This window comes from Carassius auratus, chromosome 8 (assembly GCF_003368295.1).
Source record: "Carassius auratus strain Wakin chromosome 8, ASM336829v1, whole genome shotgun sequence".
In the NCBI taxonomy this organism is placed as follows: domain Eukaryota; kingdom Metazoa; phylum Chordata; class Actinopteri; order Cypriniformes; family Cyprinidae; genus Carassius; species Carassius auratus.
The window spans coordinates 5,311,882-5,456,060 of NC_039250.1; the positions used below are offsets into that span (position 1 = coordinate 5,311,882).

General features: G+C 37.9%; 2 protein-coding genes and 1 long non-coding RNA gene across 11 annotated transcripts in view; 1 reads left to right on the forward strand and 2 right to left on the reverse strand.

Annotated features, from left to right (window-relative positions):
• LOC113107061 (cytosolic carboxypeptidase 6-like) overlaps nt 1–26,383 on the reverse strand; it is a 220,144-nt gene extending 193,761 nt beyond the window's left edge. Inside the window, exons 1-4 of the mRNA XM_026269218.1 lie at nt 26,314–26,383; nt 23,554–23,775; nt 22,454–22,576; nt 2,697–2,821 (exon numbers count right to left, since the gene is read on the reverse strand). Coding sequence (XP_026125003.1) covers nt 2,697–2,821; nt 22,454–22,576; nt 23,554–23,590 — 285 coding nt within the window. The 5' untranslated portion in view covers nt 23,591–23,775; nt 26,314–26,383. The remainder of the gene's footprint in view (nt 1–2,696; nt 2,822–22,453; nt 22,577–23,553; nt 23,776–26,313) is intronic.
• Nucleotides 26,384–29,660: 3,277 nt separating this feature from the next.
• On the forward strand, nt 29,661–106,940 carry elavl4 (ELAV like neuron-specific RNA binding protein 4). Of its 9 annotated transcripts, none has more exons than XM_026269219.1 (9): nt 29,670–30,268; nt 30,838–30,966; nt 61,780–61,866; nt 66,147–66,387; nt 80,369–80,472; nt 89,560–89,713; nt 97,271–97,505; nt 100,503–100,541; nt 102,917–106,940. In XM_026269219.1, the coding sequence occupies exons 1-9, from the start codon at nt 30,221–30,223 to the stop codon at nt 103,242–103,244; spliced, it is 1,365 nt and encodes a 454-aa protein (XP_026125004.1). In that variant the 5' UTR covers nt 29,670–30,220; the 3' UTR covers nt 103,245–106,940. The 9 variants fall into 9 exon arrangements, with proteins under 9 accessions (XP_026125014.1, XP_026125006.1, XP_026125007.1 ...); XM_026269220.1 differs by having other exon boundaries at nt 97,280–97,505; XM_026269221.1 differs by lacking the exon at nt 100,503–100,541 and having other exon boundaries at nt 29,668–30,268.
• On the reverse strand, nt 30,829–43,503 carry LOC113107064 (uncharacterized). The gene is made up of 7 exons (XR_003292615.1): nt 42,982–43,503; nt 42,419–42,506; nt 38,880–38,988; nt 36,460–38,802; nt 35,909–36,321; nt 31,053–32,173; nt 30,829–30,960 (listed from the first exon to the last, which is right to left on the reverse strand). It is a non-coding gene; the product is annotated as an uncharacterized LOC113107064 (long non-coding RNA).
• Nucleotides 106,941–144,179: the final 37,239 nt, after the last annotated feature.

Here is a 144,179-nt window from a genome sequence, read left to right on the forward strand (position 1 = left end):
AGCCAATTTCCACAAAGCTGCTAAGCTGATTGAGACGACCAAATCTGTTTCACCAGCTTACATTTACTTCAAAATGGTCATCTCAGCTTCAGTATTACACACTTTCACTGCTTCCTATTCCCCTGTTCTTTAGCAAAGAGAGTTGGTGGGTGTACAGGAATAAAACACTCGTCAACTTCTCTGTGCCTGACCTGATATCTCTCTAGCGCAGGGCTGGCCAGATCAGTACACACTTTTGTTTAACTATTCTGTTATTCTGCTTATTTGTGTTCTTATTCTCCTTTTTTAAATAAAGAAATAATAATAAAATGTACAAAAAATGTAAATAAAATAATAAATAAATAAAAACATGCAATATGTGTTGCAGTTGTCTCGCTCTCACAGACGACCTTTACCAAACAAACTCCATTCTGCTAAACCAACCGACCGACCCCACCTCCTCCCACTGAAGTAGATTAAATTCACACTAGTCCTCATTTTAAACGGAAATTGGATTGATGGAGAAAAGATTACGGAGACAGAGGGCAAGGTGGTGACAGCGGGGAAAAGTGGGGAGGGTGGAGTCAGCATCAACAAAGCACCTCCGAAGCTAATAGTGTAAATGTTTCTCTTTTGCCACCTGTAGCGTGTATGCTGTGCGTGTGTGTTTTCTTCCCCTCCTGATCTTTCTCTTTTTTTGCCATAGCAGCAAATATCCTGTTGGCGCAGGATCTAGAGTGGTATCTGGCCCTAAAATCGATCAGACTCCTGGACTAGGGCTTCCATTCATCTCTTGCCCGTAAAATTTGATTAGCGCTGACTACAGCACTGCAGGGAGATGGGCTGATAGAGCCAGGCTACACGAGATGGCAACAGCATCCTGCATTTTCATCTAGTCTCTCTCTCGCACGTTATATTTTGTCTTTCTTTATATTTCTTTGTAAACCACTTCCTATTAATAACAGGTCCATCCCTCCTCATATCGTCCTCGGTGTGTACAATCCTTGCGTGTAGGTATCTAAAATCAGTGAGATAGCGTGCATGTTCTCCTTCTGCCCATCCTTTCTTAGTGTAAACCGTCCTCTAGCTATTAAACAAAAATGACAGCCGTGATGAGGCTTCGACCGGCGTTAACAAAACTAAACAACTGCAGCCCGGCCCAGCCAGCTGGCCTGTCCGGCAGACACGCCCTCTGTTCCCACATATCACTGTGGCATGTGACCACTCCTCTCCACCAATGACAATATCCTGAGCTCACGAGTGGATACTGTCTGTCTGCGCAGTGACAAGCTAAAGAGAACAGGAGATGAAAAAAAAAGAAAGAGACAGACCTGAAGCTCGACAACAAGCTGAAGTTTGTCAATTTGACTTGCGCACATTGTGTTTCTTAGGGGGAATGCTGCCACTTGTTGATTTGTTACTTGATATTTCCAACCATGTGAGAAAAAATAAGAAATGTATTCATTTTCGAGATAACTTGACTCAATCATCCATAAATTACATTGTGTATAAACCAATCTGTGCACCTGATGCGTGTACCACGCGGTCTCTTTAAATTGATTACAGGCATGAACTGGCACTTGAGTGTCACGCTTCCGCAGAAAAAGTGATTTAAATTCATGTAAGCCTGCATGATTTAAGATTCATTTGCGATATCGATTCTTCCAGGAGCCTGAGATGTCATTTAAAGCATCAGTCATCCAATCTACTGAGGATTCACGTTAGCATAAGGGATGAATTTATTTTGCTGCTAATTGTCTGCATTTGGGAGTTTGTGGGTGACACATGAAAAACTTTTGGCATATCATCAATGTGGTAATGACAGGCAGACCTCACTGCCCCAAATACCTTTCAATCTTTCATGGCATTTAAAACTTCTACAGTTCAATCAAAAGTCACTTGTATTTCAATGTGTTTCATAATGCAACATTGCACCAACAAAATAGAAAGAATGGCAAAAAAAAAAAAAAAAAAGACAAAAGGTTGAATAACACTTCATAGCTGTGAACTGACAAAATTTGCTGGTACAAATAATAATAATAATAATAATAATAATAACAACAACTGTATTGTAACAGCCATGAAACTGTATTGAAAAAAAATACCCAAGTTTAGCTTTAGTTTTTTCCTAACAGAACTGCACAGTCATTGAAAAGTTGATCAGTATGATTTTTTGTTGTTGTTGTTGTTAAATTAATACTTTTATTTATTTTATTTTAAATAAATGCTGTACTTTTAAAAATAAAATGTATAACAGTTTCCACAAAATTCACCACTACACTATTTTCAACACTGATAATAGTAAGAAAGGTTAGGGTTAGGGTTAAATCTGCATATTAAAATGATTTCTGAAGAATCATGTGACACTGAAGGCTCCATTAAAATTATTTAAAAATATACTAAAATAGAAAAGCAATTTTAAACATTTCAATTGTGTAAAATATTTCACAATGTTACTCTATCTATTGTATATTTTAAATAAATGTAGTCTTGATGAACATAAGAAAACATTTAAATAGTAGTGTATGTCAAAGGCCCTTACTGAATATAAATGTGTAATAAAGTGTAAAATAAATTAAATAAAATAAAAAATGTGAAAAAAGTCACTTGTTCACTTAAAAGGGATGGATACATCTTTATCCAAGGCTGAACATTTCTAGGAACATTTTAGAATTAGTTATTTTTTGTAAGGAGTATCTCTGCAGGTCTAGGCTTACCTGAGTCTCTCGAACATTTTCCACTGTGAAGTTAAACCAGACTCTGAACCGCGGGTTACACGTGTCAGGCCTGATGAACAGATCAAATTCAAATTCACTGATGTAGTCAACACGACCCAGGTTACCTACAGAGAGACAAACAAACAAATTTCAGGCCTTGAATCTATTTGACAGCTCTATGATATGCTTTAACATATTCATACAGAAACACATACATTTCAAAATGTGTTATTGTTTAGTTTAAACTGGCAGACACAAATATGTCTGAGAGAGCAGTGACTGGGAGAGATAGACTATAACTCTAATACTGATATCTGTGCGTGTTTACAGTATTTCATTTACGTTAAGGGAAATAAAATACAGAGCTGCAGTCTAACCTTTTCTTTCCCCATAGATTTTGACACACACATACACGCACTCTTACTGGGTGGGATGGAGGAAGTCAGCCGAGATGCTTGGCAGTCACTCAGGTGACGACTAGACAGCTTTGGTAGCAGATCACAGATTAACAAGCCTCAACATGGCTGCCTCAAACAAATAAATAATAACAAACCAGAAAAGTGCTTTGTTGGTAACATATTATCCTGCAGTCCCCTCACAAATGGCAGGTAATAAAGTTCAGTCTTAAACAAGCAGACTAATGAGAATGCATGGAATCACAAATACTGGCGGAATTTTGAGTCCTTTATTTCCATTTTAACATCTTTTGCTTCAATGACTGATTTTTTGGAACATCAAAGAAAAAAGAGCTGAAGCTAATTACTCTATTAATAAAGTAAATATGGTGATATGGTGGTATAGTAGTTTAAGATCCCGGCTAGTAACTGAAATGTCGTCGGTTTAAATCTTTAATCCATCCCAATTGTGGACAAATACACTTATATATGTATTTAGTATTTTTTTTTTTTTTATTAATGCTACCTGCTACCTTATTAAAGGACCTCATAATAATCCCAGAAGGTGCTCTTTGGTTAGGTCTTAGTCATAAACATTAAGAGAAAAAAGTTCAAAAAACAAAATTAAAAAGCCTTTATTATCCTTTTTGGCTGGTCATATTTGGACTAGAAAAAGTGCCTTGGATCCTTTCATCTAATGTTTCATTTAGTCCACTTTTAAAAGCACACAAACATATAAAGGAACAGACATTAACTAAAAAGCACAGCACTCAAATTTAGCTTTCATGAGATTTTTAAACCCATGGTTGAAGGTTGTTCCAGAGGAACTATTGCTTTAATACAAAGATAAAAGTATCTGCTGAATGACAACTAACTTACTTACAATAGTGAAATGCTGCAATGACATGTGCTAGTCCAGCAGGCCCATTCTATAGAAATTAAAACAAAAAATCAACTCATACGGTTGGTAGACTCAAGGAAGGAGGGAAGGAGGGGGGATGCATCTGGTTGCCCTGCTTATGCAGTCTGGGTTCAGGGAAAGAAATGTGGAAGTCATCGCATGGTGGAAGCTAGCTCAGAGCTAATTACTGACAGATGGAGTGACCATCATTCCGTCACACCAGAGTCCAGCGGAACGTTATCCTTCTGCCAGAACAGAGACAAGTTACACATCCCAAACTCACTCTGTCTGTCCACAAAACCAGCGGGTACGGATTCTCTCAGGATGAAACTGTGAAAGTGTGAAGTTTATCCTTTTCACGTTTCAACTTCCCGATACAGCCAGTTCACAATGCACCAAGTTCAGATGATCATAAATCAAGCATGGAAACATGCCAGTGTACATGCCAGCAAGTATATAACTTCATAAACTAATTTATACATTTCTGTTTATTTTCTGAACAGCTGCCCAATGTTTCTAATGGTCACTGCGTCTTTCTCCCAGTGTATTGGGTACAGATTGATAGTGCTCTCTAGATAAAATGGATATTGGCACTTTAGCTGATTAAAGACACTTTCTTTTAAACACAAATCTCCTGCAGCAGAAATCCAAGTTATGACAGCAGTAGAACACTCCTGATGGAAAGGCGTTTTTTATAGATTATCAGACAACTATTGCAAAGGTCAATGAGTGACCTTTATAAACATATCTGAATGAAACGGAAAGGTCCATATGTAACGCAAACATGAAATGTAGTTTTTCGTGTGGATCAATAAATGCATTTTGCAACATTTCGGCTGATACAAAAATGTTGGCTTTAGCATGATATCAGCCCCTGGTCCCTTGGCATTGATACTAAATCAATACTAAAACAGTCTTGAGCGACTAATGAAATTAAACTCGGGCTACCAATAAATTCAATAATGAATAAGAATAATTTGAGATTAATCTCATAATTAATAATGTTCTTAAATTTGCTAATGATATTGTAGTAATATTAGTTTTTGGTATTATGCCATTATTTTAGTCCCAGAATACCGTAGAACTGTGCTGCTCATCCACTTTAAAATTATGAAGTTAATCTGTTTCACAATTCAAACAGGGCCGTAGCTGGAGTTTGCGGGGGTCCAGTGCAAGTGGTACCAGTTTCAAGTTTGTAGGTGTCCAGGTCCAGGTACAGGAACCAAATAATTAAATGTAAAATAGCACTGCATAGTCTTCACTGTAAAAATTAAATATAGTCAAAATTTATTCAGACACTTACAACATTTCTCACATTATCACAGTTTATTTGCTGTAGTTTAGAAAATTTTAATAAAATATGACAAGAACTCAAGAGTTAAACTGTGTCACAACAAATTCATCTTGATAATGTCAGATAACTTTGATCGAAAGTAATGTCAACAAAGTATTGATAGTTGTGTAAATTTTGTCTTACTAACAGTTGTCTGAAGTTTTGGTTGATTGTTGTCCATAACAAATTACCAAGCAATGCAAAATTTTGTTTAGTCTGTGGGGTAAAATGGTTGCATTAGCAATTAAATAAAAAATAAGTAAGAAAAGAAAAACATTGTCAGGTCAAAGTGTCTGTATAATTGTTGGTTTTATTTTTAGTTTTTTTCAGTGTCACTGGTAGTCCACAGTATGAAGAATTGCATGAAAAGAATCAAGCAAGAAGAGCCAAATTTGGTGTTAAAGTGCTTTTAGACGCTCTCTGTGTGCGCCTTGAACACCCCCACTCCCCCCTCAGCAGTGGGCCCCTTTAATCATCACCACCTTTCACACCACTAGCAATGGTCCTGAGTTCAAAACCTCCAGGGCAGCTAAGAACAAGATGTATTGCCATTTCACATTGCCCTTCATATCTTAATGTGAATGACAGACATGAACTCCCAACAGAAGTGATAGGGCTCCACACAGCAGCTCTCAGCAACTGAGAAGAGTCAAGTCAAACACACTATACACCTGTTTTACAGCTTTAACATGTTTTTTTTTTTCTACATCAACCAACCATACAGAGAAAAAGAGAAAGGATCAGTAGCTAAGCCAGTCAGTGGAGGAGAAAGAATGAGAAGGAGAGAATGGGAGATTGGTGGCTGCACCTGTTCTAGACAGATGTGCATGCTAATTCATCATTCATTCATTCCAGCACATTAACCATTTACGCCACTTTTAGCATCAAATATTGGCCATCGACATGCAGTAACAGTGATCCAGTGATTTGGGCGTAATTGCGAGATGAGATGAGATTTCTCATAGTTTTCATGTGGTTGTAATACAAACTACAATTAGTAGAAGAAAAAAAGAAAGAAATGCCAAAACTTGGAAAATAGTTTTTATGTGCTTGTATTTGAAAAAAGAGATTATGACTGTCCACCTATACTGATCAGCTATATACACGATTCAGCTGTTTTGTACAAATATTTCAATCGAACACTCAGGCAGGTGTGTGTATATATATATATATGTATGTATATGTGTGTGTGTCTGTCATATATATATATATATATATATATATATATATATATATATATATATATATATATATATATATATATATATATATATATATATATATATATATACACACACACACACACAAAAACACACAAACGAATCTAAATAGCAGGTTAAACTGCCTTTCTTTTAGAAACTGACTTTTCAGCACCTAAGACAGCTCCAGAGATGGCAGAATGAAGCCGCTGTCCATGGTGCTGACAGATCCACTGCAGTTTCCCTCTTAAAATGCATTGCTGGGTAACTAAAAAAGTGCAACTTTTTTGATACACACAATTTTATTATCAACACAAGCACACACAAAAATGCTGATTTAGCAGCAAACATCAGATTCATTTTCCTTCAATCTTCATTTGGTATATAATGTCTCACAGTCTCATATTTCCGAGAAGAAGAAAAAAACACTCTTCAGAGCTTCAGGGCAGCAAGTTTCTGCTCAGCTTGATGGGAGAGGATATGATACACCATTGATTTGAGTTTTAATTTTATGGTGCCTGACTCCAGAGTCAGAACAAGATGAGTTATAATCTACAACGCTTTGGCCAGCCCTAAACAAGCATAAATACTACAGCAGAGGAGAGGTCCGGTCATCACAGCATGGGGGACGAATGCCATTTTGAATGACAGTTCACTGACAACACAGATAATTTAATCTATAAAAAGAGGAAGAAAAATCATTGACTGTATTCTAACATAGCGTGTGTGTGTGTGTGTGTGTGTGTGTGCTCTTGTTTTTGTGACATATCAGGACACAACTCTGTATAATGACATGGGTATGACACAGGTATTATTATAAGGAGAGGGTGACTTATGAGGACATAACCCATGTCCCCATTTTTCAAAACGCTCATAACTCATACAGAATTAATTTTTTGGAGAAAGTAAAAAAGTTTCCTGTGAGGGTTAGGTTTAGGTGTAGCCTTGGTGAAGAGCGATAGAATATACAGTTTGTACAGAATAAAAACCATTACGCATATGGGATGTCCCCACTTTTCACAAAAACAAACATGTGTGTGTGTGTGTGTGTGTGTGTGTGTGTGTGTGTGTGTGTGTGTGTGTGTGTGTGTGCAGAAGGACAGAGTAGAAAAGACAGAAAGAAAGAGTGGCAAAAAAGATAATGCAAGCAAATTCTCCTATGTTTCCACTGTCTTGAGAATTTCATCTACATACTCTTTCATAAGAGACTTCAACAATGCAATGCTTAGGATTTAACAAATTGGGTTTTTTAGCAAATAATGCAACAAGCTCAGCTCAGAGGAAAACTCTATTGAGTTCAATGGGAACAGAGGCAGTGTTGTTTTTATAGCCTGTTTGCTCTCAGCAGAACAACACCGCCGAGCTGCTGGGAGGAGAGACACTTTCTCATTTATAGGGAGTTAATTCCCACTGTTATCAGCAAACTGAAATAAACATTCCATATAGAGAAGAGAGTGGGAGGTTGAATCATCTTATCTGGTGGCTTGTGTGTGTTTGAGTTTGAGCGTGTGTGTGAGTGTGTGTCTGTGTGTGTGTTTCTCATGTGGTTAACCTTGTTATAGATGTAGAAGAGAAAAGCAAATGGAGAATCCGTATTAATGTAATGTGTTTGCTGTCTGGAGAAGCATGTGGGTGGTCTCCACTCAGCTACCTCACACTGTTCCTTCCTTCCAGCTGTTCAATTCAAGAAACTTATTTCTAAAACATATACTTGCCTCCATTGGTTCTCATCTGATTTGCGTCTTTTATATTCTTTGGGTCCTATGAATAACTTTCAACACCACATATAGTGTAGAATCTACCAAACAGTAAAAAAAAACAAAAAAACAATTGTGATTTTAAAAGCAAAATAATGTACAAATCTGTTAATAAATTAGTTTCTGTACTATATACGGTGAATAACAGTAATTACATATAATGATTAATTTAATGTAATTACATTTAATGGTTTTTAGAAGTGAAAATACTTCATATACTCTATACTTCATATTTGATTCTTTTTGTTTCTTCTTAGTTTTTTTTTTCTATCAGATCTGTACATTGGGGTTTTATCTTACATTTGATGTTGTTAAATTACTGTTTATTGCATTATTTCAGTATTGTGTGTTACCACAATGGTGTTTAGTATTTGTGTGAATGACACTGTGTACCTTCTATATTAGGGCTGCTCGATTATGACAAAAATCACAAATATGTAGTTAAATATTGTAATCACGATTATTAAAGTTTAAAAATAGTAATATATATGAAAAATCTAATAAAAAAATCATAACATTCACTGTTAAAATAAGCGATGCCTTGTTAAAAAAAATGTGATATTCAATATGCGATACGATATTGCTTAAAGTGTGTCAAATCAATTTCAATTACATTTTACAATATTTCAAAATGAAAATAATATAACCAATTTATTTCCCATTCTTTCTTGGAAAAAAAATAATCACTTTAACTTCTGAAAGTGACCAGCAGTGTTTTATCTTCGCTTAAAAATTAATGTCACAAATCAGAAAATGTCATATTAACATCAATGTGAACATACAAACAAAAAAAAACGATGCAATGCAAGATGCAGCTTGTGCACATGCTTCAGGTGTGAGTCAGACAGCAAGATGCACTTAACTCTTTTTAACAAAGCGATTCTCTGATATGTGCATCAAACTAAAACTTTGACCTCTTGCAATGTTTTGATTTAAGTAGCATATTATTAAAAGGATTCAGATATTGCACACCCTTGCAATAGGCATACTGTGATATTTACATTTGCGGTATTCTGTCCTACAGCCCTACTTATTAAAGCCAAAAAAAGTTCTTCAGTCTAGAGCAGTAAGTGATTTTGTCTTTGTTTCTGCATGTGAACAAATAATAAACAGAAAAATCAGAAGCTTTGCAGTACTGAAAAGAGAAAGAGAAAGAAAAAATAAAGAAACAGAACTGGGGGCAGATCTGTCAGACAACAATATGAACATGGCTTGGCTAATCCCATTACAGAGCAACAAGCCTGGTCAGTTAGAGCAGTCCTCCAGCTCATTCAGAACAATGGGACATTAAAAACCCACAACCGGAAAACAAGACCATACAGGGAGGAACTGAGAGACTGAAAAGGGAATGTCGGAAGAGAATAAGACAGAAATGGAGGGATGAAGTTTAGTCATTGTAAATTCACTGACATATTATTTAATTCAAATGTACATGGTACAACATAGTATGATAGTACTCATGTACCGCACCATAGAATAAGTCACCATGTTTTGCAAAATACCTGATTATAAAACAGCACATATAGGCACAATAGGAATAAACACATTTATATGAAAAATAAGGAAAAGCTCTATCTGGTCTCTATTGACTAGCCGTACTTTAATTAGTGGTGAGAAATGTGGCAATGTGGTGAGTCTAGAGCATCCCCGGTACTGATAACAGCACTGGACACAGATATCTTTCAACTTTTCTACCAGTTTTTTTTTTTTCTTCTGTTACAAACTGCATTGGAAATTAGAAGCAACTCTGGAGACTGGCCACCTCTTAAATGTGTTTTTGCCATGTGCTCCTTTTCATTATTGGAAAACACATCAGCCTTTCCCACGGGTGAGAATACCTGGACATGGACAACTGATAAAGCTGGAATTGATTCAAACCCCAGGAAAGGTATCTGGCTCAAGACCTCCAGCCAAACTCACTTCATGCAGTTTTTCCTGCTCTCTGTCTAAAGGCAAGGTGTCACCGAGGCAACATCAATCTCTTTCTCTCGGTGTCCCTCTTTCTCTCTCTCTCCATCTCTGCTAAACTTTTTCACATCTTTATCGTTAAATCAGGACAAGAATAGAGCCATGACCTCTAACTCTCAGAACGTCTGTAACAGGTGTCAAAAGGATTCAAACTAGCATTCTTCACAATGCTAGTGCTATTTCCATCACCATTACAGGAGTCCCATGAGGAAGACCGTGCTGCGCATGACTGTGGGTTTTAAGCTAAGCGGCCTCTAGATGCTAATTAATGACATCAATTACACAATGTCACCCAAATCACTAAATTGTCATTAAAATGGGACTAAATAGTAAAATAATCACACGCATTAGCATTTTATCAAAAATGGGGCAGGAAATAAATGCAAGAGTAGTAATTGCTTGACATCTATCTTTTAGCATGGATATGCGGAACCCTCAGCGGCACAAAATTCAGAGCGTCTGCATCTGTGCTTTGCAACCCACACGCTTGGCAGCAGTGATAAAGGGGCCAATGAATCTGAAAAAGGTTCAAATTTTCTTGCTGCCCTTGTATCGGTATTGCTCAAATAAAAAAAGGGCCCAAAGCAAGTGTGTTCATTTCATAACAGTCGGCAGGTCATGGGGAGGCATTTACTGTGAAATGTACTAAATTGTACCATCGATCTCAGCCATGAAACATGCCAGCCTTTCTGAAGCCCCAGACTCCTGGAGGCACTCTCTTAAAAGAGCCACTCATCGCCGTCAACTGTGGTCTTCCCTCTTCATCTCATTGTGAAGAATGTGGGGTTAACGTTGTTACCCCTTCAAATCCAGATTTAGATTATGTACCACTTTGTTCTCCTTCCCTTTCATTCCATGCCTTATCATTTTGTTGGCTGTACGGTTTGAGTCCTTAGTGGGTAAACAGAAGTCACTTCAAATTTCATGCTATCTCTTTACGAGTTAATTATATGAAGTCCTACAAAGGACAAAAGACGCTTTGCCAGCAAGACAACAGTCTAGGTCCTTTTCTGTTCCTGTTGGATGTTTCTTCAGGCTTTGTCTTTTTGTTTTCATCTTTTCCTAACACACTCCCTTGGTCTCTTTCATTATCTCTTCTTCTAGTTCCTGCTCTATATCCCTGGCCTGGCAATAAGAATAATCTTTCCTGCGGAGACTTGGAAGATAAAGACAGCTGAAGGGTCCTTGGTGAGCCCGTGGCGAAGAGAAGGTCAACAATGCTGCTAAGAGGGGTCTGTTATCAGGGTGGTAGCATCCTATTGGGGAGGTGGCTGCCCTGTTTATTTACAGTTAATGTTCCCTGTTGGTGTGCACATTAATGCCTGAGGCTGACTGGTCTGTAATGGGACAAAAGGAACAATACAGGAACAAGGGAACCCTGAAATTAACAGCAACTCCAATAGGTCACCATTAAGAGAAGGGGCTTTCATTAAGAGAAATAAAATGACAAAAAAAAATTGCAAATTCAGCTTTGCCATCATGGGAATAAATTATATTTTAAAATGTACCAAAATTAAAAAAAAGTTATTCCAAACTGGAATAATATTTCACAAAATGACAGTTTTTTATTGTATTTCTAATCAAATAAATGCTGTCTTTTTGGTGATATCACACAACAACCTTGGTCGTCCAAGCTCAATCAATTGATTGTGGTTCATTAGGACTGGTCCAGGCAATTGTTTTGAGTGAAAAATAACACAATTCTCTAGCATTTCAGCAGTCAGCACTAAGGGGTTGATATGCAGTGATACACTCAGAGTTGAGTGCCATAGCAGTAGCATACAGTAACTAGTGCACATCTGGTCTGCACTTTCGTGTTGTGCGGCAGTGTGATAAAACCACAGCTGAATCAATGGCATGCAGCCACCGTGGACCAAGATGGCTGCAAAATGCCAGCAAGGCTTCTTGGCTATCCTGAGGTAGAGACACAGAAATCTCTCAACGTGCAAAAGCTTTTCAGAACAGTGAATTACATGAAGTGATGCTACTGTGAATGGCCTGATAGACTTGAATGGGAAAAAAAAAGAACGGAGGGGTTCAACTGCAAGCTGTTCAGAAATCTTGGCAGAAAATCATTGCTCCTTGTCACCTCCCTTTGCACAAGCACTCTAGCAAACTACACCCACTGCAGTATAATTACTTAAGAGAATTAAGCAACAGTGCTCTAAATACACAGTAAAATTAAAAAAATGAACCGATTCAAAAGTAGAGAAGCTCACTCGGGGGGAAGGCACAGCTACACTGCTAGCATTTTATCTATACTTCAACTTTAGCTTCATTCAAACAGTCAATGTTTGGAACTGACAAGCATATTCACTAACAGGAGACACTGAAACTGATTTGTTCATACACCAGCTTACATTTTATTTGAATCACTGCTGTATAAACAAATAACTTACAGCAATCCTTTTTGTATTCCATGTATGATTTATGTATTTATTTAGGCATTGTTATGTCAGCGTCTAAGGATAATTTTACAGGTAAATAAATACATATGAAATTGCTTAATACACTAGCAATTTAACCAGATTTTAATCAGATAAACATACTGATTAAAATATTTGAAAGAAGATATAGGAACAGACAAGCTGGATAAATAATTTACAATTAGAGAGATGCAATACTGCACATACAAAAACTCTTTTTTTATTTTTAGGAGAACTTGAGATAAATGTGATTAAGTGTCAATTGGTTTATAAAATACAGTTGTCACTTTGGTTTAATCAAACTGTGTGTCAATGGAACAATATTAAGCACTATAAATCTGAATTGATTGCTGTATTTTGCTGCTGTGTGAATGTAGCCTATGAAGGATTCGATTTACATTAGATATTCATTCTGAATGTCTCTTATTTCAGGGCAAAAATAAAAGCAGGGATGGTCACTTTGACTGCATGGCAGGTGGCACTGGAATCAGCAATGGCTGCCAAGAGCAAGGAAGCTTCTTGAACCCTCTTCAAAGGACAGATGCAAAGTTTTTGCTCTAATTAAGGGTGAAGTATTTGCACACTTAAAATGTTCCCGATTCAAAGACAGTGGGCGGTCGAGAATTGGTTTTCTGCTAGACGCTGGCCTTTTTAGACTCTCTCAAAGAATCTTTTTTCGACAAAAATCTTCTCTGACAATCCTCACAGCCTACAGCAGCTGATGAAAGGCTATAGATTTTGCTATTAATGTTACCATCTACCACGCCAAATTTAAACTGAATAAAATTCTTACATGATGAATATCACGTCCTTTACAGATCAATACCATTCACTCTGAATTAAAATACTATGCTGTGTTCACAGAGATATCACAGAGCAGAGAATGCAAACAAGAGGTGCTGTTAGCAAAACATGGTACATTTTAATCTAGATGCACTACGGCACTTTGTGATTTTACGTAACACTGAAGTGTTTGAATACAATCTCAGCAGAGAGCAACAATCAGAGCTTTTATCTTTGTAGGGGGGAATGTGCTCAAATGATGTAGAACAGTCAACAAGTTTGAGGACGGCATACAGGAAGCAGTTTTCTGCTTGCAAAATATTTGTTATATATACTAGAGTAGTACTGTACATGCATGCGAAACACTACAGATTTCAGCAGTGGCAAATCCTGACAAACAGGTTTTTGTTCAGTCTCAAGAAGCTGTCAGAATCCAAACAGATGGTATTTCTATTAAAATTCCTCTCTGTTCTTATGCATCAGTTTACAAACATCCCCGAAGCATACAAATGTGTGATATCAAACACAACCTGACACATCAATGAACTTCATCTCAAAGAAAATGTTTTAAATAAATCAGCAATATAAACAGAGGCGGTGTAAAATAAGAAAAAGGAAAAACACAGCGCTAAAGCGTTACAAATCTCCAGCATTTTCCCAAACTGCATGTCCTTGCCTAGAATGAGGAATGACATGTCCGCCTAGCGCCTGTGTTTATGGCATCAGGAGAGCTGCTGGGGAAATGGATTACTCCATCATCGTGGAGCAGCGTGTTGATGTGGCAACGTATCGCAACACGGCTCTGTGTGTAGTTATTTTTACCTGCGAGACGCTCTCTATTCCCTGCTCACTACATCGTTTCCAAACTTTGCTTTTCAATACACAAAAACTGCATGTTTTTGATCAAAAGCTTTAGCAGCAAACAATGGCCCGACAGGCAGGCACAAGTCCTTGAAGCGTTAAATACATAAATAATATTTAAAGAAAACCCGAACTGCGGAAACAAGTTAAAATGACTTTACTTCTAAGTGGAACAGCGCCAACGGTGATACTGACTCGATCACTTGACCTAGTATATTAAACACTCTCTACACAAGAGTGGCGGCTTAGAGAGCAGGTTAAAGAGCTCATTGAGAAAAACACACACATACAACATGACCCCACGTAGATAGTCAGGAAAACGCCATTCGTTGGAGGATCGCCTAATAGGGGTCAGCGTCCGGCTAAAACCGCACAGATTTCATTTGCTTTAAAGAAGAGGCTGTTGTGCTCTGAGTTAACCTTCTGCTAATAACTGTAAAATAGAAAACGCTGAGCCCGTGAGTGTTATGCTAGTCTTCATACCGCCCATTATAATGTGCTGGTGAGAGCATGTGAAGGGTGCTAATTGAAGTATGTGTCACGTTCACAAGTAAAACACATGGCAGGGATTATTTTCTAAACTGAGTGGATGAAAGTGGGAACGTGTTGTACGGTTTGAAAACGGGTACCTCGTTGTGTCTAATTAGATATCACTGAACCAATTTAACATTCGGTAATGGAAGGAAATACAGCATAGAGGACATGTGTTAGCAATCACAATACTTCAATGGAGAACAAACAGAAAAAGGGAGTGGTCGTTACCCACAAGATAAGACTTGCTGGATCCAAAGACTTGCCTATAAAAAAATATATATTAAGAGTTTGGCTCTTAACATAACTGTTAAGTGATGCACCCCAGTGAACTGAACCTAGCGTTAGCAACACATAGAGCATGGATTCCATTCCTATGAAACACATGAATATGTACATGCATTCGTTGGATACTTAAAACATCTGCCAAATACATAAATGTGGTTGAAATTAAATTTGTCGACCAACCAAACAGAACAAATGCTAAAAATAGTCAAAATTAAAGCTAAATATGATTCACGCTACAAATTGTGCACATTTCAATCATTAGAATAGCTAAGTAGAAAGGTCCCCAAAACTATGCAAAAGAGCACAAGGCACTAAAACCACACTAAAACACATTCTGACAATTCACAGACCAATATACCAGAGGAAATGCCTCAAAGAACACGTCAATAAAATATGCACAACCACACATGCACCCCATGACATTCCCATGCAGGTATCTCAACAGCCATCAATAGCCTTAGAGCTGATGTTTCATTCCAGATCTCTCCAGGCTGCAGGGCTCTGATCAAACATAACCAAGGCTGATGGTGGGAATGTCAGGCAGGATTATCACCCGTTTCATTTGCTTGTGCACATTTGAGATATCTGCTCGCCCAGCTCATTCCACAGCACGGACACACACTCTATCCAAGCACTCTAGGGGTGGGTAAATATTACAGCATGACTGTGCGCAGACCACTGTGCACTTCTGCTCCGAGAAGCAGTTGCTATGCGGGCAGCAAGAGAGAGGACCAATTCAAATTATAGTTCAGCTATGCGGTTCATCTCTGTGCATGAGATTGTAGGATGTGGTATAGACATGCAATGTTCAAAGCACAAATACAACTGCTTGTTCTTTCATGTTAACCTACGTTGAAAAAAACAGGTCTAAGAGTACAAATAATGTTTAAAAATGAGAGACACAGGGCAGTGCCTTTACATACTTCTGACATTATCAAGGCCACAAAGACAATGAAAAATACAATTGACAAAAAACATTACAGTTTAGCAATCAATATCAAATCCTCAAGTACAATCCTATATGGTTATTTCTGCCAAAGAATAGAAAAATAAAAAAAGGAAATTATTTTTCTCCCAGTTCTGTGAGATATAAACTTACTGTAGAATTGTGAGAAAAAGTCAGAATTGTCAGAAAGGTTGCAATTACTTTTTTTTTCTTTTATGCAATTTTATTGACTGACTGACTGACTGACTGACTGATTGATTGATTGTGGAAGAAATAACTTCCATAGTCCTACACTTAAATTATTTTTACTCAGAAACATACATAGTAAATCATAGAAGCTTTATCGTTTGCAATTGTTTCATGTAATTAAAATCCACTATCTGATAGAAAAAGAAAAATACTATTTTGTGACAGAAAATAAACTGTTCAGACCAATTTGTGGGGGAAAAAAACTATAAATTTTACAGCTGTTTGGCTTTGTGTATTGACTGAGTGATAAATGAGTAAAGGGCCACAATGAGTAAGGATGTGTTACAGTAAAACTAAAGAAGCAAGGCTGTTAACCTTGTGGTTTAGTGGGGGGAGACTGTGAAACCCCTTCCACACATAGTGTCTGAGTGCAGGGATATTTTCTTCAGGGTCAGAGCTGTATAACACCACAGGCCTGAGTATCAGTTAGTGAAATGAAAGAGATAAAGCTATGAAATTGTCAAAGGAAAGCAGACCAGCTTCAACTAGCAAGATGGAGGACAAAAACACTTGATAAAAACAATAAATCAGAAACCTGCTCTGGGTTCTTCTCAGAAAACAGCCCAAATCAATTCAATCCTCCTTAAAACCTCAAGAAAAATAGAGAGAAAACCATAAGGCACTGGACAGTGATGTAGCCTTCTTAGTAGGAGCATGACTCTTCTGCTAAATACCAAGACGTTTACAAGTAGAACTTTCATCTTCTAAGCGCTAAGCACAAAATCTGTGACTAATATCCCTTCCACTTGTCTTTATATGCTTGCCCGTGTTGTTATGTTTTGTTGAGGACAGGAATACATCTATAGTAGCCTTATATCGGAATATGAAGTACCCTTCATCCTCCCTGTAAGCCCTTCTGTCTCCTGCAAGCACTTGTGCGGAGCATAAAGCCTGATTGTTAGAATGTTTCCACTTCTTTAATCAATGGGGATCTGGCTGTCTTGATTCAGTGTACATCTGAAGTATATAAATATCTTCTGGCAAGCCTGGCTGCTTTTTGTCCCCTTTGCCTCCTTGCATTTTTTTCATCCCCCATTCATTCATCCACTAGATGCACTCTGCAAGAGTGACATGAAGCATGAGGACTTTTGAGGGAAGATAAAAAACAGACAGAGAAACTACAGAACTGGGGGGGGGTGCAAAACAATTAAAGCCCCATCAGTGGAGAGATTTTCCCTACTGTTTATCCTCATTAGCAAACGTGCGGCTGAGGTCTTGTCCCCTCTCCGAACACATTTCTTTTGTTCGCTGAATCGAAGGAGTTTTTCATCTATTATGATTACAATGGATAATTTAAAATCCGCAGTGCAAATCCGTTAAATGCTTAGGGGGTACCGCACATCTTGGATTGTCATTGGTGGATACGTCATATTCTGCCCTTGGTAGGGATCGAATCATTATGTAGACACACATATATGCACTTGTGTAGACGCGCACACACCTTCTTCTTCTGCCTCTAGCTGTCACCAGATTTAATCAACAGCTACAGTCAATAAGTTTTTTGACTCAAAACCTCTGATAAGCATCGGCATGTGGAGAATATTTTTGACATAATTTGCCCCCAGAATGAATTAGGAAACTGATGTGAGAACATCTACATGAATGAAAGAGAGGGTGTGAGGTAATAAATGACGTGCACTTCAAAAGATTTCTTCAAAATTCAAAAAGGTTTACAATAAATTTACTTTTATTCTTGATTCTGGCAGGCTAAATTTGAATGCTTTTATCCAGAGGCCATAGATTAATGCAAGACTATCAATCCTCTCAATGCCTGTTATCATAAAAATAGTCAATAAAAAAAGTCAGCTACTCCAAAAAAAAAAAAAAAAAAAAGACATAATCAAATGTTTCTAAACTAGAACAAAACCACATCAGTTTATTAAAAACCTCAGATGATATCACAAGATTAAAGTGCTAATTATAACCATTAAAGCTCTTTTAAATTCAAGAATCTATGGAATTTACATAATGCAGCAAAAGTTCTATATCTATAGAGCCATCAATACCATTTTAATGACGCCTTCAGGAAATATTCATTATGTTTTTTTACTATCAAACTGTGCATAATGGGGGTCATTTTAATAAGTTACGCTAAAAAAAAGGCAGACACAGAAGTGAGAGAGAATTAGAAACCTGTAGGCTAATGCCTAAAAAAAAGATATACCACTGACCTAATCTGCATATGGCGACAAGAAAATGAGTTACATCTAATCTAAATGTAAATTAAGTGTTTTATGCCTTCAGTAAACAGTTTACATATCCAAGGTCTGTTTTAATTAAGCAATTAGAATTTATTACCCGGACACTAAAGATAAGAGCCATTTTTCAGACTTTTTTTTAATTCATGACAGCTGTCTAAAGGGAGAAAGAAACAAGAAAAAAAAAATTCTGGCAGAGAAAAGGAAGTTGAGTGATATATTGGCTTTTAAAGTAAGACACATTTGCTTGAAGTCCCATAGATGGTGTGATTCTGGATTGATAGCTTGTATGTAGCAGCCACAGTGTATATATCAGTGTTGGGGAAGCTACTCTACAACTGTTGCTCAACAAGCTACAAGCTAATCATCATTTGCAGAAGTTAAGCTACCCTCATGCTAAGCAATAACTGTAATTAGATACAATACAAGATACAAACATAAAGCAGTTTTTTTTTTTTACTTTTACTTTTAAAGATATAAAAAAATAAGTCTTTCCTATCAGGCACCTGACGGATACTTGTGCTGTTTAAAGCATTTGAGATGTGTTTTCCTAAATGCAGAACTTAAATGTCACAATTGAATCCTTATCTGTAAATGTTAGAAAGTCACAGAATTAGGCCTATTTCCATAATGCATACAAGCTAGTCCTGAAAGCTAGAAAGCCTCTGCAAACTTCTCAAGATTCACTGCATAAGTGTTTTGCACATGTGCGTTGAACAGACAGAACAATACAATAGTTCTGCATGAACATAAGTATTGTATTTTTGTGAGAACAGTAACTGTAAAGGGATTTAAAAGGAGTTAATGGATGTATATGTACAGTAATTTACTTATGTTCAGATGAGTATTCCTCATATCAGGTTAACATTCAGTCTGTGCTTTTGTTTTTATTACCCTTTTTAATTTAGTGAACTTAACCTTCACTAAAAATGCTAGGCAAGCAGATTTTTTTTTTTTTTTAATTGAATGTTTACATTTAACCCCAAAATGAATAACAAAGCCTACATAATTATATTCACCATACTTGCTTTTATAGCCTTAAAATTGCATAGGATACATTTGGGCAGGAGGTAGAAAAACATTTTAATATTAAATAATGAATTAAAATTCATTCTTTCTTATTAAAATGATTGCATTTTAATATTTACTAATAATCAGATTTTTATCAGATTAATCAAACAAATAATAGCAGATTAATCAGCTATCAAAATAATGATTAACATAACAAAGGTGTTAGATTAGAAAGTTAGATTAACTAACTTTAAAAACAGATGAACTAAGTCATGCAACTAAAAAAAATCAGTTAAGTTAGTAGCATCACTAGCTTTAGATAGTTAATCAGCCAACACTAGTATAAACTGTATACAAACTGAAACAGCCATTTATTTTGAAAAAGAGTTAAACTTTTTTTTCAAAATCTGAGCAAGTGATATCTAATGCATCTATGCTATTATTTTCATTTTTTCCAAGGGGATATTTGATCCTTTGACTGGGTTTTAAATTTCATTTCCATTTCCAAGGTGCTGACTTTCACCGTAACAAAGGAGAGGCTGCGAACGGTGAAAAGTTATCACTTGCTGACAGGTGGCTTTCTGACAAATGAGCCCACATCGCCACAAACCTTTACATTTCCACATCTTCTTCAACATAAAGAGAAGAGCGTTTGATTAATGACCGAATGTCCCTAGCTCTGAAAACTTTGCTGAACTATTGCGTCTTAAGTCCTTCAATTGACACAGGGGCTTCAGCTCTCAAAGTCACTTACATCAAAAGCCCCAATTGTTGCCAAGAAAGTGCCGCTTTCCTTTTGTCAGTGTGTAAGTGGTTAATATCATTTCACTGCAGTGTTGCTTTGCTGAAACAGCAACAGGACATTAATTTGACATTAGCGCTGTAACATCAATTCCTCTCCATTTTCCAACTTGGATAATGCGTTTACTGGAAGCAGATTAATATCTATTCCATAAATCATTCAGAGAATTTGCCGAGCCAGAGACATGGGGGTAATGTCATATATGTTAGCTGATCCTGGTCTTGCGGCTGGATGTTCATTAATCAGTGCCTCGGGGTCCTCGGGGGCAGACAGAGGGGAAAACAGAGAAACTTATAAAACGTCCTGGTTATTTATTTATATTGACTTTGGCTCTGTAACTTATGTTAATATTCCATGTCCTTTTATTGCCGCAAAACATTAGCCACTCTCGACTCACAAACATGGCTACAGTCAACATCCTTACGAGGAACGTCATTGTTTTGATAACAGTAATAAACATCTCTATGATGACAGATGGCTCAGCTGCTAAAGCACAATGTGAACAGTGTTTATTATTAGTTCTTCTGGTAGAGTTGCTCAGAATCATATTGATTTTCTCAAGTTACGCTGAAATTGATTCGAAATGGTCAGTCTTACATTTCAGACACTGGCTCCGTAACCAACTGCTTTCTTTCACCTTAACATTCAACCCAGACTCACAAGCAGCTACCTGATAATACCAGAAAGACTCGCTCCACCTTAAAATTGTACTATTACAGAATATTTCCAAGACCAAACTATATATATATATATATATATATATATATATATATATATATATATATATATATAAATAAAAACTCCCCACAGGGTGTCTAGCCACAGGCGAGCTCTTTCCCCGCAGAGGGGTGAATTGGTTGGCTGTCAAGAATATGAAAGCTGAGTCTCATCTGTTGGAGACCCTGAACCTAATCTCCCAGCAAAGAATGATATTGTGCCTGTTCCAGCCATACTGATTCACTGTCAATCTGGCCCAAAGCTGCTCTCAGCTGCCCACTTGACCTTGTCACTGCAAAAGCACTTTATTTTCATTACATCACTGCTCATTCAGACCGGCAAAAAGTGCCAAACAAAGGCCATTTACTCAAAGCATGCTACAAAATATCATAACTTGCCTTAATTACAGATTTCAGCGAGTAGACCGACAGATAGAGCAGTCACTTTCAATTGAAACGCTTCAATTTTTACCCCCTCCATTTAAAAGGGAGATAATTATCCATTAAAAGCCCTGCTCATACGGACAAAAGTCTCTCTCAGGCTGTGCTGCCATATGCTAAAATAGTATGGTTAAACAAAAGACACTGCCAATGATTTTCATACAAACATGTTTGATGACAGAGATCTACAGCTCTTCTGGGATGTATAACATTTGTAGAAGTATAGATGGTTATTCTAGCTGTTTACCGTATACATCCTTCTAAATCTTTTTAATTAATTGCCATGTTAACATATTGCTCGATTAAGGTGCTTTTTATTTGATATTCTGTTTATACACTAGATAAATTAGATCATGAACATGTCAGCATTACACACTTAATATGTTTGTATGAAATTCAGCTCAAGATTATAATGGCAACTTAGTGTTAGTTAATTGCTTAAAATATTTTAAGTTTTTAAGATTCAAGATTCCTTGACCTATATAAAAAAAAATGAATATTTCAAGTGGATTTGATTATACCCAAAACATAGATTGATTACTTCATAATGTGTTAATTCTGCTATGCTTTCAACCCTGCTTTAGTCATTTCAAGTTCAATAATCTCCATCAACAATGTAAGTTTGTGCCTTTTTGTCTAAATAATGGAATATGGGCTGAGTGCCTAGAAAAAAAAATGCTAAAAATGAGTCTTGATTTTTGCAAATCCATCCGGTGGTAATGATGCAGAAACTGCACTACCGTTTAACAGCTCTGGGTTAGTTCAATTTTTATTTTCATTTTTTATTATACTTATTCAGCAAGGACGCATTTAATTGATCAAAAGTGACAGTAAAGACATTTTTAATGTTCCAACAGATTTTTATTTCAAATAAATGCTATTACTGAACAGTAGTGTTCACATAACAGCATGAAAAGGGGGCTAAATAAATCCAAATACTCAGATCTCTCACCACTCTCAAAGCAGGCGTCGAAGATGATATGACCTTTCTTGGGCGGTCCAGTGTATCCTGGAGGGCTGATCATCAGTTTGTTCACATTCCCCACCAAAGCATCCTCTCCCCCTGCTTCATTATCTGCCACAAAAAAAAAAAAAATCTGAAATACATATAGGTGGTGACTAAAACATGAAGGAAATAAACATTAATTTTATTATTAAAATTAATTGGCAATAGTTATATAAGCACTGCAATTAAAAACTGACAACCAAACAGGGTTGTGGTCTATGTGCAAGACAGAAAACAATGCCAAAAAGTTCTTGATGGAGTCTGAATAATATTTATACGAACAGTTGAAATAGGACAACGAAAGCAAAACCTAAAAAGAATAACTGCAAAACAATTAAAGAAATGGTCTAACAATGTACTCCAATCACATATTATTTTATTTCTTAGATTGAACCCAAAAGGAGATTATTATTTTATGCCAAAAAGGATGTTACGTAAAGATCATGTTCATTGAAGATATTTTATACACTTTAGAGGATTTTCTCAATATTTAGATTTTTTTTGCACCCTCAGATTCCAGAAAATGCAAGCTGTATCTCAGGCAAATATTGTCCTATCCTAACAGCCCATAAATCAATGGAAGGCTTATTTATTCAGCTTCAATATTACATTTTTTTAAATGATCCTTATGAATGGTTTTGTGGTCCAGGGTCACATATTTCATCAAGAAATGCACAGCAAAGCTAGTACAATCTCGTAAATAGATCCAGCAAGTGTAAATATGTCAGTCGTCGTATCTGGAAGTGTCCACCTTAACAAGGCTGGACAACAAAACACACGTGATGTACCGTTTCATTACTTATGCAGTTATAAGAGAATATACATTCACGCTAATGTTTTGACACTTCAAGTCTCGGAAAGTCACATAAATGAGGTTTATTCGGCTAACGTTAGCTAACAGTCATTGTTTACATGAACGAAGCGCTCATATCGTGCACCTAACAGCGAAATCTGCTCACTATACAAGCACAGACAGCACCCACCGAGTGTCTGTGAATAGAAAACGGTCAAATTAATCTGTATTAATGTGTTTTGATTTTACACACCAGTATCGAGATGTTCTCTGCTGTTTTCTTCCATCATCCGTCCATACAACCTTACACAGGCTTGCGACGCTGAAGGACCGTTTCCAAGACGACGGCGCAACGCTGCTCTGGGAAGGATTTGACGTAACCAGCAGGTGTAAGCGCGCGAAAAGCGCACAGCTCCCCCATCCACACGGATGTCTTCTCACAACGCGCCAAATAATGCTGTGCAGCCCTATAAAGCTTCCAAATAGAGAGGAAATGTCAGTAGTGTGTACAGAGACCAATGCCTTTATTAGCTGCTAATAAAAAATGGACTATTACATCCACTATATTATACGTTCATGGCTGAAAAAAATATTAAATTATTGAGGGATTTGTGTCTTTAAGTCCATGTCTATTTGATTTGAATCCATCTATTTGCAAGAGTAGCTTACGCCTAAAAGTTTAAATTTCTCTTCTGGGAAAGCAGTACAAGAATATTCATCCTGTATTACAGATAGATAGCAAGACAGCATTATGCATGGCTGCCAGTTGCATACAGACTACTGGCAAAAAAAAAAAAAAAAAAAAGAAATTCCTGTACTAATGGAATATATATCTTATATCCAATTTTCCAGTTTTTTTGGAAAACACAATGGCTGCATCCGGAAACTTAGGCAGCTGACTTGCTGCTGCATGAGGCAATCATTTTGCACTTGCAGGCAATGTTTTTGCACGAAGGCACCTCATAAAACGGATTTCGGACAGGCTTCTGAGGCAGCATAATGGTTTAATGATCTACAGCAAAATATAGAGAGGTTTGGTGATAACTAAGTGGATATTTCATTACTGCAATATTACTTTCTCTTTAGAAATGACTTCAAAAGGGGGGAAAGTTTATCAAAAACATACTTTAACACACAAACTGACCACCGGTCGCAACTTTCAGATGTCATCTTTATTTTTTATGAATGTAACACACAGGATTGTGGGATATCAAAGGCAGCAAAGGATACAACCATGTTTCCTTTAAAAATCGTCCAGATTAAGGCATCTCAGGAGACTGAAGCTAACATTGAATTCGTGGGCGTCGCTCGATGCCTTCCCACCTTGGAATGCATCCTCCGAAGGCAGCATTTTTCAATTTTCAGATCCAGCCAATATATCAGGACACAGAGCTGCGTTGTAAAACATTTTATAAGATCTTAAAAATTATAGGGATGCGGATCAGCATTGTAGTATGAGTTCATCTGGAGTCTGAGCCAAAGACCATATTTTCATGATCTTAGTCTTGTCACAGACCTTGACTTTGGATCATTTGGACGGATTCAGCCATCCTCTGGCCTCGGTCTCGACTCAACCTACTCAGGTCATGACTACAATACTGATGCGGATGCTATTTGCAGGTTCGTTTTGTAATAAACTAAGCAATTGAATCCCTTCAAAAGGGACCAATTAGCCAAGAGTACATTCACTTCAAGATTGCACTGTATTTTACATATTCACTGTATTTTATTTACTGTCATTTTATATTTTTAAATGTTTTAAATTCACTTTAAATAAGAATTTTTTATCATTTTCAAAGTTTTTAAGTTGCTCGTTTTATTTTTGAAATTATTTTTCTTCATGATTTTTACTTTCTTTTATGTAAAGCACTTTGAATTACCATCGAAATGTGTTATATAAATAAACTTGCCTTGCCTTGCCTTCAAGAAAGTAATTTTATCGTTTACGATCATGTGATATCGGGTGACACATCCTCACAATTCATTTTAAGAATTTATCACAGATATTATGGGATTTAATCCCAACTGAAATTTTTGTGGAACATTTTTCTTAAACAATCACAGTACCAGCAGTTGAAATAAATGTGTAAAAAAGAAGTTTATTATGACACAAAGAGGCCATATTTAATTCAAATATGTTAATCTATAAACATGAACTTTGCAATAGCTGTATGTCATCAAGGTGACATTCAGATTCATAATAAAGGGGCAGGAAAGTATGGCTTTGTGTAGGATGGCCACATACAGTACTAGACTTGGCCGTGACTAAGATAGAGTGATGCTCACTTTTGAATGTAATTCACCATCAGGATGAGAGAGGTGAGCACATCATTTAGGCCTTATATAAATATTAAGAAATATTACGATTTCTAGCTACCTTGAACCTGCTATTAATATTTCTTATACTGTGAGGATAAAGACAGTAGTCATCAACCGTCCCTTCAAGTGTCTCATATTTAAAATTGCAATGTCCCTCACAACCAGTACTGGCTGTCTCTCAATATAGATTGATTAAAGTGTATGGATTCCAGGACAATTGGAGCATAGCCTATGCCATCAACCACAATCAAATCCGACCTCATTCATTTTCCATTAATAGTGCAGCTTTCTGATTAGCCTGCAAATGAACAACCATATGACTTGCGTTTCAGGAGGACAGGCATTGAGACCCTCGGCTGCTAATTTTCAGGTTATGAGCGGAGCGGCGAGTGTCAGAAGCAGATGAAGAGAACGGGGTCATCTTTAATAAGACAAAATTGGCAATGATTTTTTTCCTCACGATCATATTTGATGGCAAACTACAACCAGCAGGGCAGCAAGGGTAGTTTGATTGATTTTAAATAATGAGGAATTGTGCTGCACGATACACCCTTCAAACTGAAAATTGAAAAGCTGTCCTTCATGGTATGTCATTCCCTAACATCTCCAATTATCTGGCTCCATGCCTCCTTGTTTATTTATTGAGACTGTCAATTCGTATTATGAATTGGGCGCCAAAAATATAGATCCCCACCTCGTTCTTTTGTGTCCACACATGCTTCAGGATGCACGCGATGTACATCAGTATGCATGCATCTGTGAACAAGAAAGCAGGAAATAAATTGTAGGGGAAACAGAATCACAGCAGATATTCCTATGACAATTATGACTTTCCTGCAAAAGCAGAATTCTTCTCATCATGCTGGTCCTGTCATGCAATCTGCCAAGTGAACAGATGATTTAATGAACCCATCAATCATAGAATACAAAAGCGAAGTATAGTCCACTTCTTGAACCTCTGATTTTTTAATTGGTTCCCACGAGACCCAATGTTTTTCCACATCAAAATAAGTTTTACCCCACAATTATAACTGACTCTGCTGCTAACAATCATGGGTGATGGGTGTGACGCCAACGACTAAGATGGCAAAACTGGATTGCGTTAAATATTAAAGATGAAACTTTCTTTTTGGGGTGGAGATATTTGAAGCAAGGGTTATAAGGAGAGTCAACTTGTGTCTTGGTGGGTGTGGGTATGCGTTTCCAATGTGCCCAACATGTTTTTGGTGGTGTACAGGGAAACCCTTTTTAGACGGACCATGTTGGGACTACAGGCATGAGTCCCTTGCAGTGAATGGCAGGTCATCTGCATGGAACAGACAGCACACAGAAGAAGCGGTAGGCTCTGAACAGGCTTTATAAAGACACATAGAGTCACTATGGAGACAACAATCAGAATCCCCCTGGGACCCCGGCAGACAAAAGAGGGAGAATGAGAGGCAGATGACTGTGGAATTAAGCGGTAGACTCCATGATTCAAGTGACAGCCCATCCCAGTGCATGCACACGTATGCACACCATCTCCTGAACGATTTTTAACCAGGTTTGTTATATATGATAAAATCCGGAATAAGCTTGATAAACAGAAAATCCTGCAACATCAATAACACAATTACAGCGAGAGTGAGAAAACGGTGCTCTTTACATGATCCCTCAGTAGCATGCCACACTTGGTGGATTCTTAACTTCATAAGATTAGCCTATAATGTTATTATTCTAAAAGGATTAAGCATTAAAAGTTGCAATGATGACTCGGTGGAGGTACAAACTGTTCTGTAATAGCATAAAACAAATATGATACAGTTTTAAGTAATGGCTCATATGCACACATAAACAAAAATGGTAGCATTCTCTCTCATTCTCCAATGCTCTCTCCATCTCCTTTTTTTAGTTGGCTTTAGTCCACCCCAACAGATGGGTCAGTGTCAATAGGCTGCTATTAACTGGACACACGCCTCTCATGGGGCCTGGAGACCAGATCATACTGTACCATACGCAGTTTTCCAAAAAAGAAGAAAGAAAGAAACAGCTCATTTTCCTGCAGTCATACCCACTTTCAGCTAACCTCCGCCTTTCACACACTAGAAACAACACAGGCTGAAAATGACTTATTCTTGTCTGCTTTGTTATTTTGAGAGAAAAACATATGGTTTTGTGGTTTGTATTGTACCTGTGTCCGTTTGCATGAAGATGGTGATTAGGCATAGACAATGTGATATATAATATTCAACAATTAATAGTTAATCGTTTAGCACAAAACATCGTAATTAATCTTGACTAATTTTATCTACTCTTCCTAATCACAGCTAAACATTTTAAATTAAACATCTTGTGAAAGTCTAATTTAGTATGCATATTGAATATAATTTTTTTAAAGGTAAGATTACAGTGCTATGCAGTCATTGGCTGATGGGAATTCATCTGCGAGTCTATGACTAAATCAATGAATAACAATGATCTCATGATTGCTCATACTTTTTAAAGTTTGTATATATAAAATAATTATAGTGGACATAAAACACATTTTAAAATCTAAAGCCGACAATGAGAGTCAATAAAATCAGTTATTTATAGTAAAAAATAAATACAAATTATTATTATTTAAATATAGTTCTATTACTGCATTAATCTATAAAAAAAGGGCTGCACAGAAAATAACCTCACAAATGTTGGACAAGAGTCAGGTTATGTGTTATTCTATGCCATTCTCAAACAAAATTAAAGGGTTTGGTTGTATAATTATTGAAAGGACAGGACATTCTGGTTTCTTCCTGTAATAAAAGTGAAAGTGACGTGACATTCAGCCAAGTATGGTGACCCATACTCAGAATTTTGCTGTGCATTGAACCCATCCAAAGTGCAAACACACAGACACACTGTAAACACACACCCGGAGCAGTGGGCAGCCATTTATGCTGCAGCACCCAAGGGTTCAATGCCTTGCTCAAGGGCACCTAAGTCATGGTATTGCCAGCCCGAGATTCGAACCCACAACCCAAGGGTTAGGAGTCAAACTCTCTAACCACTAGGCCACCACTTTTTCTTTATTATGTGGGAATCTGCGTTTACCTTTCCATCTAGCTATTATTGTATTATATTATTTTATATATTTTTTTCAATCTTTTAAAATACTTCTGATGAATTATAATGATTATATTTGAACAAATACCAACACAACACTATTGGAAGGCAACAATCTGTCTTTGCAATCTAATAATCAGCCATTATGCCCATTGTTCCAATAGGTAATTGAACACTCAAGCCACAATTTCACTGCACAGCACATGTTATCAAACCAAGCAGCATAAGTGAAAAAATTATGCTAGCTCTTTCAGAACTAACCAAGGTCAAGTAATATTATGTTGTATAGTATGAAACAACTTCACACAAGTGCTGCAAGCAGAGTAACCACAGGTGTACAGTAGTTCTTTACATTAACTATGGATATGTTCTACCGACATTCGACAACCAGAAAGTATGGCATTTATATATTTAGATTCATTTTTAAGTGTTGAAATGAATTATAGGCAAATTGTAGCTATGTAAACAGTGAATTGGAAGCATTGAATTGTGTACAATTACACCAACGTCTTGCTCTAATGCTATTTTAGAGGAAGAGATCTGTCCGGTTCACAAATATGATACGCCGACGACATAGCTGGAGCTTTCTCAGGCGAGGTGCCACTGGTCAGAGTTTTCTTAATGTTATTGGTCTATAAATCAATCCCGTTCCCATACATCAAATATGGATGTCGCAAGGCAACTGAGGCACGGGGGGAGGCGAGAGAGAGGAGAACGGAGGTGAGTGGGTGCCAAAGCGATCATATGTTCCCCACAAGCAGCAGGAGGAGAGCCGTGAAGCCAGACGAAGAGGAAAAGATGAGCCAGGAAAGGCAGATGTGCCTGTGTCATGTCTGTTATGAACAGTCTTCCCACCTTGTGGTAACACTGTGAACTGTAACTGCAGGAGAGCGTGATCGAGAAATAGAGAGAGGGAGCGAATGGAGGGTGGGGTGGGGGTAAAGAGATAGAGATAGAGAGAGAGGGAGTGTGAGGAAGGGAGGGAGCAAGGAAGGAGAGAGAAAGAGAAAGGGTGAGGATGGAGAGAGGGAGAGAGAAAGAGAGAGAGAGGAGTTTAAACTAAGAGCTATGTTTTGGGACGAACTAATCTGCTACAGAGCAGTGTGAGGATCGGAACGCATTGTGCAGGCGAGTGTGTGGAGGACAGATAAGGGAAGAAGCCCGGCAGACCGACTGCTTGTTTTAATGTGCTGACTCTGGGGAGCTAAAAAAATAAAAATATTGACTCTTCAGTCGTGCGGCGTGAGCCAGGGCACAAGCGCCACATTTAACAGAGGTGCACCAGAAAACACGGGCGCGAGAGAGAAGAAAATACATCCAGCCAGACAGCACATATAGAGGATTTCTCCTTCCTTTTCTTCTTTTTTTTAACCTGTTCATTTTTCTTTCTTTTTTTTTTTTCCTCGGGACTGATTCCCATTTCCAGTAGAGAAAAAGGAGCCGTTGAGCCACGAGAACGCAAAACAAAACAAAAAAAAAACCCACCAAAAAGCGACAAGAAACGAAACGCCACCAACAAGATGTTTGAAATCAGCCGAACACTGAATGCTGCTTTGTTGAGCAATGAGGTAAAGGAATTGGATTTTCTTCTTCTGTCACCTCACTTCTCTAAGTGTGTGTTCATAATTCTGTCGTGTGTAACATTTCTATGTTTTATCAGTGTGTCCCTGCTTCTAAATGTGGCAGCTGACAGGTCTAAATGAATGTGCAGGGATAGAGCATTTAGGTCCAGTTAAACGGCTGCTAGCTGAAGGCAGAACCTCTTTGCTCTCCGGGCGTACTGTAATGGATGAGAGACTAGACTCGCTCTCTCTCCCTCTCCCACGCACAATCATTTCATTTTCTCATTTACTCAAAGCAAGATAGCTGTAACTGCTGAGCTTGCTTGATGACTTGCCCATCTGGGGCTTGCACTGACTGTGTGCGTGCGTGTTTGTGTGTGTGTGTGTGTGTAGAGCGAATGTGAACGTAAGCACACGGCTCTCTATTACTGTGGCAGTCCAGTTTTCTCTTTCCTTCCACCTCTTGCTTTTTTCTTTAGCCTGTATATTTCGTTAAAAAACCTTGGCTAGCATTCTGTTCTCTTCCTCTTCTCTTCTTTTCTCCTCTTCCCTGTAAACGTGCACCTCGCGAGCAGTGTCTGAAGATGATGGTAAGGTGTTCACAGAACTCGGCAGTAGCCCAGGCGGAAGGCTCCTTCCCAGGCAGGGGCTCGCTGCTTTTCCCCCGAGATCCATCCAGCCAACTGGGGGCCAGGGCTCTGGGGGTAAGAGGATAGACGGATCCATCAGACAAACGAATGAGAAAATAGACAGCACTATTTTAGTAGAATAGCAGAATAAGAATACTAACTTCATTTAGGTAAATGTGTGCAGCCCTTAGGCTTGAATTAGCCAATGTTTTCATGCCTCATTGTGTGATGAAACGGCCGCCCACTCCGACTAGATCTTTCTATCAGTTAGCCAGAGAGAAAGAGAAAGAGACAGATTGCGAGAGAAAAAGCGGCTTGTGTTAGTGTATTGTTTGTGCATTCCTGCTCAGAATGTGTTTGTGCGGTGGTGTACTGATGCCTGAAATTGAAAGTGCGTCGTGTGTGTGTGTGACTGTGTATGCTTAAAGTAATTTGAGAATAGTGATGTTAGATGGCTAAAGGACAGATTTTTATATGTACATTTTGTTTCAAGCATCATTGTGAATTTCCAACAACTTTCTGAATATGTTCTGCAGGCGCTCTGCAGCCTTTTAGCACATTTCACATGTTCGAAAACATGTGAAATAGAAAGCATGTGTCTTATTAGTATTATGTTACCAAATAACTCAATAAGTGGATGGCTAGTGTAATTATTAAATTTTGTAGCACATAAAAATTAAGTTGTTTTATTTCTCCATTAATAGGTGGCCAATATTGAGCATACTAATACTGTAGATAATAGCTGGCTATGGCTTTTCCTGATTATAATGTGTTTTTACTCAAGTCTGGAGCTATGAAAGTAGATAACCATCCTTTACGTTCTCATTCAGTAATTTCTGATCTTCTGCTACAGTCTTGGGGGGAAGAGAGATGGTTGTATGGGAAAGCCCTGGTTTGCTGGCTGGTGCTGTAAGCGCCGGTCGGTTAAGAATAAATCCCTGACTTGGTGCATTAAATCGACACGAAACTGTGGGTGTCTAATCTGTGATGGGCTCTCGTTCCTCATCTCCACAAAACAGGATCAGCCTGCCTGCCTGGAGCCGCACCACATTCTCACACAAATCAGACTCATACTGACAGCACTGGAGCTCCTCTGCCAGTGCACAAACACACACGCAAGTGTACATACACACACTGCGATCGCATGAAGCTGGGTGTTCATCGGCAGAGAGAGCTGATTTTTAAACCCTTCTTTGCAACCTTTCTGAGGTGCGTGTACACACTTGCCTTAAAATCCTCCGCAGCTCAGGGATTTGAAACATTTTGCATATTCATCCAAGCCCTAAGAAGATAGAAAAAAGAAACAAGGCATGTAAAGTCACAACCACAAATATTCTCATTTGAACTACAACATTTTTAAAAGTTATTCAGGAAAATCATCGTCATCTAGCAGTCAGTCACAATTTGAACTGGGAAAGCGGAAAATATATGCAACAATTACTATTTAATGAAAATTAGTGACAGCGATATGTATGTGTCACTAGTTGTTGGGAACCGTGTGACTGCACAAAGTGTTGTTCTAGAATTTTCACATTGGCAGAGCACTGATTCAGTTCACGAAAGTAGATTTTTTAAAAAGATGGTTTAATGAGAGGTGGTTTCTCTCCGTTTCTCTTTCCACCTCGAGAGACTGTAAAACGAACTGTTTTACCGTTCTGCTTCTGCACTTTTCATGTTAAATATAGAATTAATAGAATAAAACATTGATATATAATTTTTTCAGCTGCTATGTCTGGCATCATTTCATCTATTTTTTACTGTCAGTTGTAGTCATTGTACATTGTCATTGTACATTGTATGTGATTATTTGTTTTATTTCTGGATAAAAAATAAACCCTAGCTGATTGTCTTGTTTTTCGCTTCATTTGGATAATAAATTGTGCTGTTTATTCATTTGGGAGAAGGAAAATATGTCTTTATCTCTGCAGGACTGTTTTTTCTCCAAAAAATCTGCATTTGTGACTCACATTTATCTGCAAACACACAACTCACATTTCAGATTGTAATTAACCAGGTTAAATCAGCCCATCGTTACAGTGATTAATTGTGCCTTCATTAACTGAAGCCAGATCATTTGCATACATTAAATCATTGTACAGAGAAGAGGTAGAGGTCTGTCTAGGCATTTTTTTGTGAGAGGGAGATTATATTCTCTTTTCCAGTTCTCTGTCAGTATTTTTTATTTTATTTTTACATGCATTAAGTTGCTCTCAGACATCTTGCAGAGCAAAACGACTAGAACATTCCATCTGGATGGAGCTTTTTCAATTATATTTCTATATGCGCAGCATGTGTAGAATTCATATATCAAAGTAATGATTGTATTTTATGATTAAGTAAATCAATCAAGCAATGAAAACACTCAGAGCTAGTTCTGAAGATGTTTTTACAAACATGAACTGACATTAAACGCCAAGCGCAATCATAGGAAGCAATGGATTGCTAATACTGAGATAATTTATTTATCAGCGTGCTTTAACATATACCTGGAATAATTGAATAAAAATAAAATGTTTTATTTTCGAAAGTAGCAAAATAGATGCAGCACATAACAGTAGTTATGTTTGATTTTGGTATTCTCGTGCCAAGCACTCTCATGGGTTCTCGAGCATCCAGAAGACACTGAAATGATTTCTAATCACGGTTAATAACCGCAGTGTTTTTTTTAATTAAGCATGACACATTGCCACTCGAGATACTGCGCTAAGCAGGATACGGTGTGATTTCCAATTATAAAACATTTTTCAGCATTCAGCACAAATGATGGAAGCCTCTGAAATAGCACAATAGTACAATTATGGGGAAAAACGGCACGTTCTGACGAAACTACACTGGATTTGGTAGGGTTGTGGGTATTAATCCAAACACATACAGATTTGCTATTTAAAAAAATTCCATTGCAGATTGGAAATGCTGTTCATGTGCACACACACACACACACTCCAGCAGTCCACGGGTTACAGCTGCTCTATGTCAAACGGCAGCGTGCTTGCTTTCTAACTTAATTTTTTAGCTACTTTTGAAGGTTATGTTCACTCCTAAATTCGTTGGAGGGAGCTGAGAAACAAACAGAGATGAGGGGGAGAGGAGAGGGAATTGAAGAGCGATTGGCAAATGTCTGCTGGCAGTGCGAAAGATAGGCAGGGTCATCTCTATTTCACAACAATGATTAGCTCTGCCCATCTGCCGGCTCGACAGGCTCCTCCTGCTGTGATTGCAGTGTTCTCTGTTCGATGTAGCCCTGGAAATTAGTTCATTTGTGCTGCTCAACCCCAGCCTAACTGTACTGAGAACAGGTGCAGAATTCTACCCCCGCACAAAGCAGTAGTGAGCGTGTACGCATGTGTGTGTGTGAACACTTTACGCCAAGCAGCAAGTAAAGCAGACTCATCAACTGTGAAAAGATTCACATCTTGCAACACAATGGCAGTAGATTGCAGTGGATCAACTTCCTGTTCAAAAACAAGAACCTTTTTCTCCTTCTAGTAGGATGTCTCTCCTCATTAGCGTTCACCTCAGAATTCCGACATCAATACCTTTTTACTTCTGTGTATATTTAGCCTGCCACAAAAGCTAAACCTAATATGACACTAGCACTTTATTCTTGCTGCTGAGAATTTTAAGTACTTCCCATCAATATTCTATCCAGATTTAATTTCCGACGCCTCAGTCAAGGACAGCCTCAGTCTGTGATACTGTGCAAGTGTGGAAATGGCACAGCCATCACACAGAAAGATCTGGAGCCTAGAGCCTTGCAGCTTCAGAGGCCGCAGCTATTGTCAGGGCGCTTTGCCATTTTGGAAGAAAAGGCCGCAAGAATGATCTATTTAACCCGTGGGTCACTCAACGGTCACTGCACACACATGCACAAGGCATTCGGGAGAGAATTAGCCACCACGCACTGCTCAGACTCACATGTGTGTGCATGTGTAAATGAGAGAGTGGAGAAAGAGACTCCTGTTTCGTAAACTAGCGATGCTGGACCACCTGTTTTTAATAGGCATACGCCAAATGTTCCACAGAACTGCATCCAAATACTGAGTGAGCATTATGGTGACGCTCTGAGCTCATATGGAATGCAAATAGATGTGAAATTAAGAGAAACTAAACAGCATATTCTAAACTGTGTGAAACCAAAGTAAAAATAGTTGGTGTTGTTGTATTTAAGTAATCTGATTATGCTAAACACATTTATTTACTTGTCTAAGCACCACAATATCAGTGGCATTAACAGAGACAACATTTACTATCTATCTATCTATCTATCTATCTATCTATCTATCTATCTATCTATCTATCTATCTATCTATCTATCGGTTAAAGATCTGAGCTGGTAACTGAAAAGTTATACATTCAAAGCCCACAAGAGGCGTCCACCTTTGTGCCCTTATGCAAAACATTTTGACCAGCCTTTTTTTTTTCTTTTTTTTTTTTATGGTAAAACATTATTTTCTAAAGTATTACATTTTTTAAATGTGAAAATAAAACAACAAGATGATACACTCGGGATAAATGTGTTTCCTCCATCCCACATTTTGTGGCACACAAAACAAAACAAAAAAATCTATAGCTATGCTCAAGATCAGTGTTTGTCTACCAGTAAAAAAAAATGAATTAATTAATAAAATAACAATTATACATTTTTATTTTAGATTCCAGTTTTGTTCTATTCTATAATAAATACCCTATGCTCAGGAATAGTTTGACTGCAATAATGGCTCAGTTGACTACTGAGTTTGGATCTAACTAGGGGCAAACCCAAGCTACAATACACAGGGGACCCTAGATATCCTATGAAACGTGTCTAAGGATGCATTAGCTCAAGCAATCTGGCTGCAGAGCTATAAATGCTGGCAGTTTCGTGTTTTCAGGCATAAGCATGTTAAGCAGGAAAAGAGGATGAGAGTGCTCATTAGGAAACAAATGTAATGAAATTAAGTTTGTGCTGTCAACACAAGAGTACATTTGTGTGTGCATCTCGCATAAACATGACACACAAACAACACACCTCACTTACATATATCCACTAGCACACCCGCAGTGCTTCAGGATGCTTGTGCATGTGGAAGTAGACGTAAAAAGCACCACTGGGGGCCGTCACCAGTGAAGCGAGGAGCAGGTGTCTCCAGCCAGGCAGAGAGAGAGAGAACCAGGGCAGCCTGCCTTGCTTGAGTCTTAGCCCCACCAGTGCTCCACTCGCCTGGGAGGACAGGTGACATCTGACCCCTGTGCCTATCTAGTGGAAGACTCTTCCTCCAGGGACGACAGTTAATACTGAAACTCTGAGCCCAGAGTCAGTATGAAAAGATGTGATTTTTTTTTCCCCACTGTCTTTGCTTTTTGATGATTTCACAGGGACTGGGTGTTGATGAGGAGAGCAGCAGATTGGAGGTCTTGAAAACTCTCCCCTTTTTCCCTTTGAAAAGACAGCTAAAAAAGAGTCAGAGAAGAGAGGGGTCAGCGTGAGTGATACAGGCACCATGACCTGGAAGTAAAAAGCCTGTGATTTCAGCAGCAGGGGGCGAGTGCTGGCGATGATGGTCCCCAAAGAAAAACATGTTCACGTACCTCTCTCAGCATACAGAATAAAGGTCTAGTCTTCATCTGGAGTTTCAGGGCTGTGATTTCTGCAGGGAAAAAGAACATCAAAACTGAGGATCCAGTGAACAGCGAGAGCTTTGTGTTTCAAGTGAGACTATTCAAGCAAAGCCATAAAAAGATACAAAATAAAAGAAAGAGCAGAAAAGGGGGGGAAATTACAAAGGAAGAGTCATTTCTATGGCTGAGCCGGCACTCAAGACGAGAATGCATACTAAAATACACAGTATTTCCAAATGCAGAAAATAGTTCATGTTTTTTTTCAGCACCGGTGCCGTTTTATTCTTCCAGAAAAAGAAATAGACATTTTAATGATTCAGTATTTCAGGAATGATGATGGAGTGATTTTTAAAAGAGGAGCGGTAAATGCTTACGCAGGAATGTGTGTTAAGTGCATGAATGCTTGCTTGTCTGGTTTACCCCGGCTTGCTTAAGTACTATAATTAATGGTTTTGTTAATTGAACAGGAATTGCGAAGGCAATGTAGTGTAGAAAGCAGCGCCAGTAATTCATCAATTTCACTCTTTTTCTCCTCCTCTCATTCTCTTCGCCCACGTTTACTTTTACAGCTCGAAGACATTAGTTGTTGAATTGTTCAGCCTACAATCTTTTAAGATGAACTCGATTTGAAATTAAACGGGCCACTTGGACAAGATTTGTTCCCTCAAACTGAACAAAACACGCTGCTGTTTATTTACAAGAAAACAGATTCCAGAGACTCCTTGAAAAACCCCATCCATTATGTTGGAGTGCATGTTAAATAAATTAATAAAAGCAGTCACGGCCGATTGTTATTAAAGAAGTTCAATCATTCATCAGAATCGGGCAGCCATTTTGTAGTAGGATTATCCGCGTTGCTATGACACGCAGGCTGTTTCTAAAGTGATAAATGTGCTCTCTGCCTGAATGATAGCCTGTGCCCAAGAGCTGACACGTTGACAAACGGCGCTGTTTCCCCGAATTGATAGTTTCTGAGCCCATACATTTCATTGATTCGTTAATTGTTCGAGGGAGTTGGAGGCGCCTGACTGTCATGAATAAATGATAGATGCCTGGCATGTGTGCATTACTGAGGAAGACCTTTGAGGCGTGGTGTTGCTTCCTCAGAGACGCCAACCGTCCTCTTCACAGCCCCAAGGAACTGCTGGTCCCCGTTAGTTTCCCCTCACATTAATAATGCATTCTCTCTAACAGCAGTGTTCAGCATTAAATGCTTTGCCATAGAGCCTGTTCAAAAACATCAATACAAACTCACTGAAATAATCCCGTTTCAGGCGGGGGTGGTGGGGGGGTACATATGCTAATTGCTTCTTAAGGCATTCCTTCTGTCTACATCTAGCGGCCCTTGTGTCTTTTTCTGAATCTTTTCCTTTCTCTCGTCTTGCTCTCTTCTGCTTTGATTAAGTAAGGCACCATGAGTTCTGGGAGAAAGGCAGCATGGATGGAGGACAGTGGCGCAGAAATACTGACGATGCTTTTCCCAGGGCTCAGAAAGACAAGGTGATGGAGTATCTACAAACACGGAAAGATAGGTGGGGGAACAGGGGGAACGAGGAAAGGAAAAAAGAGAGATCGATGGCATATTTCTGTTTGATTTTACCCCAGAGATATGAGTTGTACCTTCAATATCAATGAGCTAAAAATGAGATACTTTTTTCAGATAACTTACAGTAGTCGCTCAGAATCAAATTCAGTCTGCACAACTTTGAAAAGCTACTATATGATTGCCATGTATTATGAATATCAAACACGTATAGATTTGTTAGTCTTGTGGTACACTTTTAGTTTAGCATTTGAGGGGACTAGAGTTAAAAAACTGACCTGTTGTGTATAAATAATTGTGTGTGTATCTTTGTGTGTGTGCATTATTTAAACAGTGTAAGATATATAAGAAGCAATTTTTCAATGGGTATGACACATCTGATCAAAGATATGCCAACTTTTTTCTTTCTTTTAAAACTTAAGACAGACATAATTAGATACATTATTATTACAATTCAATATAGACCAACTGAAATCCACTATAGATATTCACTGTTGCAGAGGGCTGAATAATATTATGAATAAGCTACATTCATCTTGTGGTTGCTCTAAGCAAAAGCTGGCCTGGTCAGCACAGGGAAAGCGTGGCCCCCTCTCTGAAGGGAAGCACTGATTAAAGACCAGGCCAGATGGACCACAGCGGTCTTCCTCATCGTGCTCGAGAGCTCCAACTGCGATCAAACACAGCAAAGGCCACCCTACAGCCAACCGTCATACAGCTCGGTCTTCACCATTGCTCAGTCCCCCTCCAGCCAACCGTCAGTGACTGCACTACACAAATGAGATGGAGAGAATCGTCAGTGATGTTAATGATCAGAAAAGAGCTCAAGTGTTTCGCTCAATGTCACCTTCGTTTGGAACTGGCCATGAGGAGAGCCTCCCACTAAGTTTGATATCTGCTCAAGGATTCATCAGTGCCACATTCATCTCATTTTCCCCACAAATAATGAGGCTTACCTTAATGTAAACCAGAAAAACACACTCATTAAAGGTCATCATGATAAGTACCATCTAAATCAGCATAATTATTTGTAGTCGCATTTTTTAACCTTGATAGACTTTATTAGCACTGAAAATGCACAAAACTGAGCAAAAGTGAACAGACATGGATGATACATATGTTTTTACCAGTTAAATCATAATTCAATCATCACCTGTATCCACATCCCCTAAAATATCTGAGCTACAAAACACAACCGTCGTTTTCAGACAGGTTTTTTGTATCTAAACGTAGCAAGCGTCGACTGGGTGAGCCGAGCCTGAGCTCAGCAGCCTGACATGTGCAGTGCTGCCTGGCGGTGAAGCCGCCAAAAAAGTTGATGTGGTGTCGAGGTTCTCCTTTGAGGTGACAGGAACAGGAATTGGACTGGGTGATACTCATGTCCTCTGACAGAGAGAAATATTTGCTTCAGAGGGAAAAAACTTCACCCCTTACTCCCAAGGCGAATGAGAATTGTGACGATCAGGATATGTCAAATAAGAGATAGAATTTGACGTGTGGAGAAAAAAATGACTGTATTTGTCCTTCAACAAATCAAAATTGTATACATTTTCTGGGAAAAAAAAAGTTATATACTTATTTTATATTCCAGTAAATTTTTCAATAAAAATAGGCCTTCTAAACCTTTTTTTAAACAAAGTATTTTGCTTGAAAATACTAAATAAAATTAAACATTCAGTGTTTTGAATGTGTTTGAGTTTTTCTCTTCCTAATCTGCTCGTGAATAACAGGACAAAGTGAAGTGCCTTTAGAGAATTTAGCCAAATTTTAAAACAAGGCTCCAAATGAGATGTGCAATTTTTAACGCACTTGAGCTGACAGCTTGCAGGGGATCTACACTTCAGTGTCTTTAAATAAACCTGTTATTATTCAGGGTGAAAATTGAGACAAAATAAATGTTCCATCTCACTAGAAGATTTTGCTCAGTTGAAACAATTATCACCATGTCTGTTGCATGTTTTAACATGTTAAAACTCTCAGAATAGATGCTTGGTGTTCATGCTGGAAGCAGGAGTTAATGTGAAGTGAATGTGTAGGATGCATTTGGTGGAAATCGATAACGTCGATGGGATACTGATGGAGCACGAGTAACACACACATCCAAGGGGACTGCAGATTTGAAATATTTGACAAAGAGGAGCACTTGGATTTGTGGTTATGGCTAACAGAAGGAGTCAGGTGGTGTATGTGTGTGTTTGTGAGCAGCGAGAGATGGGGCATGCAAGGTTCAGAGTAATTAGTCAGATTGAGGACTGAAACGAGGCAGTGTGAGAGGAGGCTGGGGCAAAGCATTTGTGTGTGTATGTGTGTGTATTTGTGTTAGAGGCCAGGCTGGTGGGATGCTCTAATTGGAACTAAGCGGCCGCAGAGGATCAGAGGTACTCCAGAAACAAAGGAGCACAGGCAGAAAAAGAGAGAGAGGGAGAAAGAGAGAGGATGCTGTACTGGGTGTGTGTATGTGTCTCTTAGTGTTTGAGTGAACAATAACTAAAGTGACATTTTACATGCTCAGCTAGCAAAGGCTTTGACCAAACCTCTGACTGCATCAAAATCATACACACGCCCAAACTCAATTTTGAAAAAGAGAACAGACATTCTACACCAAAAAACAACAAAATAAATAAATAAATAAATAAAATTATTTATAATATATTTATAATAATATACATATATATATATATATATATATATATATACACACACATAAATATTTTCATTTCCAAGAAAATGTGTTCTTTGTTTAAAAGCTGCACAATGACACTCAATCATATATTACAATCCAATTTAACTACTGTACAATCAAACATATAAAATAAAATAAAATACATTTTCAGTGTCAATTAGTTTGCTGAGCATATAAAACACCATTTTACAGATTGAAAATAAATCAATTAGGCTCGTTGCTTTTAGCTCGTTACTCAATTCGCATGCTGCTTCACTTTTAATGGATTTTTGACAGCCGGTAAATGATGTGATTTACATTAGCTGGCCTGTTATAAAACCCCTCCGCCGGTGGTCAGAACAGCCATCCTTTAGCTCAAAAATACCTGCATAAATAGCCCATTTGGCAAAATGGCTGGCATAAAATGCATGTGGGTTGGAGGACAAAAATCGGCATCTTATATAAAATAATGCTATCTTAGTTTGACTGCTATTACCTGCTGTTCGTTTTTCCGAAAGGCTTATCCAACGCATGATGACTAAATGAAAGTCATTTATGTATACAGACACACACATACACTTTTCTGCAATAGTAAAGATCCCTGAGGTCACATCCTCCCACACAAAACCTCCATGTATTCTTGGCCAAGCCTCCCACCACAGGCCTCATGCCAGTCTAATCCCTAAGACCCCTCCCTCCATCTGTCCCCACCCAGCCCAGGAGTGAACAGAGAGACAGAGGGTCACACGCAGCCTCTGAGTCATACTGGACACGTTCCCTCAGCCTGCACGTCTACTGCTGGTGTACACGGCCTCGATATAAAACACTCTCTCATATGTAGCAATCATAGCGGTGGCTGCAAATGGGTAGCTGACAAATAACATGGACATTTTTTTTTATTAACAGGATTTTAGGTTCATATTTATACATATGTATAAGACAAAGTGTGCATATTTAGATGTTATGACTGCTTACTTGATTCTTAAGTAGTCTTGTGTTGTGGCTTTCATAAAAACAAATATTCCACGTAGTGGGGTCATATAAAAATGCATGTGTAATTGTACAACAATTTGAAAACAGTTTTAGTTGGAATTGGCAAAATGTTAAAGTGCCCCTATTATGGATTTTTGAAAATTACCTTTAATGCAGTGTGTAACACAGCTCTAAGTCAATGAAAAAATCTTGCAAAGTTTTAAATCTGAAAGTGCACCGCGTATAAAGTTATTGTCTCTCAAAAGAAAGAGTTGACTCTGAATCATTTTTAAAATGAATCCCATGTAATTTTCATGTCAACATGAAATATTAGCATATTGCTCGCCCACTTATTGTTCTTATTGCATCAGTCTGAATGCAAATTCATTCTTTGACAATAGGCGCCACTTTTGGAGCAGTAAAAATTGCGTTTTCCCCCGGTAATGCTGTACACAAAGCAGCACTGTGCTCACAAACGCTACTTTATCAGGCATTACAGGCAAGATGAGATGAAAATGAGACCAATCACCACAGATTAGCGTCACGCAAGGGAAGGGTTTGGAAAAATGAATCAGTAAGCAAATCGTTTGGGAGTCATCGAGCAAGTAAGGTAAAAATAAATGCATATTATAAGACAATGAACATTTTTTTTTACCTTTCATGCATGTCGACCTGTTGTTGGGGACTTCCAAAACCAAAATATATATCCTTCATTCATCAATATTTTTAATACAGGGAAATCAAAACCAAACCTTCCAGACTGGCCTTGTCTCCTCTTCTATCTACAGCATCGGCTGCTACAAAGACCAGAAGCTGACATTTAGTTCTTTATAAAGATTTCTGGGAGAGAGACAGGAAGAGAAAGTCAGGAAGATAAATGTCATTGTAAGAATCATTCTTGTTGTTTATTTAGGATTTCTTAATGTTTCTTTGATTTGCAACAAAAGCAACCATAGTGTAAAAGTCTCAGTAGTGATGAATATTAAGTAATTCCACAGCGATCTAATCTATTTTTTGGTATATATTGTTGTTTGTTACGTAACTATTGCCAGGAGCTGATCTGTTCTACCATTATTGTCTACAAAAAGACAGAAAAAAAAAGTCAAGAAAGTAAGGGAGCAAAACGTTCAATCTACATGCAATAAATCCACTCCACTGAACATACAACATGTAAACATGTACATCTGCATAAAGGCACTTAGCACTTTGTTTACATTCAAATTACCATTGACTACCCACATGAATATGTCTCTCTCACACACAAATATCTGAAATGGCTAATGGTCAGCTAAAGTAGAAAAAGTAAAAAACCTACCGCGAGTAGTATTCCACTACACAACCTTTCCTCTGTTGCTCTGCATAAACACACAGTATGAAAGTAAAAATAGGCATCTGTGAAGTCAAAGTACACATTTGCTCCTACCACATGCCATGTGACGAATGGTCGGTGGTATCAGAAGGTAGATAAGGGTGGAGAGCGTTGCTTCTCATTTTCGTTCAGTTTGGAGGTTGTGAAGAGCTCAGTGATGGTTCCCATCAGTGGTTGCTAGACTTTAGATTGGTGAACTCATACAGAGGTTAATGGACTAACTCAAGTTTGCCTGTGCTGTGATGAGAGGTCCTGTGTATAATTGAATCAAGCCTGCATATGAATGAAATGACAGGCAGTTTTTTTCCGATCTCTCTCTCTGTTGGTGGGAGGGACCTGAATTAATGTCTTGTTGTGAGGAAGATGAAAGGTAATGCCTTCCATAACTCACATGGTGCCACATGGTTCAGTGAGCAAAATGGGATGCAAAACACAATAACTAGTTTGTGGTGTGTTTTGTGAAGTGGGCAGAGCATTGCAATTTATTTTTTTTTTTTTTTTTTACTATCATGTGAATGTTTTACACACATGCACACATTTGTTTACGTGAATTGTGGGGACCTTCCATAGTCTTCTATTACTTTTATCCTGATTAAACAATATTTTTTTATCCCCTAACCCAATTCTAACCCTAAACCTACCCCTTACAGAAAACATTTTTGCATTGTTACACTTTGAAATAAACATTATTTAATATTTTTAATAACTGTTTACCTCGTGGGGATTGCAGGCCGGTCCCCACAATGTCAAATATTTTTTAATATCCTTTGTGGGGACATTTGGTCCCCACCATGTAGGATAAACACACACACATTTAATTATATTTAAACTATTATATATATGTAAAATTGTATATTTAAATATAATTATATACAAATTGTATATTAAAATATAATTATATACAAAAAAAATATATTAAATGATACTTTAATAACAATTTTTTTAACCACATTTAATTAATACTAATAATAAAAACACATTTACTTTTGTCAGACGCGTTCATTTGAACTTAAATCAGCAAAAAGCACACCATCATGCTACTGGGCCAAGCGCATCTGAAAAGAACGGGAAATATAAATAGTCTACATAAAGTATGGGTTTTCTAGGGTCGAGTGCTCAAGTACAATTTCCCCAAGAGTGAGGCCTGGCCATCCAGTGAGAAATGTCTTTCATTTTTTATGGCTGTGCTGGACTCTCATGCCAAAAGTGGTTCTTGTCAAGTCAGTAGCTCACCGTGAGGGACATCCGCTGCGGTTTATGGAAGTGCAGGTGCAGAGATGATAGGACCACAGCTGTTTTCTAGCCCATTCCAGCCCTGTGATTTGTTCTATTGTACCAGTACAGCAGCACAAAGACCTGCACCATATTAAAATGACACCCCTATTATTTCCCAGCAACAAACCTGAGAGTAAAATGTATTCACACAACACTAAAAAGACCCCCAAAGACCTATTGAATGTGTGACATTAGGATAGTATATGTGGAGTAAATGGGTGCAAGCAGGAAATGTGTTTTTGCCTGTGATGAATTACATATCTTGGTAAATAAATCTGAAATCCCTTCATTCGGCAGGCAGTCGCTCTCGGGCAGCCCTCACTGGTGGAGATGTGAAATGGGTTTTGTCAGGGGTGGGAGCGGCTGGTCTCGTGGTTAATTATTGATTCAGTCCGCGTGCAGCTGCGAACAACCGAATGTGGGAACAGTTTGCAGTTTTATTTAGAAAAGAGACAATGAAAGAAAACATATAATGGATTGGATGACATTATTTTACAAAGACTGCTCTTCTCACATCAGTAGATGTAACTGAATTTTATATGTGCAAGAACGAGTTTAAGAGTGTGTGGGGGGGTGCTTGTTATGTCACATATGAGAAGATAAACTTGTGAATATTAATAAGCTTGTCTTGCTGTTACTGATGTTCTACACTGATTTGACATTGAGAAGCAATAACAAGACTTTTTTTGAAATAAAGTAATTTAGATAGTTAATTTAACATCAAGATACTGCAAATAAAGATCAAGATATCAGAAATAAAATGTATAAAACAGTTTGCAATTGTTATTGGTGATTATTATTAGCGATAAAGTTACTAAATAAAGTCAGTAAGGTTACATTAATTCTTCATAAATTATTTCACATTTCAAATACTTTCTCTGACATAAGCGTGATTTGTTCTTTTTGCTTTATACACAAACAGAATGTTTTATTTTAGTTGTGGTCTTAAAATATGTGTCCTGAATTAATAAGAACCAGGATACAATTTTAACTTGTAAAAAGTTATTATATAAATGTTTATGTCACAAATATAAACCAACACTTGTGTTAACATAAATTGTTTAAAAAGTCTTAGGTAACGTTACTGCAGGTAACTTTGCTAGTGGCTCCAACTTACAACTTGTATTGCACAACAGATTGCGTGTGACAATCTAAAAACAATTTTCGAGTTGCAAAACAACGTAAAAAATACATTAATAAATTACTTTTAAAAAAATATTTGCTTACCTCGATAGTGAGGTAAAATACACTGTGTGCATTTGCGTTTTCCCTCAGGTTCCAAATAGTAAATGAATCCCTATCTATTAACCTAGTCATCACAGATACAGTTTGCTTTTGACAGACTACACTTAAAGGCAAAACGTTTTGTACCTGTCTCCCACTTGCAAGCGAAGGTCAAATTAGCTGTCAATCAGAGCCACTATTTCCCCAAAGGCACGACGCTCCCCAATGACTCGCGCCTCACCCTCTCCAACCGTCTCCTCGAGAGCAGCGCGCGCCACCCCTGTCTGTCCCCGCCCAGCCAATCAGATCTCACTGTAGCCTGACTCTACGTTCCATAAATGGTGAGAAGGAAAAAAGGGAAGCTCGCACTACTAGCTCCACAGAGTGAATGAGGGAACCGATCTTTTTTGTTTTTATTGTTTTATTTTGGATACTTTCCCCCTTAATAGACGAATAAATCGACACTCTCCGACCGACGCCGTAAGTTTCCGACTCCGTCTCTCCATCTCTCAACCGACCTGTCTGCATCTGACTGTCCTTGGGTCCACGCGACACCATCAAGACTTTCGGGAACGACTCCCCCTCAAATAAAAACGCTCTAAAGCGCAACGTTTATATTTTTGACCGGGTTTTTGAATAAAAGAACGAGCTTTTTCTTTTCCCCGTTCACCTCCGGACAGGAGAATGGTCATGGTGAGTAATGTGCTCGCAATTGAAAGAGTATTAACGTCTACGTTACGTTACACTGTAGTGGAAATCACTGACACACCGTTATGCTCAGCTTTAAGAAGGGCTTCATCACTCGTTATAATAATTTTAGCTTCGCTCTTTTCCTTTCTGTTAATCACATAAACGGCGACAATAGGGATGAAGACAGAATATTATTCTAGGGAGCTCATTTTGCGCGCGCGTGTGTGAGTGAATGTGCGTGCAGTTATGGTTTGTACAAAGAGCAGGTGTGTGATCAGTAACCTGTGCCTTCTTGAATCTGATGCTCAGTAGATAAAAAATGTGGTCTATGTAATTAAACACGTTTCGTCTCACATTTAACACTGACTGAACATTTGGCGTCTTAATTGCTTAACTCTATTGAAACTACTTTTTGCAGTTTTTGATAGCAATACACTGAATGTGTATAAATATACATAAATAATTATAAAATAAATCTCATCCAAATAAAAGCTTTTGTTTACAAAAATATATGTGTACTGTGTATATGTATTATGTATATATAAATACACACACATGCAGTATATATTTTGAAAATATTTACATGAATATACATTTGCATATTTATATTCTTTTATTGTATGTAAATATATTTAATATATAAACATAACATAGTTTTCTTATATATGCATGTGTTTGTATTTATATATACATGATATTTATGTAAACACAAACTTTTATTTTGGATGTGATTAATCGCGATTAATTGTTTGACAGTACTTATTATATATATATATATATATATATATATATATATATATATATATATATATATAGACAAATTGTAGTCAAAGTGGTCAAATATTTCCAAATAATGACCATTGTCAAGGGCAGCACTGTGTAATTCACTGCTGTTTCGAACCATGTTAATGTTGATGTTCTGTTTTATCAAACAAGTGTAAAAATAATTTCAATTAAATTCAATATTCATTGTTAAAGTATTTATTTAACCTAATTGTTGGTATTGTATTTAGCCCTAAAATAAAATGAATAATGGAATAATGGAATAAAGTCGGCAGGTCTTCATTGCAAAATAAAACCTGCAATAATGACCAACTGTACAGTATACCTATATATAGGAATATATAAAAGCTTAAACATACTCTGCAATCATTGCATGCTTTTAACTTGCATTAATTAGTAGTGCTGCACAGGCACCCTATTACCATAATGCCTGTAGGTGCAATCAGTCCGCTCTAACTCAAGCTGAGACCTCAGTTGCGATTGATTGCCTTTGCTGCTTCTGAAAGGGCTTCTGCTAGCCGAAGCGCCTGTGCCTCCGTCTGCAAGGCTGCCAGAGCGAAAGTGTTAATTTTCCAGAGTAGCGCAGATGACGGACAGCTGAGGCAGCCAGTGAGAGAAGTGAGGAGGAGGGTGCTGCTCTGATCTCACCAATGAGGAGGGGGCAGGGAGTGGGGCTGCAGCGTTCAGCTCTTGCCGAAGCCCATGCATTCACAAGCAGCCTCACTCAGAGGAGGAATGCCCACTCTCTCTCCCGCTGGCCACACGCTGCCTCGCCACCGCTGAGACACATACAGAGAGAGAGAGGAGAGACCAAGAGAGATCTCCAAGTGAGGAGACATTAGCACGGCTATAGGCGTGAACTCTCCCCGCCGACTTACAAATGGAGTGGAACGGGTTTAAGATGGTAAGGATGCTGCGGTGGTTTTGTGCAGGCAAGCGTGTGTGTGTGTGAGTGCGCAAGTGTGTGTTTGCCCTTGCTGTGTCTCACTGCCTGCAGCTGCAGTGGCAGCATTGGAGTCTCTCTCTGTCTCTCTCTATTCGTTCTCCTCTTTTTCAATTCTGCATGCTACTCCTCCCCTTTATGTAGGATGAGAGGAGCTTTATTTGAGAACAAGGCTGAGGAGAAGAGTGGAGAGGAAATGAGAGGAGAGAAAGCACAGGTGTAGCAGGTTCTTATATGCTGCAGTTTAAACTCCATTTACGATGTAGAGGCAGTGTTAAATCTTAATGCTCACCTTTTTTTTGCTCTCATCTTCCATTTTCATTCTCAATTTAACACTCGTCACTCCGGTTTGATCTGTCAAAAGGATACAGCCGTATAATTCATTTGATTAATGTGATGATTGTATGCTTTTTCTTTATGATTTACCAAACAAATGCTTTAAAATTTGTATAAAATTCACATTTAGGCGGAAGACGATGAATACGTAGAAGGTTGTGTAACTGTGTACTAGCGTACATGCCAGAGTGTAAGTTTGTAAATGGGAATGAGTGGGAGTGACCTCGTGTGTACGTGTGCATGAGAATCTATAAGGCAGTGTGTGAGGGTGTGTTTCCATACATAGTGTAGTTAGTGTTCAGGCACGTCTGGAGATCATTGCCTGTGTTTGCCCATCTTCTCTGATAGAGGTAGGGCAGGCTGCACTAAACATGCTGCGCTGTGTGTGTGTTGTGCTAGTGTATGTGTCCATTGTTGACTAAGGGCTCAGAAACTGCCTCCCCCGGCTGTCACCAGGCTAGTGGGAGACTGTGCCTGCCAGGAACCAACTCTCCCCGAGAGAGAGAAATGAAGAGAGAGAGACAGAAAGGGAAGTAGGGAAGCTTACAAATGAAGCTGGGTAAGAAAAAACCTAGGCCTGTGTTAGCACATCACATAAAGCTGGAAAACATAATTGCATCATTTCGAATGGCCAAGGCAGCACAGATATATGTATTTACTAAGTTGTAGTGACTGTCAAATCCCCCATCTGAGCGGTGCATGTTCAAATTTAAATGTGGGCAGCATTATTCATTTTTCAAGCAAATGTTTGACTGTTTGTGTGTGGGCTTTAACACGCAATCAAAATGCTAATTGAAAAGAAAGCGATTCCCAACAGTGAATCCCTGCCTTACCTCCTGCCCCCTTTCTTTTGTGTGAGTGAGGTAAAAACACAGTTTTTGCAGAAAAAAAAAACATTGGGGCAGTGAGGGGGCTTGTCCACGATTCTTATAGTGAGAGAGGTAATAAGGTGTGGGAGGGAAGGAGGAAGTTAAAGGTAAGGTAAATAGCTTCCACATAGGCCTATACATTTCTCCTCCTCCTCCGCAGTGCTGACATCCCAGCTACATGCGCTCCTAACGGCCATTACACAGAACTATGGCCACGTAGACACAGCCTCTCCTCTTCTTTCACCTCACATCTTATTCCCTACCTCTACTTCACCTCTATCCTTCCTCATATCCTTTCACTCCCTCCTCCAAACAGCCTCACTACTCTGCTTTAGGGCTTTCTCCTTTGTTGTCCGACTCCAAGGTTGCATATCAATGCTAATAAGGCTAAAGCTGGACTGCATATTAAAAAGGGATGGATGAGGGCGCAGGTGGACAACTGAGAGAGAGAGAGAGTGGGAGACAAGATGCCGAGATGCTGAAATCTGGGCAGCAGGGGTGGGAAAAGTGCCCCAGGATGTGTGATGGCTGGGTGGAAGAGTTTGCACCCCTCTCCACACAGCATGACTACACATGACAGCTGAGTGTCAAAGTGGGCCACTTGATATTTCTGAGAGTTAAAGTAGAGGCTCAGGTTGCCCCCCTCTGGCCGTGAAGACTCTGGGGCTTTGCAAGCGTGTGACACCACTGCATCCATCCCTCACAGTTCCCACTGCAGGAGAACCACAGCATCCATCTGACCGACTGCCTTGGAGTGCTTTTGCAACGAGCCCTCAGACGGTGGCGCCTTCCACCTGAGTTTTAAACATGGTTCACTGTGCAGGTTTCAGTATTTCAGGCAAGGTACTTTCAGTATTGCTTTTCAATATAAAGGCATATTAATTCTGTTTTTGAAACTTTTTGTCTAGATTATAAGATATTAATTTGAAGATGCTTGGACTGAATAGCTATTAAGTTTTTTTGACGCAAGAAAATGTCAATAAAAATTGACAGTTGGGTCCAAGAACAAATATTGCTTTAAAGTGCTCCTATTATGCCATTTTTAAGTTTCCTAATATTGTTTTGGGAGTCTACAATAGGATTACATGCCAAAAAACACTTTTGTGTTCTAAAATTATGCATTTAATATCACCTCATTTTCCAGGGATTCTCAAACGATTTGTTCGAAGCAGTTCAAAGATTCAGCCTCTGCTCTGATTGGTCTGCCCTGCTCCGATTGGTTAGATGGCCTACTCTGTTGTGATTGGTCTACGGCATACAGCAGTGTCGGAAACGATACACATATTTTAATAGTTCTGTATTTTGAACGCTGTGAATCAGTGGAGCAGCTGGACCAAATAAACAGGATACAGATCTATCTTTTTGTCTACATTTTGTGAATCCCACGTTGATGTGATTGTAAGCAGGGTCAAGTTTGCAGCCAGCCCAATGCAGAACATAGGCGCGCATTATGCAAATGTGTTATCCCATAATGTGTAGCCATCACGGAAGTGGGATCCGAATTATTAATGACTCGTCTAGACTGTACTCAGTTGATTCTTTTTTTGGGAGACAATAACTTTATTTATTGTGCACTTTCAACTTTACAACTTTGCAGATCGTTTACATTCACATATAGCTACATTTCTTACTGCATGAAAGGCAACACTGGAAATGGCATAAGAGGGGCACTTTATTTTTGAAGGAATCAGAGGATGTGCCAATGATAAATGTATTATAATAGCAGTAAATGGACTCCTCCGCTTATTAAGACATAAAAAATGATTAACATTAGATCAGATAACCTGGGACACGGCTATTGAAATACGGCTATTGAAGGGAAGCTAGACATGACATGCTAAAATGTTGTGTCTACAATCATAGATAGAATAACAACATAAAACCGGATTCACTTTTAATCCATTTGATTTAGCACACAACATTTAAGATAAAAGGACAAAAGAATATGTGCGAGTCTTTTATATATCTGCTAAATAACATTATTGGCAAGTGTAGCCTTTGCGGTATAGTTTTATAATAAGAATCCATGCCAGATACCATATTTAAGTCTTTATGCTCTTGCTGCCATTTCGACATGGCATCTTTAAAAGAGTAAACAGCACTCTGTAATCTATTTGCTATGCTCTTCATTCCGATTTGAAAAAGTATCCTAATACTTAATCGTTTTCAACGGCTCTGACAGATTTAGAACACAAATGTAACCTCTGAATGTAATTACTGAATGAGCCTCACTCTGCCAACTGATTAGAGAAAATGCCTTGAGAGTTACTGAGGTAACTGAACATCCAGCTCTAGGGAGGATAGAGCGCACTGACAGGTGAAGTCAGAATGCGCTTATTAGACAAGTCTCAGATTCAGACTTAAATAACTCAGAGAAGATTTCAGTAGCTAATGTGAGCTTTCATCACATTCCATATTTGTGATCACATCACTTCTGGGAGAATTTTACCCTTAGTGTTCAAATGAGAAGCGAGTAAATCGACGAAGAAAACCTTAGAAATTGTACTTGTAAATTTTGAGCTTCAATTAAAATTTATCTGTTAGATGTTTAGATAAAAACTGCCCATAGGAAAGAGATATCTCTTTAACATCTCCGTTGTTTCCTGCAGAAGGCAAATGAGAAAAGTCTCTTAGTTCTCAAAAATGGCTTAGTCGAGAAAAGTGTTTCAAAAGTAAGATAGCAAAGTATGCAAAATGTTCCAAGTTTATACTATAGATGCTATATTATTAGCACTAACTTCTTTGCCTTACTGTAATTTAATAATTGTTATTAATGATAACATGTCTTTTTATTGTTCTAAATCATTTTGAGCAGAAATATAAAAAAAATACACTGATTAATGAAACATAACCGAATTATCTATATTTGAAAGAGCATCACCTGAAAAAACTGGGGCAAATCGAATGCCTGTTACGTTAAAAAAGATTGTATCTATTCTAATGTATTAATAAGGTTTAGGTACAATTGAACAATGTGCTATGAATAATAATCTGATATAATCTTAATAATATCCTTTTGCAAAGAGGCCTTTTATTATGTCAAAGCTAAATATACATGAATAGCAACAAAATGTTCAGGTTTAAATTTTAATAGGCGTCCACAGTGATTTCTCAGTTTGATTCATCCTCATTTTCCTTGCAGAAAGCTAAGCAGAGAGCAAGAAGGAGAGAGGGAGCGAGCAGGCTTCACAAGCGCAAGCATAATAATTCCTCTGGCGCAAATTCAAAGTGCCACGCACAGACAGACGATAATCGGTCGAAAATACTACACAGAACACACAACCTGCTTACCAACACAACAAACCACTCATCTGGCACACTGACAGATGTCTCTCCAGATACATATTGCATATATATATATATATATATATATATATATATATATATATATATATATATATATATATATATATATATATATAATGTTCACCAGAGGCTTGATCACAAACAGTGATTGTTGGTTAGAGTTGAATTACAAGATAAAACAGAGAAAGGTGAAAGAAGCGCATTACCGCCCATTTCTTTCAAGCTGGCTCTTATCCCCTATCATTTTAGCTTCCGACCTCCCTCATCCTCCATCCCACTTTCTTTGTTTCATTCCTTCTCCTGGCTCCCCCTCCCTCTCTCTCTCTCTCTTTCTGCCTGTGTGTTTTGGAATTCATACAGGCGTTCGGATTTGAGTGGCAGGCTCTCTTGAGACTGTGCACAAACTGCACATTTCTCTGATCTACATTTTGCACCCCAGGAAAAGACAGCAGCAGGCGAGTCTTTACTCGCGCTATTGCAAACGCAGTTGCGTTTTCTCTCCTGCCCATTAGCCAATTAACTGACCTGCCTCCCGTGATGCTAAAGGACATCTCAAGGTCATTCACATTACGGTGACTTGCCTCACACAATCATACAGAAATCTAAAGCTTTAAAACCTTTACAACCCATAGCTTTGTGACTAAAATGACTGATGCATTTAAAAAAAATAGCATAATGTGACGAAGGTATGGCATTCAAAAGAGCACACTTGAGGAGAGATTTTATTTGTGCTCATTTGCCGTGGGTAAAAAGGGGATACAATTAGAAGAAATGAGACGAGAAAGGGAACATGGATATAAATGTCAAAGATAGTTGCTCTCTCTGAATATCAGTGCCCGGAGGTCAAAGGTCACAGCAGAGAAGGGTTATGGAGTTTAACAGGCACAGTAGCTCCCACACAACTGAGAAAGGGCAAAGGTGGTGGCCCACAAAAACCGTCTTCCCCAAAACAGTAACCATAGATACCGCCATTGGCATTTCATGAAGGGATTGCTTTGCGTGAATTCTTGCCCCTGTGGATCTGCTCAGGTTGTGGATATTGTTATCTCGTTGTCAAGAGGAGTTAGGCTGATTAGAGGTGAGAGCAGACCTTTAGCAGAAGTTGCTGTCTTGTCCGGGAGCAAATGTCTTCCCTTATACAAACACACCCTGCTTTTTTTCCTCAGAGAAGCCAAGCATTTATTCCATTAGGTCGCCAAAAAGCTACAATCAGAAAGCCATGGTTAGTAAAACAACATCAGACAAACACTATTCCAAGCACGAACCAGAATGCAAAAAAGAAAAGAAAAAGCAGTATTCCCCATACATTATGCACAATCATCACTGGACTCTGATTCTGAGGGATTCTATGAGGATAACCCTATGTTTTTTACATTATAGATGAGCATAGATAGCCCCCTGTAGACATTTTCAATTACAGTGTACCCTGGCATTGGTAGATTAATCTGCTCTTTTGAATGCATGCCACATTTGCTGCTTTCGTTGATATTCTGCAGAGGTTTTATCTAACCAGCTGCTATGGAACACATTAGGTCGGCCATTCCCTCATAATGCTATTCTTTATATCCCCACCTCCAAAGAAATAAGGACATCCTGGAGACGTGTTGACACAGCGTTTAGGTCATTTCAGCTTTGTAAAAACAAGATGACAGTAAAGTCTATCACTGCAATATAGTTGCAGAAGAGCAGGGACAAGAAATGACCTCTTGTAAATGACACCCATTCATCTGCATTTTGGAGCATGCAGTATATGAGTAGATTCTAGCCCTGACATATATGAAGAGGTTAACAGATTGAATTTCATTCACCTCTTTGTCTCTCATATTGAGATTGGTGCTATTTATTAGCTGCCTGTGCTAGTTAGTAATTCAGTCAATCTTCCATCAATTACCCAGGCGTTCTCTTATTAAAGCAGATGCTGTGGGATTGCCGCTCTGTCTTGCAGCTACTTTCTTTTATGAGCTTGAGTGCAGAACTTAATCAATAACTAAACTGACTTCATGCATAGAGATGTTTCTCCACCAGCTGTGAGTTTTGGAGGGTTAAAGATAGGGACTACAAAATAATTTATTCACGGCCATTAAAATGTGTTTTACAGTGTATCAGACATATTTTGGGTGCTATAAGATAAAAATTATACTGCATGTCTGCTAATTTCCTGGATTTTTACTTTACTTAAACATAATAATTTAAAAACAATGTTCAATGTAATCTTTAGTAAATCTTAATATGAATATTTTTCATATTGTACATTTCACTGTTGTGATGCCTTGTTCACTTGTAGCATTTAAAATAAGTTTAGTTTCTAGTGTTTATACATTTTTTATGGTATACCATTTTAATACTATGGAGATTCGGCAGACATAAAATTAAACTAATCAACTTTTTGTATTACCCAGAATTACAAAATCAAGGCATCTGATTTTTTTTCTTTTATATATATGGCTTTTTCATTTCCCTGAAGTTCTGTCAGACCGTAGTTCTTCCCTGTAGTATGAAAAAAGGCAGAAAATTAGTTTGTTGGTGCAAAGAGAAGTCCAATGCTGGTGAAGAAAAATGGTTAAAACATGCAGAAGGTAAGGGAAAACAAAACACCACAGGGGAATGAGAAGAGAGATTGATGGAGGAATTGTGTGTTGTGTTGGAATGGAAATGGGGAAAAAAGAGATAATGTTTTGGAAAAGAGAGCGTGTGGAAAAAGGGGACTTTGAGAAAGAGGCTGCAGGAAGATGAGGAGGCTGTGATTGGATTAACTAGAGCTCATGTGTGTGGTGTGTTAGAGTGAAAAATAGAGAAAGAAGGAAAGATCAGTGTGTTTATGTGTTAAGAAGCCCACCTCATCCTCTCAGGAACTTGAGACCGCAGTTAGCTGACTTACAGTGCGTGCACGTCTTCCCTTCCTTACATTCCCCTCGCACACAAACACACACATCTACTTTCAGGCTATTTGTAAAGCTTTTAATGTTTCTTTATAATGAGCAAACATTGCATGACAAGCTTAAACAGAAGAAATAATTAAAAGACAAATATATGGTGCAAGGTCTTTAGCTGGGTTTCACTCTCCGCATAACAAAACACATTCATCCTCATTTTACCAGCTCTCCACACTCAATGCAATACTCACCAAGGGCTCCCAAGCTCAACTTTAAAACTCGTCTATATAGCCTCAATGTGATTTTTAGTTGGTAAAGCAGCTTGTTAGCCGGAGAGGTTCAGGAGTGCACAGTATGCATAGTTTCCAGGGCACGGAGGAATGAGGCTGCTCTCTCTCTCTCTCTCTCTCTCTCTCTCTCTCTCTCTGCCTGGCGCAGGTGCGGCACTGTTCTGCCACCTGCCAGCTACCTACAGCCATGTCAACACCCCACCTGGAGCTGACACAGCCTGCATACTGCATGCACAGAGTAAAAGAAAACCACAGAGACACACTTGCACAACTAAAGAGACAGGACACATATACACACAACCTTGACAGAGGAGATATCTGAGAAAAGACTGCATTTGCACAGTGTGGGACTGTGTAGAAAGACAAATATTCTGTGATAGGACAAAAAATACTACTACATAGTTACAGTATGTGTGTGTGTGTGTTTACAAAGCAAACAATTTTATTACATAATACTTGACTAACATTTCATAGAAAGTGGAACATTTTTATACAGTTCATTTTTGACCCAGTGTAGAAATGTTGTTTACATTTCTATACATATACCAACATATTTATTTTTACTAGTGTAATATATAATATATATATTATATATAATATATATATTACACTGGTGGGGTGGAGTGATACACACACACATATCACACACACACACACACACACACACACACACACACACACACACACACACACACACACATATATATATATATATATATATATATATTATTTTTTTTTACATCCTAACATATCATAGATAACATCTTGTCAATGTAACTGTTCATATATATAGTATTTAGGGGTCAGTTCTTTTTTTCCCCCAACAAAAATAACTATATTGTGATATATACCATTATGTGATTTAAAATTACTCATACCTTGATGTAATACTTTGGTCATACCGCCCACTCTTAGTGTTGCTTAGAAATTTCCTCATGCAGACATGGCAAGGTCACCTTTATTGAAATGCAGAAGTCCCCTGATGGTGGGAGGCACTAGTGCAATATCTATAATATATGTAGGGGTTAGATAGAGCAAGTGGAAGGGTATGTGAAAGAGAAAGAGTGTGTGGGGGTGGGCAGTGTATCTCTGAGTCTGTCACTGACAATCAACTCGTGGTCCAAGGCTAGTTGACAGACAAGGACAACATGCGCACACACCAAAAGAACTCCCCTGTCTCATTTTGATCATCGCCTTGCAATAAAGCGCATTTCATAACACAGATCTGAGCGATTTTAAAGACACATCCACCAAATACTCTCCCGTTAAATCTGCTTTAATATGACACAATACCCTCACGTCTGATAGTGAAGGTTTCTCCGCGTCACAAGCAGTGTTTGTGTCCACGAGAGATATCAAAGGGATGGCCTGGGGCTGGACTATGTCAGTGGCATGCTACTGGGTGTGTGTGTGTGTGCGCAAAGCCAGGCCCAGCAGACCGCTTACCCCATACTGCCTGAAGGATGTGAGTCCTATGGGCTGGCTGAAGCAGGCAGAGGGCCAAACTCTCTCATATTTCCATCCGGACCCTGAGGATAGAACTGGTCACTGGAGCCACACAAATTTAAGTGTCATCCCTGAATCAAGATGCTCACCAATTTTCTGCTTGCCTTGGCAGTGAGCTGGGCCACTACCAGCGGCTAACGGAGCCAGCGGCCCCATGGCAGCATGGACTAGATAGTGGATTATGCAAAACGCAAACATGCTGCTCAGAAATTCAGCTCTATTTGACTATTTCATATTATTGTGGCTGCATTTGTTTGTTTTTTAATCTTTATCAGCATGTACCGCAGTTGTGTAACTTCATGAAAACATTCATTTTTGCATTGCAGTTCATCAGCACAGCATTGCATTTTTTTTTTTTGCCTTTTTTATTTGAAAACTCTGCTGAACCCTCACCAACACATTAGCCACACTGTCACGATGGGCGCTAATTCGTCTCCACAGAAGATCTGCAAGAGAGGTTAATTTAAGGCCAAGGAGATCCCACGCACTGAGAGAAAATACAGCCATTCATCCAGAGAGAGAGAGGGGGAAACTGCAAAGGAGCGACGGTGGATAGAGAGAGTAAGAGAGAAAGAGAGTGGGGTCAGCTGATGAGGTCACCGTTGCGAGATTTGGAGAGAGTGGGTAGGGAGAGATGCAGGTGTTTCACCAGACCTGTAGCCCAAAGGAAAAACACGGCCTGTGTCACTGATGCTGCCGTCCCCCACATACACCCTCACATTTCTGTCCTCCAATCATCTTTCCAGTTCCTTTCATTGCATCTCCTCCTTTTCCTTTCTTTCTTTTCTTACAAGAGTTTTAGAATCCAGAACCAAAATTTTGTACCTAACCCCAAATGCTTGCTGTGTCAATCTGTATTCATGTATTTTTCATTATTTAAAATCTCTGATAATGGTTTCAAGCAAATAAAACCCTCAGACAATCAATCATCTGTCCATTATCCAGGCATTTAAGTGAGAAATGTATGTATTTATTTTTTTCAGCTTATATGATTTCCATTTGGACAATAAAAAAAAAAACTGGATGGTGTTTTTTGAAAAGAGAAGACAAGCTTTATTATATCTGGTAGGCTATATCATCTGAAGCTAGGAAAATCACGTATTAACATTTGAAATGTATTTACAATGTGATGACATAAAATTCAACTGCTTAAAAATCCTAATTCTTTATTAACATAAAACTGCTCAAGCATCATAAATTTGTGAATCCCTGGATCACGGCTTTCAGCATTCTAGTGTTTATGTTTCTGCAGTGGCCTGTATTCAACCTCGCCTATTACTCCACAGCCCTGTCATTATACAGTCACCCTGAGTCACCCCAGGAAGCGAATCCCGCCTTTGAACGGCAAAAGGTCAGAGTAATTCCTCTGAGACATTCATTGGACATAGACGGGAGCATGGAACCCATCTCTGAGAACAGATGCTAAGAATGAACACGAGGCATAGGCCAAATGAACAGCAACCTTCATTACTGATCAAATGAGGCTCGCTCTAATGATGGGGTAATGTGATCAGGGTGTGGTCCTCTGCTATCCACTGGACCAGGCCCATCATTATCACCCAGGGGAGAAAGTCAGTGAAATTATGGGAGAACCGCCTTGGAAGCTTCTATCGATCAGGCGTAACATAAAACCGGACTTCATCTAGAGTGGGAAGAAGAAAATGTGTCAAGCTAAAGTTAAATGAAAAATTGCTTTTATACCAATGCATTTATTATTCGAAGTCCCTCAGAGGAAGAATAAGAAGGAGAGAGGTACTCAATGAGAGAAAGGATGGAGGGAGGGCGGAGAAGAAAAAATCCATTTGGTAAAGTAGATGCGGATCGATGGTGCCGGAGCGGAGCAGTCTTGGCGCATGCCGTCCCACATTACTGCCCTGATTGATCTGCCGGAGTGGCAGTCTGACCCGAGGGCTCTGGAGGAGGTGTCCCACTGAGCAGGAGAGCCCACGCAAAACACGGGGAGAGAAAAATAAAAATCAATACACACAGAGAACTTTACTGACCTGACGTTAAGATACAAGAAATGTATGAAGCTGCGTACCTGAATGGGTTCTGACAGCTCACATCCCCTCCAGCAGTTCAGTGCGCAGGAGGGTTGGAGTCTCGGGCAAGTGCAGCGACCTCTGCAAACATTAAGGAGACTTGGACCCTCTGCCCAGAGACTCTATTAAGTACTAATTTGTTTATTTCTCAATCTGGGATTTTATTATTATTATTTTTATTTATTTTTGTTAGGAGATTTAGTCTAGGGTTACTTACCAGAGTCATGCTGTTTTGTTAAAGGAGCTAAAAAAATGAATGAAGGAAAAGGTTATTCCCCGGCTATATCTACCTGAGTGGTATGAGTAAACCGAAAATATAGTGGATGAACAAGATGAAATCCTTTCCTTGGCTTTGAACCCCATGAGTGCGTGGCAAAAACAGCAAGATCATACATTCACATATATCTAGCTGCTGAGGGTGACCTCCATTTTGTGGTAGGCACTCTCACTTTTAACAGTGCCTCTGTGATGTCAATTATCCGCCCGGAAGGTTGTGTGATACAGGCTGTAGGTGCATGGAAATGATTGTACGAGATGCTTCCGAGTCCAGTGTGGCTCCTGTTTGGGTTAAGTATGGGTTGTTTGACCAATAGCGTCAAACAATGGTGGATGAAGTGGATGATTTATTACCCATTACATGAGCAGAAAAGAAAAGCGTGGGATACTTTTTTTTTATGTCAGAGGGTGAGGTGACATCTCTGTTTTATTTTATTTACTTATTTATTTTTACCTTGGCTGCTGTGGTTAAAGTAATGGCGGACTTATGCTAAGCTAAAACGAGATTGCGTTTTCTTCAGTTTTTAAAAACCCCATGGAGTCATTTGTCAACTGCGGTTTTCTGATGTGTTAACGTATTAGCCTAAACAGAAAACAGGAATGTTTTATAACATGTTATATCATCAACATTATCAGTCCATTTTCCCTGAAGAGAAAGATATTTTTAAATTCGTATATCTGCTAAAAGTCATTTTGTCAATGTTTAGGAGAACATTAGCATATAGATGGCCTCAAAGCTAACATACATAGTAGACTAATACCACAACACTCTCATTTGGACTTCATGGGGTATTTAATATTGGTAGATATTTTGTAAAAGAAAAGGCATCTACATTTAGTGTGTGTGTTTCTGTTTATGTGTGTGTGAGAGAGAGAAAAAGAGAGATTCAAGAAGTTAATCTAAGAAGTAAATAGTTATATCAAGAGAAATGCCTTCAGATAACTTACCTTACATCCTACAAACTGCACTTCTTGCACATTTGACAAATGATTTAAAGAAACAAGCGATAATTTAATTTACATGTTTGCTGACATTGTTTAATTGCCATGAACAACAGCAGTTTGAGTAGTTTTATATTCTCAACAAAAGAATCATAGAAAAAGAAGGAAGAGAGAGAAAATAAGACACAAAAAAAGTGAACAAAAAGCTATTTCTCCATTGTTACATATTCCATTTTTGATTCCTGTGAGCTTTGAGAAAAGGTCAGTGAAAACAGAAGATGAATTCATTTGTAGTCTGTCCTCTCCCTTCTGTCGCCCGCGGACATTGATCTGTCCTCTGCAACCAGAGTAACCTTACTGTGAATGATGCACCGAAATTCTGATGCATCATTTGGCTGTGTCATCCCGCTTCTTGTTTTTTGAGCGATTCAGCATGTGAATCTAAAGCTCTGGGTTGGTACATGCAGATATGTTGTTTCATTAGAGAACAAATACACATCATGTTTAAGCTGAATGTACACTGATGTTTCATCACCAGAACAATAAAAGTGTTTTGTTACACCCTGCGGTCCTCACTAAAACTAAAACCAAGGTGGCACATGAGATTAAAAAATAAATAAAACAATCCCATGAGGCTCTTTTTTAAATTACAGACCCATGCCCCATATAACACCAGGAGCTGTCAGCAATCCACCTGCCCACCCCATCCCTCTCTTCTCTCCCTCCTCCACAGACTATTTTTCTCTAGATCCCGACACCTGGGCACTTACGCGAACATTTTAAAGATCTGCAGAGGACCCCAAGCCCCTCCTCCCATCCCCCCTCCATCCCTTTCTGATGCAGAAGTGTCTCCTCCATCATGTAGTGCTGGATGCCTCCTATTACACTCCTCCTCTATTCCATCCATCCAACTGAAAGGTCACGCTCAGAGTCTCCCTCTTTTCCTAAATTGGCTGTTTTCGCTGTTAGCTCCATGGCTCAAGCTGTGATTGCGGCAGCCTCGGTATTGGTCCACTAAGGTCTTGTTTACGAAGCTGGATTTGTCGGAAAACCCATGATATTAAATCTACAGTCGGAGGCTTGCTGTTTTTCACATCTTGCAGTTTCTATATCCTGCACAAATTTGTCTATGGCCTGGAGCGTGAAAAAAATATTTTAGTTTCATCAACGGATAGGCCATTCTATATTTCACCCGTTCTCCGCATGCACCTATAGCACCCATTTCCATTATAGAATATATCAAATCCAACTAAATTCAAACTATTGTGTTTTTCAAATCCAAATCAAAGCCACCTGTGTGTTTTAGTGTGCCTGGAGACCGTCAGGAGTGTTTGTTTGGTATGGAGAAACTGGGCATGTTTGAATATTGACCCTACCCCCCTCCCGTAGGGATCGACAGAGACTCAGTGGCGTCAGGCAGACCTGCCGCAGCTCCAGGGCTGGGCTGAGAAGGGACTGCTGACACAGCCAAAGATGGTAAGGAGAATGCTGCCCACTAACCGCCATTTTTAACCCCATTAATATCTATATTGTTGCTATGAAGTTGTGCTATGAGAGGGAGGGTGTGCGCAGGGGTAGAGTAAAACAGGTGTAATAATAATTAAAACAAAGGTTGTTATTACTGTAAATGTTATTAGGGGTTTTACCTGATAACATATTATGGATGGGTTTTGTATTGTCAATATGTATAATGTATGTGCAACATTTCAATGTCTTGTGCTATTAAGAAAATACTGCATATATGCAAAAAAAAAATATATATATTAATTTTGTGTTTAGATTGAAAGACTTTTTTTTCCCTCTTTTACTAACTGAAAATCATTACCATTGTTGATTTCTCATAGATTTAGCCATCACAGGACCGCTTAAATAAGAGTAGACATCTATAGGAGGGAGCACTATAGCATCAGAAGGCTCCGGTAATAACTGGAGAGCATTTCTAGTAAAAACACACATCAGAATAGAAGCCTGACATTTTATCGTCTTCGCTAATAAGGCTATTAAAGTGCAGTGTTCAAATGGCAGGTATCGGCGACACATACCGAAATGCATCTATCCGCAGTGCTGTGAACACAAGCACACACCTTTGGCTCTGCGTGACTCAGGGACATTGGACTGGTTGTTCCTGTATTTTTATCCGCGTCTTGACATCCTCTAAGGCACTTATGTAAGACAGAGTGGCAGAGCTTCTTCCTTCCTGCGTTCACACACACACATACATTCGTAGCCTGAGCTGGGCTGAGCAGCGTTCAGAAACAGTCGGCATATCTGCCATTGCGTTTGAAAAAATAAAGAAGTGTAATCTGGGGCTACTGTTCAGTTGAATCAAAGGGAAGCTGATGTCTGTCCCCCGGCTGACACCAAGGCCTATGTGATGGCTTAGCATGTCTGCCTGTCTGTTCGCCTTACCTGTCTGTCTGTCCAACTGTCTCCCTGCCTACTACAGCTACAGCACAAACAGATACAGCCAGCTAGGCTCTGCCTTAGCTAGCATTCAAACAACTAAAGTTTATACTATCCAAGGTGAAGGTACTGTAAACCCATTTTTAATGCCACATATTAAATGTCCCTACTACTTGATAGATAACACTGAAATCACATGTTTTTGGGACAGACCTAGGCTCTCCAAAACCTGGAGAAATCTATCTGTTAGCATTATCAATATCAATAGCATGTGACCTCCACACTAAATGGTCCATGCTAATCCTGAAAAAAAAAAAAAAGCGAGGTGGAGAAGCAGACTGCCATTTTTTAGCTAATTATAGATGCTTTCTGCCCTTTTACGTGTTTGAGTTTGTTGACAGGCTTAAAAGCTATTCTATTTAACATTTATATCATATAAAGGATAGTTAAAATTGTAGATGTTGATTGTTCAATAAAGCATACAACCTGAGATAAAATATACAATATAACTGGGTTCACGTATTCTACTGAAAAAATGGCACTTAATTTAAATTAATGCATTTAGCAGACGCTTTTATCCAAAGCGATTTACAGTGCATTCAGGCTATCAATTTTTACATATCATGTGTTCCCGGGGGAATCGGATCCCCCAACCTTGCGCTTGATCATTTTTATATTAATTAAGTTGTTAAAAAATATGTATTACAAATATATAATAGCCTAATTTAATATATGTAAAATTTGAATAATATTTCAATAAAGTAATTTAACAGAAAAGGTTTTTTTAACAAATCGCTTGAGTGAATGATACAATGACAAACATATCCAGTTCTGTTTTGTTCCTAAATGAAGTTTTTAAATGAATCAGTTGGCCGATATTAATTCCCAGTGTTGTATATCGGCACCTGATTTAATTATTTCTAGGCAACATGAAGCAAACAGTTTTTCAGTTTTTTGTTGGTTATTTTTAATGGCCAATTTTGCATTCAAATCTAATCTTTAACTACTCCGGAACAGTAGTTAAGGGAAAGGAGAGAAAATAAGGAAAAGTCACTACACTGACCCCTGTCAGCAGCTAGGACAAATGTCCAGCAATAGTGAGTGTGTAAAGGAACAATTACCCTTCTCAATATGACAACGAGGGGAGTTCATCTACAGGAAAATAATAAGACAGCATACAAAAGCTAGTGAAGGGATTACAAAGAAAAGACAGGTCTTTAATTGGCCATCGAGACACAACAGGTCCCAGGAATCAGAATGAAAGGTGTCCACTTTCATCTGTTTCTTTTTTGGAATATTCAAAGCTCTCATCCCATGATGTTTGAGTATTTCTTTTTTTTTCCTGAAAGAACAGTGCACAGCAGGAGCTGCAAACAGACTTAATAAGTCTCCCCTTTTTCATGCACACATAAAAACACCAAGAAATAAACACATACACACACACACACACATCAATCAAGACCTGCTGTGGCGATGGCTATTTTGTCCCTTTGTGTCGTTCCATCCCTCTTTGCTGCAGAGAAGTGTGGAACAGGATCCATTTACATGCATATCCTGAGAGCTTTGCAGATGAGCCTCCTATGGGCTACCGGCAGCTTTTTTTCAATGTGTCACATTGAAAAAATGTGAACGTATACAAAGACTAAAAATGGAGGCACAGCAATTGATCCAGAAAAAGGGAGAATGCAGCTGCATCTGCCCTTTTTGTAACCATTTTACATGACTTAACTTAAATAAATACACACACATATACAGTATATATATATATATATATATATATATATATATATATATATATATATATATATATATATATATATATATATATATATATATATATGCATTAAGGAAATAAATAGATTAGAAATTTAGGGGAGCAGAGAAATGCAGCAGTTATTGTTGATGGCTTCATACCATATACAACTGAATAGCTTTGTTTTTAGCATTCTCTTTACTGTGCCTGTGTGTTTCTAAAAAATACTCCAAGTGCAAACACTAGTGTGGTGTCAGATGGGGAAAAATAGTTAACCTTTCTAAATATGCCCGCTTTGATAAAGGAGAGTCGAACTTCAGAGTGCAGATACAGAGTATTTTTTTGAAGAGCTAAAAATAAGTGCAGCTGAATTTCCGCTTAGATCCATTTTTTTCTCCTCCTCATCTCTATTATTTTCCACTCTTGAATCTATCAGCAGGAAACATTAGCGCTTCTCCTTCACTCTCTCTGTGCAGATCTTGATCTGAATTACGCCAGTCAGAGAGGAAGAGAAAATGAATAATAAACATGGTTGACTTACAGAATCATCTTAGAACGAGCTATAATAAGGTCATTCTTGCTGTTTTAATTCTTATTTGCTTATTTTTAGTTTTTTCCTTCTTCCTATCCTCTTTTGGTCTGAGATTTTGTCTGAAATTGAAAGACTAAATTGAAGATTAGAGCAACTCAAATTTTTCTGTCCAGACTAAATGCAAAAAAACAACAACAAAAAAACACCCCCCAAAAAATCCATAGTCAATCCGTTGAGAATTAACTTAAATTCCTCCTCATGATCTCCCTGATGTCATGGCGCATTGCTTTCGCAACCATAAAGGTTTGCACCCTAATCTGCACTCTCTCACACATGCTCCCTCACACGCATATCTTCAACCTTCGTGACAGTCAGAATATGACACGATTCTGGATGTCACCCAGCCCCCTCAAATAGAGTCGGGTGACAAAATTAAACACACATGAGCTCACACACAAACATCCTTTATGCAAATGGATGAATACATTTAGCTGCGGTGTGGAACAGTCTTGAAATAAAAAAGTTTGAGGCTGAAAAGCAGCACAGACTGGGGCCTCCTCTGTTCCTACTTCCCCAGGGCCAGCAAGCTTCTCTTCAAACACCTGCTCTTAAAAGTGCACGGCTAAACCAGTGGCAAACGCTGTTCACCATGACAGTCGCTCCACGCTGAAGGGCTCACATTGTTACCCTGTCAAGTTGAGCCAACCATCAAAACGCACAGCCAAACTCAAAAATATCAGTGATGGAGTGAGGGGGAGGGAGGGTGGAACGAAACTACTGAAAGTCTAGAGATGCATAAACAGTTTTTCAGTAAGTGTGTCATGCATTGTATTATTTAGAGTCAGCCTGTGAGGTTTCTCAGCTAAATGTTGCAGTTGCAGTTGCAGTTACATACACCAGATTATTCCAAACCCCTTTATCTGACATGTCAGTAACTTTCACAAATTTTGTTTAAATGATTAAGTACTCCGTATGAAGGAAATCAGATATGTCAATCCTAATATATGCTGTTTACTGAACTGCGTACTTTTCAGATGCCACATACTTTAATTCTTCTTTTGTCTGCAGATAATCAGCAACATGGAGCCTCAGGTGACGAATGGGCCGAACTCCGCCACGGCCAACGGGCCCTCCAGCAACAGCCGCAGCTGCCCCTCGCCCATGCAGACTGGCGGCCCTAATGACGACAGCAAGACAAACCTCATTGTCAACTACCTGCCCCAGAACATGACCCAAGAAGAGTTCCGCAGCCTCTTCGGCAGCATTGGCGAGATTGAGTCCTGCAAGCTGGTTCGAGACAAAATCACAGGTACTAATAAGGGCAGAAAAAATTTTAATAAAAAGAAAACTGCATTTGATTTGCATAATGAACTGTGTCTAGTGAAGACAGAAGAGACACAATGTCTTGGGTATTATAGGTTAAAAAGAAAAACTTTCAAACGAAGAGTCATTATTTTTTAACCCAGCTGTCAATTGATTAAAAATGTTAATGAAATGACTTAAAATAATTAATTTGAGAAAAGAGTGAATAGACCATATATAAATACAAACACACACACACATGCACAATTATAAATGCACTATATATTCATTAATGATTTGTGTGTATATATTAATACTGTGTGTTAAAAATATATATATATAAAATGTCACAACAAAATAATAAAATAAATTATAATAAATTAACAAAAATCATGATAAAAATTAAATGTATTAGTCATTTTAGAAAATTCTGCATTTCAAAGGTGTGTCCAAAATCAACAACCGTGTATCTTCATATAAACAAAAAGGGACAAATAGGACCAATCAAATTAAAAATGAAGTCTTAAAATAAAATCATTGCTCGTTTAGGTCTGTTTGATGCAGTTGCAGCAGGTCAGACTGCAGTTTCAGGGCAATTCGGGAGTTGGAAACATTGGATGAGAAGGGCTATTGTTTTGTTTACAGTGCCCAGAGAAAAGGAGGAGAGAGATGGAGGACATAGAGGTGTTTAAACAGCACTCCCCAGCTAATCAGAGTTCTAATCCCACCATAGTGACTACGTGGGTGGTAAGCAGATGGATGGGGAGGCTGCTCAGAAATAATGCCAGATAATGGCCTCCATTTTATATCCTACCTAGTGATACTTCTCTCTAGATAATCTCATTAAAACAGGGCCAGGCCTAAAGCCACTGGTTTTTAGACAAAAGCGGAGAGAGAGAAACTCTTGGCTCCTGACCACAAGTTTTGTAGGGTTTCATTGCCAGGCAGTCAGATGGTCGGACAAGAGATTCATCATTAGAATCATCGTCATGAGAGTTGACACATGCTCCTTTTTTCAGTCTTTACATGTGGGAGATTCACTGAAGTCTCGGGATATCCTCGCATACATTAAATGGAACACGTTTTATTAAATTGCCAGTTGTTAAAATATAATGTTAACCAGGATCACTCACTGTCTTACCGCTCTGTCCTTGTTCTGGCTCAGGAACACATAGTGCATCACAAATACGACTCTTCCTTGTACTGCACTCTTTGCTCTGAGATCCCAGGGGTGCAATTTCCCAGTTCAGAATTTTAAGCTAACAAATCGCTTCTTGATCATTGTAAAAGCAGAGCGAGCTATAGGCTGTGAGTTCTGTCTGCTGCCGTCATTAGCTGCTGTCTGGGGTTCAAAATAGATTGCGTGGCATCAGAGATTGTATTTGAACCTCCATGTCATAATATTTGACCAACGCAGCCTTCCTGAGCTCTTCGCTCGGCTTTAATCTATAGTGTATGGACGTCGACGAGAAGTCACTTCACAGCTTTTCAAAGAATTTTGACTTACAAAAGAGCCTTTTACATGGCATTTGAAAAGCTAGAGAGAGACGGCTCCTTCGACAAGGTGAGAAGTTTTGGGCCTTTGCACGTAATAGACAGGCTTCTTCTTTTCCCTTTTTTTCCTTCCCTCACTCCTGTCAGCTTTGATGAGACACAATGCAGTGATGTACCGTTTGCCACGGCTACAGTTCTCTTGCCTTGTCAAGCCTGGGTTACAGCCGCTTGCCAAAATGCCACCCCAGATTGTTTATCCGTCCTTCTCTTTCCTCTCCTTGCAATTTTACATACACACATGCTCTCTCATCACCTTCTTTCTGACCTCTAGCTGTACGTGCAATACACCAGGGACCTGAGGTTCAATCTTTTATTTAAAGAGCACCTAAAAAAGCAGTAGGCCTAACGTTACGTTACTACGAGGTACTCTATTCTTTAAGAAAACTCCGAAAACAACGACAAACAATTGACATATCTCAATACAATTGTCATTGAAGACCTAGAAGCTAAACGGTGCTTACACAACAAACCAAACAATCATTAAGCATGCTACATAAAACATAAAATCAACAATTATTAATAACACTTACAGGTTGTGATACGGAGGAGGAAGCTGATGCAAATACACTTGGAACTGAACCTTCCTTCAATATCAGCCGGCTCGCGAATCCAAGTTTGATTGCATTTAAGTTGGTAAAGCAATCGTCTTCAAAATGGCGTGAACAAAGCACAAGGCTCGAACTATACTTCTGTGATAACTTACAGTTGTACATATGAATTGTAGCCACTTAGTCTTCAAATGCTCATCCTTGGGCAGATGAAAAAAGTTTGCTTTTGAGTCGCATTTCAGAACACAGCGTCTCATCGCCATTATGTTTTCTAGTTTTCACTGGCGTCTTGGAGCGCAATATGTGGGCGTATCGTATTCAAATAACTTGACAAGTTGACGTCATCTAGTCAGAGAAAAAGCTTCGGTCTTCTAACGATTCATAAAAATGACTCAGAGTCGACTCTTACTTTTGAAAGACAATAACTTTATATACGGTGCACTGTCATATTTCAAACTTTGCAGGATGTTTTTGTTCACTTAGATCTATGTTACACACTACATGAAAGGTAAATTTCAAAATTCCATGATAGGTGGTCTTTAATGTAGTCATACATATATGGATGTTTCGTCAACTATGGGCACTCAAAGGCCCTGTGGCCTCTTAAAATGTACAAACTCACTATACAAACTAGTCTGTTAACAATGTCCAAAAGTTGAAAAACATGCATCAATGTGTAATTTCCACCACATTTCAAACAATAATTAATTATTCGATTGAAATTATATTTTAAACCTTCTAGATTTAAGCGCCAATTGTTCATCACATTTGTTTTGGTGAAGCTAATTTTATAGCTTACATTTGACATGTCCTAAATACACATGGTTAAATATTTCCTGTATTTTCATTTACTGTATGTGCTTGATTGGTATCTAAATAATAGTAAATAAAAATAGTCTACTCAAAAGAGAAATACAGATAAAATAAAATGTAAATTTATATGGTGGATTTCATAGTTTATGATTGAAAGTCTGGGTCTGAGCAAGGGTAAAACAACAACATCTGTACATAAAAGGGTATTTGGAAAAATAGAACAAATAAATAATGAAGGTATAGTACCCCAAAAAAATAAAATAAAATAAAATATGAACTCAATATAACAAAAAACATAGAAATAATTTCATTTCTCTGACACACAAGTCCACATAGTTGAAGAATACACACGTTTCATTTATTGACAGACCACACAAAGAACACCTCCCTATATTTTTGTCGATTCATTGCACAAAGTAATATAATCTAAGAATACTTTCTTTCTGTACACTCTGTAAAAAAAAAAAAAAAACAGTGGGCCAATATTTATCAGCGATTATGTAAACTGTCAGCAGAAACGGCTTTATCACATTCCTCTCAGTGGGGAAAGCATTTCAGAAGTCATTACCGCAAGGACTGTGTCGAGATGCCGAATAAAGCAGATGGCGATGCTGCTAACTTAGCGGAAAGCCTTTGTTTTTAAAGGTTTGAATCAAGCTGAAAATCCCCTACTCTAAATGCGCACATCCCAAGCCCAGTGTTGCTACCTCAGCAACACCTCGTTCTGTGCTAATAGTGAGGATAAACACATAGCCCATAGGGACTAATAGTGATTTTCTTGTGAGCCAGGAATCATATTGAATGAAAACTTTTAATGGAATACATTAAGAAAGTGTTAACGCTTCTGGCTATCAGCACAAAGCAAAATGGAAAACACTGATTGAGCGGCAGTTCGGAAGGGGAAAAGAATTGGATACTTGTCAGGTTCTCGGGCTCGGCGGATCCTTTTTCTGTGTGAAAATGAACACAATTGTGTTTATAATGATACGGCAGAAAAAAAGACACACTCAGGCAGGGCCGTGAATTGATTGCGTCTGTGATTTTTCCATCTGATGAGGAGACGGGGGAAAAAGAGCGACTGCAGATAATCTTCTGTTCATATTCTTCAAGCAGTAAATAATTACCGCACGATTAAAAATGGCTTCTGAGAAACAGCGCCAACCCCCTTCGCACCAGCCCCCTGCGGTTTAGGCCTCTCTCTGTGTAGCAGAAAAGCAAGCGGCACATGCTATCGCTCCCAGCCTGCTTTGTCGCCTGCCATTTTGCTTCATTATTTTCCCCTTCTTGCCCAATCCGCAGATGCCATTGTTGGTATTTAATGGCTTGGCACAGGCGGCGGTGCTGCTATCAGTTCACTCTGTGTTTAACACTTATGTAGCTTACATCAAAGCTGCTTTGTGCAACTGCTTGTTCAGGTACACAACCCACTCTCACGCCGAGCACCCAACCATCTGTCACGCTGCTGACCCGAACACGGTGTCCGTTGTCTGCTGCCAAGCGTAGCACGTGCTAACCTTAGCGTCAAGCTGAGCCGACATTGATACGGAGCCATATATGACTTCTGTCTCTATACTGACCGGAGAGCAGCTTGCTCCGCCTGCTAGCAAATTAACGACGGCATGTGATTTAAAGCCAGAAAGACATCTTACCATTCCTTCGCAGATGTGCTGGAACCCACACCATCATGCTGATGAAAAACTGCAGGGAAAAGCAGATGTAGTGGCATGAAAAATTCATTGTGCTTGATGTTTGCAAAAGCACGTTGAGGTTTGAAACACTTCGGTAAGTGTTAGACTGCTGGGAATGTGTGAAAAACCTCCATGTCAAACATGCGCTGTGTTTATCTGATGCTGTAGAAATAAAACATGAATGGCTTTCCATGTTTGGCCATTTCCTGTTAAAAACAGCATAAGGCTGAATTAAAACAACCCAACAAATGCAACACGGCATCTAAATGGCAAAATTGTATGGGGTATTGGAAAAGAAGTCTGATAGAATAGCAGGAATTAACAACGTAGTGATTGCAGGGAACACGCACTTCCTCACATAATTCAGTGCCGTGATGTGTTCCGCATTCAGCCTGGAGTAAACAAAGTAAATGATAGGTTGTTATTCAGGGTAAAACATTCAGACCTCATTTACATTGTTTGACAATGAACTTTCTGTCACCATCCCAAAGCCGCTGACAAACATGAGCACAGGAATAAACCAATCACCTTCTGTTTATTTTTTTTTTCCTCCAAAGAAGGCTATTTACCCTCTATTGGGTTATAAAAAAATGTGAATGGGGAAAACAGACTTTATTTTGTTTCTTTTATCTTTTTTTACTCTCCAATTGCTGCTTACATCTTGTATGTGTTTTGGAGCCGTGGCCTTGTGGTTAGCTGTTGTGTGCCTAGACTAGATTGGGCAAAATTCAGAATTCAAGATTTGACTTCCTTTTAGCGTTTTTTAGTATGATTTGAATTGGAATGATAGCAAAATTAAATTACTGAATTACAGTTCAAAGAAATTCAAAACGGGCAATGCATTCTGGGAAATTAAGTGGCCTTCCACCCTGTTCCACAAAAGTTAATTTATTAAATATGATGAAATATGCAAAAAAATATACATTTGTGGCACCTAGGTGGTATCTCAAACTTTAAAGACCCCCCCCCCCCATTTCCTTCAACATTTCCTTCATAAATACCCATGTACATAAATAGCTGAAAGGTAAAAATAATAATAATAATAATAAAAAAAACACCACAAAATATGAGTCAGCATTTATCCATATGATCCAGAATGTATCTTAAATGGCAACAAATTCTCTGAAATCCAGCCAATATTTCTTTTAATGCTCCTTCGGAGTTTACTGCATACTTTATTGTTCATGTTTTCCCTAGCAATTTTACTAGCCCACGAAGTGCTGCTGAGGTTAGTCTCAAACATTACCTTGCGGTTAGCTTGGCATTAGCCACTGGCTCCATGCAGCTCCAGCAATTCCAAGAGAGCGTGGGATCTCAGCGTTCCCTGGGGTGGCTGCCAGTGTTGTCATCTAATATGCGGGGTCTGACGTCGCTTCTTTGGGGTGTCCCAGATTTACAGGGGCTCCTTTTGTTTCCACATGCACACTCCTCCCAGATAGCCCACACACTGCAGGCTACACGCCAACACGCCGCAGGCTCCGGCACAGCAGAGAGGGGGAACGGGGGCGGGAGATTCCTGTGTCTTCCAGCTGTCACCAGCCTGGCACAGCAAAATACAGACGCCTTACAGTATAGGGTACACTCTTAAAACTAAAGGTCCTTAAAAGGTTCTTCACAGCGATGCTATTGAAGAACCATTTTTGCTTCCACAAATAACCATTCAGTCAAAGGTTCTTTAAAGAAACATCTCTTTCATACCTTTTTATAATCTGAAGAACTTTTTTACCACAAATAAACTTTTTTGAAAGCGAATATAAAAGGTTCTTTATGGAACCATTTAGACAAAAAGGTTCTTCTATGGCATCGTGAAGCACATTTATTTTTAAGAGTTTATACTAGGAAGTGAGCTGGTACAGACATTTGGTAGATGATAAAATCAGCTGACATTACCAGTGTATCACAAAAAGTTCTTCACTTCTCCAGAAAACAGAACACACAAAATATTCATCAATCTAAGCCCTAATATTTTAATTTTAGTATAATTCAATGTGATATATATATATATATATATATATATATATATATATATATATATATATATATATATATATATATATATATATATAATTTACATATTATTTTATTTTTTTATTAATCAAAGAATCCTGAAAAAGTATCAGTTTCCACAAAAATAGCACTTTTTTTTACACTAAAATAGAAAAGTTGTTTTAAATTGAAGTAATAGTTGACTCTGTTTACTGTACTATCAAATAAAGGCAGCCTTTTTTATCAAATTCTCCTACCCCAAACTTCTGAACGGTAGTGTAAATCTTAACTTAATATTTCAGATATTGCTTTAGTATCCCATAATAGAACTTAATATCTTATTCGAAACATCTGTCAATTGTCTTTATTATTTTTCACTCTGATGCGGCTTCTATATCATTTTCAATATCTGCACGTAGACGTACAATATTGTAAAACACACAGTGAAATACACAGCAAGTAGGTACACAAGGAAAAAGGCCTTAAGTTTGCGCAAGGTGAGGTAAGCTAATGGTTTTACACAACCTCTTAGCGAAATATGAATCTCTAATGCAAATCCAATCAGAATGATGCTTTTGTCTGGGAGAGAGCACTTAGGCATCCCTTAAGTGTTTTATGTACAAATGGGTCGAATTAAGGCTATTAGATGCAACGATAAACAGCATTAAGAATAGAGATTATCTCATTGCACCTTACATTATCTAATTACACTTCAGTCAGCTTTTGTCTCTTTGGATGGAAGATCACTAAGCTAATTAAAAAGAAGCCGAAAAGTCGGTGGTACTTGCCATCTTCCGGCATTACGCAAGTTGTCATGACCTCAGTGACGCAACTGTGTATTTATATACTACATAAAAAGGAGCAAAAATGTCTTAAGATGTCTTTTACTGCAGAGATATGTCCCTGTCCCAAGATGCTGTTGCAGCAAGGGCAGAATGTCAAGTAAGCAGCAGCAGTGATACATTTGTTTTGACAAATTGAAATGGATTTTCGTCCTTCCTTTCTTTTTGCCTTCCACATCCTAAATGTGCCTAAATTTAAGTCTGACCAAACAGATTTTCCTGTTTGTAGCCAGAGAGCTTTGTGATATCAAGGTGAGTTAGCGTCACATGCCCGTTGAACTGTCATCTTGTGTCTGCGCTGCTGTTCTCTTCCAAACGAATGCAAGTTTGAGCTTTCCCACCTGATTCCAGCAACTGACGGCGCAACATGGCTGCCGGAGGGTTTGGATGAGGGGGTGGGGGGTGTTGCTGGAGGCAGTGCTGTGTTTGCTACGATGTTCATCTCATTTTCAATCAATGGAAGCACTGGGCCTTTAAATTATGCATCAACAATTGATGTAGAGAGAGGGGGAAATTAGCGAGAATCCAGCGTGAAGACTTTTAGCTCACTGCCAAGCAGCAGAACAGCGAAAATCAGTCAAATATATCTTTCATGTGCAAAGCTTTGATGATAAATGATGTTGAGCACAGAGGAATACGTGTGTGTGCGTGTGTGTTATTGTAAATTATATGTACCATAAAGTAAAAGCATATATAGGAGTGTCTGCATGAGAAAGAGAGGAAGGACACCCACTGGACACACACTCATTTTATCATCTCACACATTCTGACTCCTGCTGCTGAAGTAAGAGGCGTAATGGTTCAAATACGACTCGTCCAAATGGAGCCTCTCACTCCAAACAGCCTCAATTTAACAGAGAGAGAAACATCTCATTCCTTCCATTTAACTCAGCATGTTCCTCAAGAGCTAAAAGAGACCCAGACAGGGAGCAGCTCACGCATGCCCTTCCTCATCTTCGCTATCACGGAAACGGGGATTACAAGAGAAAAGAGGACGCCGGTTTTGGGACCTCGTGACTCCTGTGTAGTCATGCTACAGTTAATGATACTTTTTTTCATGCACGCACACCGTGGGCTCACAAACATGACAACACGTCTCTCGGGAACAAAAATACAGCTGCGCATATTATGAATCACATTTTCTGGATCAAAAACATGCACCCAAGTTATAAAGTCATACAGCAGGAGGCCTGTAATACCTGTTATCCGTTAGCATTCCCATTCATCTCAATGGCAGATGCTCATCTGGAGATGGACCCCCTGGAAGTATGTGATTTGTAATCCGCTATCCTCACTCTTCATGGGACACATCACTCTGGATCTGCAGGAAATGATAATGCCGATTGGTTGTCAGCACCACAAGAACGCACACCAAGCAACTATCCTAAACTGTGAAGTGAAAGAACAGAGAGACGAAAATATTAAAATTATAGACCATTTCATACTTTTTAAAAGCTTTAAAAAAATGGACACCTCCTTATGGGTTTCTTGAAAAGGGACGGTTTTACATTGTTACAAAAAATTAGATTTCAAATAAATGTGTTCTTTTGAACTTCATATTCAAAGAATTCTGAAAAAAAAATAAAACAAATGCATGCAGCCTTGGTGGGCATAAGATATTTCTTTAATAAATAAATAAACATCAGATTTCTTTAATAAATAAATAACTGAACAACCCCAATATTTTGAACACTATAGTGTTGCTTGCGAACATTTTATTTGATCATAATGCATTGCTAAACTGTGCAATTGTTCTCAAAGGAGAAGGATGCTTTTTGTATCCAGACATTGTAGTTAGAGCACTAAATTGCAGCAGATTTCAGATTCTCACCTGATGGTGCTTGATAAGATTCTCAGAGAGGCAGACAATTAAGCATAAAATTACAACTTCTCTACGTTGTTCTTCAGGGCTGGTCTGAAAAGTAAAACAAATGCGGCTTGTTATGGTGCATACGCACAAAATCACAACTATACAGTGACTCCACAGAGTTTGTGAATCAAGGCATTATTTGACCAATCTCCAATGATGGTGAAACTGCTGATGGAAAATGAAGTCAAGCTCTCGCACATCACTATTGCGCTCCAGCTTCAGCCGTGTCCCATCGCAATGAATAACCCATCAGGAGCCTACACACTAATAGTCATAAGCTGTTTATTTGTGAAAAATATCCTTTTAATTGGTTTTAAGTCTTTTTAAAAAAGCCTTTCCAGTGTTTCCAAATTTGACTGCAAGTCTATCCTGCTGGGGAACAGAAAGTGCTGGAAAAATGGAGATCCGCACTCATTAAAAGCTCATTAAAAGCACAATGCATCATTTCAGTTTCAATTTTAATTGACAATTAAAATATATAAGTTAACGTAACCATTATACTAATTAAATAGCATAGAGGTAATTCTCTTTCGCTGTGGCATTTTATGTTAATGGCATATTTCTAAAGGCTCTGTCAAAATTCTCTATCTTTTTTTTTTTTTCGCAAATTCACATTTTATACACTTTATGTATATCGATCATCTTTCCAGGAGATAAATAAGAATAAAAATTCTCTTTGATTTCATGTAAACAGCACAATCGGCTCTAAAAGCTAATGACAGAACAGCACAAAACACTTCTGTAGATAAAAGTTGACATGAAATATTTACACAATAGGTATGATGCAGTATAGCAGAGCGCTGGCTTTGCCATGAAACATTCTCTGTGATTCTCACTTCCCTCAATATTAAATTCATGAGGCAGCCCTGACTGTAACCCTCTCCGGTACCTACGCTGCTGTCCATTGTAGGTAACCCTGGCTGTGCTGAAGAGATTGTGTTTGTGTGTGCTTTGTATTCATGTGCTGTCTCTGCGTGGGTATATGATCTGGTTGTGTGAACAGAATTTTATATTCTGTGTGTAGGTGTGTATACCACATATGTATTTCCAAATATACAGTACAGAGTATATATATATATATATACTCATGTATAGGTGTCATATGTGTGATATTGATTTTTTTTTTTTATTATGTGTCTGTGAGATTTAGGGAAGTACAAGAACACATGGGTTGTCAGGCTTTACTGTAGCCACTTATAATTGGGTCCATCAGATACTGCTTAGAGGCCATACACAGGACACATCCTTGTGTTCAAAAACAGCTTCCAAAAAAAGACAAAATGGAACAGAATGCAAGTGGTCTCAAGACATGTTTTTAACTTGACACACCGACATGAGAACACAATGATCATGGCGCACAATGCTGAAAAACACAGCAAAGCCTCAAAACAATGGCCATGGAAGCCTAGTCTTTTCGTTTAAAAACTGCAGACTAAATACAGGAACATACAGCCCTTTAAAAGGACATATTTAACTTACAATGTTAATTTTGTTTACATATAAAAGAAAGTCTCTCTCAGCCAGTGCTGTAAACTACAGAAGAATATGGTACATTTAAAAAAGTCATCATTTTAAAATTAAACAGCAGGGCCTAATCTATGCAGTTCAGCTGCTATTACACTAGATATCAACCAACACAACCCAAAACTGGTCTGAAGATATATACTTGTCTATTTCTTGTCTAAAACTGTTAAAACAATGTGTAAAATCATTTCAAATTTATAAATTATGAACACTTCGGTTACAAACCCACGAGTATGGAAGCACTCTGAATAAAACATGTCTAAATCAAAACATTTCAAATAAAAATTCACATGAAAGAGTAAACAAAGGTTCTTCTAAAGGAGTAACAGTAATGCTCTCTAATAGAAAAATGTGTCTGTTTTAAGATTTCGAAGATGTAACTTTTCAGTGCAGCATGCTAAATCTATCCCTGCAGAGTTGCATTTTATAATTCAACCCATTTAAGTCATGTTTGTATGTCCAGAAACAGGTGCGGCAGTAAGTTGTTTATATAGAGGGAGTTATGTGCGTGTGCATGTCTTTAATGTTTTCTTTGAGGTTGTGCCTCTGCAGTTTGTTACAGAGCGCAGATGAGATATGAGATGTTTAATAGAGATCAGTTTAAGGTTCTGTTAATGTGTCTGTTCGCAGGAAAATTAAATTAGCTAAATAATTGCCTTGCCAAAAAAAGGCCCTTAGAGATTGTCAAAACAACTCACAGCCTCCTTTCTTTAAAGCAGGATGATTTTATTCTTTGTATTGTCATAGACTACAAAGACTAGTAATGAAATTATGCACTTAAATTAATAATTAATGAACGCACTAAGGGGTTCGTCTTTTAATTTTCTTAAAATATTAAGAATATGACTCAGTTCCACAACAATCAGTGTGACCCGAGTGTACGTAGGTGTGCGCGCTGGTGCTTTTTTCTTTGCAAACAGCCTGGCTCTGGTGCCCCACTGAGATCTCCACTGTCGCACTGCTGTTTGATGGAGAAGGGGTGTGTGGGTGTTATGCTGGTGGGAGAAATCCCTTCGACTGAAGCAGTGGCCTTGGTCGGCCTCACCTTATCCTCAAGCAAGTACTCCAAAGGAGGCAAGAACAACTGCTAGCGGCGTTATGGAAATGCCATCAGGCAAAGGGGCATTACAAAATAGATTGTTTTATGAACCCATTATTGTACGCTCAAACACACAATTATGCAAACACACTCATCCACCCACACGCACATATACACACAATGAAAATGGCAATACGGGGCATGCCAACGTGGGGCCAAATGCTCTGGGCCACAAAGGGAGTAGAGTGAGGAACACAGTTGAGATGGTGGAGATAGAGAAAGACAAATGGAGAGGTTAGGCAGAGAGACTACTCTGTGTCTTTCTTTTCTCGGTGTGTTCTCTGAATGTATCATTATCCAGAACTGAAGTTCTGCGTGACAGTGCTTTGGAAACACACTTCATTTTAGACTAACCTTTCCATTTCTATTTTCCCACACACACTTTCTCGTTTTTTTGGCACAGCACATGTCCAGAATTTTCACAACCAAATAAATACACTACTGTACAAAAGTTTGGGGTTGGTAAGATGTTTCTGCTATTTTTGATAGACGTCTCTTATGCTCACCAAAGATGCATTTATTTAACCAAAACAGTAAAAACTGTGAATATTATTAGAATTTTAATTAACTGTTTTCTATTTGAAAATATTTTAAAACGTAATTTACTCCTGTGATGGTAAAGCTGAATTTTCAACAGCCATTACTCCAGTCTTCAAGGTCACATGATCTTTCAGAAATCACTGCTGATTTGCTGTTTGAAACATTTCTTAATATCCATGTTTAAAACAGTTGTGCTGCTTAATATATCTGTGGAAATTATGATTCATTTTTAGGATTCCACAAAGAAGTCCAAAATAACTTTTCTGTCAATTTCAATCAATTTAATGCATGCATCCTTGCTGGAGAAAGAAATAAAAATACTGACCCCAAACTTTTTAATAGTGTATTGTATAGTGTCTACATAAATATTATTGATAGAAAGCACACTGATATTTCTCATTTCAATTAAAATCTGCAAACAAAAGGTTTAAATATGAATTCAAACCAAATTATTTCAATATCAAATTAATAGGGCTATGCTATAGACACTTACTGAGACATTTCAACAATAGTCTCATTATAGCTTCTTTTAAAAAACAAAACTGACAATGTTGTTACATTAAACAGAATTAATACATTTACGGCAAAAATGATTGGATTAAACAGATTTTCTTTAATTTCCTCCAAACTCACACTATTAGTTGACCTAATGTTGCGGTTTTGTGCTTGTCATGATGCTGTAATCTATGAAAGAGCAGCACCTGAGTCCTAAAACACTGTCTAGGATCACACGATTTATATTTAAAGAAACTTTGAAACATCACTGTCACAGGTTTTCCAAGGTTTTAATGAACGACAGAGGGATTGGTAATCCTCCGTAATCCAAAGAGAAAGAGAAGGAGGCATTCCGTTTGAAGCCAGGGCAGCGAGTAGTTCTCTTTTCACCCCCTGCGGTATCTGGCGCGCTTTAGCTTGTGTTTGTTTTTGGTGTAGGGCGTAGCACTCTTTCACATTTGTGATTCACTTTGTGTGTACACTGTGGACTTAGCGCTGTCTGTTTCCATTAATGAGGATAAGTGCAGCGCTGTTCTCGAGTTTCACTGCATTTGTGTGGCGAGATCTTTAAAGAACCAAAAGGAAAAGGGGGGGGGGGGGGGGGCAGTACCACACAGGCCTTTAGCTGCAGGGTTTCTGTTTAAGTCAAATAGCAGATGATGGCTGCCTCGCCTTCAAAGGAGCAGCAGACGGTTAGAAGAGGTTAAATCAAAATAATTCCACCAAAGACTCTGTCAGACGTTTCCAGCGGAAGCTTTCGCTTACCGTGCGCTAGCCAAACATGAATTCAAACTAGTCACAGCTAGTCAGGCTAATGCTACATAGATCGTTAAGTGTTAATGTCGTCTATCTCATAATGTATGCATAGCTCTTGTGATGAATGGATTTAAGTGGTTTTAAAGACTTTTTTAAAGGGTTGGTAAAGATAAGCGATACACTTTGAAAGGAAGGGTAGTGGAAAGAAATGCTTTCACAGTCTTATGAATGTTTTAAAATAAAATATGTCTTTTCTCTTCCTTGTAACTACAGGGCAGAGTCTTGGCTATGGTTTCGTCAATTACATTGACCCAAAAGATGCAGAGAAAGCCATCAACACGTTAAATGGACTCAGACTTCAGACCAAAACTATTAAGGTAAGTAATCACACTAGCAGAAACCATAAAGAACAAGCCTGAATTGCATTAAACAACTTTGCCATCACTGAAATAAATTACATTTTAAATTATATTAAAACAGACGTAAATAAATATTTTTGATCAAATAAAATGTTTGATGCAAAAAAACTGTATGTATATATTTGTCAATCACAGGAATGAATTTCTGAATTTTAAAATGTTAAATATAATTATATTTAAAAGTGATACAGTATTTCTGAAAAATTTTAATAAAAAAAAATCTAAAAATGATTTTTACTGACCGATACTTTGGAATGATAGTGTGTGTATATGCATACATTATAGTATACTATATTACTATAATGCACTATAATAATAATAGTAGGAATATTTAATCATTTAAAAAATATTGTATACAAATCCTTTTTTATTATATATATATATATATATATATATATATATATATATATATATATATATATATATATATATATATACTGTATATATAAGTGTGTAGACATTGCTATAGTACTAACATTTTTATTACATGAATTTATTAAATGATATGCCAATAAATTAATTGAACGGAATTAACAGATTCTTTAAAGAATCTTTGTATGATTACTCACAGTAAATTAATGTCAAAATCAAGAACTGCTGTACCGTGGTGTATTTGTATGCATACCTCAATGTGTACGTTGGGATTAGCATTCGGGTTCATGTTGTTAGGTTACTGCCTGCCTGTTGTTTACCAAACACTTTTCAGCCAAAGCAACCCACATTACACTAATTGCAGTAGCGGTCCCCCCTGGAGCCAGCGCCTCTCGCTCAAGGGCACAGCGTTGAGAAGCTTCTCTCTGTGCCTCTCCAGTTAACAGGTCACCCGCACCTGGAATTGAACCTATTTAAACATAACAGATGACAGACGGTAACAGAGCAACATCTCATTTAGGTGGAAGCGTTCTCCCAGTCACCATTTCTCACGTCTGCGCCAGTCAATTCGCCGAATGTTTCCTGTCACCGTTTGTGCCAGTGGAGCTGCAGTGATTAGTACACGTGGCGTACACTGGCTCGTGCTGGGCTGAGGCGCGGCAGCACAAAAAGAGAGGAGGGCAAATCTGACTCATTAAGATGCAGAAGGAAACAGGAAAGCAACTGAAGGAAGAAAAGGGAAAAATAGTGTAATTGATATGTAAATGAATCTCCAAATGTCAAATCATGAAGTCACACAAAAAGAGGGAAATAGCATGTATAATGAAATCATGTGGACATGCTAAATAGACGCCTAAAATGTGTCTGGGTTTTCACTATGGAAATTTTGATCTGTTCTTTTCTGTCATGTTCTATTATATTTTATGCCATTTAATTCTGTTCAGACACATTGGTATTTTGTCATCTATGATGTTTACATTTTCTGTTCAATTTTATTTGGTTATATTTTATTCTGATCTAATGTCACATTATTCTGATCTGCCATTCTTTGTCATTCTGATGTTCTATTCAATATTATTTTATTGTCATCAAATCACATTTTATTCTGTTTGGTTCTGATGTGTTATTTTATATTCCACTTATTTGGTTTTATTATATTTTATTAGATTTCATTCCCTTTTGTCATTAAACTTTTTTTCTATTGTTCTCTTCAGTTATATCCATGTTCGGTTTTATTCCATCTCTGTTATCATTCTATTCTGGTCAGTATTGTGATCTGTTATATTCTATGTTTTAGCATTGTTCTGTTTTATTTAATCTCTATTGTAATTCTATTCTGTTCAGTATTCTGATCTCTCATTTTTATTCTATTCTTGTGTTTTATTACATTTTATTCTCTATTATCATGCTATGTTCATTATTCTGATCTGGCATTTTTGATTCTATTTTATTCTATTCTCTCATTACATTATTCTATGTTATCATTCTATTCTGTTCTGATCTGTCATTTTCTATTCTACTCTGTTTTTAAGTTTTATGCCATATTACATTATAATTATTTTATTCTTTTGTCATTCTACTCTGTTGTCATGTTTTTTGTTCTGATCTGTCATTTTATATTCTATTCTATTCTATTCAGTTTTATGTTTTATCAATATTATATTTTATTCCATTTTATTCTTTGTTGTCTCTTAACTGTACTGATATTCTATTTGATTCCATTTTATTATTTTTCTGAGTTTTGTTCTATTCTGCTCTGGTCGGATTTCCTCTATTATTTTCGATTCTACTCATTTCTATTTTATTATTAAACTAAATCATGCAATGAAATAGACAGATCTGCCACAATATGATGGCTTGCATTTTCCTCAACAGCGCCTTGTGGTAAATTTAGCAGCAGCAGCAGGTTTTAACAGTAAATTCTGCCTGCCGCTCACAGCATAATCTGACTGTGTGTGTGTTTTCCTCTGGCCTATAATCCCAGACCTCTCACTTACATCCGCCCTAATCTAATCAGATTGGATTTCGCCTGCTTATGAAAACACGGCTCAGTCTGCGCGGCTCAGTACCTCTTAACATAACAGCAAAAGAACGCACGTGTTTGTGTGTGGGAGCAAGAGAAAGAAAAAAGAGAGAGAGGAGAAAGAAAAGACTTGTCAGGGCTGTTTTTGAAAGAGCACAGCACAACGCTCACAAACGTGGGCGTTTTCCAGAGTGGCAGCATGTGTATGTGTTGGCCGGCAGTGTTTCTAGTACTGGTTTCAGCATCAGCTAAGAATCCATCAGAGACAGAATGACTCACTCTGTGTGTATTTGCCGATCATCACAGCTTCCTGCCACGCGGCACTTCTCTCAGTGACAAAACACACTTCCAGGGAGGCAGCGGTACACACACACATAAACACTCAGTTAAAAAACTGCTCTTATCAGCCATACACACCTCGGGATTTTGTTCCCATCCTAGGGCTATAACCAAATGACTTTGGAGCCGTTTCTTTTTACCCTCACGCCCTTATTGTACTGCAAAATCCAGAAAAAGACACAGTGCAGAAAATAAAATGGCTGCAGTTCGAGTAGTGTGTATCAGTCAAAAACTCCTAAGTTATTTGAATGATTCTAACAAACCATTTATTCAATCCATCACAGCAGTTACTGAATTAACATCTGACTCACTGAACTTGCAAGTCATCACAGCTGTCATTCATCTCAGACTCAAAATAAACCGACATGTTATGGAAACCACATAAGGAAATGAGAATTGTGAGACTTGCTTACATTTGACGTTTCACTACATTTTATATTGATTTTATTACAGCATTAAGAATTTAGCATTAATGTAAAAAATACTTTTTATGTAAAATAAATACAATATTATAAAAAATAATTTATTATTAATATTATTTTATCATACATTAAATATGATGATCGTTATTATTATTATTAAAGACTGGTATTAAATTTAGTATCATAGTGTTATGTTTTTAAATCTGAAACACTGAAGTGAGCATACAGCGGTTTGGCCCGAGGGCACAATTATGCTGTCTGTTGGGGAGTTGTCAAAACCTTGCAGGTATGATGTTGCTGAGCATACTTCTTCTAAACATGTTCCGTTTTTCTCTTGCAGCATTCACACTCCAACAAACAGACTTTCGCGAAGCAAGAGTTGTCTTCCATGACTTGCATGCCTACATACACAAACAAAACACATGCTACACACATCTCATGCATGATTGATTTTTTTGCTTGCACATGCACATATAAACATGAATGGAATCGACACAGCAGAAGATGTTCATGTTTCACACACTGTCTAAATCAAGTGCAAAATGACAAGCAATTTTCTGTCCGCAATGAAAGCAAAATGCTATGTGAAGAAGAATTGTGGAGCAATTTTGGATTAGAAGGAAACTACCAAGTGTTAGCAGTGGTGCCGAATGAATTTTGAATGAGTAGGGGGTTTCAAATTAAGGATGGCTATAGCTCATTAATTATTGAACAGTGATGATTGCATACTGATTTGAATTTGAGGTACAAAATCCAGCAGGTTTTACAGTTGCATCTTTGGAGAATATCACCTATTTCACATCAAGATACTAGAAATACAGATAGAGATGCTAAAAATGTATTCATTTGGAAATGTACAACTCTCAATAGTTATTTGATTAGAAGTACCTCTCCTGAAATCTCCATAATTCGATATTTGTTCTTTTCGCTCAGTTAATGAGTCCCTTTTTTTTGTGCTTGACTCATCCTAAAACCGACCAAATTACACAAGTTCAAATGTAAATTTGCTGTAGTAGGTTTGATGGATGAAGATTTAGCACTGCATGATTTTTCCACCTACTTATCACAGTCAGTGTTCATTTTGACTATCTGCTACAGTAATTTACCAAGTCTGCGTATAGACCTGCTTTCTTTATTCCTTTTTTTTTTACCTTTATGAAACAGAAACTATAGCAATTTGACATCAGAAAGGGTGTGCTTTTAATGCAAGTCATACATATTTTAATATCAGCTGACTATGTTAGGTTGAGTGGGCTAAAAGTCCTTGTGTCCTAAACAATGCTACAGAAATAGAAACCGAGCGACTGTGTTTCTTGTGGTCACAGCTGGTAAGGGCAAAAACAGCGATTTACACGGAGCAGCTTTGATTGCATATCACTTCATCATGCTTTGCCTGGTCAGGACACGTTGTCACTCCAGTCCGTGTCCATTGTTTATCATCTAGATCTTTTTAGCTCCATATTTTCTCTCTCTTCATCCATCTGTCCATCTCAGCGGGGGTCAGAGAAGCCAATGTCTTTATCTCTTATCTCTGTGATCTCTCTTTTACACCTTACACATTCCTGGCCCTCCCTGCTCTGTCTCCTTTCTCTTGCACTCCATGAAACCTCTTATTCAGACCAGCACCAGCCCTCTCAAAAGATGCTCTCCTGCTGTAATACAGCAAGAAAGAGATGATACCCTCTGTCTTATAACTCCTAATAAGTGTGTTCCAAGGTCATCCTTCTCATAAAGCCTCCATTGTAACCCCACCCCCCATCGAGCCGGGATGAAGACAGACCATCTAATAGCAACAGACAGCTGCGTCTAAGAGTAGATGAGCGAGAGAAAGGGGAAAAAAGAAGGAGAGGGTAATTATCCGAAATGCAGTTCTTTGCTCTTTTCAGCCGAGCAAGAAAAACGGCATTTATAAGGGCCCTCCTGCTGAAATAAGCTGATGATGTATGTTTACAAGAGGCTGTTTAGCCAAGAAAAAGGAAGTGAGGAAAAAAGTCTGTGGCAGTTTATGATGAGTCTATATTCTTTTGCAAAATGCCAGTGTCAAGTTAAGGGACACGCCATCGCTCGAGCACATCAGCTAATGCAGGAAGTCCATGAAAACAGATCAACACAGCTGCGTCTCACCGGCTGAAAAATCCAAAAAGAGTGAGAGTTTCACTCGAGTCACAACTTCCACATGCTCATCATTTTGTTACACACACACACACTTCTTCATGACACTTCTCCGTTTCTCAGCAAAACTCCGGTTTTGCCTTCCTGTCGAGGTGTGATGGGAGAAATCCCACTGAGGGCGAGAAGAGCGTAGCCTTGTGCTGTGAGATACGTGTATACACACACACACTGCTCACAGCAGACGGGGTGTTGATAGATCTGACATCTGGAGCTGCTTGACAGGGCAAGAAAAAAGCGCACAAAAAAAGAGGAGAGGAAAAGAAAAGAAGGGAAGATAGGAGAGGGAAGAGTGCCAGGGTTCCATGCCTTTTGCCTTCTCTGTTTAAGTGGATTTGAGGAGATTACGGCGGAGTGTTTAGCATGTTTCGCTCAGCATTTGTAGCAGTGTAACAGCCTGTGATGGCTCTGCTGCCCAAATGTCAGAACTAATGAAAATATGAGATGGAAAGGCTGCTTCAACCATTAATGGGAACAGATTAAATTGACGTGAGCATTAAAAGGGCAGAGAGATAGAAACATCTCCCTATCTTGAATTAAAACTGAATTGCTGTAGGGAGAGAGAGCGAGACTGACAAAAGCGTAGAATCAACAAGGAAATTCAGAAAATGGGTTTGTTCACTCAAAAAAATGAAAAATCTGTCATAATTCTGTATACTGTACTCAAATTCTCTACTAACCCACATGACGATTCAAACCCATATGAGTAGATATTTTGAGAAAAGTACTGGTCTTTTTAGTACATATATGATAAATTGGGACTGGAGCTTTGCAGCTTCAAAAAGAACAGTAAAGAACAATACAAGTATCCATTTGACTTGTATTTATTTAAAAATATTTTTTTATAAAATGTATTATTATACACATTAATTTAATATTTAAATTAATAAAGTAACATTATTTCAAAAATACCAGAATACTGTAAGATTTATATTTTATATAACACCAAATTACAATGATAATATTTATATATTTATCATTTTTTTACATTTAATGACACAATTCAATTCAAGTTTATTTGTATAGCACTTTTTACGATACAAATCATTGCAAGCAGCTTTACAGAAAATTAAGTTTCTATAGTATTTAGTAGTAGCTTATCAGTGGTGAATGTCAGTTTATGTGCATATGGCAGACATTTTTGGAAAAATCATTTAAAGACGTAGTCAAACAGATGATGAAAGCTATTAACAGCTATTATTATATGATGCAATCACACTTATAGCAAAATTTGGTAGTTTAGTATGTTGTTTGAGGGTTAACATCATCTGTGTCCTCTGAGGGGGTGACATCATCTCTTCTCAGTTGTTCTAGATCCAGACTGAAGCTTGTGTAAATCCGTGGCAACAAATAGAGACATAATTAGCATAGCTGCTGTTCCAACCAAGTAATATTAATTAGTTTTACCCAGCTAAAGAATAATAATGAACATTTGATCAGCTACAACTGCAGTCCAAAATGACGAGATACGTTATTTGAATGCTTGGCGAAAGAGATGTGTTTTTGATCTAGATAAATTATAAAGCTTTCATTTTGGTGGAAAAAGCTTGGGAAGTTTCTCTTTTGTTAAAAACAAATTAATACAGTTCTCATTACAAATTTATCCAGGTATCCAAACATTTAAAATGCATGCATATGGCTCAAACTTCAGGTTGCAAAATATGAAAACGTGTATAAATTGAGAAGAATCACATACTTGAAATTCCAAGTTTTCTACAATTATTTACTGAAAATCTTAAACTCTTTTAGAGTTTGAGAGAGAAGCAGGAATGGTTAAAATATGAACAAATCATTATTTTGACTAGGAACTTTTAAATTAATCAATTGATCTTGTTAACAAAAACCAAAAAGAGGTTTCCAAGTCCAACACCATGAGTCAGTAACAGCAGTTAACAGAGTGAAGGGAAAAAAATATTTGTCGATAATAACTAAAATTGGGGTCTGTTCATCACATGAATCTATTTTATGAAATATTTGTAATAAAATAAGTCATCTGAAATGAAAATAATATTTGCATGAAAGCATTCATATGGGCTATGTTATTATTTGGAACTGAAAAAGTTTCATGGGTTTGGAAAGACATAAGGGTGAGTTATTCATTTTCTTTTTTGAATGAGCTATCCTTTTAGGAAATAAATCTAATTTAAGAAAATCCAGGATGAGCCACAGCACTGAAGTTTCCCACATGGATTACTTTAAAAAAATACCTAATTATCTCTACAACTGTGTAAAGTTCAGTGACATTATGGTATAAAATTTGCCAGCAAATTTGCCAGCGAAATTTGATTGAGAATGGTTGCAATGGGTGAAAATTGCATCATGCGTGTAAGAAAAGAAAGAGACTGGTATGTGAAGTTGAAAACAAGTAGAGTGTATTTTAGAGTTTGACAGACACTGTCCAAGGTGCTGCAGAGTTTGACAAGTCGAGAGAGGTGAGAACGTGCTGGGTGAGTGCTAGATGGAGGGAGTATGGTGGAATGAGCGCTGTCCAAGGTGCTAGTAAGCACAGCTCGCTGATATTAGAGCATGTGGGGAATGCGAGGGTGAGAGAGCTATAGATGGCTTGGCTCTCACTCTAGGCACAAACAGAAGGTTCCAAAGTGTTATTCAGCACAGATGACAGCCAGCCTTCTCTCTCTCACACTCACACACAAGCTCTTCCATCATGTGTGTTTTCTGAAAACAAATCAGCCTTTATCATTTACTGCTGTGGGTTTTAAGTAAGGTTCAAAAACCTTATTCTAAAAACAAGTCAATCTGTTCAACTGTAGAAAAAAAAAACTAAAACTGTCCAATTTGTTCCATTGACGCTTTGAGTCAATGCAATAAGGTTATATATGTTAGCATTATATAGTGTTGTAAAAACAAAATCATGATACCAACTGCATTTAATCAGTTAATGTTTTACATTTTGTATAAACTATAAAAAATTTATAACATATAAAATTATACAATATATTTAATAATGAATATATATTGTTTGTAATGAAACAATATGCACTATATTATATATACACAAAGTACACAACGTATGTTATAAGTTATGACAAGAAAAATTTGAAAACATTAACCTAGAATATATATTTATTTTTTAAATCCGTTTTTCTTTATAACTTTTCGAGACTTAAGACTAGACTGCAAATATGCCTGTAGGTCAAAGGGTTCATGAACTTCATCCGATGTACTCTGGGTATCCAATTTCTTGGGTATATTTTTTCTCTTCAGAAAGTGGGTTAGAGGTGGTGCATGTTAATATTGAATTCACATTTTCAGCTCTTTAGATGTCATGTGTATATGCCTTATATGTGAATGAACAGGGATCACAGAGAATCCCTCGCAGCAATTTGTTCCTTTTCAAAATATTATAATAAGTCAAAGAGATTCTTCTTTGTTCTTAAGTGGAGGATTTGGGGGCATTATCTTTCTGAAGTCTCTAGCTGCTCCAGGTCAATGCAAGAATACAGACCATCAGCAAAGTGTGTGACAGAACAGGTGCGCAGATGTCCTCTGGCAACTGAATGCTGCATATTGAAAATGCAAGAAGTCAGTTATAAATCCCCTGAACAAACATCCTCCAGAAGCTAAATTGAAATGAAATATTTAACAAGCACGTCGATGTGGAGTTTAAGAGATCAGATTCCTACACCACATACAGTAAACCACTGTAGTTTGATAATTGCAAAAATGCTCAATGTGTTTGTGTGTTTTTTTGTCTTACAGGTTTCGTATGCACGGCCCAGTTCGGCTTCTATCCGTGACGCTAATCTCTACGTGAGTGGTCTGCCCAAGACCATGACCCAGAAGGAGCTGGAGCAGCTCTTCTCTCAGTACGGACGGATAATCACCTCCCGCATTCTCGTCGACCAGGTCACAGGTATCAGTGGGACCGCTTTTCTCTCACCCTGTAGCATGCAAACAAACAAACTAATTCTCCCATTTAACATAAAATAAATAATGATTCACAGTTTATTACAAGATTTCACTTTATTGCAGCTTCTTAAAAAATTATAGGACAGTTAAAGCCGATTCAACACAGAATAATTTGTTTTCTCCATATTAAATTTAATGGAAGCCAGGCTAATATGGCATTATCTAGTTTGGTTTGGCAAAAACCAGACTTGCACGATTATATCATTGATATGACATTAAAGATTCATTTTTGTTTTTGTCTGACCGAAATTAAGTGTTTGTAAACTTCTATAATACAATATTTCCTTTGTAGTGTATGCAATATTTAATGGCATGATTTAATGAATTTAAGAGTTTCTGCTCCAGCTTGAGACCGTTTTAGACATTAATTTGTATGAATGAAAATTCTGAAGACCTTTTTTTAAGACCCACAGAAACCCTGTTATAGAAACTACACACACAAACTCAATCTTACAGTCATCTTCTGAGAGTAAATGTATGCACATGTTTGTATTTGAGCATAAACATCAATCCCAATCTTAATAAACATCGAACATTAGAACCAAGTCCATGTCATGGAAAGACTGATGAGACTATTTTAAAGCATCCAGTCATCTCCGTGGCCTATCTTTCCTCCAACATCATGAATAAATCAACCAGGATATAAATGGTCATGGAGCTGGATTTCTTACACATTCAATATTTTTACAACTGCATAATTCATAACGGCACTCGCCATGCAAACAATATCGCATAAGCCACATGAAAATGTACTCCACGTTCTAGTGGTGCCAAACCCTTTCTGAAGAACTGCTGAGGAACGCTGCATGGTCACATGCACACTTCCTCCCTTGACATGGATAATTCCTCTGGCCCTGCAAAGGCTCCCCGGGAGAAAAGGGTCAGGCAGGAGAGAGCCTAATGATTAATTAAACCTGAGCTGCTAGTGATTAAGAATCGAGGAGTGTTTTCTTTTTGAAGCTACTGATCATAAAGTTACATGGAGCAAATATTACAAAACCCTACTTTGAAACCATGAAAACCAAACAAGGATTCTGCATGTTTAAAATGAGAGTTGAAGTCAAAGAGTGATTAGACATGTTTCTCAAGAACTGTTAATAGTTTAGTTAAATCTCCCATGAATTCAAATTGTCACAGTCACGAGTCACTTACCCCATATCTGAATACTGATATCATTAGCAAAACAGAACATTTTGTATAGGTGCATTTATGGCAAAATCATTTTTCTTATGATCTAATTCTTTTAACTGAATCAAAAGATCTACTCCTGAACTAAGTCAGAAACAATTAATGCCTCACTGAAACAAATTAGCATGCAATACCATACACAATTAGCATAAATTATTTATTTTTTGCCAAAAGATACTACAAGTATCATAAAAAGGAATTAAGAAACTATAATCAGAATCTCAACCAAAATCAACATCTATCCCTACTCATTAATGTGTAAATCAGTGTGTCAGTTTTGGTAGCCCTCACAAAGCTAGCATGATATCAATCGAGATGTTCACTTTCAAAAATCAAGTCAGCATCTGCTACATGCTTCTTTAGGCAAATCTCATTCTGTGTCATATTCCCCTATACACCACTTTAAAGACAAACACTGCATCCTGAAATAACAGCGAAAGTCATTAATAAAGACAAACACATATGGCATGATAAACTAACAGTGGCTTTGCCTTTCTGAAATAATAATACATCATACATCCTTGTCAAAAGATTCTTGGTAATAATTAGGGAAGTGTTTTCTCTGTTCGCCCTCACAAAAAGGATAATGTATTGCGATGAAAGTCCTCTTCCTACGTGTCTCGTTTATATAACTTGTTCCCTATGGTGTGTCTGTTTGTTTTGAGTTTATTGGGAAATGTGACTAAATTGCAGGGATTTGAAAAGCTATTGAGTATTTGACTGAATCCACGGCATGTGTACTTAAACCTAGCATGTAACCTAAGTGAAGTATGATAGGTTTGGCCCTTTGATCAATAGTCAAATATTCAGAGAGGCTCCGCCGAGCCTTGCCTAGCAGTCAATGCATGTCCCGTCAATGAGAGCAAATACAATTGATCCATAACGCCGGCTCCTACAAGCTGCGCCTCTTAAGTGAAAAACGACTGCGCTCCCATGAGCTACTTGTAGAAATCCCTCTTTTAAAAAAGCTATGCTTTCTCCTCTTCCACAGCCTTTTCTTTTCTGCTCATTGATATTTTCCCATGACTTGAATTCCATTAACTATACAATGTGAGCGCACTGTCAGAAACGGTTAGAAACACAACGTCAAAATGCATTTAAGCCAACGTTGCACGACGAGTGTCCAAATCAATGCCTGTCGAACACAAAGGATCTCTGATGTATACAATGAATCGAGATGCTTCACCAGACATAGCTAGGCATGCCATGATACCGCAGCCTTGACCTCCAATTACACAAGGACAAACAGACAGATTTAAGGCAGAACCAGGCAAAGATCTGCTCAAGTCTTCAAAGAACTCCCTTACTAAGCCTTGTAACGGCAGCAATTAAAAGTTACATAAAATGAGGACGTCAATCTCTTTTCTCTGATTATACAGAAGCTACGGCAAAGAGGTGTAGGCTTTTTTCCTCATAATATATTTAGCGCACTAGTTTAATAAATGTTCCATACAGTTGGCACAGCCACTTAAAAGTGAGAGAATGAGAGACAACGGAGAGGTGCTTATGTTCAGACAGAGGAGAGAAGGCTTTCATTAACAGCCGAGCTTTTCTGAGCTTTCCCTTTTCCCCAGAGGACTCTCTCTCTCTCTTTCACTTTCTCTTCCGTACACAGTAAGTGTCGAGGACCAGAACAGTGGGCGTGCGATGGAAAGCGCTTTGTCAGGCTGGCTATGGCGGTCTCTTGCCACTGTTTCTTGTGTGCTCGCTCTGTGTGTCACGGTTATTATTAAACTCAGCATTCTCCAGCTTCATGTGTGCTGAGCTGAGATAAGTACAGGTAGAAAGTTATGTAAGGTAGGAGTGATTACCAGGAGAATAGTGCTGTTAACTGGCACATTGTAGCCGTAACTCTGTTCGGTTCATGATAAGCGCTAAAAAGGAGCTAACGGTGCCAGTGTCTCCAGTTTTAGCCCGACCGCTCGCTTTGTTCAGGCAGCCTGTTATAGAAACGGCTGCAGGCTCATTATGGTAATGTCAGGGAAGCGAGGAGAAAAGAAAAGAGTAAAGCACAGTCAACATTGAAGCGCCATTTGCATTTTTAACCGTTAAACTGCAAGCTTTTTCTGCACCCTAATTTTAGCAATTCTGCAGGCGTCTGATAGATCGTCAGCTGTTTGCTGAGTTGCAGCCTGAATGACACCGGTCAGCACTATTTCTACCCGAAGAAACCGAGATCCCATCACGATTTCATTATAGTTGTGTTAGTCCACAGTGCTGAAAACCTCTGGATTGAATCAGACTACAGACTACCTGCCCTACGGCTCTACATCGTTTTTTTTAAAGGTGTGATACAAAACAGACTTCCAGAGAACAAAGGGAAACAATAGACATTCGTTTAAAACATTAGTTGGCTGTTTAACAATCATCAAACCCATGATTTATAATTATATGCAGGGATGTGAACATTTTTTAAATGAAAAATTGGCCCCTTTTCAATTTACATTTTAATTAAAAAAATTTAATTGGAATTACAGGAAGAAATTCATGAATTAAAATTACAGTGTGTTGTGAAAAAAAAAAAAAATTCTTCCACTCTTGCCCACAAAAGATCATTTATTAATGTAAATTAAGTACAATTTCTATAAGAAATTCTATAGATATCTGTCTGTAAGGCCTGAAACTTCTATAATAAAGACTTTCAGATAAAGCTTTGTCCATTCAACATTCACATTTTTTATATTTAAAAATCACAGTTATATGAATGTCAATTTATTTTAATTTTACTTCCTTACATTCAAATTTTTAACCCTGTTTGCTTCCTCAATTAAAATTCAGTTCAATTTAAGGAACAATTTAAGGTACCAGAATTTAAAGGCTTTTTTAATTCAATTATAAATGATACAGTACACGAACCTGATGTTATAAGTTGTTATGGCAAATGCTGCCTATGTTAGGAATTGAATTCTAGCATTCTACTTATGGCTGGAATACACTACAGAAAACACGGATCATTAAACACTTACCCACTTTGTAATAGTCAGGAAAAACTGGCCATCATACACTAAATGACTGAGGATCACACACTACCCTTACGAAAGGAAAATATATTTACCAATATATTTCTTAAAATATATTGTGATATATTGTAATATATTATTTTCCCTTTTTATTTCTAATATTTTAGATATTTGAATACATTTAATAATATATTGATGACACATATATTATATAATATATTGCAGAATATACAAATGATTGCCGCTTTCAATATATTGCAATTTATTGGAAAAAATAAATATATATAAGAATATATGCCTAATATATTACATGATATTTTCCAATATACTGCAATATATTTTTGTTTCATAAGGGTAAAGATGTTCCGATCACAACAAACCCACACAGAAACATGCACATTGTTGCTACGCTTGACAAATGAAAACAAAATGTGTTATAAAATCTGCTCAAAATATCAAACATGTTTGATATCCCCTGACTGGATGGATTCATAGCCTGAAGCTAAAATATCGGAGTCTGTGACTATGTGATTTTCTATGAGATCTGTCAACTGCATACTGGCTCAAACTTCTGGCAACTGCTGTTGACTTCTCTAAACTGTAAATTGGCGGAAAATTGGAACAATAGCGTATTCCACCAAGCGCATTCTATACTTTTATACATTTACTAGCTTCTTATATACTGGGCATATATAATACAGTGATGAAAAAGTAGCATGATATCATAGGTTTGGAAGGACTTGACCCTTAACCTTTCAGTATGTGTTTCGCAATGACAGCATTCAGAAAGAGCTTGGTATATAAAGATTCCATCAAAGGAAACTGGTTACAGATAGGCTTCCGAGTCACATTAGTGACCTAAAAAGAACTTTAAAGCAAATATTTAGTCACTACAATACTTATTTCTAGAAAATAATGGAGACATATGTAATAAAAAATAAAGATTTCTTAAAAAAATAATGTTTCTATTTATTCCACCAACTGTCAAACTGCACGTTGTGGGAGATATGGAGGATACATCTCTGCTGCCTTCAAAAGCAATTAAGGCATTATAATAGACGGGATATTACCAGACATTGGATTTCGACGTATCTCCATGCCTTCCTCTCCCCGCTTTCGGACTCAGCCGGTGTTTGTGTTCAGCCTAAACAAGCAAAAGCAAAGATAGCATATAGTTTATGTCAGATCCATCAGTTCATTCCTGCACACTTAAACTGACAGACAGAAACAAAAAGTCTTCTAGTTTCGGATCAAAATTTTATGAAACGGAATGTGTAATCTCTTGTATTTTTAGATACTTGAGCTGTTGCATGTCAAATATCTTCTAGACAGAGAGAGGAACAGAGAGAGGAGGTGTCATTCCCAGTTTCCTCTCTCTGCTCCACTTTCGAAGGATTCTGCTTCGACCTCAACGTCACTCCACGATGAGCATGAAGCTAACTGTGCATCCTAAACTCTCTGGAATAATGCATGCTTTTCGTTCCTCGAGCCTTTACTTCTGACAATCTAATTAAAGAGAGCAGGTTTTAGGAAGGGAGAGGGAAAAGTGAAAAGCTGTCAGGAATGACTCACGCTGCGAGGGAAAGAGAGTAATGCAGCCGCAGTCTGAATGAAAGCTCACTGCATTGAAAAGATTGTGTGCAAATATTTGTTTGCAGAACGGAACGCATCAAAAGACACTGATTTGAATAGACAATCAGGCAGCACAACAGAAAACATCAATACTAGCGGGTGACAGCTGAGAGAGTGAGAGGAGAAGGAACTGACAATATAGAAAGCAGAGAGCAGACACACACGCTCGCACACAAATACGTGTTCATTGTATTATGCAAATTGCCCTCTTGGCAAGTCGTCTCCACATGCACTTCCTCAGAGTAGAAGGATCGTCTCATTAAAAACTAACCCAACAAAAGAACTCCCAGAAAGCCAGGCTCTTTTAAATGTTACTTTCAGGTAGCGGTCAAAAACATTGCCTTGGAAACGGCAGAAATGTCGCGGACAAGCCTCATGCCATGAGGCGGCGTGTGGCCGTCAGCTGCCGCAAACCACACAGCTTGAGGCCGCCGCACACACCCGCTCAATTTCCACACCAGCGGGGCGACAGCATCTCCACACAATATCACCATCCTCTCATGAAGAAAAGAAAACAAATTACACGTCTGCCTGACAGCCCCAGAATGCTGGCCGGCCAATAGAATCTCCCCGTTCCATCGTGCCTCATTTGCATAATGTGACACCAGCAATTGAATCCGTCACACAGGTTGCATATCTCTGTCATTTGTCGTTTTCGAAGCCGAATCATTTTCGGTGGCTAAATATAGAAATGAATCATTCTGAATGAAGGTGTGCAAGTCAGGAAGTGTGAGCATCTGTGTGTTTGGTGCGTTCAAGTCATGTTGGAAAGACTGTTTTAACACACAAAGGCCACCACACCAGAGGGAAGGACCAAGAAGGAGTAGTTCACTCAAACTTAACATTTTTGAAAACAATTTCACCCTTAAGCCATACAAGATGCACGTAGATGAGTTTCTCTGAACTGATTTGGAGACACGTGGCATGGCATCACTTGCTCACCAATGGATCCTCTGCAATGAATGGGTGCAGTCAGATTGAGAATCCAAACATCTGATTAAAACATCACTATAACCCACAATTAATCAACATGATTCCAACATCTTGTGAAGTGAAAAGCTGTGTGTTTATAATAAATTCATCAAAGCCTTTTAATTTTAAGCTGTTGCTTATGGCCAAAATCCATAATAACTTTTCCTCCAGTGAAAAAGTCCATGCCCTGTTGTCTTCTCACATCAACATTTTGGTTTGGAAACTTTTTTTCACTAATAACAGAAAGCAATGGTTTGATATTTTAATGATGGATTCTTTTCTTGCTAACACAGCTTTTTACTTCACAAGACATTAACTGATGCACTGGAGTCATGTGGATTACTGTGATGTTTTTATGAGCTGTTTGGACTCTCATTCTGATGGCTCCCATTCACAGCAGAATATCCATTGGTGATGTAATGCTACATTTCTCCAAATCTGTTAGATGGCCCTGTCAACTTTCAGCAAATTTTCATTTTTGGGTATTGCTTTAAGCCCACAGCTTCCAAGTTGGGGACATGTGAAAAAATATGTCAGATGCAATGGAAATAGCATCTGTTTTTTTTAAACTCCAGCTGAAATTTTTGTAGAAAAGGTTAATCACCATCTTGCTCCAACCAACCACTATAATTACGACTTTCCAACTCATAAAAACAAACTTTCCAAGAGGACTTGAACATACCATTGATGTTGCTGTTGCAGGCCGGATAAAGCCAGTAAGCGTATGGTGTGTTGTTTCTGGTGTGCTGGCCCCACAGGTGGCTCGCGGGGTGTGGGCTTTATTCGCTTTGATAAGAGGATAGAAGCGGAGGAAGCCATCAAGGGTCTGAATGGACAGAAGCCTTCAGGTGCCGCTGAGCCCATTACAGTGAAGTTTGCCAACAACCCCAGCCAGAAGACCAGCCAGGCGCTACTGTCGCAGCTGTACCAATCCCCCAACCGCCGCTACCCAGGTCCTCTCCACCACCAAGCGCAGAGGTTCAGGTAAATACAGTCAGTCTACAATAACAATATGTATATTTCTTTACATAGCTTCCTTTGAACCTCAAATCAAAATTGATGGAATAGCAAGGCAAAATAGGTGTCTGGATTGTGAAACTGTTACCTGTAGAGCTCAAGTCATGTGTGTCACGTCACTACCAAGGAATAGCTGCTCCCAAAAATCTGCAGAAACAAAATGAGATTCAGAAAAGAAACCGAAGCAAAGGACTGATAAGAGACAGTGGGGTTCTGTCGTTCACAACATCCCTCTGATTTCTTTTTCTCATACGCCATCCTCCCCTTCTTTCATTTCACATCTGTTCCTTTCATTTCAGTTCAGCAGGCCAGCAATAACTTCACTCTGGCAGCTAACACCTTTACAGCCCTGGGCAGCGCTTCTCAACCATTTTAAAGGCGATGTGAAGTAAATTCTCTCTGCCGTGTCCCCTCACTACATATATAGTTAGTCACAGACAACAATAACAACACCTTTTGATCCTGCCGTTGACTTGCTAGGACTTTTCTTACAATCTCCTTTCCTCGCAGGCTAATTCACATTAGCTATGAGTCACGTCTTATGAGTTTCGAGCTGGCGAAGCCTGCCAAAATAGATGAGGCCATTTTGCAGTGAAAGTTTACTGCTTAATAGCAGCAGATATCATCTCACAATCGAGCAGACAGTGAATATAGTATCAATGTTAGTTTCAGCCATTTAGCAAACTGGTACATCCAGCAAGGATGTATTCAATAAACAAAAAGTGAAAGTAAAGACATTCATAATATTACAAAGAAAAAATTAATTAATGTGGTTCTTCTGAAAAATCCTTTATGTTAAATAATCCTTACAAACATATTAGTTTCCACAAAAAGCTCTAATATTTAATAATACAGTTTTACAATATTTTGCTGAAGTAATTACAGCCTGACATCTTTCAAAAACAAAACAAATAAAATTGTACCAACCCCAAAATTTTGAACGGCACTCCAAATCAATAAAGTAATACATAATGAATTTAAAATATCAGTTTCTCACATAAATGCAAACCATGGAGCATAGAATGTGCAAACCGTTCAAGCACCTATTCTTTATATTTGTGTGGATAGGTTTTTAATTTGTGATGTTTTTATCTTCTATTGGTCAAACACCTATTTTACTATACAAATTCTCAGGTCAGAGTTTACCTAAAAGTGTGTGTTCACAATCGTATGAATGGAAGCATAAGTCTCCAGTATGCAGCTCATAACCATTCAAAACACGTCATTTATCAGTTATATCATAAATATAAAATACTTTGGATGAGTTACAGTCTATCTCCTCTAGATACAATGATTGTCGGTGCGATGTTTACTTTTAAGCAAAAGATCCTTTGTTTAGACAAACAGGACTCGTCAAGCAATTAGCACTGCAAAGTAATACTGATGACAGAAATCAGTAATTAATTCCTCATACATCACAAGCACTTATTATTGAAGAGATCTGAAAAGGATGAGTTCCATTTGCATGTATTAGTCGGCCTTACAAAGGCCTAATTGTGTTGTGTGTGTGTTTGGAGAGGAAGTGTGAAAAGCTGTAGGCCAGGTTGAGACACGCCTGCATATATCTAACACATCGCCTGCTCTTGCACCTCAGACCCCGCTCTTCAATTAACTCATTTACCCACAACGCAACCTGCCTCCCTAATTGGCTAATTGGCATCTTAATGACTCGACACGCTGAATGTCCTCACTTTTTTTCATAGAGTTCATAGAAGGCAGAGTCACCAACTGTTGACCACTCTGGAGAGGGAGGGCCGGCATGTGTACGTGTGTGTTTAGTCTGGAGAAGTTCAGTTTGAAATGTGAGAAAGCAGTAATTAGCCCTGTCGGCCATCTTGCAGCAGTTTTAATAGGAAATGAGACAAGGCCAAACCGAGTGAGGGATGGAGGTCGCAGAGTAGCCAAACAGACGGGAGCCTAAAATGAGAATGACTGATGGGGAAGGAAAGCGTAATACACCGACCTGCTGGGTCACTGGGGCTAATAGAGAGACCGTACAAGAAAGAAACAGCAAGAAGAAGAAAGGGCACTCCCAGTTAATGCTGCATTACATCCTGCCTCCAACTTCATTGAAATGTCATTTTATATTAAAGTTTTCTGGTATGCTGAAAGATCAATGCCCCAGACCAATTTCATCCATAACACTAGCATATTATCTGCACGTGTTCAGACACTAAGATTCATTCTTTATAATTCACTCTGAACTCAATCTGTTTGTATGATTCATTTATTCTCGTTTTAAGTTTTGTTTTTGATTTGCTCATATCCTTCTTAATCATTCTTTAATTGTCCATTTTACTGTATTAATTATGTAACCAATAAAATAAAATAGAACACCTTGATAGAAATATGTATATATTACATTAATACATTTTAGCTACTGTTTTTAAGGCATGGCTTAGGGTTATTCACAGCAACTTTAAAATATAAATAAAATATATTTTGTATATTCATCATATTAGAAATTATAGCATACACAAATATAAATAAATACCAGTGCATTATAAATCATCCTTAATTTAATTATAACTCCCCACAAAAATACATACAGTACAGTATATATATATATATATATATATATATATATATATATATATATATATATATATATATATATATATATATATATATTAATTGATCTAAATAATTAGAGTCAATCTATTGCAATTATATGTTACATAAATGATGTAGTGAATAATATTTTAGGACGGCAGCACTGTTAGCTAAATAACTGGGTGGGCATTCAAGTGGCCTCCTGTCACCATTAGTATTAGTGCTGCTGCAAGTCTGCTGTTATTTGGATGTATGATTGACTCTGTGAGATGCCTGATGGGGCAGCACAGTGTAATGGCCCATCGCTAGATGGGCGTCTTCCTTCAGTGAGGCAGGGATGTAGCATTAGTTCCACTGAGTGAGTCAACCATCTGCCTGGCATTAACCCCAGAACCCTCCTTCTCTTTACAGGCTGGACAATTTGCTTAATATGGCCTATGGCGTTAAGAGGTAATTAAAACTTTACCGAATGCCAGATGTCCATGTTTGACAGTATGATTTTTTTCCCCTTCTTTTTGAAAATCACATGCATTCAGTTCAGTTCAAGGTTTTTTTTTCTTCTCTTTAGTTCTTTGGCTTTTTTTTTTTTTTTACTTGATTGTTTGTTTGTTTACTTGATACACATATGTAGCCCTAAAAGTATAAGTATCTTTTATCATTTGTAGTGTTTGATTATGATGGTTCAAAAAAAATGTATGAGTTCCGTTTTGGTATTTTGTGTTTTATTGTTGTGTAGCTCCTGTTTTGAAGCGTGGCCTCCACAGGATTCAGGGGCTGAAGCCATACCTCCGTCCAGCTCAGGGTTACACACTGCTAACAATTTAACAAAATTATGTATATTCCCAATGCATAACATATAATAGCGAAAATGCATGGATCAATGGAAGGCTATTATGTTTTTCGTCAACTTGTTTCCATTTTATTTGTTGGAATGAGCTGGTCTAGAGCGAGACGGAGGGGGTGACAGCTCGCCTGGATCCCTGCAGGAAATGTAGTGTTTCACTGCAGGTTTAGGAGCCTCTGATCAGTTGGGTTTGCTCATGTTCTTTTGCTTTGTGCTGCTGTGGATGTAGTGAAAAGGCTTCTTTTGAACATGTTTTAGTGCTTATGACATTTTGTTGCATATTTTAGTATCTATTCAAACACTTTGATGTCCCTCAAACACTCATGGCTAAGATGGAGGGAGTAGCATGAAAGGTTGTGCATTGTGCACGTTTCTTTTTTTTTTTACAGATACCTCTCTGCTAGGACTAAAGGCTCCACATTTACTAGATTTCTCCTCTTTCTAGAAAAGTCCTTTGCATTTTGGCACTGGCTGATCAGAATCTAACGATTGTTGTTTGAAAGAAAACATGCTTTTTTTGTGCAAAATCTGTCAAGTAACGGGAATTGCAACAATGAAACAGGAAATGCAAACGAGGCATCGGCGTCTTTCAAAACATATGATAAAACGAAAGATTCCTTTTTATTTACACTCACTGCGATCAGCTGTCAAATAAGCCTGTCTGACTCAAGAGAGGGAAAATTTAGGGGAGATGAAACCGACGGGGGAGGCGTTGTGCTCACAGAACACACCGTGGAAGGTAATTAATGAACAAAGACCAGTCTGAAGAAGTGAGCATTACTAGGTGAAGGTGGGCAGCTTAGAAGGGTGGGATGGCTCTAGGTCAGTCACTTGTTGCTATGCAACTCCTCGTCCAACTGTTCGCCTTAGTTCGAACAACAGACAGCGCTCGGCCCTGCCCTAGTAGTCACCAGACACCTCTGTGTCAGCAATCCGCTAGTCCGACCCTCACCCACTCGCCCCCAGCAGATGACTGGCATTCAAATTACCACGAAGCCATATTCGATGAATAATGGCTACAGATTCATTATTTACACAGAAATACCAGCATAATTGAAGTCATGAGATGGTTGCTTGTCACAAGCTGCAAAGTGAGCTGACTTACCATTATACCCTTCATTTACATAATGAGACGCAAGCGACAGGACACAAAAGCGAAAGAGAGAGACAGATGTATTGACTCTGCCAGGACGAACGGTCTAAAACGCAGATGAAACGTCTGAGTAATTCTTGGCAGAACAAAAAGCAGGGAATTGGCCGGCCCTGTAGTCCGTGCAGTGCTATCGATCACAGTCGCACACTGCGGAGCGGCAGAGGGTGTGGGTGGAATACACTCTGTTCCCCGTGCTAGCTGGCTGGAAAGTGCCGCTTCCATTTTGTCTGCTTGCTGGCAGCTTCCTATCCCCCTCCCCAAACCTTTCCGATTCGAAGACGACGACAGCAGCAAAGTGGAAATCTCAATTAAAGCACACCCCAATAATGCCTATAGTCATTCCTTCAGAGGTGGCACACGAAATGAACCTTTTATCCAATTTACCTTTTATTTAAAGTGGAAATTTCCTTTAAGCGGAAAGGCAATTAAGTGAAATCAACTGAGCATTCAAATCTCTGTATCATGAGGGAGGGAAAAAAAAGGCAAGAATGGAAAGATTACAAGGAGAATGAGAGCAGATTTACTCGGTTGCATGGAAATCTCTGATGAATTTCGAAGGTATTAATGTGCAGAGTTCCTGTAATTTATTTCCGCAATAGATCCTACGTCTCGGCACCCATCGCTTCGACGCGGCCTTTTCACTCAGCATTCAAAAAAACCCTCCAGTTGCCTTCCGCCTGAAAAACAAGGAGCAGATATTTAGACAGGCTGAAAAGACTGTGGCACTGAAATTATTAGCGTAACCCTTGATGTGTCAGCTAGAAGTTTAACTAATATCAGCTTGACTTACGCATCTTCCTCACTCTCTCTCTCTCTCTCGTCCTGCAGGTTCTCCCCCATCACCATCGATAGCATGACCAGTCTAGTAGGGATGAATATCCCCGGTCATACAGGAACAGGCTGGTGCATCTTCGTCTACAACCTGTCGCCGGACTCGGACGAGAGCGTCCTGTGGCAGCTCTTCGGACCGTTCGGCGCCGTCAACAATGTCAAGGTGATCCGCGACTTCAACACCAACAAGTGCAAGGGGTTCGGCTTCGTCACCATGACGAACTACGACGAAGCGGCTATGGCCATCGCCAGTCTGAATGGGTATCGGTTGGGTGACCGTGTCTTGCAAGTGTCTTTCAAGACCAACAAGACCCACAAGTCCTGAACTCCCCTCCCATCACTTGTGTAGCTCCTTACAGCTCCTCTAATACTAAAAACCCACCTCTGCCCACTCAGCTACTCAAAACAGGAACACACCAACCAACAAACCCACAAAAAAGAACTGGATATGGCTTATAATATAACTTTGGACCTATAAGCCAATGTTGCCTAAGTATTACAAAATGACAAATTGAGAATATTCATTATTTGGAGACCCTGGAAGTGGTACAGGGATTCTGTTGTATATCTTCTTGAGTTCTCGTGGTTGTATTTACTTTAGTCTTTTTTTTTCTCTGTAAACAGTAGCAAAACCAGACCGCCCTTATTTTGAAGAAGAAAATGTCCTTCTTTAGATCGAACTCTCTTGGTGTCGATTCAGGATTTTTTCTTTCTTTTTTAAATCCGGATCCACTGTCGTTAGAATAACGCCTCCCTGGTAAGAGAACAGTAGGGGGCTCTTTTTAAAAAAAGAAGAAAAAAAATCAGTGATCATTCATTCATTTGTTTTGGTGTAAATTATTAGAGATCCCCAAAATGAATTGACAGGGATGAGGCCATCCCTTTTCTCTAATGCAGAAGATGTTTCTAGCATAGTTTTGGTTTTGTACTGCAAACAAAACACACGTCTGTCCTCACGGGGGATTCAGGGGGAAGGGGTGAGGGAAGGGACGGGCTAGCACTCCTGATGACACGTTGCGTCAAAAAAAAAAAAAAACTACACACACACTGTTGCCAAAGAGAAAATCTCTTTGCTTGAAAATGCGTTTAGAAAAAATGAAAAATAAAGAGAAAGAAGATCTATTTTTATAAATAATGATTCAAATAATTATTGAAGAATTTTTACAAGAATCTGGATTTGAAAAAAGAGAAAAATATTTTGACTGGCTAATTAGGGACGGGGGGAGGGGTCAGGTGCCACCTTGTCTTGTTCGTTCTGCCGTGGTACTTTTTAGGATCCAAGGCCGTTTGTTTTTCGGGGAGAACCTGATTGGCGATGGAAGAATTTTGTAGATGGAAGAATTTATCAAGGGATGCAAATTCAGGCAGGTAATTTTTCATAGCAGTAATTATTCAACAGCGATACCCAATAGGAGAGGTAGAGGGGTCTTCCCAGGCCAATCACATCTTCACAGTCAAGAGCCCAAAGCAAGGCCACTCATCGTCCACTCATTTACGTTAGACCATCCGTCTTTGGGATATAAGTAATAAAGATACACACGCGCGCACACACACTTCTTTCTCCATTCGGACGACATGTACATGGTTATGTTTAATTCGCTATGATTTTGTGATATCGCATTCGAGATGTACTTCCTTTAGCGATCAACAGTAGGTGCTATATTACATGGTTCACATATCTTAAATATCCAACTTTGTTGTTCTTCGTGTTGTTTAGAGAGAAAAAAAAGAAAATTTCGATGTTGGCATTATATTAAGCTGCTGTTTTTCTTCTTTCGTTGATGTTTATTCTTTCGTAATCGCCGTCGTCGGTGGCCGTCTGGTCTGGCGAAAGCCCAGACGAACAAATTTGGGCGTCCACGGCGACGTTCCTTTGGCTTGCTTACTTCTAGGTTATTTGCTGAGTGTACAGCGTTTGTCGAAATTCAGCGATAATTAGCTAGTTCTGTTAGTCTAGTATTTGTTTCCTCAAAGGATCTATTACGACTGTGTCTTTCTTTGTTGTGTACAAATAGATGATATATAGTCAACATTTTCTGTTCCAATATCTATATCTATCTGAGTTGTCACTGTTTTTCGTTCAGGATTGTCTTTTTTCATATGAAAACTTTATGAAGTGATGGTTCAGTTACTTAGAAAAACTCGTGAGGAATCCTGTTTAATATGTTGTCATGTCGCTTGTGAAGATAAAGAAAAAAAAACGCAAAAAAAAGAACTGAAAAATTGGATCAATTTATTTGATTTACCGCCGCAGCAAAAGAAATCGAACAAAAAGCTTCTTGAGAAAAACCTGTATTTATTTATTGATCGATTGATTGATTGTCTCATTGATTAAATTATTTATTTATCTCGATTATTTATTTATTTACTTGTTCCTTTCTTATGTTGTCTGTGTTTTTGCGTGATTCTGGTACAGGGAGGGGGGGTCTTTCTGAGCTAAAGGGAACAAATGACTAGGGGAGACGCTCTTCCATTAGTCCTGTGCACTGAGAAATTTTAGTACGTTTGTGCTTTGTACCAATATATCAAAATTACAATACAAAAAAATTTAAAAGTCAAAAACGAAAAAAATGTCAAGAGGGTTGGTGAGGCTCTTCCCTTATTAATAGAAACAGTTACTCGCTATGCATAACCTAGCCGATAGTTCAATTTGCTATTGCTTTTTTCTTGTCTTGTTAAACATAAATCTTTAAATCTTTTTCAATAAAGTTTAGTCTTAATAGAATGTTATAACAGTTGTTCTGGTTCAATATAACCTGTGATAAGTTTGTGTAGTTTTAAAAGCCACTTCCCGCCCTCCCTCCACACACTACCGTTGCTTCGTGATTAAACTTTTATGCAAAAATGTGGGTCTGAAATGTAGTTTCTCATGGATCTCGACGACGTTCATGTCAGGCTTTGCTGCCCTAATTTGATTGATCGATATGTGTCCATTGTTTTAGTATGATTCATCGACTCATCTGAACTGTAACCTTCATTTAAATCACATTGATACTCCAGGAAAAGGAGAAAAGTATAAAAAGCATTGACTCTGATTGTACTGGTTGAACAAAAATAGCTATAGCAGATAATATTTGATAGATGACACCTGTTATATATTTTCTAAGATATAGTCTATTTTGAAAGGTAAACTTCCTGAATGGAGAGCTCGGCTCTTGTTAAGACGGGTGTGAATGGTGGAGAGCGGAAAACAAAAGTCACGTTCATGAGCTGTCTTACATTCCTCCACCTCTAATGCCATCCATCCTCCTCTGCTCCGTCTCTAAGGGGGCGGCGGCGGTGGTGGCGGCACGTCCCTTCTCAAACCCCACTACGGCTGGGAGTTTGAATTATGCAACGACCCCAGTAGAATGTTGTTCTGATGTACGAACAAATTTCCTGCATTACGTCCTCCTCTTTTGGTTAATGGCATCACCCTCCGCGTGTCTGAGTGTGGATGACTGCACAGGAGAGCATCTAGGACGCGTGAGAGTTTGCGGGGGTGTTGGAAACGCGGGGCCGTGCCTCTATAGTGCGTGCCCATATCGCAGTGTCTCTCCCCCTGTAGCGCCTTATAGTGGCAGCCTGCCAATAGGAACCCATCAGCCAGTAGTGTAGGAGGGAAGGCAAAGTGAGGAACAAGGCTCTTGTCATAATTCATTTTCTCCTGAAATGTGTTTGTTTACTATCTGAAAAATCTATAAATCTTTAAAGATGAAAAAAGATGAAAAAAAAAGAAAAAAAAAAGTTCACCGGACCAAGCTGGTCTCTCCTACTTATGTTATTACTTATCTATCGATTATTGATTATTGTTACTATGATTAATATTATTCTCATTATCCTTATTCTTATTACGAATCAAATTACTGCGATGAATGACTTCATGTTATCCTTGCTAGTTTAGGTCATTTCTGAAACTGGAAACAAAATATGGAAAAAAAAATACTTGCTGTAAATGTTTTTTTCTTTTTCATAAAACTGTTGTGTTTGAATTATTTGTACTTTTGAATGTTGGGACAATAAAATAAGGTGTTGAAAGCTGTGTGCTGCCATGTTGTGTTGAAGAAAAGGAGGCTTGCTCCTCGTGTAACATGAGGTGATTTAACTAATACCCACTAATCTTTAAGATATTCCCGGGAAGTTTCATTTTCTCAAGACCCCGGAGGCACCAAATGTCACTTGAGCTGCACCTTTTTGATAAGAATTTGATCAGTTATCCCAATGAGCGTGAATGCCAGTGTTATTACTCACACAAAGGCTGAGATTGGCAGAGAGGCACGGAAACTTCCAGTAGGTTTATTATTCCATTAAGCAAATCCTAGGCTGTACTACAAAACAGACAGATGTGATGTAGTGAGACACGAGAGCACAGCGCCCCCTGTTTCCTTCCTGGAGAATTACTGCAGCTCTCTGCCCTTACTACAAGCAGCCACGCTTTCAAAACACACACGGTTTTTAATTAAAAAGCTTTCATGAAAAGCAAATAGCAGTAGAGTATGTGACCCTGGACCACAAAACAAGTCATAAGGGTCAATTTACAAAATATCTTCCTGGAAACATGATCTTTACTTAATATCCTAATATTTTTTGTCATAAAATAAAAATCAATAATTTTGACCTATACAGCTTATTTTTGGTAATTGCTACTAATATACCCCAGCGACTTATAAATACGACTGATTTTGTGGAACAGGGTCACGATATGGTAAATTACAAAGATAGTTAAGTTTTTAATTACACTCATTTAAATCTACACTCACATGAGAGGAAGAGTCCAGACACATCAGTCTTCTTGAAGAAATCTTGTCTTCTGGAATCAATAAAAACAATAATAATAAAATGTTAATAAAGTTTATCTAAACAGAAAAATTAAAACAAGCAATATAATAACACACTACATTACAGACACAACACAACCACAGAAAACAGTATAACAGTATATACCAGAAAACAAGGATAAATGCTGGGACATCAGAGGCCAAGTACCAAGTTTGTGTGAACTTGAACTGAATTTGTATTGTGGAAATAAACAGGATACAGAATTTGAATAAAGCATTAAATGAACTAAAAACCCAAGAAGCATATACAACTGCAACAAGTGTCATTTTTAACTAGAAAAGCTTTGTCAAACTTTAAGTGATGGATTCACAAAGTTCAAGATTGCTTATAACTTCTTGTAGTATAATAGTTATAAGGCTTACAGACAGATGAACAGATGTTTAAAATATAGAAAATGAAGAAGTGAAAGAACTGCTGAAACAAAAAGCCACTTTAAATGAAAGTTAAAGATGCTTAAAAACTCTTAAAGTGTAAGGTTTTATAGGCATCACAGACAGATAACCAAACACGTTTTGAAATATACAAATTTTATACAAATTTACAGATTTGTATCTATAAACCAAAAGCACTTCATTTCCCAGAATTCCATTAACTGTGCTAAATTAACTTCCTTTAATTCCTGTTAAACGTTCTCTGAGATATGGTCACCTCACCTCAAATTCCAACTCAAAAAGTTTTTTTTTTTTTTTAAAGAACAAAAACAAGATAAACAGCTTTTGGTAAAAAAGCAGCAGCGGATAAGTCTAAAACGACTAGGATGAAGCAGAGCCACGTGAATAAAATTTAATTTAAATAAAAAGTAAGCAAATATATTTAATTCATTAATCACCCCTGAAATAACAAGTGTAGCCCTATAAACTGAACAAACAACATTTGTATTGACGTATAACTGGATATGCAATTTGCCTGTGGTGGCATTTCTAATATCAAAATGTGGCGTAGGATTCATTAAAGCAAATTAGTATGGTAGTGGGTGCTCTGATTCACCACATGGATGGTTGGCCTCGGTTTGTGGCCTGTGGCATTGGGGTGGGCTGGTCTTAATGGTGGTCTGTGTCCTTGGAGTGGGCACAGCTCAATGCTGAGCTGAAGGGTAAAAGGGGTGAGGGGTGTGATAGAGCCATCAGGTCGTTCCAAGTCTCTTCACATCGTTAAGGATTTAATGAGGCAAAGCACCATGAAGGAAGAGAATCGGCATCATGAGTCATCTGCCTACTCTTTACAAAATTCCTTGACTACCTACAGTCTCCTATAACAAAGGGTAGGAGATCTGATCCGTCTGATATGGGATCTAACTGATGGGGCTCATATCTTCATTACACAATGGCTTCACCTTGTGAGGTATCTGCTGCGAAAAGACATGGCATGAAGTAACGCACATATCCTCCGTTTGATTGCTGTCTTCCGTAAACATCTGCCATGGTGCCATATGCGACAAATTATTATGCATTGCATCTCACAATCTGACACACATTTGCTCTGGAGATTAGGGGTAATGTCATTCACCATGAAATGGAACATGAAAACATTCAACAGCTAGACAGATCTCTCTTGATATGAACATATGACCGTACACACCTGCTGAACAGGTATCTCCACACATTCACCAATATTAAATAAACGCCAGTTGCTTTCATAGCCTGTTGTGTAAATGTATTTGCATTATATCAACCTTAAGTGTCCAAACATATATAATATAATATAATATAATATAATATAATATAATATAATATAATATAATATAATATAATATAATATAATATAATATAATGGCCACAAATTTGAAGGCAAGTATATTTCTTTAATTGTGATATTTTTTATAATTGCAACTTAATTTTCAAATTGATTTTATCATTTATTCACCACAGATACAACTTTATTGCTCATAATTTCTTTATTTTTTTTTGTTAGAGATGAAAAAAGCATATTCAATACAGCTTACATATATTTCTGTGCAAAAATGATACACATAAAATGTACCACTTCTATAACATGGTTTAGTATTTCAAAAGAGCCAGATATAACTTGATTAAACTGTCTAGTCCATATCCTGTAATGAAATAATATACTACAACCATTGGACTACAATGTAAATTTCATGAAAGATATATATATCTCTTACATCTACTAATCAATATATCCATCAAAAAGGCATCTTACACTTTAGTTGTGACTTTTTCACCCTGCTCCACGCCGAGCGCTTCATTAATTCTGCCATGAAGAAGAGCTGGGCAGCTGCAGCATTTCTGAGTTGGACAGTCTGGGGTTTGAGTTCCTCTCACAACCAGACACATATGGCCCGCTGGCTTTGCTCTCTCTGTCTTTCTGTCAGACGGCGTGTGGCCGTTCGCCTCCCTGCTAGGCTCTAGGGGCGAGAGAGATGGCAGTTTGGGTGGCAGGGCTCCTCTCTGGCCGGGACACAGGATCTGGTGCCTGTTTATTAGGAGACAGACGGCATAGGTCTGCTTCATTCGCTTCAGTCTTCAGTCTCAGACCAGGCGGTCCACCATCATCAGTACCACCATCCACTGGCATGAGTCTCCAACTTAGTAATCTACACACACATACATACAAAACATTTGTTATAATTTTATGAAGTTATAAAGTTTAATCGTTTTAATATTTATAAAAAAAAGAATACATTTGATAGTAATTTTGATTGTACAAATGCTACAGTAAAAACCTGTAATTGGTTAATGGTTAGTTTCATTACTACATACACAGTGAAAACCTGTAAAAGATCTAATCTAATTGGAAATTCTGTGTAATTTACTGTTTTTAGAAGTGAAAAAGAACAAGTCATCTTATATTTTACAGTGGAAAAACTGTAAATTTACCGTGCCAGAATTCTCTGTGATAGATCACATTTTCTACTTAGTTTTTTACCAGTTATGTAAATTAGGGTTTTAATGACATCTTATGTTGTTAAATTAATGTTTTTATTGCATGATTTTATCTGTTACCATGATGGTGTTTTGTATTTGGGTGTATGACAACATTAAAGTATAAAATGATGCTAACATATTTTTTAAATGTTAAGTTTTGGAAAACACAGATGCAGATTTTTACTGTAAATTTCACTGATTGTTGATTGTTGTGTGTGTGTGTGTGTGTGTGTGTGTGTGTGTGTAAGTATAAACAAAAAAACACTGATTGCTTTTTAAAACATTTTGCACAAAAAAACAAATAGCATGGAAAATAAATAGCATTTTTAGCCCCTTTAAATCAACACAACTAGAGTTATACCACAAGGGGGAAAAAAGTATGAATGTATGTTTTACAACTGCCACATTATAACTTTTATATATCAGCCTGGTATGATCTGGTCTCTGATCTTTTGGCTGAGCCAAAAACCAGTTTGAACAGGCTGTCAGACCAGCTAAGACCATTTAAAACCAGCAAACCAGCTTAGACTGCATGTTTTAGATTCTTTTTCAACAAGATTGTTACAGATATTTCCATTTTTATCCTAAAACCAGCTTAATTGTTCTGGACCTCATTCAGATTAATTACACTAATTGTTTAAGCAATCCACCAACTAGTCGTGGTTAAGCACAAGACAGAAATATCTACTGCCATTGGGGCCTCTTGTATTTACATTTTATGAGATCAGTATTTCTGGGGAAAGCTTTAATATGAGAATCAGTTAACCGTAAAATCAGCTTGACAAATTATCCTGGAGAAAATAGAGAATGGAAGAATGAATTCCCACTTTCAGAACATCCTGAATGGATATAAAGAAACAAAAGCAATTTCAGGTTTCTCTACAAATCTGATCGAGCCCTCTCCCTCTGTCTGATCTCACCTCAGTTTTTTTCTCACCCTTCTGCTCTTTATCTTTCGCTCTGCAAGAGGCTTTGCTCTGGCCAGAAACCCTCTTCACATTCTCCAAGATCAGATTTGAATATCTCTCCTCAGCACTTGCTGTTTTCCACCATCTGTCACATACAACAGTGAAGCCTCTGAGCCAAACCTCCATTCAGAGGCCCATGAATTCTCACTCTGTATTCCAAACACACACACACACACACACACACATACACACACTGCATACTGGGGCAAGAAAGATAGCCAGTTCCTAAATCATTCACACACAGCCAGTCAGCATAGTTCATGGACCCAGTTGACTCTGAGCCAATAACACACACCTGCTAGTTCTGAGACATTCAACATCAAACTTTCCTCTACTTGATGGAGGTTTGATGGCTGCATTCACAGTCAGAGACTGACAACTATTTACTAACAGATGCAGCTCTCAAACTGTCCTGTTCTTAGTACAGCCTACTGAAGCAGTATTTTTGTATAAACAAATAACCAAAGGCAAGCTAATTTTTATACAGCGATAATCATAAATCATAGCTGTAAATATAGCTCCAAAGAAAATAATACACATAATGTGAAACTGTATCAAAATTGATTAAATATTTAATGAACATTTGTTACAGGTTCTTTAGAGTAACCATCAGTGGCTGACAATAATAATACATTAATAATATATTAAAAACACAATTTTACTACCATTCAAAATAAGTTTGCGGTCAGTATGATTTTTTTATTATTATTATTAGTTTTATGACAATAAAGGCATTTATTATTTTACAAAATGCTTCTATTTGAAATCAGTTCTCTTCTTTTGAACTTTCTATTCAACAAGGAACCCTGGGGGGAAAAATGCATCACTCTTTCCTCAAAAACATTAAACATCACAACCATTTTCAACATTGATAATAATTATAAAAGTTTGTTAAAGCTTCTTAAATCAGCATACTTTCATGATTTCTGAAGGATCAGGTGACACTAAAGACAGCAGTAATGACTGCTGAAAATTCAGCTTTACAATCACAGAATTAAAAGATTTTAACTAAATTTGATAGTAATTAATTTTTTTATTTTTTGCAAGTGATAGTAATTTGAACATATGGATTATTTTAACGATCGCCTTGATATATTTCTGAGCCTTGACTGTGTAAGGATCCTTGCTGTCTTTGGAGGGTCAGAGAGCTCTGGGAATGCATCAAAAATATATTAATTTGTATTCTGAAAATGAACAAAGGTCTTACAGGTTTGGAACGACATTGTCACGGTGTGGTGCAGGAGAGAAGCATGTAACAAGGAAGATGATGATACAAAGTCTTTAATAATCCACATAGGGGTAATCCATAGGGAGAAGGCAGAAATACACATACTGTACACATAGACGAGGCCAGACAACCAAACACTGAACTGAATGCAATTTATACCATTAATGAGGGGGATGACAAGACACATCTGAACATAATGACACAATAAACATGGGACACGGAACACATGGAGGGAAAACACAACATAATGAGTCCAGGGGAGTGACAGACATGAGGGTGAGTAACTTATGACATCATTTTCATTTTATGATGAATTATTCCTTTAAGCTGTATTTGTAATATACTTTAAAATAGTTGTTTTAAATATTTGAAATATCAGTTTAATGTTATTTTAATAATATTTCCCAAATGTTAAAATTTTTACTGTATTTTTGATAAGATACTTCTTTAAAAAACATTTAGCGTATTATTAAAATTGTATTTATTTGTATTTCGTCTTCAGTTTTGAAAACACCCCGACATAAACCTAATTTTCCCAGCCATGTTTAAACAGGCTGAATATTTACAGAAGGTCAAAGTGAACTAGAGATCTTAGCAAAAGTATCCAAATTGCTGATGAAGCCGGTGTTGGAGAGCACATTCATTTAAAACGATCGTCCTGAAGATAGGATTTAACAAAGCTTGAAATTTTAATGCGCATTCCTTCAGCTTGGGCTGTAAATGTGGCCTGTGGAGTAAAGCTGGAGATAACTCTCTCTCATACCCTGATCTTTTGTCCTACTCTGTGCAATATCCAAACTATCTCCAGAGTAATACCCACTTATTTTTCTATAAGCCTTGAGATTTTCTAGGTGAATGAAAGAGAAAATATATCTCCCGTGCTCAATCGTGATATCAGGGTTTTTGATCCAAACAGGGACATTTCTTTTTTTAAGTGAAAGATGAGATATATGTTTTGAACAAGCAGATACGTACACAACTGCACAAACACATGCACACAGTCCTGCTCCTCTTGTTCATGGGTTTCACACCTGTCAACACTCCTAGTCCAGCCCTGAATCCTCTGTCTCAACTGAGAGTACAATGAATGAGAGACCTGTTGGTAAAGAGCAAATATGGCAGCAGCTGTCTAAAGTTGCTGCAGGCAAAACATCCAATAGAAACCAAGGGGCAATGATTAAATAAAGAATGGACCCTGCTGTAAATATCAGAGAAGCCTACAGGTACACACAAACACACGGTCCTGTATCCTGACGCTGTCTGTGGCCAAGCTGAGGGGAACCAATCATCAGCCAGCTTGTGGAGTACTGAATTAGTCGTATGTCAATCACAAAATGACTTTAATTTGGCCTGTAATCCACAATGAGAAGAAAAGCAACTAAATAAAGACACAAGCTATGCATATACACACATATTTTTTTTAGAAACTAAGGAAGTCAATGTCTACCATCAACTGTTTGCTTATTAAAATTCTTTAAAATATCTTCTTTAACAGAAAGTCTTACAGGTTTGGAGCAACTTGACGGTGAGTAAATGATGACAGAATTTTCATTTTGGGGTAAACTAACCCTTTAAAGGGCACCTATCATGTAAAATAAAATGTTTTTTGAACATAAATGTGTGTTGGCAGTGTGTACACAACCACCCTATAATGATAAAAATCCACCGCTCCTTTTTTAATCCCCATAAATCATGACCGTTGATGGCATTTAAAAGCAGCATTCAAGTAAGAAATGTCTTCTTTTTAGAGCTACAGAATTTATTATTTCAAGAGCCGTGAGTGATTTTCTGTTTTTATTTCGTTGTTTGGGTTATATGGTCATATCTTACGCTACTATCACTTAATCCACAGATCTAATATAAACATATAATTTCTTTCCCAGCTGTTTATCCTCACAGACATAACAGACTGTGTTTTTGTAACTTGTGTTTGTCTTCAACAAACTTGTGTGTATTTGACAGCTTAAGCGCAATAAGACATGAAAGAGAACTTAGTTTAGGCTACTCACATGCTGTGTAACAGACAATTTTTTGTGTGTATGTGCGTCGAATGTGTGCACTCCATAAAATCTGATTTGTCTTTAAATGCATGATTTCAGCACGATAGACATAATAATCAAAATCAACCAGATGTTTTATTTTGTCAGTTAGATTATCTGAGGTAGGAGCTATAAAGGCACAGCCCTATTCTGGAAAAGGGGGTGGGAAGCAGCAGCTAATTTGCATTTAAAGAGACATACATGAAAACAGCCCATTTCTGCTTCAAAAAATTGGCATAATAGGTGCCCTTTAACATTTTATTAATAATAACAAATTTTACATTGAACATTTTGGTCACTACATAATGCCAGTATTTTCACTTGAGTTACTTATTATTCATAATTTCCATGACTACTTTACAGCATTTTAAAATAAAAATAATAAAGAATGAGTAGTTGTGTCCAAACTTTGGACTAGCGGTGTAAGTGGGACACACGACCGACAGCTTCTCTCACCTGTTGAGAAACCTGTTCTCTCCTGCTGTCACTGCTGTCTGTCCTCCACGCATCACTTCACTTCTGGGTCAACATCAGCACACCTCCTACTCACCTCCAATCAAACACAAGAAAGCATGCATACACATATCTAACACCATTACAGTTAAGTTGTTCTTCATATGTGCTTAAAGCTGGTCAAGTGCACAGGACAGTCCCTATGGTCTATTCTAAGTAAAGAACTAAAGGAATAGTTCACCCAAAAATAAAAAAAATGTGCTGAAAAGCTCACCTTTCAGGCGATCCAAGCAGTAGATGAGAACCCTTGCTCACTAATGAATCCTCTGCAGTGAATGGGTGCCATCAGAATGAGAGTTCAAATCTCTGAGCCAGTGTTACAACTGACAAATCTAGTGAAGTGAAAAGCTGTGTATTTGTGCTAAACAAATCCATAATTAAAACATTTTTAACTTCAAAGTGTTGCTTATGTCTATTCATAATGTTGCTTAAAAGGTAAAAAGTCATCTCATCAGACGAGAAATATGCAAAGATCAAGCACCATTTATACTGTAAGCGAAAAGTTTTATAAATCAACATTAGCTATATTTTTAAATTACACAATTTATTAATTACTAAACCATATTAATAAATGCCATAAAAAGTTGTTCATTATTACACTAAATCCATGATAAAGTCATATAAATTCCTTTAAACAGTGTCAAAAGAGAAAGTATCTCAGTATAGTCAACTAGTGAAAGCTCTGAGACTACTATAAACACCTTGTAGCGTTTTCTCTGCGTTCAGTGCCCCATGAGCACCACAGAGGTGTCAGGATATATTCGGATGTATTTAATAGCACAGGTGGGTGGTTGATGAAGTGGTGGCCATTTTAAGAGATCAGGCCAGAACATTGGTGTGAACAAGCCACTCGTGCTTATGAAAAAAGAGAACGAGAGCAGACGGAAACCTCAGGTCAGCCCCATCATAAGCTCTCGGCTGCCGCTCCATATAGGCGAGTGGCCCATGCTCCAGTGCTTTTAAAACACTCTACCCGAGTCGGGCTGAAGAGGGCTGGGCAGACACGTGGCTCTCTAGCTGCTGTATTTACAATCAGCTCTCATTAGCTTTGCACACCAGCTCTCTCTATCTCGCAGCCTCTCAGCCTGCCGGTCAATTACAATCAAATTGAACGAGTGGCTGAGGAGAGAGTTCAAATCTTGACCCCTTCTGTAGCACTGCCCGGAATCTTGATATGGGTGCTGGATTAAGAACACTACATGCATAGCTAAAAAAGAGGATAGTTCATAGGATGGCGGCATAGAGCAGGGGTTTTCAACTGGTGGGTCGTGACCTACAAATGGGTCACAGATCTATTCTGATAGGGTCGATAGGGTAAATTAAATTAATAAATACTAATCATACAAAATAAACAGGCCTAGCCAGTTTTCAGTCAATTCCACATCTAATACAATTCTGTTGATTCTAAGGTTTGCTTAAGACTACATTTAACAGTGTCATTGAATGAGATTTTTAAAGATTAACTTTTAAGATTGACAACAACAAAGGTCATCTAAATGTAAAATGAGCATGTACATCCAGTATTATTGGGAAAAAACACTATATGGTATCTTTACAAGGTTTATGGTTTCAGCATCCCTATTTTATTTTTTTAAAATAAGATTTCTGTGCTAAAGTCCCAAATTCATCTGTCAATAAACAGAAGTTAATCAAATTAGACAAAGGGCAGTCAGTCAGATTTTCTTTGGAGTAAAATAAAAAGTAATGGATGAATTCATTTGATCAAAAGACAAAATAAAATACATATTTAATGTTACAAATGATTGCAATTGTAAAAAAAAAAAATGGATATATATATTTCTGAAACTCTCAGGATACAAGTTATACCGTCACAGGAAAAACATAATATTTTTTATTTTAATTTAAATATTTTTTTATTTATTTAAATAATATTTTAAAATACATTAAATATAAAAATGTTATTATAAATTGTGATACTATTTCAAAATATTACTGTTTTTACTGTATTTTTTATCATACTTGATCATGATTTTGTCAACATACATACTTAAAAAAAAGCAGATAAATAAATAAGTGTTCATGATTAACTTTAGTTAAGTTGAGCTGGATATTCATAAGAAATCATGAACAACTCTATACAAATAATAAGAAAATAGGACTCTACATTATATACATGTTTTGTCCAGTGAAATATTAACTAACGAAACCATTAAAAGATATTTAGAAAATAAAACAGTAATTTTTTATGTTAATATTAATGGTAATGAATTTAAATGCTTGACTTAAAAAAAAATACATTTTTGTAACAGTTTTGTGTTGCCAACACACCACCAAAAACCAAATGAGTATCTGCTCCAAAAAAACACAATCTCATAATATTGCAGGGTATGTAAAGGGGTTCATCAACCATCAACTACACAAGCGTGATGCCAAAAACATCTGGAGCATTCACGAAACACATTTCAGCTCATTCTTAAACACATTCTGGCATAACGTGGAGCTAATTTCCTTTGGAACGACATCGTCCCGGTGCTGAATCATTCAGAACCCTGTACAGCTGGAGGGCCGAGCTTGTATTGACGTGGCTGCTGTTACTTACAAAAGAAAACGCTTCTCTTGCATTCAGAGGAGCATCAGGCTCCTGTGCCGTTAACGCTGAGCACCGAGCATCTCATTCAGACCTTCACTTCAGCTCATGCCTTGCAAATGTAATCAAGATCCATTCGCTCGCTTGCTCGCGACTTCCTGCGCATACACAGACACATACGTGCTGAATCCAGCAGCCAATATATCATCACACAGCAGACGTCTTCGCAAGACAAATGGAGAAGCACACACACCTATAAAGAAGTGTGTTAAAATAAGGGGAATGTGACTTTACGGTTGTGAGAATAGAGTCGGAATAAGGAACAAGTGTTAAAAAATCTTTGTAGGAGATTCTTTTTTTGTGGTTACCTCAGTATCCCTGAATCTGGAAGGCATTTGGATCCAATTCACACATGAACTGCACCCCGTTTTACATACACGCACACAAACACACACACACACCCTCCTTTACAAATGGCAGGTGGAATTCTGCATGCATGGCTGGGCCTCTTGGCTGCAGCAGCGGTTGCTAGGCGACAGCAGAGGGGAGCTGACATTAGGAAAAGCAAATTGACCACAGGAGGGCTAATCTAGCATGAAACAGCATCTGGCCAGCCACTCTCCATCACTGGGCCCCTGTCGGGGGGGACACACCCTGCTACCCCAGAATGCTAAAGCCTCTGCCGGAGAACAGTGAAAGAGTCCTTCCATACCACGTGATCTGAATCCATACTGGGCCACGCGTCGACACGCCATTGCTAGACAGAGTCTTTCTGGACCAGGAATTGTCAGACCCGGATGACTTGAGTTTACAGTTTGTTGCTTCAAGCTGTGCAGCACAGCTGATATGAGTCTGAATCTGTTGTGGCTGGCAGTGGAGCGAGGTTACATTCTGATCATGTGTCTGTATGTGTATTAGGGTTACAGACAGCATTTGCCGCAGTGCAATACAATCATTTTGCAGATTCTGCTATCTGTCGTGGATGACAATGTGCTGCGGATGACATTTTTGCAGTACAGGTGTTATGCGTAGGACACGTTGAATCTGTTTTTTTTTTGTTTTGTTTTTTTTGACAAAACAACTCTTCTATTCTGTCATTTATCTTATAAAACAAACCCAGATGGAATGTTTAATGAAATTGATAGTAAATGGTTTCTGTAAACTAGGGATACACACATTTGGGTCCTTGGTAGCATGTGACCTCAAGGTAAATGTTCTTATCTTCTAGATGATATTGATCAATTGATTGATTGATTGATTGATTGATTGATTGATTGACTGATTGATTGAGTGATTGACAAAATGCAAACTGCAAAACTGAAAGCAATATTTTTAAAGTAAAAATTTTTTGAGTTTTGGAAAAATAAAATTCTCAGGTACATCATGTTGCTTTCCTTTTGGGTTAAAATCATTTACAGAATTTAATTATCATCTAAGCTCAACAAGTATGAAATATAGGCATATATTCTGCTACATGTGTTGTCCAAATGAATTACTGAACCCATTTTTTTTTTCTTTCCTTAGACGGGAACACAGTTATCTTGATTAATTCAGAGATTGAATCTATTGGCAGCCCTGTTATATAAATACATAAAGTGTTCAAACATTCTTCCAACATTCCCACTTTTGCCCTGTGTAAGTCCTATTTGATCCCAGTCAGTAGTTGTCTCTGTTCTGCACATATTTACACAACTTCTCAACATCTAAGTTAACACCAAGATCCCCATTAACATTCCTCAGCCACGTTTTTAATTTTTTACATTCACATTTTTGCCTTTTCATCAAATAACCTCAACTAATGAAAAACCAGCTCTGTCAAAGGATTAAAATAATTAACAGCAAATAATTAACTCAGGATTATGTATACACACACACAAACATATATACAGCACATTTTTATATGTTGATATTTTGACTTTTTAAATTATGTATTTTCTAATGAACTGTAGGACATGACATTAATGTTTTAATGAATCAAGTGTAAAACTAAGAGATAAAATGTAATCTGTTTTTTAGCATTTAATGTTAAATTGCTTTATTTAATAATTTTATAAACATTTATTTATTTATTTATTTATTCTGGTGACAGGATTTGTCACATTCACACATTTAAAAACCTAATGCAAAAATAATTTTTTACCATTATGTTATATTTAAATCGGAATGGCCAAATTTTTTCAAAATGTGCATACCTTATACAATCAATGCAGCACTTTTCCATCAGGTACAGTAAGTGACAGCTCCATGAACTGGCCTGAAACACTTTCATGCCATCCCTTACTGTTAAAAGCAAAACTGACACACAGTATAACAGAATATAAGTAATTCACTTTATAATATACATATATATAATATATAAATATATATATAATCCAAAACTATATTTAAAAAACTGTAGTGTCTCTTTAGTAATGGATAGGTTAGTTTGGGTTCCCCAAAAGTATGAGTGTTTACAATCTACCTTTTTTATTCCAAGTGATTATTGGTGCAGTAAGACCATGCATGTGTGGGGGGGGGGGGTGAGTGGCTAAGGACTGCACTCTGAGCCACAGAGCTCACACAGTTCATAGACAGAGAGAGAGAGAGAAAGAGAAAGGGAGGAAAGGCGGTCGTGAGAACGACTGGCTCTAATGAGGGACTAGCTCTACCTCCATGACAAAACAACTCACTGTAATGATGTGGTGGGCTTCCCTGGCTGCTGCCGCTGGGTAGGGGGTCTCCTTCCAGTCAACACACAGCCTGGATAATCACAGGTCATCACACCAACACCCCACAGCCTAACAAAGCTCCCCAATCAGCCTCCCATTACCTCTATTAAATGCCTTCTGTAATAACATTAGACAACGACTCTTTTTAGTCTTATCTGCTCAGCTTTGCATATCCAATAATTACAGCATGTGCAGGATTTCACAAGGGGATGGAAGGGGCAGGAATGTTTTAAGGGCACTTTTAGGTCAGTATGGTTACGCAATGTTTATTTTTTTTTAACAGCACAATGCAAAGTACAAGACTCTGGCATAATACAGCAGACTAGCTAAAGTGACATTTAATAGGCTTAAGTAATCTTAAGTAGCCAAACATTGCTGCTCATTCTGACCTATGTAGAAACAGTCTGTTTAACCAACATTTAAAGACATGAACCTTTGGTAAGCACTTGTTGTTTTCAAAGTGATATCAAGTACTATCAATGATAATGTTGCAATGCTCATATAACCCAACTAACCCATTCCCAAATACTGTGGATAAAATGAGTTATTAAACCTATGGACATATTTTAAAAACAAAATAAGCAAAATAAATAACTATTGGGTGCAATTAAAGCTGCTCAGTTTACAGTCATAAAACTTAGAAGAGGACATTTTTCAAGACACGAGTTGCTAAATATAGCTACTACAACAATGTGAGTGTACATTGTTGTTGAATCAGACATCTGTTGTAGGTACAGTTTTCAAACCAGTTCTGGGTAAGCCTGCATGTAATTTATGTTTTATAACAAAAGTCTTTTCATGTAATGTTAACCACAGACCTTATTTTATTAAAAACCCAAAACCACTATTCTTAAAATATATATATATAAAAAAAAACATTTAAAAATCCTGATGAAGCTAATGGTGAATCAGTAAGACCAGATTGTGTTAAAAGACTTCTGTTTCTGCCCAAAGCACATTATTCTGTCAAGGCCACAACTACTACATTGCATCAACAACATTAATGAAACTGTGAGCTGAAATAAGGTGAACCTGCAAAACTGGAGCTCTTAGAGCAACAGCACATCAATACAACAACAGGACTCACCGCTGCCTTCAGAGGACATGGATCTCGATTCAATCCCAGATCGCTAGCAATACGATCCAATGGACTTGTCTCACATCCTGAGGTTTCTGTGCTGCAAATGTCTAGTTATGAATAGTTATGAAGCACTATTTGCTGAGCCTTGAAAATGTGTTTGGTGAAATGGATTTTATTTACATTACATTTATTCATTTAGCATGAGTGAATTAATGTAAATGAAATCAAAATCTAACACATGAATAACAATTATAGCATAAATGATAAATATGTATTTTATTAATGCCATATACTAGAAATAAAAATGTTTATAGCATCTGTTAGTTTAGGCAGGAAATATTAAATCATTTAAAAACAGAGAGAATGAGCCTTGAGAGAATCTGATTTCACACTAACATATTCACCTGTAATCGTCATATTTTCATATTTCAAAACCCCGTGATATTAGGCAGCATATGACCAAGCTGCAGAGACGGAAAAGACTAAAAATTGAAGTTTATGTTTCAAATGATTTTCATTTTTCTTTGACCACTTTCGCAATTTCCATAATATATTCTTGTACAAAGTCCTCAATTTACAGCAATTACTGTCGTTTGACAATTTTTCCTATGCCTTCATTACAAATGACATCTTTTAGACGATATTCAAATCATATCTGATTTAATTAAGCTCTCACACGCGCATCAGATTATTACATTTAAATCACAGATAACTCATTCTCTGCATGAAGTATTAAGTTGTTTTTATGCCTCGCTGACAGCTTTCCATTGTTCTCGTATCAAAAACAATGGGAAGTTAATGTCAGTCACAATTTACCTTTCAAGGGTTTAATTAATTGAAATACCGGCAACAAAATGTAAATCTTTCGTCTATTATGCAGAGAAAAGTTCTTTGTCTTTCCACGTTAAACTCTTGAAGTAAAGTCCTTTTGAAGTTCTCCAAACAATGGCAGACTGAGAGAAAAGCAAGAACAGAAAAGTGTTAAAGGAATAGTTCAACCCGAAAACAAAACTTGTGTCATCAATTACTCACTCCCCTGCTCTTTTAAAATCTGTGCTGGTCGGTCTTTTTCCATAACATAACAACAGCCAAAAAAAACGGAAGCTTTCAAGTTACAAAAAGACCAGAAACGCATCATAAAAATGGTGCATTCATAATAAAAAAAAAATCAATTCTATTTCTCTCTTGGAAAAATTTAGTTTGGAGACACATGAGGTTCAGCAAATGATTAAATAATTTTAATTTTAGCCTGAACTATCAGTTTAATGATGAGTTGGTCTGACTTTCTAAGAGTCTGCAGTGATATCTTTTATCATAACAGGCATTAAGACCATACTCTTGAGCTCTCGGCTTTCCATTCATTAACCTGCAGCACCCACCTGAGAGACCAAGAGGACGCTGTGCTCCCCTTCACTGAGCAAACACGTGAGTCATTCTGTCTTCGTCAGACCCATGTGACGCTGACTCTCAAATCCTATTATTCTGCATGCAAATTTTGTCCAAAGTTCTATGTTTCGGTTACTGCCGTGATGCCAGAGCATCGTTTCTCATTCTCCACTCATTGAATGTCATGTTGATTGACCTTGCTAATGCCAGGCTTGTAGGGGAATCACTACACAGCTTGTTACTAAAGCATTTGGTCTCATTAAACACACACTAATTAATGATTAACATCAAATCATTTTTGAAGGCCATGTTCTAATCCCTTGAGGGGACTGAGAAGGCTGCGCAATATTCTGAAATATCTCTTAAAAAAAAACATCACACAGAAATGGAAAGTCGAGCTTGAGAAATCAGTCTCATGAAAATTCGTAAATAAACTCTTGAGACTCAAATTAAGTGCTATTTGGAAGGAATTTGATATCTAAATGAAGTATGAGTTACAGTTTTAGCACAGGATGTCGCAGAAGATTGTGTGCACAATGCATCAAATCAAAATAAATAAATGCGTAAGAGAAAAACAAGAAGAGGAAAATGACTGAAGATAAAATAAGAATAAAAAAACAAGATAAATAGAAAATAAATAAAAATACAAAAATTATCAAAACAAATGTAAATAAATACAGGAAAATAAATCAAATCATATGTAAATCATGTTTGATTTGGAGAGGGTTAAAAATAACTAACCATTTAAAACACACAAATTTACCTGAGCTCTTCCTACAAAAATGAGTCCATCCAAATATGGATGACATTTTCTCTTCTGTATTTTATAGAAGCACTTCAACTCAGACCTAAAGACAATGTACAGTTTACATAAGTGTGTGATGTCTATTTTAAATACTTGTAGCTCTAACAGTATACACAAAAGTATACACTGAATTCAATGACACTCACCTTGGATCAAAGCAATTTTGCCATGCAAACAATGGTAATAAAACAGAAGTATATAATGATAAGTATGTGAAAGTAAACAAATTCAGAGTACCATAGTTACCTATTCATTTACTATATGGAAAACAAAGAAATATATGTGCGCACATGCAACCTGAGACCTGCAATATATGTAAAACTAAAGGGAACTGATACTTAACTCATAACAAAAGAACATATCTACTATTATATGAATGAAATTCTAAAAAAAAAATAAAAAAACAGTTGACAACACACTTGCATGGTGCATGTACAAAGGCAGTGGTGTAGTCAAATCAACAGGTACACAAACAGAGACACACAACATCATAAACAGCAAATGAGCATTTTGTGGGTGCTAATTGGAGCATGCAAAAAACAATCAACAATGCGAGAGGATGAGTGGCCACTGGGGGCAGCGTGGAGCGCTCAAGGGGCCTCAGGGTCATTAAGCCACTAATGGAGCCATATGGTCCGAAAACAAACAGAAAACAGCCATTTTCTCCTCAATAATAAGGTCATGAGATGCCTTTGCTTGTTTGGCTAGAGACCAGTGGGAAGTTATGAGAAAGATGAGACCATTTCAGCATGGTGTCTTGTAACGATAAATTGTTTTTTTTTTTTTTTGTCGACAGAGCCTTCGGCAAAGGCAAAAGTTAAGTCGTCTTGAGTGGAGAACACAAAGAATCATGCAGATGGTGGTTATGTCACTTTTAGGGCAAGAATACTGGCAAAATTTTGTATTTATGACTGCACTTGATGAAGTGTATATGAAGGACAATATTTTCAGTGACTATGAATCTGGCCCTTTCCCAAGAGGCACAATTACTTACAGTCTTATGGTCTGAGAAGACCACCTAACCGTAGGGTGCCTAAGCAATTCAATTTTTAAAAATGTGGTATTTTATTTGAAATCTTAAAATTAAATTAAAGACTGTCATGTGCAAATTTTACAAAGAGACATATGTATTTTGTAAGAAGTCTGACTTACAGTAAAGAGGACAACTTTTGTCACAACAAACTAGCAAAAAGCCTAGTTATAAAGATTAAATTTGCACTAACATGCATGATATCATGATAACATTCCCATTTAGAATAAATTGGCAGTGGTTCATGTTATCAATTAAGTTGTTGCAAATGCACACCCTACACCCTTCAAAGTGCTCACTGCAAGTGCTTTGCCCTTGTAGAGAGTGTGTAGAGCATCCTTTTAAATGAAATTCGCCAATGACAACATGAGGAGGAGGTCTTTTAAACGTCTCTCTGTGGGATCAGGGTCAGTGAGCTGCACAGAGGTGGATGGAAATGATCACAGCCTGACTTTGATTCCAAGTCCCTAACTTTGAATTATCACTGGTATCTAGCACCAGGTCAAAGGAAGCTGCTTCACCACACTGTGACAACATACTCACGTTGATCTATGTTTTACATTTCAATTTCTGACACATTTTTTAAACACATTTCTAGACAAATAGGACTGTCAGAACACCAGTGAACCTATATGAATATACCCAAAAGCATGACTTTAATCTATTTCTAGTTTAAAGAAATAGCTCAACCAAAAATGAAAATCCTGTCATTATTTACATCAGCCCAAGCCTGTGGGACATTCTTTCATCTGTGGAACACAAAAGAAGATATTATGAAAAAGGTTCTTGATGCTTTTTTCCATGTAACTAACGGAAGCTTTCATGCATAATAATAGTCAATACATAAAGTGTGGGTTGAATTTCATATGCATACAGAAGCTTTACGGTCTGTACGATTTTTAAAACCATTTTTGGGGATGCATTAATTTGATCAAAAATACAATTAAAATCGCAATATTGTGAAACATTATTTTAAAAAAAATATTTTCATTTTTTAGCATCCATTACTCCAGTCTTCAGTGTCATGTGATTCTTCAGAAATTATTCAAATATACTGTTTTGGTGCTCAAGAAAGATTGTTATTATCATTTCAGTTCAATCTGTGAATGCAACGACCAATTAACTCAAAAGATTTGATATAAGAGAATTTAATCTATTCACTAATTGGACATGTTTTTTTTTGTTTTGTTTGTTTTTTGCATCAAGGAGAACTATAGTAGATCAGATTTCAACACATTTAAGACTAGATTGTGGCACACATAACTACTTTTATGGTGGATTTTTGCCCATTTTAAAGCTTGAAATGGTCCAGTCTCCATTTATTGTAAACGAATGGAAGCAAAAACCATCACATACATGAGTCTGAAGGTGAGTAATGAGGATGTAAACGATAATAGTATTTACATTTTTGGTTAAACTATTCCTTTTACTTAAAGTCTTTGTGGTATTTTGTTAACTTACAGTGGGGCCAATCAAGAGTTTTGCTCAGTCGGGTGTTCTGTGGCCGAATTACATAAGAGAATTTAATTTGTAGATGTATAGGGCTAATCCATCAAAGAGACAGTCATGTGATCCTGCGTAATGGTGTTCAAATTACCCCTCCAAAACGCAGAGGAAAAAAAAGTGGACAATTTTGCAGATATTTCATTTCCCCAGTTCCAGCAGCTGTCATCTCTTTCACTCCATTACCCAGGCATCCCTGTGCAAACCACTTGCCGCCATCCACCATTTAACCATACATTTGCAAGAAAGCGCTATTCATCATGGTGCCTATGGACGGCGAGAAAAACACAGGACATAAAAAAAAATTAACATTCAAATATCATTTGCCATGTCTTCTCCTCTCCAGGGATCTCTTGTGTGGAGGAAAGGTCTACAGTGGTCTCAACAAGTCACTCTGAAATCACCCCAGCTCTCGCTCTCACCGTTTCTGCCTCCACCTCATCGAGGTGCCTGCAGGGGAAGCGTGGAAAACAGCCAAAACGAGTATTTAATATTCACGCCCAGATTGAGAAACGTTGTGGGTATTAGTCGAAGAGAACTTTGATGTGGCATTAAGCATGTGCTGAAAAATACATTGCTAAATAAATAAAAAAGCACACATGGCATCTATTTTTGTCTCTGTTTCTGGCTTCTCCTGTGCGCACACCCTTCTTTGGAGAGGGAGTGAAAAGAAAAAGTCCCTTCACTCGACTTCTTTCCTCTTTTCAGGAATGTGTTGGGCCAGCTGGTGAGTTTTTGATGTGTTTCACTTTAATACCGACTCTGACTCCTCTCCTGGCTGAGATTCTCTCTCTCTACTTCTCTTTATCTCTGGTGCTCTCTCTCTCTCTCTCTCTGTCTGTCTCCCTCTCTTTCTATCCATCTCTCTCTTCCTCAACACCCAACAAAATCCTTCTGGGTCCCAATTAAGACTCAAAGCTGCTGTTCTCTGTATGATAACAACACCAAGCGCTGACAACATGCTACCTGTCAACGAGAGCATCAACACCCGCCATCTGTTCCTGGGCAAATTGTCTTCATTATACACAAACTGCACAATGCAACACACACACATTCACTCAATCATATATATATATATTTATATCCCCTAACTGGAAAGAGCCTTCGATGTGCACAAATCTAATTACAAGCTAATCTCACATAAATTACGCCACTATATGTCTCGTTTGTATGTTGCGGTTCTGTTTATTTGTAAAGTTTTTTGGTTGTTGTTGCTTTGTTTTAGGTGTTGCGAGCTATAGGAAAACCTCTCCTGATCTTGCTTCTTGATTGTTAATACAACAACTAATTAAAATACAGCCTGCTGTTGTAGGTAACCACATTTCCACTCACACCCCTGTTACTCACAATGGTTTTGTCAGTCAGAGCAAATTATCCTGAGGAGGTGATGATAGATTTTCTTCTCTAATTAAAACACATTTTTTTCTCTCACCGGTCTATTAATCAGAGGATAAAACTGCTTTGTCAGGAAATATAGAGGTGCAGTCCTCTCCAAATGGGAACGTTCACCTAGAGAGCATTCAAAGCGTGCACAGACTGATTTTTTTCTTTCTCTTTTGCTAAGGATTATAGACTAAATTGGTTTCATAAGACTCGTTTTACTGAATTTTATCCCTCCGCTTACCATTTTACAGCACAAATAGTGCTTACATATCCAATGGGACAGCGACACACAGTTTGCAATGAATTAGCTGGTTGCACTGTGCAGAAACGTGGGATATGACGGTTATTGCGATTGTCAGCATTGTCATTCAGGTCCATCTGTGTTGCTTTATGTTGTTTAGCTCAGGGCAGTGTGAGACGATAACAGAGTTAACTTCACCTTTACTAGCGCTGTCACTCCACTCACAGATTCTCATTAGGTCTTATCTTAAGAGCCTCCAACACAGCAAACACAGCTTGTGTGTACGTGTGTGTGTGCTCCCTGTCGCACACACACTAGCTGGTAAAAGGCCCACAGGCATCTCTCATCCTGCGGCACTGACAGGAGGGCTAAATATAAACAGTGTGGGCAGCTTACCACACGCCGGCTTGCGCGACCATCTGAGGTGCATTATGGGTCTGATGGGCTGATGACAGGATCTCTGCTATCAGGCTGTGAGGGCCCACACTGTTTGAACGCGGTAACAGTGAGAGTCGGACGCAGGGAGTGGATGAGAGCACTCTGGACCATCTCACACTGAGAGAGTTAATGAGAACAGCACAGCCCCCAGCAGATGTGAGTTCAGCCACTCAGTCATTTCTTCTCACTCGCTCAGTCAGTGCTGTTTAACCACCGTGTGTCTCGTCTGCGTTTAGCCCCCACCAAAAAAAAATGCCCTCTACAAAAGCGGCTTGGCATGGCTGAATTGTATCAGATCTGTTCTGATGACTTTTCTTTGCATTTAATGTCCAAGTGCCGTCATTACGCTCCCTCAAATGAAGCCCTCTAAATTGCTCAGTCAAAAAACTTATGAGATGCCTACGGAGGCTTCATATTAAGGAGAGGCACCAGGGGTGGGAATCAGCAGGGACCTGGAGATACAAAATGATACTGTTATCTGGCTCATGATACTGTATGATAATACTGTGACTGTCAGTTATTAAAAACTGGAATATATTGTGATGTTTTACTCAGTTGTGTGTTAACAACTGTTTTGCATTCTCACGTTATGCACCAAATTATCTTCTTTTTTTTTCTTAAAAAAACAAATAAATACAAATTCTGCGAAAAATGCAAAGAAAACTAATTACAATACACAATTAAAAATAAAATTACAAAAGTAATGCTGTCAAATGATTAATCCAAAATTAGTTTTTCATATAATACATCTGTGTGAACGCTATATACTTATTATGCATATATAAATAAAAACACAAACATTATACATTTTGGAAATATTTGACATGTACATATTTATATTTATATGATTTATACTATATATAAATATATAAAATATATAAACGCAACATATCTTTCTTAAATAAACTGTATACATGCATGTGTATTTATATATACATAATAAATATAAACAGAACACACATATATACTATGTGAACAAAAACTTTTATTTACTTATAACTTTTATCATCATTTGACAGGACTAAAAATATAAATATATAAAATACAAAATAACATTTATTATGTAATCAAAAAATAATCTTGGCAGCAAAATACTGGTAAACATTGCAATACATCACCCCAATCTTAGGTGCACTCCCAACACAAAGCCTGCCTAAGAAAAAAGCCTTCTTGGGGTAAAAAAAAGGGCAGTATTGCATTTATCCAATGCTGAGAAGGCAAAACCACAAGGCACTGCAACAGGCTCTGTGAAGATGAATGATGTAAGAGAAAAGTTGCTTATAAATAAAAAATAAAAGTTGAATGTGATTAAAAATGAATAATTTACCCAATATGTATGTTATGTATTTTATTTTACGCTGTTAGATTTGCAGCACGTCAAACTCAATTGAAATTTACTTTGAGTTAAGTGTCCCATGTGAAGCTGCTTCCTATGTGTGTAAAGTGTTCCAAATCAATCACAGAGGTTCCATAATGTTCAGGATGCCGCATTAGAAAGCAGCTGTCTAGACAGACAGTAGACGACGAGGCAGCTCACTAAGTTTTGGAACAGATCTAATGTCTATAAGAAGGCAGAATCCATCAAGAAACTGTCAACTCAGGAACAGATAACAATTTTCCTCAGGAGAATGCTGCAAGTCAATGACAATTTATGAGTCACCTCAATCTTTTTTATGATTTTGTTTTCACTTAATGCCATTACTTGGCGTTCCATGAAACCTGCCTTCTTGTCAGAGAGATGGCAGCTATGTCATCGTGAAGAATGTATGGGAGTTTCTGACATTAGATGTGTTTCTGGAGTTTTATAAGATTCTACTTGCTGTAAATGTATAAATGCAGAAGAATCCAGACCGACTTCCTCTTTGAGTTCTTTATTGCAGGCTTTTCAACTGTGGGTTGTGTGACAACATATTGCTTTGGAAAGATATTTATTGAGAAAAGTGTTATACAAATACATTGAACTGAACTGAAACTGTTTCTGTACTGCTAGGCAGAAAGAAACAGTAGTATATTGGGAAGAAAAAGTAAAGTAAATACAAAAGTAAATACTTTCCCAATAATATTTAAGAATGTATTGGCTTAAAAAAAAAGGTAAATCAAATGCAATAATTTATCATTATATTCGGGGCTCTGTTTTAATTGGAACTTCAGTCTGTTTTCAAGGAAAAAGAAATGATTTAAACTCATCAGGGCACTGAAATGAACTACCTACCAAGGAGTAATAACTCACAGAACAGACGAATGATTTCCACATTAATGATTAAAACACTGCACTCTTGTCTCAGACTCTTGGATCTTGGATGGTGTTAAATGCATTCTCACCGCATCGCCGCAAGCAGGCTCTTGCGCCTGAGTCCCATCAGCAGTCATGGTGCAGAGATGAATGGACTGAAATTCTCCCTCGGTATAATGTCATCTCTTCGCCCCATCTCTCTGCCTATAATCTCTGGCCCACAGGCCAGGTGAAGACCATCCTGCACGCAAACACCATGTCATACATTATGCATTACTGCACAGCTAATGCGTTCAAACATCGTCCGCTAGTCGCCCTTGTTATTGGAGACCTCCTCACTTGACTAATGAGAATCTCCGTGCCCAATGTCCCATACAGCAGACAATGAAGTGAGATCAGAAAAGAGCAAAAAAAGTGTTGAGGAGAGAAAGAGAGAAAGAGAGAGCACATCTGCCAGGCACAGCCGTATGGTCTTCCTCCTTCAGCGTCCTTGCAAATCTCTTTAGTTTTTAGTCCTTCGTAAAAAAGTCTTGATGCCTAATGGTTAGAGAGTTGGATTTATAACCTGAAGGTTGCAGGTTCGAGTTGTAGGTGGGGGTGAATGAAGAGCGCTCTTCAACCCTCAATACCCATGGCTGAAGTTCCCTTGAGCAAGGCACTGAATCAACAATTGCTCCCCGGGCACTGGAGCAAATAGCTGCCCACTGCTCCGGGTGTGTGTTCATGGTGTGTGTGTGTGTTCACTGCTGTGTGTGTGCACTTGGATGGGTTAAATACAGAGCACCAATCCCGAGTATGGGTTACCATACATAGCTAATGTCACAACTTTCACTTTTTCACTAAAGTAGAAAATGCTCATGATTGATAAATTGTAATACACTCTGCAAGCAAGATGTCTGGAGGCCGTTCTCATACTGTAGAAAAGAAAACGTTAAAGAACATTTTAGGTACACAAAAGCTTGACTAGCATTAGAAGTATACTTGGAAAGAAGTAATGTCACAAGTGTAGAATAAGTCATCTTTGGATCTAATTGCTGATGACAGTAGATGAATTCTTCAGTTCTAAGGACATCTGATTATAACATCTGTCATTGATTTCTGACAACCTTACGGAGTGCAGGGAATGAAATTACAGATATTGCCATAAGGTCAAAGGTCCAAACAATTATTAGAGTGAAATAATGACAGTGACTCGTCTGGAATAACAAGCGGGCTGATATATTTGACTAATATTGATTGACAACTCTGACCAGCAGCCTGTTTGGAGTGTCAGACTCTCCTGAGCTGAAGCACAAACTCTACTGAAACAGCCCTAATCAAAGTCCTTTCTCATTACCAATCAAACTCTCATCTGCAGGCAAAACTGTCAAATGGATGTACCCAAATGTGGCATAAAAATAAGAATAGAAGCTGAGGCAAGGAAAAAAAATGTATGTGCTGACATATTAAAGGGAGGATTCGTGGCCCTTTTGTATATTTCGAAGCTTGGGGCCAAGATATATCAAGGTCATTTGCTTTTCAAAAGTTGTTGGGCAGTGGTACTTTAAATATGCTGACTGTGGAATTCATCAACATTAAATGTTTGGTTTTATTTACCAAAAAATATTTATGTATTTATATGCAATAATAGTTGGACATTAAACCCAAATTTTATACATATACATATCTATATATATATATCTATATATATATCTATATATATATATCTATATATATATATATATATATATATATATAGATATATATATATATATATAAATATATATATATATAATTTAAATTTAAAGTGTAATAAAACTGAAAACAGTTATTTTAAATTGTAATAGTATTTCATAATATTACTGTTTTTATCGATTAAATGCAAAATACAAGTCGTAGTTCTATCAACTGGCCGGATCTTTTATACTTCCATCAGGGCATATTTATTGTTGAGTTCTACAGTTTGGATGTAGATGGATAAAAATGTAGGCAGATAAAAAAATACACAGGTAAAACACTGAGAAAATAAGGAGCAAAAAAAAAAAAATGCCACAAGAACAATCAAGAGGATTCATTAGCATGTCTCAGCTTTGGTTCAAATATATTACGACATGAATAATGAGCTAATCAAGCTAATAATCCATTAAAAACCCTTTGAGAAGCTGTTTTTTTGTGTTACAAAAACTGTAATCATTAATGCACTAGTAAATAAAATTTATAAATTAGCCAAGACGCTTCAAGTGATTGGGCTCTAGAATGCAATCATTAAGAAAAATATGTCTGCACAAATAAATTTCAATGGTATAAGGTTGACTGTCACAAAGACAACGCAAACAAGTATTTCATCTTGACCAAAATCATACATTTAGCATCTGTTTTCAATGGCAGAGAGTACTGCCTACTACTAAAATACAGAGTATGAAGCAATAGATACATCCAGATACACAGCAATATCATACTACGACATAACCGTTCACCGCACACTGTGGAGACATCTGGGACCCGGGCAGATCTGTGACTGCATACCATAATAATTCACCAGCTAGTAAATGTAAGACCCTCGGTCTCCCCTCCCAGGAGTCTCTCTTTACTGCCATGTCATAAAAGCACGGGTACATGTCATTGCAGAGGGATAAAATACTTTGTAGATGGCTGTAAAAAGCAGCAGAATGTCCTGAGTTCCCCCTCTTCCTCGTGGTCTGTGTTCATGGTGTTTTTTAATTAAAGGGAATGTACTGCAGTAAGCCTCCACTAGCTCACATACACCCACATTATTCTATTGCATCTACTGCGGGGCTGTAAAGCTGCGGTTAATGTCTGGTTGTAACTCGGTAGAGGGGAAATGGGAGGATACGGCACAGCTAGAAATGAAAAGCAGAAACACCATTTATTCCCCTCCGCCCCCTCGCCCCGCTCTCGCCATTTCCTTCTCGTCCCCCCTTGCGTCTGTCCAATCTCTACGATCTGTCATCCGCTGGCATTTACAGTGCATTTCATTCACTCGTTCCTTAAGGACAATTGGTTTTCTGCCCTGATTCCATTAACATGAAGGCAAAGAGAAATGAGAGGCGCACGGACGCTGGAAGAACCCCACATTTACCACCCCACCCGTCAACACGCTACACACGTGACGCAAAATGCCAAGGTGCACAAACACATTCAAGTTCCTGAAAAAGGAACCACATTTTCAACCTGATCTTTTGCATTATACTGTACATAAAAAGGCACATAAAGGTCAGGTTTGAATGCTAAGCAATGCATCACACCAAAAGCACAGTGCACCAGGCACCAATCAAAGAGCATGTTGCAAGTTTCATAACAATGGATGCATGGGTCAACTTTTTTTTCAAACATGCAATGTTTATTGGGGTCACTGCTGCTACTGTATACAGCACCTTTTGAACTTTCAGCACCTTTTGTAAATGAATATCGCTGACTTTTAGAAATATGTTCCGGTCAAGCTTTACAAGCTTATAACTTGATTATTTATACCATTGGCAAGAAAATGAAAAGAATGCTTAGCAGTGGGGAACCTATCAGGATCGGAATAAAGAGCTAAAGTTAGCCATTACTCAATGGGAGACTGAAATTTACACAGGGTCTCAGTCGCTGCTCATTTTGATATTTATCCAATGAATTTTGTAATTAAAGAATTACATAAAGTACGAAACTGATTTTTTTTAACAGTGAGAGAAACTAAGTAATACTAAAAGAAAACATCAGAGAATTCACTTCATCTATTGCTATGAATTGATTTTGTGGTTTTCCATTTAAAAATAATGTCACTTCCTGGAGGCTGATGCTATTAAGGACCTGCTTTCATACTACCATGAAAAACTAAAAGAATGGAAAGTGAAATTAAGGACACTGGGGGGAACCTACAAATATTACCAAGAATAAATTAAAGGAAAAAATGAAGAAACATTTGGAATATTTCTTTATAAATTTGTTTTTCCATGTTAAAAGTTATTGCGGCTGTGCTACAAATCCTCCTGGAAAGTTCCTACTTACAAGTTTAGAACTCTTAATTAAGACACGGTGTGCGGTGTGTTGGTCCATTTAGTAAAATGGACTGAAACAAACACATATTTCTCTCTCTTTTTTTCTCAACAAAGACAGAGAGCTTTAAAGCACTAATAAAACATATTATAGTATTTCTTAATATTTTTTAATTCTCTGTTTTATTCATTTCATTAGGTGTTTTTTTTTCATTTTTTATTATTATTTTTAAATATATTTCCATTTAGCTTTAATTCATTTTTATTAGTTTAAGTAACTAAACTGATTTCAGTTTAGTTTCCAAGGCAACATTTCTAATTTTCATTTTCAAGTTGTTAAGGCTTTCAATAAAGGAAAACTTTACATAGTTTTTAGTAACAACACTTCAACCGCTCAACTCACTTAAATACAATTGATACCACCTAAGCCAAATACTATTAATTCAAATATTAATACAAATAATGAATAGTGTTTTTACACATTGTAGGTTGAATGTTTTAAACAATATTTTAAGATGATATTATAAAAATTATAATGAACAGCAAGCATGTTTTGTGCAAGGTTCCTGTGGCGTAGTGGTAGAGCATTGCATTAGCAGTGCAAAAGGTTGTGGGTTTGATTCCCAAGGAACATGTTAGATAAAAAATGTTAGCCTGAATGCACTGTGGATAAAAGTGTCTGCTAAATGCATAAATTCAAAGTATACCCAATTCTCTCTGTTTTAAGAGTCTTCAGCAGTAGGATTGTGAGTCCAGGGGCACTGTGGATCACAGCAGCTATGATGGAGGTAATTACTCAAGAAAACTGAGGTGTTAGAACAGTCTTAAACACCACAGCTTTCCTTTCGTTCAGCCTCACTGCATAGACAAATAACAGCAGCCATCCGCCTGATCCGGTGCCTCAAGGAGAAAATGGCCTTGTGGGGGGAGAAAAACTTATAAGCGATACAGCTTTTTATTTCAGAGAGAGAAAAAAAAATATTGTGACAAATAAATTGCTCACCATTGTAATGGTCTTTCTTTGCTCCGGCTCCAGAGTGTGCGGGAGAAATTTCAATATACTGGCACATCTTAATACAGAATTTATCAGCGAGCTTCACTCACAGGGCCACGGTAATAATCCTTGTTCCTGCAGAGGGATGCAGTAAACCCACTTTACTCCAGGTTTTTTCTAGTTTGATGCTAAATCCTGCACATGATTACATAAAGACTTTTTATGGTTGGACTTGTTCTGTCAAATTAGGTCTTTTAGCACCCTGCCCTGCTGGAATTACAGACTTATTTCCTTCTCCTGAATACAGATAATCAGGGTCTCACTATGGGTTTAGAAGAAACTCCCAGCCTAGAAAACTGGAGGAAAGCGCGAACGTGTGAAGAAATGGAGCACGAGCAAGACAGGGAGAGAATGGGATACAGATAGAGTGAAAGGACTGGAGAACGTGAGAGTGAGGAAAAGAGACGGAGAGAAAGAGATGCTCTTCTCGACTCTAAGAGATCTGAACATATGAAGAAATTCTCACCTTCTCTATAATCATAGCATGAGATGATTCCTCCCTCTGAGAGATTACAGATGGTAAGCACCACAATTCCTTCCACTTTGAATTCTGCCCTTGCTCTGAGAAAGAAGGAAAATGTGCACACTCAAGGGCTCTCTAGGTTTCTCTGATTCCCTAGGCTATAACAGAAATAAAATCACTCATTCAACACAGTGAATTAATCATAACCTCTCATATTCTGTTTGGTGTCTAAGAGACACCATTTTAATAGCCTAAAAAACCTACTTAACACTAAAGTAAGAACTTGAAGTCACTGATCACATGTCTCCCATCAATAAAAAAATGCACTGTAATTGAGGTCTCAAATATAAAACATATCTGGGAACCCAAATATTAAACATGAACAATTGGAATAACATTTTATAACTGGTTATACAGAAATAATATTACTAAGTCACATCTATTATTAAGTAAATTATTAATCATCAAGTCACATTTCTGAAAGCACATGTACTGTAGGCCTAAACTTTGTGATGCAAAAGAGGTTTAAAACGTCAATGATATCTGCCAACTAGGTTTTGATTAAGTCACAATAAATATTCTAAATCCAAAATATGAAATTCATTTTCTATTTTCTTTAATTTTCTACAAAGTCTGCAAATAACTGGACTTTATTAAAAGTCTAATCTGCATATATAAATGAGCCATTAAGAAAGTTTTCTTTAGCTGTTGTTGAATGAAACTGCATGCATAAAATTAATACAGTAGATGATATTTAAAAAATAGCTGTTTTACAATAGGTTGTACGTGTTAGAACTTGAAATAACAATAAACAATATTTGTAAAGCAATTATTATTATCTTGGTTTAATTCTTTTTTTTCTTTGTTCTTTTGTTTCTTTTTACATATGCTCATAAAATGGTATACATGAGCATTAGTTATTAATAATTAACATTACTTAACAAAAAAAAAATTATATAATTATAAATTAATATTAACCAAGACAAATTCTAAAAATATTTGGTCACGCTATGTTAAGGTCCAATTCTTGATATTAAAAAAACATTAACTATCACTTTTGCCTTAATAAACAACTCATTTGCTGCTTAGTAATAGTTAAGTTTATGTATTGGGTAGGAATAGGTATGCAGAATACGGTCATGCAGAAAATGTGCTTTATATGTACTTATAATCAGCCAATATGTTAATAATAAGCATGCTAAAAAGCAACTAGTGAATAGTGAAAATTGGTCTCTATACTAAAGTGGTATTAAAAACATGATCCCTAATGCATTAACGTGCTGTAAATTGTAAAGCATTAGACATTTTTCTCACAGGATATCACAGTGAATATGGCAGTGTATTTAAAGTGAAATTTAAAAAGACGCAATTTAACTGCTCACATTTTCAGAAGCAGCTTTAGTGATGGTATTAACTCAGATGTCAAGATAAAATGCCATCAGTGACCTCTCTATATTAAGGCAATTTCCTTTCACAGAAAGTAAAAAAACATTAAAGAGTGGAAAAGTATACACGTTGCATAGCGATCCATCAGTTCTTACTCACAAATCATCTATCTTTGTGTTTGTGGTCAGTGGCATGTCCAATGAGCACTAAACAAAGCTCACAGAGTAGCCCAAGGTCTATCGACAGATCCTCTGTGGATTTGATTGAGTGTGTTGAAAAGCTAGGCTAGCAATATGAGCCATTGATTTCCTGCCATATTAAAAAGGATTAAGGTAGCCATAAATGCAACTGGAAAAAGACTTAATGGGCAATACTTGTGTGCTAAACTTTAATGTCTGTTTTTTTTTTTTCTTTATTCAACATCATTAATCACATTTCAGCTGCGGTGATAGATGGCTGTCAGCGAAGGCCGATCTGTCTTATAGATCTCAAAAGGTCTGGCTTCTTTCTATCAATATGAGAAGACGGCGGATGGAACTAGAGTGGGACATTCTTCTTTTCACATCCTCAGGCAATGGATTACCAAGGTCAAGTATCCTTCATCTCTCCCAACACCCAACTGCCGTTTTCTGCAGCGGAAGTCATAGTTAAATGTGGCATCCCACACTAATGACGATCTTTAAACAGAGCTGTTTCACAGTCCTGTGTATTTAACGCACAAACACTATCGTCCTGAAGCTCCATGCTGTGAAATGTACCACATAAAGCAGCACATCGCTCTAAAGCGAGGAGGATTTTCAGTGTGCCGTGACACACGGGAAGTGCAGTCGCCAGCCTCGACGCCGGAACGTCTAATGCTCCGTGAGAATTCTCCAAGAGTTTAAAAGGGCTTTCGATCGCTACAGGGATGAATCTGGCCTGCTTTCCCCCGTCGCAGTGACATTCACAGACAGACTAAACTTCTCCCAACATGACTCTACTGAACATGATTGTCCCTGACATTTCCAGCAACGTGCTTCTAAGAGACAAATCACGCACCCTCTCGCTGTCGTACAGCAACCAGGAGCCCGGCATACCAGAGTTTATTACACCAAACCCAGAGAGGTGAAGATACAGTAAATCCATTCAGCTGGGAGGAAATAGTGGGTGAGAAAGTGAGCGAGCGTGCAAGAGAGAGAGAGAGAGAGATAGTGGTAGACAGACACACAGACAAAAAGCAGGAAAATGAGGGAGAGAGGCTGCTGCCAGACCCCAAGCGCTCCCTGAAGGTATGCTGTATATTTCATACTGTTATGAGACACTCTGAATGGTATTGTTTAATTCAATCCCAGCCGCTTCTGCTCCTGTCAGCTCTCTTACACAACAACCACACACACAGAAAGCACACAGTAACACTCAGGCACAAACAGAAGCAATACACTGAAATACACAGCAATGCACATACACAACCTAATACACTCACACACAAACATGCGTATATAGACACACATCTGTGATAAACTGGTATATACTGTATCCACATATACATTCTGATTTAATGCTGATCCATTTTACAATTGATCTGAACAGTTATTGAAGTCAACTTGGTATATTAATGTAAAGTTTGCCTTAAATTGCATTTAAAACTATTATACTACAAATTATAAAAGTATTATGTATATAAAAAGGTTAATATGGGTATTGATACAGATATAATTAAAAATAAGTTCACTTTTAACTGGAAAAAAAGCAATTTTTGACTTTTTTTTCAGTTTATGGAGCACCACATACAGGCGCACACAGCGTCACACACACCTCAGCAGGGCTGCCACACACATCTTTACACTGACTCACACAGCATCAACTCAATCCCACAATCCCACGCAGCACATCTCTTAATCCTCACTGCCACAGAGATTAAGCAGCACAGACGCAGAGCTAATGCCGCTAACACCTGAGGATTCACCTGAGTATGCCTTCTGCAGGTTCACAATCATGAAAAAGGACTCTAGACCCCATGCAACAATATCCCCCCCAATCACTGCATATCTGAAGTAAATACAATACTCTGTACATGGAAACCTTATATATGCCAAGACAAACTGAGTATTTTTCTTGCCAACCGAAAACACCCAAGGAAGACAAACCCAAGGCAACCAGCTGACATCAGCTTCCTGTCACAGTAACTTTACAGTTTGTATTCTAATACCACAACATAAAGAGGTGAAAGTGTGTATGTGTGTGAGCATGCGAGTACACATTCTTTCCAGCTGGCATCCGTCCTATCAGACCACAACAGCTTCCTTCCTAGTGTGCTGGAATTCAGTCTTCTCCCCATTTTTTCGCCCTGTACGGACTAATGCATAATCCCGTCAGATATTTCTGGCAGCGTCAAGTGAAAGTTAATAAACACCTCTCTATTGACTCACAAGGATTAAAAGTCATCAGGACATGTTTGCGCTCCTCGCACGTGCCTTTCTGCCGGGGCTGTGCCAAACAATTTATGCCGAGATGTTTGCGACAACGAGCCGGCTTTCTGCTGCACAGATCCCCGGTGACATGTCAAAAACCCGACCGGGAAGTAATTAGCATGTTCGGTGAAGTTTCCCATGCATTTGGCGTGAAGCATCGGGGGGATACATGCAGGATTCATGCCATGAAAAATAATATATTCATCCAGGTCCGTGCTCCAGATTTGCTCACATTTCATAGTGTACATCTTTGTGCTTTTTAAAACAAAACAAGAGCTAGACATTGGAAATCTGTAGGGCCTGAACACCATTTGAATTCCTCCTTTAATCTCCCTGCATTATAGCAGTAGCAGAGCTGGAAAATAACATGCATTTTCACCATTATACAGAACATATAATAATCTTGTAATGGTACTTGACAATATCCACCCCGCCTCCCTCTGACAGACATTTTGAATATGTTTTGACTCCAGGGAAATCACATGGTCTTTAGTAAAAGCATTACAAGCTGCCCAGTTTGCGCTGCTTAAGAGCGTCTCGCTCTCTGTTGGCCCCTGAGGGTCGCAAGACTCTTGTGGTCCCCAGCCCTCCTCAGGTACAACTCACTACAGAAAACGGTAAGACACGGAGGCAGCGCTATGGCAACAGCAGAGGCTGGCATTAAGATTCTGGTGGCGTTCCGATCGCAAGCGCAGTAGTCACAGGTTTCTCGGGGAATCTCCTCCAGGCTGCGCTTCCAAGGTGAGTGCGCACGCTCCTTAGGAGTTAGGAGCGAGAGATAGCGGCCAGAAGCTATTAAAATATGGGCAGGAATTTCTGTTATCTGCCTGACGGGAGGCTGTGACGACGGCTTTGTGTTATTACAGAGATAAAATGCACAGCCGCTTGGAGAGCACGGGGGGAGCAAGAAAGGGAGGAGGAGGAAGAGGGTAGTGGTGGAAGAGGAGGAGGAAGGGAGGGTGTTCGAAGCTCAGATTTATAGAACTAGGGAAGCTTAAGGTTATTAAATCGGAAGATTACTAGAGTGCAATTTTTTTTTTTTTTTTTTGACGAGAACCTGAGGGATTTGGTCCAGTATTTAGCTGAGGGCTTTAACTGCCGATGATATAATTCACAATTATTTTCCCTCTTGTCTTTCTTGCTCCCTCTTTTGTCTGTTTCTTTGTTCATTAATACCTGAATGAACCACTTATGAAACTGTTTCTCAATTCTCTCTGTTCTGCTGTAGGTCTATCTGTAGTGACGGGACCACACCTGCAGCACGTATGTCACAGATACTGTAAATACATCAGAGATAACAGGTATAAATGCACACCACAAAAGAACCTCATGAATAATATCTCAGTTATATCTCCTCGACTGCAATGTGAGCATAAACAGTAAGCAAATGGATTATCTTGCTTTGTAATGAAACATTAGTAGTGATAGTTCTTTTCCTCCGTATTGTTACATCCAAGTGAAATTTATTATTGTTAAATAAAAATAGGACAAGGACTTGGTTCTGTCCATTGGTTGTTAATTTGGATGGATACTGAATGGCTGAATGTGAGCTTATAGTAGATTGTAAGAAGGTTTAGGCTGATCAAATGATTTAAGAAGTACAGCACCAGAGACAAGAAGATCACGCTGTAACATTTTGATTAAGAATAATGAGGCCCGGTTACCTTTTTTTTTTTTTAAGATACTTTTAAAATGCTTTATCCTAGTGACAATTATAAGAAAGCCCTTCTGGGTAATTCGCCCGAACGGGTTAACACTGACACATAGGTTTGAAAAATAGCATTTGGTGTTTATCTGACCAATGGCAAAAAAATTATCATTCCTTCATTCATTCCTGTTTGGTCTGAAACATACACACTTCACCTTCAGATCTCCTGTTTCTCATCTTTGTCCTCAGACCCTAGTAATCTCATGTATCCTCTAGTGTTCAGAAGGGGAACTTAACCATGCCACAAACTGCTCAGAGTTGCTAAGATACCAAAGTCATCAAAAGTCAGAGATTTTAATATGAACTCTCATCAAAGGCTATCCTACACATTCATTTTATAGCTACATGCTCCTGCTGAATGTCAACAGTTTCATTTGTGTCTATCTGATACTTAAGTGAAACATAATTAAGAGCTCCATTAAGTCCCCAGAGCACTTGAAGAGCGACCTATGAGAAATAAACACACTCTCATCTATCATGCTTCAGTTCCAGTTCTAGTGAAATCACAAATAAAATGTGACTGATATACATCAACTGACATACAATGAATACATCCAATGATGTTTTATAAAATAAAAAGACAAATAAGATTTAATAAAATCCAAGAACGCCTAAAATTTTGCAACATGTCAAATTTTACAATCAATGGCTGATGGCAATCACAGATGTAAAGTTATAAAAATTTAAAGTGTTTGAAGTGTATCTTGAATTTTTTAGCAAGAATGGCCGCTCTCTCACTCGCTTATCACACAAACTAAAAAATTTCAAGAGTTTTTTGTTTTAATTCTGATGGTTATGATTTACAGCTTAGGAAAATTTATATTAAATAAAATTTTATATTTTCTCAAGGATTAACCAAAAAAAGATTTACAAAACAGAAATGTTCAAGATCTCCAAAGCAGGTTTAATTATGCACTCAATACTTGGTTGGGGCTCCTTTTGTATGCGGTGAATAACTGCTTCAGTGCTGCATGGCATGAAGGTGATCAGCCTGTGGCACTGCTGAGGCTTTATTGAAGCCCAGGTTGCTTTGATAGCGGCCTTCAGTTCCTTTGTATTGTTTGTCGGATGTTACTTACCTTCCTCTTCACAACACCTTATAGATTTTCTGTGAGGTTCAGGTCAGGTGAGTTGGCTGGCCAAACGAAGCACAGTAATGTCATTGGAAGTGGTTTTGGCACAGTGAGCAGGTGCTAAGGTCCTACTGCAAAATGAAATCAGCATCTCCATAAAGCTTGTCAACAGATGTAAGCATAGAGTGCTCCAAAATCTACTGGTAGATGGCTGTATTGACTTTGGACTTGATAAGTCACAATGGACCAACACCAGCAGACGTCACAGCTCCCCAAATCATCACTGACTTTGGAAACTTCACACTGGACTTTGGATTCTGTGCCTCTCCAGTCTTCCTCCAGACTCCAGACCTTGATTTACAAATGAAATGCTAAATTTACTTTAATCTGAAAAGAGGACTTTGGACCACTGAGCAACAGTCCAGTTATTTTTCTCCTTAGCCCAGGTGAAATACTTCTGATGTTCTTTCTGTTTCAGAAGTGGCTTGGTAGCTCTTTTCCTGAAGACGTCTGAGTGTGGTGACTCTTGATGTGCTGAATCCAGCATCAATCCACTTTTCCTGACAATCTTCCCAAGGCTGTGGTTATCCCTGTTGCTTGTGCACCTTTTCCTACCACACTTTTTCCTTCCAGTCAACTTTCTATGAATATATTTTGATACAGCACTCTGTGAACAGCCAGCCCTTTCAGCAATGACCGTCTGTGGCTTACCCTCCTTGTGGAGGGTGTTGATGATTGTCTTCTGGACAACTGTCATGTCAGTAGTCTTTCCCATAATTGTTGTTGCGTGTTCTAAACTAGCCCAAGAGGTACCCAGTATTTATTCTCAAAATGAATCAAACTAATCAAGCTCAAAATGAAATATTCAAATTTTTTGAGATACTGAATTTTTAAAAGTTGTAACCATCAGAATGAAAAAAAACAACTCTTGACCTATTTCAGTGTATGTGCAATGAATCTAGAATATAAAAAATAGCTTTTTTTAATTTTTAAAGTTTTAATGAACTTTCCATGGTATTCACATTTTTTTAGATGCTCCTGTATGTCCGAAAGTTTTATACACTGTTCTGTTATAACTTATTGTAGCAACGTTTACACACCTCCAAACATGACGATGAACGTATTTAACTGTGACTGGTTGTTTGACAAGTCGGACAAATGGCCTAATGGGCGGCCCTTGGCCAATGAAAGCTGCCATGAACTCCAGACCTTTAGTCTGAAGGTCTGGCTATGCAAGACTAACAATTAAACCATGCAAATGTACATTTTAAATATTACTTGTTTTCCTGCATCTCACATGACCATTTAACCAACATCGACAAACTGTGAACAATTCAATGTG

Excerpts from the sequence above, each read along its gene's own strand:
- elavl4 (XM_026269219.1), top strand. The coding sequence starts at position 30,221 with ATGTTTGAAATCAGCCGAACACTGAATGCTGCTTTGTTGAGCAATGAG. Across the intron at positions 80,473-89,559 it reads TTCAGACCAAAACTATTAAG|GTTTCGTATGCACGGCCCAG; the intron begins GTAAGTAATCAC and ends TTTGTCTTACAG. Across the intron at positions 89,714-97,270 it reads TCTCGTCGACCAGGTCACAG|GCCCCACAGGTGGCTCGCGG; the intron begins GTATCAGTGGGA and ends TCTGGTGTGCTG.